The 144179-nt window shown below is 34.7% G+C and overlaps 1 protein-coding gene across 1 annotated transcript; it reads left to right on the forward strand.

The window, feature by feature from the left end:
• Positions 1 to 508: 508 nt before the first annotated feature.
• On the forward strand, positions 509 to 89419 carry Etf-QO (electron transfer flavoprotein-ubiquinone oxidoreductase). The gene is made up of 10 exons (XM_090402729.1): positions 509 to 585; positions 13428 to 13546; positions 15867 to 15944; positions 22495 to 22707; positions 30283 to 30501; positions 33161 to 33329; positions 51891 to 52073; positions 67579 to 67800; positions 75371 to 75592; positions 89392 to 89419. The coding sequence occupies exons 2-9, from the start codon at positions 13436 to 13438 to the stop codon at positions 75532 to 75534; spliced, it is 1359 nt and encodes a 452-aa protein (XP_090258855.1). The 5' UTR covers positions 509 to 585; positions 13428 to 13435; the 3' UTR covers positions 75535 to 75592; positions 89392 to 89419.
• Positions 89420 to 144179: the final 54760 nt, after the last annotated feature.

Below are 144179 nucleotides of genomic sequence, written 5' to 3' on the forward strand. Positions count from 1 at the left end.
GTTTATCAAGTAATTTTTTAGAAAAACTTTTTAATTTGTTTGATACCCCCACCCTCCATCACCAGCAATAATCCTTTTTTGCTTTTTTTTTTTTTTTGTTACTCATTTTGACCAAAGAATTTTAATAACAAAACAAATATATAAATTACTTTTTATACATTTACTTGATCAATTTGAAATTATTCAAAACTAATAAAATATGAATATAGGCATACCTCATACATACATATATACATACATACATACCTCACTTCCATTAGTATAAATTGTATGTTGTGATGAGAAACACTAATCTTATTCTGTAACCTTTGGAATAATACCTTACGTATAATTTTTTGAAGAAATAAAAGAAACATGGTTTTTAATTTTCATTACTCTGGTTAATTTTTGCTGAATAAATAATAATGATATATTCAACATTATTAGTACTAAAATTATCATTTCTACTCTATTAAGTATATATTTTTAATGTTCTAAATATTTTTTCCTCTCCTGTTGTTAAGTCACCACTAAATACTCCAGTCACCCAAGACAAGTTTGCATATCTCACAAAGAAGCACAGGATTCCAATTCCAATTTTTAAGGGTAAGGAATAATGTTTGAAATATTTGTTAAAAATAGATGCAACATGGCATCAACAACTTTTGTCAAAAAAAAAAAAAATTCTAGTTTTTTTAATTAGGCTATGAAGTATTTCATATGGAGCACTGGTTCTGATATCACAACAGTAATTTTGTATGAGAGATTTTTTTAAGAATATTTTAATGCCAATTTGCAGATATTTGCTGAAATTTTCCATAACTTGGCTTTTGTTTATGTAGTGATGTTTACAGCAATATGCAGAATTTGTGATTTGTGCCTTCAACTTATTCTACTCGTATGTAGATACTCTTGTACACCATATGAAATGATTACATGGATTCATATCTGGTAGGTAGATCAGACACGACATGAGCATTTTTTTATCAGCATTTTTTGATGATTATTGTTACACTGGAAGGGAGAGGTGATATTATTGACTCATAGAAAAAACATCCATTCTTTTGAAAACTGCCATCTTTTCTTCTGATGTTATAGATTTGCAAGGTTTTTGAATATTTCCACTCTTATGACTAGACATGGTTCCATTTATATTATTTATTTTAAAGAATAAATTTATTAAAAAAAAAAAAACTACCTTGTTTAAGTACCATGATAATGTAGCACTGAGATGTATAAACAAAGTACAGTATTAAACACAAACTGAGTTGTAAAATAAATTTGCCATTAAGTAAAGAGTTATTACCAAATGCAGCATAGTAATCTGAGACACAGACATAGTGCTTGATTCTAGCACTGTGCAGCAACTTCTTTGGATGGCAGCAGTGTGGAATAGAATTTTTCAGAATTTTTAAGGAAAAATAAGGAAATTACTAGAAAACTCTCAAACTAGTGGATATTCAGATCAGTAAATCAAGAGCCTGCTGTTTTTGGTCTTCTATGGTACATATAGTACACATATAGCATAGGCTAATCTAATCCTGTGGCCTCCTTTTTAAGAGGGTTACAGCTGATGAACTGTCCGCTTCCATGCCTCTTATCTCTTGCTTCTGTAAGCCTCTTGCTTGTCCAATCTTTGATGTTGTCTTTCCATTGCAGTCGGGGTCTTCCTCTTCCTCTCTTTCCCTCCACTATCCCCCTGCAATACTATTCTGGGAAGCTCTCCAGAAGAAACCCCCCCCCCCCTCATCAAATGTCATGCAAATGCTATTTTTCTTCTTTGGATACTAGCCATATAGTCTCTTTTCATTTTGAATCTTTTAAGAACCTCTTCATTGCTCACTCTTTCAGTTCAGCTAATACGATCCATTTTTTTTCAAGCACCACATTTCAAATGCATTCAGTTGGTCGTTCATCTCCTTATTGATCGTCCAGGACTCTCATCCATAATGTCCCCATGCTCCAGATCGTTGTCTTGAAGATTCTTACTTTCAACTGTTGGTTCAGATTTCTATTTTCTAATATGTGGTATATTTGGAAAAATGCTGCTTTTCCTTTTTTAATTCTGTTCTTAATTTCATAATTAGATCTATTGTCTTCTGTTATCCAACTTCCAAGGTATTCAAAACTTTTTACATTTTCTATTCTTTGTCCATTCAAAGTGATTTCCATCCCATCATTTCCTTTCCTTGAAATCTTCATCACTTTTGTCTTCTAAATGTTTATTTTCATTTTATATCTCTCATTTCCAACTCTGTTCAGTCTGTTCAGCATAGACTAATAACAGTAGAAATTACCTTTTTTTTTTTTAAATCCACAACTGATTACTTAACTAACTGATAGTCGTATGTTTAACTTTCCCTATAAGAAACCAAAAAGTCCAAGCCAGAGTGCCATGCTAAAGGAAATTCATTGTAACATACTATTTCTTTGGTCTCATTGAGTTTGCTGTAATGAGAGTTGACTGCTATTTATTCTAGATCCACATCTTAGAACAGATAGTCAAGACTTTCAAGAGATATAACATTCATACCACTTTTGGACCAGTTAAAATAGCATATTTCCTTCTATGAGAGATCATTTGTCACCATTATACTTCCATGTCTTTTGTTCTTCCAAGTTCTTTTATCTGATTTTGGACAAACTGGTAAATATCGGGAGGTTCATATTGAGGAATAAAGACTTCGTAACTGTGATCAGCCTGTTCTCAAGAATCTGTGTTATTTAGCACCATAAACAGAATTAAGCAGAAGAGTATACTCTCATAGTATATACCAGATATTATGACAGCCTAACACATATTTCATTTCAGTGAGACACTTTAATCTGGTGATGTCTTAATGAACAGGCCCAGTCTTAAATAAAAAGAAGTTTGCCAATTTCTAACTTTTATGAAAGTGGTCTAATATTACATATAATAACCTAAGAATTTTAATGACATCGAATAGTTTCTGTAATTAATTGCACTTGTACCTGTATTTATATTTTTACTGCAGCCATCATATTATCATCTGTTTTGTAGAGGTGCTTTACTAAGGCATTTTACTGGAACTGTGAGGTGCTAATGGAATTTCTCATTAAATAATGTATTTTTCAGTGTGTGTGGGGGGGAGGGGGATTAGTTATTCTTTAAATTAAGTAATGATATTAATTATACACTTTTTAAATATCTTCTAAGTTGGATTGATTTGTTCATCACTGTTACTAAAATAATATAGTCACTCTTACTATATCAAATACTGTTAAGTAAATAACTAAGCTTGTGTCATTGTTTATATTCAGCCAACAGGCTTCAATGGTTAGAACTGAGATATCACTGTTATTAAGTAATGTAGTTCCTCCACTTGTAAAACGATAACCTGGGAATATTATTCCGATCTTTTAACTAGATTGGATGAAAATATTCCTGAGAAAAGATTCGGTTTGCAGAAGAAAAAAATGTAAAGGTTAAAAAATCAAAACACATATTTTTATGTAAAAATTGTGTACTTTACAAATACATATATGAACCTCCCAACTGCCCAGGATGCCTATATATATACATCCAGCAAAGTCTGGATATGATACACGCTCTCTGTTGAAAGAACATGGATAAGAAGTTACAATTTGGCAGTCATGTCCATTTGAATGAGTGATAATCCTTCACGTTAAAGAGAACTTAACCAGAGTATCTCATGATCATTAACTGCATCTCAGTTTCCTATAACAAGACACGCAGTTCCTTGTTCTATGCTGGGTGACTGGACTTTTAGTTATATTGGATAGACTAAAATTATAGAAATTATTTTTATTTTCTTCTTTTATTGTACAATTTTTAATGGCAGGACAAAGTAAGAGATCCTTGCATACTTTCTTCACTTAAATATTGCATTACTTTGGAGAACCAATGTCATTTTTAATTTTTTTGGTGCTAATTTTGTCTAATCGCTTAGTCGACAATACATTTTATTTGTTCACAAACTTAATTGAAGATAATTATTTCAATTTTTTTTTTGGGGGGGGGGGGGACAGGCTGTGAACATTCCAAATTATGTTATATTTATTTTTGCTCAAAATCAAATTTCGTAGAATACTTCACAGATTGCCTGAAGGACTAACTTTGATGACTTTGCTTTATAGATAATAATATGAAAATCTTTAATCATATCAAATGTGAAGTGTACATACTGTGAAAAGTAAGAAATACGAAATTAGAAGAAAGTAGACATTTACAATTCAGTTTCTATGAGCAGTCGTGGCAGCAGGATGGGATGTGATGGTGGGTAGAATACTTCAAAACAAACATAAAATTGTAATCAGTTCCGTATAGGACACGTCTCAGATAATTTCATCTTATATATATTTATTTATGTTTCTTCCACCCACAAAAGGTTATTTTACAACGGTAAAGAAACAGCATCATCATTATTATTATTGAAATGAGCACTCTACAAATAACAATAATAATAGCAATTTGTTAATAACAATAATAACAATTTGTTGTGGGTAGAATACTTCAAAACAAACATAAAATTGTAATCATTTCCGTATAGGACATGTCTCAGATAATTTCATCTTATATATATTTATTTATGTTTCTTCCACCCACAAAAGGTTATTTTACAACGGTAAAGAAACATCATCATCATCATTATTATTGAAATGAGCACTCTACAAATAACAATAATAATAACAATTTGTTTCATTTTTCAACTACAAGTTCATTTGAAATACTACTGTAATGCATTTTAACATGTATTGTGCATAAAAGCAGAAAGAGCTTTTCTCAGATATTAGTAGTATATCTAAATCTGTAAGCATAACAACATGACATGCCTGTTTCAATACATTGTTGTGTGGTGCAAAGTAAAATAAAAAGTAATGTTCAAACCTGATTTGTTGCAATAAATTTTGCTTGATAGCATTTTTTTCCCCAGAATATTTTAAAACAATTGTTTAACACAAGTGCGGAAACTAGCACAAAAATGATTTTCACAATATAAGCAGAAAGAGCTTTTCTCAAATATTAGCAGTATATCTAAATCTGTAAGCATAACAACATGACATGCATGTTTCAATACATTGTTGTGTAGTGCAAGGTAAAATAAAAAGTAATGTTCAAACCTGATTTGTTGCAATAAATTTTGCTTGATAGCATTTTTTTCCCCAGAATATTTTAAAACAATTGTTTAACACAAGTGCGGAAACGAGCACAAAAATGATTTCCACAATATTTTCTGTAACACATCTTTCAAAATATATATATACATGTATATATATATAATCTCCTACGAAAACCACAGAAATTCCACGAAATACACGGCTTTCCATCCGTTCTTTACACCCACTCATTCCAAGGTTATATGGTCTCCCTAAAGTACACAAAGAAAACTATCCACTGAGACCTATAGTAGACAGCATTGACTCACCCACATACAGGTTATCCAAATATCTGGCTTCATCGCTTATGCGGGAAAATCTTATATTAAAAACTCAACAGAGTTTGTCTCTAAAATCAAGGACTTAAAACTCAAATCTTCTGACATCTAGGTGAGCTTTGATGTGGTAGCAATCTTTACCAACATTCCGACACAGGAAGTTCTCCATATTTTAAAGAATAAGATTTCAAATAAAATGTTCTCTCTGCTATCTCACTGTGTAAACTCTGGCTATTTTGAATTCGAAGGTAAACTTTATAAACAGGTCAAAGGATTAGCTATGGGAAGCCCCCTCTTTCCTATAGTAGCCAACATTTTTTTCGAGGATTTTGAACAAAAGGCAATCTCCTCTTTTAGTTTAAATCCAAGAATTTGGCTTAGATATGTGAACGATATATTCCTCATATGGGAGCATAGTATTGAGAATCTTCACAGGTTTCTCAACTACTTAAACAACCTTCATCAGGATATCAAATTGACCATGGAGATTGAAGAAAATAGTTCCCTCTGTTTCCTAGATGTTAAACTCACCAAGATGCCTGAATCAATAAAAGTCTCGGTATTTAGAAAGTTAACACACACGGACAGATATTTGCATGCGTCCTCACATCACCATCCAGCGCAAAAGTTGGGTATTATATCAACTCTTGCGAATCGTGCAAGATCTGTACTGTCAGATGAAGAAGAACTACAACATCTGAAATGGACCTTTAAAAGCAATGGCTACTCTTTAAAAAGTATCAACAAACAATTATCCCACCGTCAACGTAGCAATGTAGAGACACAGGACGACTCCAAAGGTTATATCTCCTTGCCATATATCAGCACACTATCCAAAAAACTGAGTAGAATCTTAAAGAAATTTAACATACAAACGTGCTTCTCGACTCTTCCAAAAATAAGATCAAGGTTCAGCAACTACAAACAATCTCACAACCTTCTACAATTCCCAGGTGTATACAAAGTCACATGTGGTGCGGAAAACCTTACTATGGTCAAACGAAGAAATCTATCCTCCTACATCTCGAGAAACACCAGAGAGACATTGCTTACAAGAGAACCAGAGCTACTGCCCTATCAGGCCATGTCCTGTTTTCAATAAACACGAGCAACGAAAGCCACCAACATGAAGTAAATTGGACAACAACTTCAAACCTACACATTTGCCACGATGAGGTAGAATGGCGCATTGTCGAGTCAAAAGAAATCACCTTGGACCCTCTTTATATGAACAATAATCTCAGCTATAATTTGCCTGACTCTTTCAGCTCTACTATCAGATACTGGAGATCGTGTGGTTCCACACACACGCACAGGTGTACAACAATAGAACTTTAACACGGACTACAGCTCAAGTTCATAATAACTGTAATTTACACTCGAATATTATAGCTTTATAATTGTATAGCTTTAGAGTGTCTTAATGTTTTTTCAGTGTCTTTTAATAGCTTTCTATGTTCTTAATGCCTGATGAAGTCAATCCCGACGAAACATGTTGCATTTTCAAATAAATCTCAATTTGTTATAATTCTCAGATTTTTAGTCAGTTTATATTAAAATGAATATATATATATATATATATATATATATATATATATATATATATATATATATATATGTGTGTGTGTGTGTGTGTGTGTGTGTATATATTATATGTGTGTATATATATATTATATGTGTGTGTATATATATTATATGTGTGTGTATATATATTATATGTGTGTATATATATATTATATGTGTATATATATATATATTATATGTGTATATATATATATATTATATGTATACATACACACTCACATGTATATATCTTGGAAATAACCAAAATGTTGACTTGGAATTTCCTAATGGAGAAAACTCCAGGTAACACAGGTTCACTCTTCTAAGTCAAGATTCATAACCATTACAAATCCACTATAGTTAGTTATGCTCATTATTTCTTATGTTCAATTGACAAAAAATAGCAAGAAAATAATCATCTGTACTCTCTTTTCAAAAAAAAACACACAAAGAAAGTACTTTATCAATCACACTTCATTCTGAAATCTCCACTCATTGAAAAAGAAAATACGCAGTATTTTCTTTTTGATTATTATAAATTATTATAATAATAAAATGATTATTATAAATTTTAATAAAGTGATATTTTCTTTTGATTATTATAAATTTTATTATTATAAATTATTATAATAATAAAATGATTATTATAAATTTTAATAAAGTGATTATTATAAATTTTAGTGTAAAATCTCCATTGTATGAAATGGAGATTTTACACTAAAATGTATAAGTATGATCCCCAAGTGATTTATATTTGTAGCAATTGTCTTGTGAACAGTTTTGAAAATAAATTATGAAAATAAATGAAAATAAGCACATGAAATAATTTATAAGTTTTTGATAATAAAAGTGAAATTGTGATTATTATAAATTAAGAAATTATTTTGACAAATATTGTATCAAGGCTTTAGCAGAGTTTATTGTAGTTTTGTTATTTTCTTTATTAATTATAATTTATTTATTTATTTATTTTTAACATTATTTTATTTTATTTTAATTAATTATCGCTAGAGGTCAGGCTAAGAAAAAGATTAATTGGCAGCATAGTTTTAATTTACCAGTACAGAGTCAAGAGCATGTAGCTTGGTTCCCTATACACATGTATCTTTCTGATGATTACCTCAATACAGGGATCGAAACGTCAAATTGTTATTTTATTAATAATAAGTAAAATAATCATTTCAACACGTGTATTTTGTGTCCCTAAATTCAGAAATATGAATGCTGATCACCATGTAACCTTAAAAGAAAGAGTCATCATAATCCATGGAGATCATCATCAAATTCCTGCCATGTAACCTCATGGGGTGTACAGGATTTGATAGTACTACATGAAAAAAATTACATCATCACTAACTTCCTATCTACAATTTTCCTCCAAATAAGTCTGTTACTTGTCAAGACTCCAACATTATCAGATCTTATATTTCTATCGTCTAAGGCACTTTGTACCGTATCAATCCACCTATATCTTGGTCTTCCTCTGGGTCATTTTGCTGCCAACCTGGCAGAGAACACTTGTTTTGCTAATCTTTCTTCGCCCATTCTGTTTAAGTGACCATACCACGTGAGATTAGCTCTGCTAATGCATGCTTGGATGCTGACAATGTCAAGTTCTTTCCTAATATCCTTGTTTTTTAATATGATATTGCCATTGATTCCATCTGTTCATGCCTATAATCTTTCTCAGGACTCTCATATCTTCAGTCTCTAGTCTTTGGTCAAGTGTTTTACTTCTGACCCAGCTCTCAGTTCTATAAGTTAAAACTGGTTTGAACACTGTCTTGTATGCAGCTAATTTAGTGTTCTGACTAATTTCTCTCTTATTCCATATGAGTTTATTCAATTGACTTCCCACCATACCAGCTTTGCTGATTCTGTTGTGTTTCTATATTTAATTTACCATCTTCACTAAAAATCTTGCCTAAGTAGCTGAAATGTTTTACTTGTTCCACAGGTTCTCCATTCACAACACAGTTGACATTTTCAATGATTCTGCCTATTTTCATTGTCTTTGTCTTTTTATTGCTGACCTTCATACCATATCTATTACAACAGCTATTCAATTTAGTCAGAGAATATTGCAGACTTGTAGCGGATTTATTTAGAAGTATAACATCATCTGCATAAAGCAAAGAGCTGACATTAACATCTCCAATTTTAATATCATGTTTAATACCACTTTCCTTCATAATGTGATCCATATAGATAATGAATAACAGAGGGGATAATGTACATCCTTGTCTCACACCAGACTTAACATTAAACCATCTTCCTGTACTTCCTTCAATTCTAACTGCTGACTTACAACTCAAATAAAGACTAAGTATTGCTTGATATAATGCCCCATTGACACCATATAACTGTAGCATATTGAATAGCTTCTGTCTTGGCAGCTTGTCATATGCCTTTTCCAAATTGACAAAACTTAAATACAGATCTTTGTTATATTCCCATGATTTCTCCACTGTTTGTCGTAAAGTCAAGATCTGATCCTGACAGCCTCTATTTGGCCTGAATCCAGCTTTTCTTCTAGAATTCTTCTCAACTGTTTCTCAAGTATACTTGCATAGATCTTGTCAGGAACACTCAGCAGAGAAATACCTCTGTAATTCTCACACTCAGTTTTATTTCCCTTTTTATATATGGGTACTATGAGAGCTCTACTTCAATCATCGGGAATTCGTCCCTCTGTCCAGGCTTTCTGCAGTATGCAGTGCAGCCACTGTAAGACTTATACCACCATATGTCAGCATTTCTGGTCAAATATCATCTACTCCTGCTGCCTTTCCACATTTCAAGCCTCTGATGGCTTTTTCTATTTCAAGTATGGATATGTATTCCTGACTGCGTGCCTGGTCAGTGTTTTTTTAACACTGTGCTGTCATCACTGCTTGTTTCATTTAGCAGTTTTTCAAAGTAATTACTCCATACTTCAAGGATATCTTTTTCTCCTGTTTTCATTTCACCTTTATCATCTCTAACTCCTTTTACAGCACTCTTTCCTCCATTCCTAAGCTTCTTCAACAACCTCCAGAATATTTTGCCACCTTCTTGATATTTATTTTCTATATTCTTGCCAAAGTCCTCCCATGACTTTTGTTTAGCTAGTTTTAGACAGTGTTTAGCTTTCTTGCATTTGTCTCTGTATTCTCTAAGAGCACAAGCTGACTTATTTGCTAGGAACTTTTGATATGCTTTCTTCTTTTCCTTCACTGCCTCTTTAACTTCCTATGTCCATCATGGAGTTCTAATTTTTCTATCCTTGCAGACAACTTCACCACATGCCTCGCTAGCTGAATCAATCAGGGCTTTCTTCAAGGCTTGCCACTGAATCTGCAAGGTTTGATTCCTGTTCTCAAACTCTTTCATTTTTTCTTCAATAATCTTTGTGTATTTTAGTCTACAGTTCACATCTGACTTTAAAACTTTCTTACATGTTATTCTTTTCAATATGAAATTCAATTTTATTCTGCTCAAGACTAAATAGTGATCACTTCCAATTTTGAATCCTCTGTACACTCTGGTGTCCTGCACCAGGGAGAAAACATCACTATCAACAATAACATAGTCAATGAGAATTCCTTGCCTCTTCTCTCCATGTGAATTTGTGCACATTTTTATGTTGGAACATGGTGCTAGTAATAACCAGTCCATGTCCTGAGCAGAAATCCAACAGATATTTGCCATTATTATTAGCTTTGCTCTTTTCTCCAAATTTTCCCAAAATATTTCTGTGTCTCTCACAATCATTTCCTACTCTGCTATTTAGATTGGCCACGAAGCATACATTCCTTAGCCACCTGAACAAAACAACACAAATGTATCCAATTTACCATTGAAATAGAAAAAAAACAACTCTCTTCCATTCCTAGACACACTCGTCACACGTTTTCCCTCAGGCTGTGTCTCCTTCTCAGTCTACTGCAAACCTACACACACAGGCCAGTACATACACAAAAATTCTTATCACCACCCAACACAAAAACTAGGTATCATAAGTATTAAACACAAAGCCCAAACTATCTGTTCAAATGAACAAGCTCTAAACCAGGAATACAAGATCATCAACCATACATTTATAAAAAATGGATACAGTAAAAAAACTATTCACAAGATCCTCCACAGAGATACTAGTAAATACAAAAAAAAAGATTTCAAGAATGCTATTGCCATATCTTATGTTAGAGGCATTTCAAAAAAAGTAGACAGAACACTACACAAATACAACTTCAAAACCACCTTTAAACCCTCAACAAAATTAAGACACCTACTCAGTTCTTCCAAAGATCCTCTTCCACACCTCGCTCACCCAAGGGTAAACAAAATACAATGCACATAACCTACCATGCATAGGGGAAAGGACGAGCCATTCCAATTAGGAAGGATGAACAGAAATGACACATTAAATATCTCTATTTTGGAAAATCCAGCCTTTCTGACCACACATTCCAAACATACCACAGAATTGATTGGAAAAATACCAAGTCCCCTACACCGCACCAAAACCTGGCTCGAGAGGAAATTCAAAGAAGCATGCGAAATGCTCAAACATAACCCAAATCTAAACAAAAATGATGGCCTAGCCATTCCAAGAATATGGAGGACTCATCTGCAACCTTTATAGCAACCCGAACAAGCCAAAGAAAAATCCCAATACAAAAAGACTTGGTGTAGTGTTTTTTTTTTTTTCCCTTAACATTCCATAGCAACTTGAACTGTATAAGTCCTGAAGAAAATCATAGTATAACAATCTGAACTCTACAAATCCAGAAGAATCTTGGTACATGAGGACTTTAGCAGAGTTTATTGTAGTTTTGTTATTTATTTTATTTATTAATTATCATTTTTTTAAAAATATATTTCTTTATTTTTTTTAACATTATTTTATTTTAATTAATTATCGCTAGAGGTCAGGCTAAGAAAAAGATTAATTAACGGTGTAGATTTAATTTACCAGTATAGAGTACAAGAGCATGTAGCATGGTTCCCCCCTATACACATGTATCCTTCTGATGATGATCTCAATACAGGGGTTGAAACATCAAATTGTTATTTTATTAATAATAAGTAAAATAATCATTTCAACTTGTGTGTTTTGTGTCTCTAAATTCAGAAATATGAATGCTGATCACAGTGTAACCTTAAAAGAAAGGGAAATAAATATTGTATCAGACTGTAAAATAAATATCAGTGTTTCTATTTAGGATATAATTGAAAAACAGGATAGTGCTGATATATTATACACTACTGCTTGAGGCTCTTTAGTGTGACTTCTCAAGAAGTGGTCTTTCTTTCTCGGTAGCAGTGAGAGTAATCTAAGCTTTTAGCCTTTACCTCCAGCTGAGAAGATTATTGTCTAGTATTTCTAAGACATAAGTTATTTCCATAGCAGTAAAAGTCATCATATTTGAAATTTAAAAAAAAAAAAAAAACTAATACTACTGAACTTTCTGTTTTGTTGCATACATGTATACAGTTTTTATATGTTGAAAATATAGAATAGACAACTGAACAAATGGTTGTAGATTGCAAACAAATAGTCCGGAATTAGAAATATCTGCTTCGGCGGATACAACAATATTATTGGCTTACTTCTTTTATCAAATGGTAAAATGAAGTAATAGATATTGAATACTATCTGTGAAAACTTTCAAACCAGTAGAAAATTAGAATAGTTATTGATAATTCAGTTCCAGAAGTTCCATTCTGAAATAAAAAAAAATCTATTAAACAAAAAATTTGGTAAGACATAAAAAATAAATGTAAATAAACATCAAAAATAAATACTTAAAGAAATGCATACATTTTTCTTTGATTTGTATATCCTTAGGTTAAATTTCGAATCTGCTTACCTCAGTGTGAATTAACTATACATTCATTGTGTGTGTTTAGCATTCAACAATTCCATGATTTACAAACATAGAGTACACTTGTGTGCCTCATGTCCTAACTGGTAAATGCGCCCTGCATGTAAAAAAAAAGAAAGAAAGTCAGTTGTGTAATGGCACCCTCCTGTAACGTGACATCCAAGGCGAATGCCCAACTTGTCTAGTGGTTTTGCCAGCTCTATACTACACATAACAAAAAACAATTTGCAGTTTTTGCTAAATGTTATTAAAAAGTCGCAGTATTTATTACAATATATTTAATCTATATCCACATTTAATAAATGCTAATATTAGTATGTGTTTTTATTTTTATTTTTATTTTTTTCTGCTCACTTCAGCACCCCTTGAAGAAAGCACCCTGATGCGATGTATCTTCTGCTTACAGTGTTAAGCCATCCCTGAACATATTTATATATTAAGGATGATTTAATCTTCTTTTTTTTCTAACCTTTAGTCAATGTTATGTTATTTGTTTTCATTATAGATTTCACAACCTTTTCATTAGTTAAAATGTATAAAAGTTAAATAAATTGGTGATATAAATTTATTAAGTAAAGGAAACAAAAACTTCTTTTAGGTTTGCCCATGTACAATCATGGAAACCACATTGTAAAGTTAGGGAATTTTGTCAAGTGGCTTAGTCAGCAAGCAGAAGAATTAGGTGTTGAAATTTATCCTGGATATGCAGCTAGTGAAGTAAGTTCTGTGTGTTTACATGGCTAGGTCATGAACATGCATATTGTTGATATGAAATATTTTAAATTATCTGTACAAAAAAAAATTAATTAATTTAATTCACATTCGTGGGACTTCACTGAAAAAATATGGTAAAATTTGTGATCAATAAAAGTCATACAGATATATATACAGGAGAACTTAAATGTAATTATCTTTAATTGTTGTCAGATATTATGAAGAACATAACATGTAAATATGTCCCTGACAATCCTGGCCAGCAAACATAATTAATAATTTATTAAGCAAACAACTCAGTTACAGTAAATAAAAATTTATTACTTTTTAACCTTTTTATTAGTAATTTGTTTAGTTGTATTTAGACAAAAGCAGCAGGATAAACAGACATACTGATGTGAGAACACATGCATTTTACAGTTACATTTTTATTATGTTAACCTACAATGAGAAATCTTAAAACCTATAACATGACAGGCAATATGCACGCAAGCAGTTAAGGAGAAAAAGCTGACCTACTGATGCTTATGAGACACAGCTGAAAGGTTGTAGGCCTTGGGAAAAAATAGTGCACACTTCAAATATTGTATATAATTTAGCTTCAAACTGTATAAAACATAGTTCAAATAGTAATCTTCAAATTTGAACAATTTTGATTCGGTAAGTTTGAAACTGAACTGTACGTGGATGTTGATCGTGTAGCTGCTCATGTTGAAAACCGTGGAGGAAAGCTGGTGGTCAGTATTGCGGAACAGCAGCCATAGAAATACCTATAGAAAAGGTGTAAATTAGAACATCAATAAGAAAGTGATTGGAGCAAGTCTGTTAGAGAAAAGTTCATATGTTAAGCACCCTGCTTAACTGGATAGCATTAAGCATTTTAATGACTCTTTTGATTTACCACTTTAAATGTGATAATAATATGCTAAGGCTACGTAAATTTGGGATTGATGTAGTGTTATGAGTTGTACAGCTTAGAAGTTATGTCTTGAATGAAAAAGGACACAGTGGTTTTGGAAGCTATAGATGTGATGTATTTTTTTGCATCTGTGGATATAAAGACTAGAAGTCCAAGTCATCCCTAGAAGAGAAATCTAGTCTTCTTGGATATCTGCTTCTTAATAGATACATAAGCTGTCATGTTAGTAGAAATTAAAGATGGAAATTCAAACTTATGTGGAAGTAAATTTAATAGATGTAAAGTTTTCACCTAAGTATCAAAGGCATCAAAATAAAATGCAATAAAATAATTAATTTTAAAATCTCCTCTACAGCATAAATAATTACTTACATTACTAACACCATAGTAGCACTTTTAAAATTAATTCTTTAGTTTTATTAATTACAGTAATTAATTCTTACATCCATTAAATTTACTTCCACATAAGTTTGAGTTTCCATCTTTAATTTCTACAAACTTGGAGATCTGAGTATTATCAAAGGTAAGAGAAAGTGAATGAGATCCTTCTTATGAGAAATAAGAAGCAGCATAGCTTGCTTTGTCTTCCTATTGAAAAATAGCAAGGAGAACAGTGTTTTTTTTTAAGACATTGATTATGAAAGATCTTTAAACTTAGATCGTTTGAGCACTACAAAGTTTGTCAATTGAAGTAGAATGGAATGTTAATCATAAAACTGCATAGTATTTGAAATTAGTGAGAATCATTAAAAAAAAAATGTAAGTGAAAGGAAATGAATTCTTACAGCATCAACAGAGTCCCAGAATACTTCAGCATCGATGGAGAAATCTGTAGAGAAGAACCCATTCAACATGCCATGCAAGAAATGATCAGAGAGGAAGTTAATAACCCAGACTGAAAGAATGGTAAGCAAACTATGAGATGGTTACAGATCAGTGAGTCTGAGAACTGATTCCAATGATATAGTTTGCAAGCTTTATTTCCTTTCTTTTTCTTTTCTTGGTAGTTTTCAAACAGTATACTCAAGATAACAGCAATAATGGCAATGCAAAAATTAGTTTCTATTTCAAAATACACATTACAGTATTTTTCAAAGCTCATTTCATTAACTATAGCAAATTTACATTACTTCCACTGATGTGCGTGTGTGTTTCTTTGTTTTTCAGTTCATTGTTGCAATATCTTGCAGATATTTTAGTATCAGACCTTCTGATTTAAATTTATTTTAAAATACAGTAAGCTTTTTCATTTAAATACAAAATACCATCTCTTTCATAATTTAAGTTTGATTGATTTGAATGTTTACAAATTAAACTCTTTAGTTTGAGTTGATAATCATATGGAACTAGGAAATAAAATTACTGTGTGTTATGTTTAACTTGATGCATAATATTTATGTGCAGATTCTTTATCATGAAGATGGAAGTGTGAAAGGTATTTCTACAAATGATGTTGGAATTGCAAAAGATGGCTCTCCAAAGGTAGGTAATGAAAATATTTTGTTAATTATTTCTCAGACAAAAAAAAATAATAATAATAACATACAACATATGAGGTAGGTTTCAAAAGTTTCTGGCCTGCATACAAAATTCACGGCAATTTTAAAACGTCATGCATGACAAATAGCACCATCTGTGGGGAGGTTAGTGTACCAGTTTCAACTCTCTACCTGCATCGTTCAGTTGGAGGCACTCGTTTGACTAACACGTGGCATGCTAAGTGACTGCAATGTTAAAAATTGAGTACTGCACTGTGATAAAGTTTTTCACCAGGAAGAGCTTTCTTCAAGCCAACAGACAGTGATTGGATGATGTTTATGGAGAGGCATCTTCATATTCCACCGTGAAGGAATGGTCTAAACCTAGGAAGAGAGAGAATCAAAATTGAACCTCGTGATGGTTGACCTCAAGAAAATGTCTCTTGTTTAGGAGGAATTGCTCAATGACAGATGGCTGAAGCTCAAAGAAACCTCAGCAAGGTTGAGGCTTTCTATAAAAACCTTCTTTCACATAACGAAGGTCAGTACAACATGGGCTAGCTGACTTCTCGTTTCAATTCAGAAGGAGCATCGTGTGACCTGTTCCTGCAAGTTTTCAGTTTGCCAAGGGAATCAGAGATGAGTGCTGGAATCCATTGTCACCAGGGATGAAACAATGGTCCTTTATTATGATTCTCTTTCCAAAAGGGAATCCATGGAGTGACTGAAGCTCAAAGAAATCTCAGCAAGGTTGAGGCTTTCTACAAAAATGTTCTTTCACAAGACGAAGGTCAGTGCAATGTGGATGACCTGACTTCTCTCTTCATTTCAGAAGGAGCATCGTGTGACTTGTTCCTGCAAGTTTTTAGAGCTTTGCCAAGGGAATTAGAGATAAGTGTTGGAATCCATTGTCACCAGGGATGAAACAGTGGTCCTTTATTATGATTTTCTTTCCAAAAAGGAATCCATGGAGTGATGCAAACCAGGTGAAGAGCTGCCAAGAAAAGCCACAGTCCACCAAGAAGATCATGGCAACAATCTTTTGGGATTTCTGGGGAATTCTCTTGATTGACCTCAAGGAAAGGAATACCACCATGAATGCAGAATATTATGCTTCACTCCTGTACAAACTGTGTGATGCCATAAAGGAGAAGAGACAAGGAATGCCGAGTCAATAGCCTGCTTCATGGGTATTGTTGTGAAAACTGCAGTGAAAGACTGTGGCTTCCAGGAGATTGAACACCCACCCTACAACCCAGATCTAGCACCCATTGACTACCACTATTACCTCTTCTCAAAACTGAAGACACACCTTCAAGGAAGAAAATTTGCAGATGACAATGAAGTGAAAAATGCAGTTTAAGGCTGTGATGCAGATAAAAGTACAGACTGTTTTTTCAAGGGCGTAGAAATGTTAATTCAAAGATGTGAAAAGTCTGTTGAAGTAAAGGAAGATTACCGTATTTACTCAAATATAACTCGCACTTTTTTTCCTAAAATTAAAGTTAAAATATTGTGGTATGAAATATATGCAGAGATTTTCGAAAACTAAAGTTTTTCAGGAAAAAACTGAAAATGGGTGACTTACCAAGAATCTCCTACTTGCTATCACTACTTTCGGCCTTGAGAGTGGTTTCCTTGTGTGCATTGTCAAAGTCATTTACCCAAATAGTGTCATCTTCGTTCCCATTATTTCAAAAATTACCAGTAATTTGCAAGGAGATGTGTAATAAATAATCCTTCATGAATGACTAATGAGAAGTGAAAGCAGAGCATGAAACAGACAGCAATGATAGGTCAGTAGAGATAGAGAAGCTATGAAGATGTGCATATGGTTTGGTGCAATATTACCAAAGATTGTGCTACCCAATGACAAAAGCAAGCCGACAGTTGAGTTGAAATGCTAATTCTCTTCAACCGAATTCCATAATATCTGAAACTGTCATAACAACAACATTCACTATATATTTCTTAGTTTTAACACGTTCATGATGGGGTGGTGTTTTGCGTTTCATTCTGATGGAACTTCTCATTACTGTTTCTGTACCCCTTCTGCATCATGCAGGTGGGCTCAACTCACACAAAGTTTCACCCTTTGGGTGAATTTTATTGCTGCTTGTTTGCATGCCACTTCTGCATCGAGCTGGTGGGTGGACTCGCATATACATTACATGGCATGTCATATTAGTTTCAAATGCAATCAAAACAATACTTATTTCATGTAATTGTAAAATTGGACAATAGTTTTTAGTTAGGTACTGTTTGCCAGCGCAACATATGGTTTTTGCTTGAGTCTATGCATCATAGTTTCTGTGGGAGGGACATGTAATTCATTAGTTAGTGCCGGTTTTATCCCAGTTGTTTCTAATTGCTATTTGTTGAGAAATATATTACACAGACTGCAAATGTCTCGTAAGAAAAACAAGTAATTTTATCACTGAATAAAGTGATAAAATTACTTGTTTTTCTTACGTCTACAGTATAGTGGCTGTTCAGGAGGGTGTGTTGTTTACCGCAGGGAGCAAGTTCCTATTGCCCCAACATGAGCGCGATTAAACTTTTTTCTTCATGTGCAAGGTATATGCGAAACTTTTTAATTTTTTTTTTTTTTTTTTTTTTTTGTAAAGTAAAATCAGGGTTGTGAGTTTTATTCCAGTAAATATGGTATGTTGTAAATTGACACAGTTGTTTTCTTTCTATCACCTCTAAAAGTTAGTCAGGCCAGAAACTTATGGAACCATCCTCATACCATAACCTTTCGGTTATTCAATCATTTTATCTAGTATATTCATATGGGCTAGCTTGCAAGCACAATTATAAAATCAATGTTTCTATCTATGAGGAGTATTCTGAAAGTAATATCTGCACTACAACACTTGGAGTGTAAGTGGAAGGTCTAGTCTTATTTTTTCCCTTCATCCCTCTGCTACAATTTAACATACAGTGGTGTACAAGCGGGGTGCTTAAGGGTCAAAGCTGTATAACTGAGAGGAGACCTCCACATAGCCTTTAAAGGAATGCGGAGAACTGACCAGGGCTTCTGACCTAATCTCCAGTCCTCACCTTCTTGCAGTGCACCCTGTTGGGTATCTGCTTGGATACTGAACAAATGAGGATGGGCTGGCAATTTGGAATTTAGCTGACCAAATTGTATTCTTATTGGTTAAACCAAAATAAAAATGATGGTACAACATGACAAAATTTCATGCAGGCTGGGGCGTCGCCCGGTTAAACAAGGCACTCGTTGTTTTCGCCAGGGAACCAGGGCAAACAACGAAAAGTCAGCTACAGGAACAAATCTGAAAACACACCCAAACTCAACATCACCAGAGTTAAAGATCGGTACTATCAACATAAGAAGCCAGAATGGCAAAGAAATGGAACTAGCTGAGGGATTAGATAAGTACCAGATCGACATAATAGGGGTGACTGAAACAAAAAAAGACAAAAACTGGTGAGATCTTTCTGAGCAATAAATACAAAATGTTATATTCAGGCAATGACAATCAAGGAAAAGAAGGAGTAGCCACAGTATTCAACACAAAATACGAGGCTAATCTTCTTGAATGGCAGTCAGTCTCAAGTAGAGTGATGTGGGAAAATATGAGAATGGGGAACTGGACAGTGAGACTTATTTTTGCCTATGGTTCCCACAGAAGGTTCTACTAAGGTAGAAGTGGAGGAATTTTTTGAGGCTTTAGAAAAAGCAACTGACACAATGAAAATGGAAAAGTTGGTCCTTGTTGAGGATCTAAATAGCAAAGTAGGAAATGATTGTGAGACATACAAAAATATTTTTGGAAAATTTGGAGATAAGAGCAAAGCTAATAATAATGAACATAAAAATGTGCACAAATTCACATGGAGAGAGAAGAGGAAAGGAATAAGAAAAGTCGCATTGACTATGTTATTGTTGATACTGATGTTTTCTTCCTGGTGCAGGACACCAGAGTGTACAGAGGATTCGAAATTGTAAGTGATCACTATTTAGTCTTGAGCAGGCTAAAATTGAATTTCATATTGAAAAGAATAACATGTAAAAAAGTTTTAAAGGCGAATAAAAGTTGAGCAGCTCTCAGATGCGAACTGTAGACTAAAATACACAAAGATTATTGAAGAAAAAACCTTGGAGATTCAGTGACAAGCCTTGAAGAAAGCTCCGATTGATTCAGCTAGAGAGGCATGTGGTGAAGTTGTCTGCAAGGATAGAAAAATCAGAACTCCGTGGTGGACACAGGACGTTAAAGAGGCAGTGAAGGAAAAGAAGAAAGCATATCAAAAGTTCCTAGCAAATAAGTCAGCTTGTGCTCTTAGAGAATACAGAGACAAATGCAAGAAAGCTAAACACTGTGTAAAACTAGCTAAACAAAAGTCATGGGAAGACTTTGGCAAGAATATAGAAAATAAATATCAAGAAGTTGGCAAAATATTCTGGAAGTTGTTAAAGAAGCGTAGGAATGGAGGAAAGAGTGCTGTAAAAGGAGTTAGAGATGATAAAGGTGATATGAAAACGGGAGAAAAAGATATTCTTGAAGTATGGAGTAATTACTTTGAAAAACTGCTAATGAAACAAGCAGTGGTGACAGCAGAGTGGTAAAAAACACTGACCAGGCATGCAGTCAGGAATACATATCCATACTTGAAGTAGAAAAAGCCATCAAAGGCATGAAATGTGGAAAGGCAGCAGGAGTAGATGATATTCGACCAGAAATGCTGAAGTATGGTGGTATAAGAGTCTTACAATGGCTGCACTGCATAGTTCAGAAAACCTGGACAGAGGGACGAATTCACGATGATTGGAGTACAGCTCTCATAGTACCCATATATAAAAAGGGAAATAAAACTGAAAGTGAAAATTACAGAGGTATTTCTCTACTGAGTGTTCCTGACAAGATTTATGCAAGTATACTTGAGAAACGGTTGAGAAGAATTCTAGAAGAAAAGCTGGGTGTAGAACAAGCTGGATTCCGGCCAAATAGAGGCTGTCAGGATCAGATCTTCACTTTACAACAAACAGTGGAGAAATCATGGGAATATAATAAAGATCTGTATTTAAGTTTTGTTGATTTGGAAAAGGGATATGACAAGGTGCCAAGAGAGAAGCTATTCAATACGCTACAGTTATGTTGTGTCAATGTGGCATTATATCAAGCAATACTTAAGCTTTATTTGAGTTGTAAGTCGGCAGTTAGAATTGAAGGAAGTACAGGAAGATGGTTTAATGTTAAATCTGGTGTGAGACAAGGATGTACATTATCCTCTCTGTTATTCATTATCTATATGGATCACATTATGAAGGAAAGTGGTTTTAAACATGATATCAAAATTGTAGATGTTAATGTCAGCTCTTTGCTTTATGCGAATGATGTTATTCTTCTAAATAAATCCGCTACAAGTCTGCAAGATTCTCTGACTAAATTGAATAACTGTTGTTATAGATATGGTATGAAGGTCAGCAATAAAAAGACAATGAAAATAGGCAGAATCATTGAAAATGTCAACTGTGTTGTGAATGGAGAACCTGTGGAACAAGTAAAACATTTCAGCTACTTAGGCACGATTTTTAGTGAAGATGGTAAATTAAATATAGAAATAGACAACAGAATCACAAAGCTGGTATGGTGGGAAGTCGATTGAATAAATTCATATTTAATTTGCCATCTTCACAAAAAAATAATAAAATTGTGGCTGAAATGTTTAACATGTTCCATAAGTTCTTCATTGAGGAATATGCACCTTCCTTCATAATATGACCCAATATAGATAGTAATGAATAAAAGTATGCACTAGGTTTACACCAAGCTATCTTCTATGTAGTCTTCATTTCTGAATGGTGATTGCAACTAAATATAGTCTGTTTTATTATTGCTTTGCATAATGTCCATTTGCAGGATTTTTTGCCACCTTATGTCTTTTTTAGATTTACTAAACTTAATTACATAATTGATTAAGATTCATGTAACCATAATTGCCGATATATGAATATTAAAGCTGGCAGATATATATTGATTGAGATTCATGTTTCTGTAATTACTTTTCTGTTATGTTATGATTACTTGAATGTGCATAGAGAAAAGCAGATTGAAAATTCAAGAGTAGACTTCTTAAAACATGTTTGGTTGCAAATATGCACATTGTAGTTTGCTTATTATGCTGTTTCAATACACAAACTTTGATATGCCATTGTGACCCATTAACATTCAATAAATTTGTTGAAATATTTACTAGATTTTTACTTATTTTATGGAGCAAAATGAAAGGGTGCCTCAGAAAAAACTAAACTTTGAAAATTAGGAGCAGCCTTATATATATATATATATATATAAACCATTTTTTAAAATTTATATAAGTTGAGCAGATGTTTTTTAACTTAATGAAAAATAAACTAATAATTTTTAATATTAATGGTTAAATTGAATTTTATTATTATATAAGTATAAATATTCATTGTTCTCTAGAATATAATTGTGTAATAGATCTTTTATGTTATTTTTATATAAATATATAAGAAAAAAGTTGCATAAGATAAAAGTTTCTGGATTTAATTGCTTTAGGAAAGTTTTGAAAGGGGTATGGAGCTACATGCCAAGTGCACTATCTTTGCTGAAGGTTGTCATGGTCACCTGGCAAAACAGTTATATAACAGATTTAATCTAAGAGCAAACTGTGAGCCTCAGACTTATGCTATTGGACTTAAAGAATTGTGGGAAATAGAACCTTCTAAACATATTCCAGGTCGTGTAGAACATACTGTAGGCTGGCCACTGGTAAGTAAAAAAATGCTATACACACACACACACACATATGCAGATATATATATATATATATATATTTATTTATTTCATTGAAAGTTCCTAGAAAGTAAGTTAATAGATGCCATGAGCCAATACAGAGAAAAGTGTAAAAGAGCTAAGTTCTGTAAAAGTAAATAAACAGAAGTATGGTAAGAATGTAGAAGATATGATGAAGGTGGCAAAATGTTCTGGAGGCTATTGAAAAAAAAAAATTATCTTCAGTTTTTATATTGCCTTTATCATGATAGTGATATCATATAAATGTAAAGATATTCTGAATGTCTGGAGTAACTGTTTTGAAAGATTGTTAAATGAAACAAGCACCGACCTAGAATAGTGGTAGAAAATATTCAAGAGAAATGCAATTGGGAAAATATATCATATATACTTAAAGTGGAGAAGCCTGAAATATGAAAAGCAGCTATAATAGATGATATGCAATTAGAAATAATGAAATATGGAGGTATGAAAGGTATGCAGTGGCTCTACTGTGTAATTCAGAATGTTGAATTCTGGATTATGAGGCTGAGAGAAATTTGGAAGACAGCAAGCTGTATTCAGGCCAATCAGGGATTGCCAAGATCAGATTTTTCACTTTACAACAAATGGTTGAGAAATCATGGTAATATAATAAAAATGTATATACTTAAGTTTTGTAAATTTGGAAATGTTGCCAAGAGAGAAACTTTCAAAAAATTATAATTATATAGGGTAAATGGAAAATACCGAAACATGTTTATACAGAGCAATACATAGTCTATATTTCAGCAGTTAGAATTGAAAGAAATAAGTACAGGTGGTGGTTTGATGTAAAATTAGGGTTAAGATGAGGGTGCACATGATCTCCACTGTTATTCATCATCTATATGGATCACATTATGAAAGAAAGTGATATTATACATGATATCAAAATCAGCTCATTACCTTTATGCAGATGATAATGTTTTACTCTTAAACACATCCAGTGCAAGGGTCTAAGATGCTTTAACTAAATGAATAACTTTTATAACAAATTTAGATGAAAATTAGCAATGAAGACTAAAACTATGAAAATTAGTAAGGGAACATTGATGATGTCAACTGCATTCTCAATGGAAGAACCTATAGAATGAGTAAAATGTTTCAATTATTTAGGCATAAATTTTTTTGTGAAGATGGTAAATTAAATATGGAAGTAAACAACAGCATAAGCAAAGCTTTTATAGCAAGAAATCAGTGAATGAATTTATATGGAATAAGTGAGAAATTAACGATATACAAGACAGTTGTTCAAATGAATTTTGAACTTAAGAATTTGAGAGTTGGGTTATAAATAAAACAGTTGAACAAAGACCAGAGAGACCACAGATATAAAGAGTTCTGATAAAAAATAGAGGGATGGAACAGTTGCATGGCATCAGAAGCAGAATCACATGAAAAATAAAGATTAGGAAGGAACTTGACATAGTGAGTGTTCAGGAACGTGCAAGTAGAGCCAATTTAAAGTGGTACGGTCACATAAACAGAATGGAAGAAGAAGAAAGGTTAGCAAAATAAGTGTGATGTAGAAAGAAGAAAACCAAGATCTAGGTAGAGTACTGTAGTCAGAATTGCTCCAGAAGACAGAAATATAATATCTGATCATATTAGAGTGTTTACAGAAGATTAGTAATAATATAAACTTACATTGTAGTACTGTCATAGTATCCTGTACATCCCTTGAGGATATACATATCAAGAATTTGATAATGATTATGATGGCATGACACTTATGAATACAGCCTTGTACAAATTAATGTGAACATTCAGTAAATAAAGTTTCATATAATTCATTATAACTTGATGACAGTTATTTATTGATGATGTCAACTGCATTCTCAATGGAAGAACCTATAGAATGAGTAAAATGTTTCAATTATTTAGGCATAAATTTTTTTGTGAAGATGGTAAATTAAATATGGAAGTAAACAACAGCATAAGCAAAGCTTTTATAGCAAGAAATCAGTGAATGAATTTATATGGAATAAGTGAGAAATTAACGATATACAAGACAGTTGTTCAAATGAATTTTGAACTTAAGAATTTGAGAGTTGGGTTATAAATAAAACAGTTGAACAAAGACCAGAGAGACCACAGATATAAAGAGTTCTGAGAAAAAATAGAGGGATGGAACAGTTGCATGGCATCAGAAGCAGAATCGCATGAAAAATAAAGATTAGGAAGGAACTTGACATAGTGAGTGTTCAGGAACGTGCAAGTAGAGCCAATTTAAAGTGGTACGGTCACATAAACAGAATGGAAGAAGAAGAAAGGTTAGCAAAATAAGTGTGATGTAGAAAGAAGAAAACCAAGATCTAGGTAGAGTACTGTAGTCAGAATTGCTCCAGAAGACAGAAATATAATATCTGATCATATTAGAGTGTTTACAGAAGATTAGTAATAATATAAACTTACATTGTAGTACTGTCATAGTATCCTGTACATCCCTTGAGGATATACATATCAAGAATTTGATAATGATTATGATGGCATGACACTTATGAATACAGCCTTGTACAAATTAATGTGAACATTCAGTAAATAAAGTTTCATATAATTCATTATAACTTGATGACAGTTATTTATTGATGATGTCAACTGCATTCTCAATGGAAGAACCTATAGAATGAGTAAAATGTTTCAATTATTTAGGCATAAATTTTTTTGTGAAGATGGTAAATTAAATATGGAAGTAAACAACAGCATAAGCAAAGCTTTTATAGCAAGAAATCAGTGAATGAATTTATATGGAATAAGTGAGAAATTAACGATATACAAGACAGTTGTTCAAATGAATTTTGAACTTAAGAATTTGAGAGTTGGGTTATAAATAAAACAGTTGAACAAAGACCAGAGAGACCACAGATATAAAGAGTTCTGAGAAAAAATAGAGGGATGGAACAGTTGCATGGCATCAGAAGCAGAATCGCATGAAAAATAAAGATTAGGAAGGAACTTGACATAGTGAGTGTTCAGGAACGTGCAAGTAGAGCCAATTTAAAGTGGTACGGTCACATAAACAGAATGGAAGAAGAAGAAAGGTTAGCAAAATAAGTGTGATGTAGAAAGAAGAAAACCAAGATCTAGGTAGAGTACTGTAGTCAGAATTGCTCCAGAAGACAGAAATATAATATCTGATCATATTAGAGTGTTTACAGAAGATTAGTAATAATATAAACTTACATTGTAGTACTGTCATAGTATCCTGTACATCCCTTGAGGATATACATATCAAGAATTTGATAATGATTATGATGGCATGACACTTATGAATACAGCCTTGTACAAATTAATGTGAACATTCAGTAAATAAAGTTTCATATAATTCATTATAACTTGATGACAGTTATTTATTGATGATGTCAACTGCATTCTCAATGGAAGAACCTATAGAATGAGTAAAATGTTTCAATTATTTAGGCATAAATTTTTTTGTGAAGATGGTAAATTAAATATGGAAGTAAACAACAGCATAAGCAAAGCTTTTATAGCAAGAAATCAGTGAATGAATTTATATGGAATAAGTGAGAAATTAACGATATACAAGACAGTTGTTCAAATGAATTTTGAACTTAAGAATTTGAGAGTTGGGTTATAAATAAAACAGTTGAACAAAGACCAGAGAGACCACAGATATAAAGAGTTCTGAGAAAAAATAGAGGGATGGAACAGTTGCATGGCATCAGAAGCAGAATCGCATGAAAAATAAAGATTAGGAAGGAACTTGACATAGTGAGTGTTCAGGAACGTGCAAGTAGAGCCAATTTAAAGTGGTACGGTCACATAAACAGAATGGAAGAAGAAGAAAGGTTAGCAAAATAAGTGTGATGTAGAAAGAAGAAAACCAAGATCTAGGTAGAGTACTGTAGTCAGAATTGCTCCAGAAGACAGAAATATAATATCTGATCATATTAGAGTGTTTACAGAAGATTAGTAATAATATAAACTTACATTGTAGTACTGTCATAGTATCCTGTACATCCCTTGAGGATATACATATCAAGAATTTGATAATGATTATGATGGCATGACACTTATGAATACAGCCTTGTACAAATTAATGTGAACATTCAGTAAATAAAGTTTCATATAATTCATTATAACTTGATGACAGTTATTTATGGCAGGTCCACAACTTATCCCACTGATTTTAAGTCATAATGTTTTCAGAGTCATAGGCAAGTATCTTATGTTCTTATGCTATTGGCTGTTGACCATTTATATAAAACAATGGATAATTAAAGTCTTCAATGGATAACTGATATTTTACACCTGTTAAAAATCAATTATCTATTGCTTTGCGTGAATGCATTCAGAGAGAATAAATGAAACTGTGAATAAAATTTAAATTTGAAAAATGAAAGTTCAGTTTCACTTAACTAAATGAAGTTTCCACTCTTTTGTATGATGAAGAAAACTTAGAAAGATTTTTGTGCAAACAGCTGATGGTAAACCTGATTTTTCTAAATACATTACTGGGAGCAAGTCATGTTTCCATTATATATTTGCATGTATCACTGACATGGAGAGAAAGAAAAAAAAATTAAATCCCATTTATAATGATAAGAACTTTTTTTTTTACCTTTTGTATTGTAAATGAAATCTATATCACATCATTATGACATGATTCTGACATTACTAATAGTTTCTTATGCTACCTATCTTTCAAAATCGTTCACATATACGAAGCATTTGGATGCTTCCAAATTTCACATATATTATGTAAAATTTGGAACAATTCCAGATTTATGTTCATAAAATTCAAATCTTATAAGGTGTAGGGCATGATTGAAGACAGAAAAGTACAAAAACATCATTGAAAAATTGTTATGTTATCATGTAATCACAGTTATTCTAAAACTGATTAACTGTTAACAGAACTTTTTATGATTGTTTGGTGTGTTTTTTAATTTAACAATAACCCATTTCTGATGTCATTATATTATGAGTTATCAGTTTTTTTTGTGTGTGTGTGTCTATATATATATATATATATATATATATTCTTATACCTTAGTGGGAAAAGAAGAAACTTACTGAATAATAAAAGTATAATTATGTATTTTGAGAAACTCCCATATATGCATAGTTTAGTTTGAAAGGCAATTTTAGCATTGAGTAGTATCATTCCACCCAATATGCATGATTGAGTGGAATGATACTACATCCCTCTTTAAGCAAGTAATTAATCAGTTAACATGATTTTTTTATTATGGGAAATTTTTTGGTTTCTGGCAATACTTAGCAGTTGACTCAACGCTATCATTGCAAGTGTACGTGCAAATCACTTTTCCTTCATTTTGCTTTAATTTAGATACCTATAAGGCTTTATTATATTCAACTCCTGATATGGAAAGAGAGAAAGACTGATAAAGAAAGCTGCCGTAATAAAAAGAGAAACGTAATTACATCAGAGGAAAAGCTGGAAGTCATTAAAGAATGATCTCCTTTAACTAGAAGAACAGCGTGCATATGATGAAGAAGAAGATAAGGAGTGTGAACAAGAAGAGAATGTTACAACTAAGAAACTAAGTGCAAAAGAACTTGAGCTAGTTTTCAATCACATTGAGCTTACTAAGGAAATTTTGTTTAATGCTGATCCTGATATGGAATGAAGCTTCAAAGTCTGCCAAACTCTTGATAAAGTGATTGCTAGCTATTGCAAATTGTATGACGAGATGAAAAAGTCGAGCACTATTCAAACATCTTTACTTAATGTTTTTGTAAAAAAGTAGCTCAATCAAATGTTTAGACATTAAATAAAAATTTAAGCAATTGATTTTTATTGACTTTGATGATTTTATCTTATAGTATAGCTTATAATTTTTTTTTGTTCAAATTTACACTAACTGATTATAATTATTCCTATTGTTTATTATATTCGCTTAATGCAATTTTGCTTAGCATGCATTAATTGATGGATTAATGAATCCTGTTAAGCAAGGTTTACCTGTATTCACCTTGTTTTTATATATATAAAAAATATATATATATATATACACCCTCTGTTCAAAAAGAAACCAAACTTTTCAAAAATAGAAGAAACTAGTGGCGTCACCTGTTGTATCTTTTTGGCCAAAAGCGGCAATGTTCATTAGTGTTGTGTCAATTGTTTATGACATTAGTTTCATTAGAAGCCGAGTTATAGTGCCAAGAATGACAGTGTGTTTTGATGATCAGTCGGAAAATGAGTTTCAAACAGAGAGCTGCGATTGACTTTTGTGTTAAACTTGGTAAAAATTTTACCAAAATGCATCAAATGCTTATCCCATACTCAAGTTTACGAGTGGTTTAATGATTTCAAAGTGGTCGTGAGACACTTGAGGATGCCGAAAAGCTCGGCTGTCCAAAAACTGGAGTGAGCAAAGTTAACATCCAAAAAATGTGTGATTTCATCAAAGAAAATCCGAAATCGTCCGTAAGATTGATTGAAGATGAATTGGGGATTCCAAAATCAACTATGCACAACATTTTGACCGAGAGTTTTGGTCTTCGTAAATTGAATTCGCGATTTGTTCTCTACAAGTTGACTGACGACAAAAAAATATCGAATTGAACACTGCAAAGACCTCATTAAAACTGCTCATAAGGACTCAAACCTCCTTGAAATGATTGTTTCTGCTGTCGAAACATGGTGTTTTGAGTATGAACCCAAAACAAAGCACCAGAGTGCTGAGTGGAGACCACCAGAAGAGGGGCGTCCGAAAAAAAGTTGCTTGGAGAAGTCAAAAAAAAAGATAATGCTGATTTGTTTCTATGATTCCAAGGGCATTATCACAAAGAATTCATTCCGCCTGGCCAAACGGTCAATGGTGAGTTTTATCTCGCAGTTTTGAAGCGATTGATAGCGAAAATTTGTAGCGTATGGCATGAATATCATGATGCATGCAGCTGGTCACTTTTGCACGATAATGCACCATCTCATTGTTCGAACATAGTGAGACAGTTTTTGTGCAAAAACCAAGTTTGTGTGTTGGGTCACTCACTGTATTCACTTGATTTAGCACCATGTGACTTCTTTCTCTTTTCCCCAACTTCATTTGCTGATTAAAGGAAAGCGATATGACACCATTGAAAACGTTAAAGCTTCAGTAACCATGACCCTCAACAGTATCCCAAAAAACCGATATAAAAAACTCATTTAACTAATTAATTGACCGTGTCAAATGCTGTATTGAAGCTGAGGGAGAGTATATTGATTGAAATAAATGATTTGAATAATTATAATTGGCCTGTGTTTTATTTTCTGTCAAAAGTTCAGTTTCTTTTTGGACAGAAGGTGTGTATATATATATATGGTTATCAAATTATGATATCAAAATAACATCAGTTTAACCAACATATCAATAAGAAAAAAAGCAAATTTTGACATTCAGATATTTATTTAGACAAATTTGGTGGTTCTATATTGTTATGATAATTAGTAATTTGATAAATGATTTATAATGGTCGGTGTTATTTTATTTCTTCATCTTGTTTTGTACACCATAAATGATTTTACTAATCTGTGATGGATGCATTTTTTTTTAGGATTTTAAAACTTATGGCGGATCATTTTTATATCACCTAAATGAGGAAACACCACAAGTGGCAGTTGGTTTTGTAGTTGGTTTGGACTACTGGAATCCATATCTAAGTCCATTCAAAGAATTTCAACGATTTAAGTTACACCCATCAGTTAGGCCAACCTTTGAAGGTGGAAAACGCATTGCATATGGAGCACGTGCTCTTAATGAAGGTGGTATCCAGGTAATGATATAATTAATTTCTATTAAGTTCTTTATTTTTGCAGTTTGCCATTATACTGTTTCAGAACTATATTATATATAACCATATCATTGTCAACCTAATTTAGAATATTTAAACATGTTTTAGTAGCATATTTTTTCATTATTTCAGAAAGTAAGTTATACTTGACAAAAGAAATTTCTTATTTTCTTGTTATGAACTTGGATAATGATCTTGCACTTTAATAAAGAGGTTTCATTATATGCATAACAAGTTTTCTGATTTGTATGTCCATTATAGTATTTTTTGCTTATACTAATAGTGGTTGAGTGTAGCATTTTATGACATTCCCAGTTTCTGATATTGTTCAGAATATATGCTCTCACAGTCTGAAAGCAGTATTCAATAGCTGGGCAGATTTGTAGAAGATTAGCAACTGTTCAGAGGTGAAATAACATCTTGAGTGAAAGAGAAATACTAGTTTTTTTGGAAGCTGAGAAGGCAATAGTTGGGATGTGTTTATGCCAGGTGAGGCTTAATGTTAGGGTGATTCCAAGAAGAGAAATCTCATCTTGTCTAGAAAAATGAGTATTGCCAAGGATAATACTGGAAGAAAAATAATTTTTTCCTTTTTTGTGGGAAATAAGCCAGAACTGGGTTTTGCTATCATTGAAATTGATGATGTTATCTGAACTCCATTGGAGGATGGCTTGGAGATCAAAATTGAGGGCAGTGGTAGTTGATGTTCTGTAGGTTACAATGATTTGTATAGAGTAATGTTTGTCAAATGAAAGGGGGGAGTGCAATGTGCTGTCATCCAAAATTGTGTATTGAGTTGAAAGTTGACTGAAGTAGGTCACTGATATGTAGAAGGAAGAGGGTTGGTTAGAGAAAAGGACCTTGTTGAACTGTGTGTTGATAGTGAATGGATATTTATCCTCTCACCATCATACATAGTGTGCGTTTAGTCAGAAAGCTGGTGATCCAATTGCAAAAATCATCGGACAGACCAAATGATGGGAGTTTGCTTAGTAGGCCTTTGTGTCAGACATGGTCAAAAGCTTTAGGGATATCAATTGCAACCACTTGAGATTCACCATACTTCTCCATGGCATTTGTCCAGAAATTGGTGACATATGTGAATTGATTGGCAGTGATGGAATCCATACTGGTGGTCATTTATTGGCTGGATGCCTTCAAGGTAGTGTAGCAGTTGGGAATTAATGGTTCTGTCCATTACTTTAAATAGGACTGAAGTGAGTGAGATAGGGAAGTAGTTTGATGGCAGGGATTTGTCACCCTTCTTGGGAATGTGTTGAACATAGGCCAATTTCCAGACTGTGGGGTTAGATATCAGTGGAGCTTATTGGAGGCTTAATAGCGGTATGTTTGGTTTCTAGAGCACAGTCACTAAATTATCTTAGATTATACACTACCAATGTACTACTATAATTTTCCAACTTTTTTTTTTTTTTTTTGAGTTGTATTATTATTAAAAAAAAATATGCAACTTAACTGCATGTTTTGTTGATAAATCAATTACTTATCCTTTGTTAACTCAGTAATTAACTGTCCAACAACTACTCAGTTACTGCTGAGAAGTTGCAATATTCATTCTCACTGTTGAGTGCACTTATCTGACATTGCATAAACTCCTTAACCATATTGTGCATCAACTTCAGGGACACCTCCATATTTGCCTCTTGTTTTCTTCTCAAAAATTTCTTTGCCCATCTCACAAGCTGAGAGCTAACTTATCTCTTCATTCCATTTCCTTTTTTTTTTTTTACCATTCCTGTAACATTCTCCAATTTATTCTTGTGGACTGTGAAAATGTGAGGTTATTTACTTCTAGAAATTTCTCATTGTTTCTTTATTATCAGTCCTTTCTTCCATCCTGTCAAACTTTTGAAAATTGTATTTTCTGCAGTGTAGCATGAGCAACCTGATATGTACTCTACTCTCTCAAGATAGTACTATATAATTTACTTTGAATTATAACTAGCTTCCTGTCAGTAATTTTCTACCAAATTAATCTTATTTATGCACTTGCAGTATTGTTAGATCTTAATTTCAGACTTCTAACACTATTAATAGCATCAGTCTTCCTAAATGTCTTCCTCTGGGTCTTTTTCCTGACATCAAACACCTGTTCTGTTAACCTTTCCTCATTTTCCATTCCATTTAAGTGCCTATAACATTTAGATTAGCTCTTCTCATACATTTTTGAATGCTAATAATGTCAAGATCCTTTCTAATATCTCAGTTGATGCCATCTTTTCACTCTTAGTTTTTCTTGGAGACTGATCATATTTGTGGTCTCTAGTCTTTGATCTACTATTTTCTAACTCACCTCTCTGATCTGTAACTAAATATTAGAATAGTAGGTGAGAGATTAGCAAAACCAGTCTTTTCCTACCCAGGAAAAAGACCCAGTGGAAGACTAAGATGTAAAAGAGTTAATGCAATTCGTTAATGTTAATGCAATTGGAAATGCTTTAGAGAAGGGAGAAAAAAAAAAGCTTAAGAAATCAGAGACCTGGCAAATTATAAACCAATTTGGAAGAAAACTGATAGGAAACTAGTAATGAGATATTATGATACCACTAGAAAATGATGAGATGATGTTAGATAATTTATAATATTAATTGATAATGGGCTTACTCTTGCATTATTTCAGAGCATTCCAAAGTTAACATTCCCTGGGGGATGTTTAATTGGATGCAGTCCAGGTTTTATGAATGTGCCCAAAATTAAAGGAACTCATAATGCAATGAAAAGTGCAATGTTAGCAGCAGAAAGTGTCTTTGAAGTAATATTTAGTGAGGGCGAAATTTCTCCAACTAAAGGTAAAAGTTCTCTCTCTCTCTCTTTCTCTTTTTTTTTTTTCCCCTGAGTTTGAGTATTGTTATAAGTTAATGCAGGCAACTCTCATTATTAAATTTGTAAGTTTGGTATATAGTGAAAGTTTTTTATTGTGAATTTTTATAAGGACATGGTTCTTTTTTTTTTTTTTTTTTTTTTTTTTGTGGTTTGACATGGTGAGGAAGGTTCATTATAGTCTTGTTTAGTTTACTGAGAGTTGACTGTGTTATGAAATGCAGTTTTTCATCTGTTTATGATTATTATGTGCAAATGTTTTCTTTAGTATTGGATGTTTTCCTTTAGTGGGATGCAGTTTTGTCACGAAGTTGATGTATGATTTCATTCATTGTTTGGTCATCATTTGCATTTCAGCATGACTAACCAGTGCTGTGTCTAACTTGCTGCAGATAGTGCATATTCAAAAGACATTGCAATATAAGAAAGTACTTTGCACTGAAACACCTATCCATTATGCTAAATATTTACATACAGTTGACCCTTGAACAACACAAGTTTGAACTGCACAGGTTCGCTTATACGCAGATTTTTTTCAATAAATATATTGGAAAATTTTTGGAGATTTGCAATAATTTGAAAAAACTCGCAGATGAACCGCATAGCCTAGAAATGTCGGAAAAATTAAGGAAAAAAAGTTAGGTATGTCATGAATGCATAAAATATATATAGTTACTAGTCTATTTTATCATTTACTACCATAAAGTATGCACAAATCTATTGTAAAAATTTAAATTTATCAAAACTTACAGACACTTACAGACCATACATGGTGCTGGTGCCATTCACAATTGAGAGAAATGTAAACAATGTAAAGATGCAGTATTAAATCATAATTGCATAAAATTAACTGTTATTAATTAATTAAATTTAATAAATTAATTAGTATAAAATAAAGATTTTATAATGATCATTCATTAATATATATGCTAAGCTGCCATTAAGCAATCATATTGCTGCTGCCTTCATTATCAATGCATGAACCATTATACCTGTAAATAAATATGAATTTCTTTTTCACATTATCTTTTCATTTTTGATGTCTAGTGTTAGTAATATGTATAACACATACAGTGTTTTTTATTATATAAGACAATATTGATGTAGATACTGACAGACAGAATATTCATCTTGTCAACAGATGATGTAAACTTATGATATTCATAAATACAGTATGGTACTGTAAATGTATTTTCTCTTCCTTATGATTTTTCTTGATAAAATTTTCTTTTCTCTAGCTTACTTTATTATAAGAATACAGTATATAATACATAATACAGTATATAATACATATCTGAAATATGTGTTAATCAACTGTTTATGTTATCTGTAAGGCTTCAAGTCAACAGTAGGGCTATTAGTATTCAAATAATGAGACGTCAAGAGTTATATTGGATTTTCGACTGTGTTTGTCTGGCATCCCCTAACTGCCATGTTGTTCAAAGGTCAACTGTACTTTTAAATTCTATAAATCTGAAATACTAGTTTTACGATTATATTATTCAGTTATATACATACATAGTTTATTCACAATATGTTACAATGTGAAAAGGGAAAAGAGATTTATATTAAAAATTAAATATTGCAAATTATGGTCTTCCAAGTCTCTCTATCTTGAGTTAACTGGTAGATGTCAGATGGATATCTACCAGTTAACCATGCAAACAATTGCCAAAATTGTTTGCATGGTCTTCCTCTACTGCATTTGCCATCTTCTGGTTTGTACAGGATGAGGGATTCCAAGAAGGGGGGGGGGAGACTTCAGGATGTCTGAGTTGTAGTTTTTTTACTATACTGACAAGAGGTTCTTGTTTAGCCAGATTTAGTACAGCAGAGTTAGTGACGCAGTCCATCCAAGTGTATCCAAGGATCAGTCTGAGACGTGTAGTTCCAAAGCAGTTAATTAGATTTGTAGTTTTTTTGTTGCTTATTGTCCAAATAAGCAGGTTTGAGAACCATACAAGAAGATGGATCTACTGGTTGCATGGTATAGTCTTAATTTTGTCTTTAATGATACTAATGATGATTTCCAGATGGGGTAAAGTTTGTTATACAAGACCAGAGCCAGCTGTTTACATTTTCTGATATCATTTTCTGTATTGCTAATGTACGATCCAAGTATTGAAAGTTCTTCACTCTTTCTATTATATACATTGTATTCAGTTATATACGAAGCATGAATTTTTAGGCAGTTGTTAATATTAGAGATTTTTATATAAAGAGATGTTTATATAGAAGATTTTTATTTATTTTATTTAATCTCTGTATTTCTAACAATTATTTTTTTTTAATTCCGAGTGTACCTATATATTTATTTATTACACAAGGGTTCACTCCAATTGGTGCAATGACCTCTTTTTTTACAAAATCTTTTCAAAATTTTCTTTCAAAATCCAAATAAATCACTGACTCAAGATCAAAATACAAAATAAACACATTTAATAAAACAAAAACAATATATATATATATATATATATATATATATACACACACACACTTCAAACAATATTACATAACTAACTACAAATTTAATTGGATCCAAGGCCTTTTAAAAAAATAAACTTACACTTAAGACCAGACTAAACACTTTGTTTGCACAATGACAAAATGTTCATAGTCAGTTTCTCTCTCTGTCAATCTTTTCTGAAGATATATGACTTTATTCTTCATTTTCATAGGATCCTTTCTTATCACTTATGTAGTGATGAGAAAGGATCCTTTCTCATCACACATTAATTCTTCCTGACTCAATTCTGTCTCTTTTTAGTAGAAATAATAGTTAGATCCAGCGTCCTTAAGACAGATGAAATTTCCTAAATCAGAGTTTTCTCGAACATTCCTTTAGAACATAAATAGCAACTTCTTCTTTTATTCACTAATGTTTATTGACAGTCTTAACTCTTCCACTTTAAAAGAATTTACAGTTCTACGATTCCCTTTTCGGAACCTACTATAAATCTTTCAATTAGCGTTTCCTCCAATATTCCTTTTAAAATGCCTATAGCAATATTTCCCTTTTATTTATCAATACTTATTCAACTTTAAACTTAATAGTTCCACGATTCCTTTTTTGGGATATACTATTAATTTTCCTCCGACTATCACATAAAAAAACTCAAATTCCTCCGAATCTGCATATCTGCTGGGTCTGTTCTAATTTCCTTCCGAACGCTATCTCTTTTACTCTCTCGTTGCTTCGATACTGAACCCTTTCTGTCAGCTGTCAATCACACATCAAACTTCTCGGCAAGCATGTGCACTCCATGAAAGTGGCAAGTGAGAAACTAGGTGTAATGGCTGACATGTTGTCTTCATTAGCGACAAGAGAATCTTCATAAAACACAACTTTTGATAATTTTAAACTACAATAAAATTCCTGTAAGTAATACAAACATCAAATCCAGTATAGTTCGCCCACTGTTTGTAGGTCTCTGCTTGGCGTCTTGCCAAGAATAGTCGATTCATGCTGAAGGGGAGAAAGAAATGAAGGACGTACGAATTGGTCGCCAACATGCAAAATCATGTACTTTATAGGTAAAATTTTCCAGCTGTTATACAAGCAACATAGTTAACTACAATAATCATAAAAGAGAAGTTAATTTTCCGATGTGTAATAATAAACAACTCATCCCACAATAAGGACTGATTACCCTATTATTGGAATGGATTCTCCTTTTTCTGACATGCGCAGAAGTGTCGAAGGATCTCTAATCGGTGGGCGAACTATAAGTACATAAATTTTTTAAATGCTTTACATATTCACTTTGACAAAACAATTTCAATAACGGGCACATCGCAAGTGCTGACAATGCACGTTATGAAACTAAAACTAATAATCATTCTAACATAAACAATTCGTAAAAATATTCAGGAATTTAAATTATGATTATTTTTACACAGTGATCATAACTTAAAAAAATCTTAGTCATAAAATGTATCAGTTAATGATTATTTGTGAAAATTATTTAATAGAAAGAAAGGAAGCAACATCCCTTCTCATCTTAATAATGATGAAATATGAAAGTCGGAAACCATTGTCTTTGCAAAGCTACCTTAATGTTCAAAGCAAAAAAAAAAACCTACATAAGGATGTTTTATGGCATTTGTTAAAGTGTTCATTAGCATTACTATTGTGTGTGCATGTGTTGATATTATCTTGTAGTGGTATCACTTTATGTCACAGAGAGAGAATCATGAACAACAAAAATGATTATACAGCAATCCTTTGATTAATGCCCCCCCCCCCGATTAGTGTTTTTCTTTTTCGATACCCAAATTTGATTAGTGCACCTATATACATCTTAAAAATAAATGTTACAGATTTTAAAATTTTTCAATCTATACATTTTTTATGGTTAACTATTTTAAAAAATCACTCACCAGGATGAAATAATTTAGTTACCGATTTGAAACATTTTATAAAGTTATTTTTTAATGGCATACTACACTATTTCCATGTACTTATTTAATCCTCTTCACTCCATCTGGAAGCATAGGTCTTCCACCACCATTTTCCACCAGACTCTGTTTTTTGCTTTTGCTTTTATTTGTTTCCAGTTTTTATTAATATTTGTTATTTCTTTCAGTATTGTTCTTTTCCATGTTTCTCTTGGCCTTCCTCGTCTTCTTTTACCCTGTGGGTTCCAATCTAGAGCCTGTTTTACTATTATTTTATCTTCTTTCCTCAACACATGCCCCAACCATCTCCATTTCCTTTCACGTATCTGTTGCAACATGGCTTTCTGGTTTGTTCTCTGTCACAGTTCTTCATTTGATATTTGTTTTGGCCAATATATTCCAGTATCATTCTTAAACACTTGTTTAGCAAAACCTGGGCACTGTTAACTATCTTTTTGTTTAACATCCAAGTTTCTGATCCATACATTAGTATTTCCTTTACATTTGAGTTAAATATTCTTGTTTTAGTTTTTATAGACAGATTCTTGTTTTTTCAAATATTTCTAAGCTGGTTGAAAGTTGAATAAGCCAGCTGATTTCTTCTATTTATAGTAGTTCCTCCTTTTATTGATACTATTGAACCAAGGTATATGAATTGTTCTACTTCTTTAAGCGGTATTTCTTCTATTGTTTTTTGTTATTTTGTTTTACATTTATTTTCATCAACATTGTTTTATTTTTATTTATCCTAAGACCAACTTTTTTTGGCTGTTTCTACAAGTGTTGTTGTTTTTTTTTCTATATGTTGGTGCTTCTGTGAAAGTAAGCAGATATCATCTGCAAAATCTAGATCTTGGAGTTGGTTTTGAAGTAACCATTGTAATCCTGTATTTCCATGAGATACTTTTTCATCACCCAGTCTATGACAATTAAAAACATAGCAGGGGAGAGTATGCAACCTTGCCTTACTCCTGTCTTTGTTTTAAATGGTTCTGAGAGGGTATTTCCATGTATTACTTTAATTTCAAAATCTTCATACATTTTTTTAAATTACTCTTATTATTTTTTCTGGGAGTCCATAATTTCTAAGTAATTTCCATAGGGAAGATCTGTTTATACTGTCGAAAGCTTGTTAAAAATTGATAAAATTTAAATATAAGCTTGCCTGCCATTCCAATGATTGTTCTATGATAATTCGTAAAGTAGCAGTGTGGTCGGTGCATGATCTATTGGCTCTAAAATTTCTATGTACACTATGTTCCAGATTTACTGCCAAAATTTATGTCATCTGCTTTACATAGCATTTTGCTGATCATATCACGTGCAATTGTTTTCCTTACTTTTTTTATTTTAAATTACTTTCCTAACCTTTAATCACGCGTAAAAGAATTAGTGAGCAAAAAATAGAAGTGTGAAAATGATTTGAAAAGTAATCTCATTGGAAGAAAAACTTGAAATAATAAAGAAAAATGAACAAGGCCAGTCCACAGCAAAGATGGGACAAGAACGCAAAAATGGGTGAATCAACTGCTGAATACAAAGAGAAAGGCAAGGCTGCTTTAAGTTCATCATGCATGCACTCGAAATCAAAGTATTATAATGATTGAATTAGAGAGACTTCTTTTTACATGGATCGACAATTGTAACCAAAAACGGATCCTGCTAAACACTGGCCTTATTAAATCAAAAGCATTGTCTCTTTGTAACTTGGAAAGAAAGGGCTATCAGTGATGGAAAAGAAGAAGAATTCCACGTTAGTGCTGGGTGATTTGAGCGTTTCAAAAATAGCCTACATAATGTTCTAATCACAGGAGAAGCTACAAGTACAGATAAAGAGATATCCAGAGATTTTGAAGAAAATTGTGTAAGAAGGACACTATTGTGATCAACAAATATTTAATGTTGATGAAACCGGCCTTTTTTTTTTTTTTTTTGGAAGCGAATGCCTTCCAAGACTTTTCTAGCCAAATCAGAGAAATCTCAGCCTGGTTCTAAAACTCACAAAGTCGAATGAAATGCTAGCAATATGTGAGCTGTTTGGAAACACATTCTTCCACATTTTGCAAATGATTTTAGAGGCTTTTTCAAATGAATCTAAATTAATTAAATCTCATTCTGAGAAGTTGAGTGATTCTGACTTGCTTAATTAGGTACACAGCAGGAAGATCCTGAAGAATATGAAGAAAATTTAATTTAATACTGACAAGCCCATAGAGGTTTCACAGAAACAATTTGAAAATAGTTTTTGTACAATTGAAGTTTTTAAGCAGCAATGCTTAGAAACTGACCCAGGTGAAGAGAGAACCAGTAAAATTTGCAGAGGAGGCAATAGGGCCATACCGTCAGTTGTATGAAAAAAAGAAACAGAATGCCTGCCAAACTACGTTATCTCAATTCTTTGTTAAGAAGCAGAATAATAAATTTATATTCTGAATATCTTTTATTGTCTTTCAGCTTCATGGTTTTCTTTTAACTAGGCCCTGAGACATACCCTAATTCTTTTATAAAAAAAATTAAGGGTCAAAAAAGAAATCTGAGGAACGAATTATATACATTTTCCCATAGGTTATTATATTCGATTAGTGCGTTTTTGATTAATGCGCCTGTTTTAAAGAACGCATTAGGCACACTAATCGAGGGATTGCTCTACATACAGTCAGTTCTCACTACTGCTGTAACAAACTACTGAAAAATTCCAACCGCAGCTTTATAAATACAATGCCATGGTTAAAAAAACACTCAGTATATAATAAACCTCCTGTGGTCCCTACAAGAATGCTATAGTGAGAGTGAATTATATTTAAGACTAGTGGACTATTTTTGAATTCTTCATACAAGAATCATTTATTAAAAAAAGTGTAAAACTTTAAAGAAGTAAAGCTTACTTCTTTAATTCATTTTAAAAATTTTATGGAATTTACAACCATGTTAAAAAAAACTTTTTTTATTATCCCGACATTTCGATCTTCACATCAAGATCATCATCTTGAGCGTACATAAGTATACAGAACAAGCTGAGTTACATCATTAACTGTAAGCTAGAGAAACAATGATTTGATCACATGTTATTCTACTGGCATGACCTCTGGTGAAAAAAAAAAATATACATATATATATATATATATATATATATAAATTAAAATAAAATAAAAAATAAATTTTTACATCAAGCTAAATTCTATTTTTACAATGATAGGAATAAACATTCTTTTAGATGGTTTTCTTTCAGAAACAATTGGTGTCCTATTTTTAGTATTACAATTCTTATTTTTGATTTACAATACTGGATTTTCTACAGTCCTGTTTATAGTTGTTCTTGGTGAGGAAGGTCGAATATATACCTTCCAAATGTTTGGGATTTTTAAACCATCATTGTTGTTCAGATTGGGGTGGTTGCTGATAATCTCACAGGCTTCCTTGAATTTCCGTTCATACCATGTTCTAGTGTAATGTAGACAGCTGGTGGTTTTCCAGTCAATTCTGTGTAAGGTATTCAGGGCATGATCAGAAAGGCCAGCTTCACCATAATTATTATATTTAATGTGTCGTTTATGTTCTTTTTGTCTAATAGGAATAGTGCGTCCTGTTTCTCCTATATATGGTATGTTGCAAGTACAATAAATCCGGTATACTCCAGGGTGAGCTAGTGGAGGGAGTGGATCTTTGGATGAGTTGAGTAAGTTTTTTAATTTTGCAGGAGGTTTAAAGGTGGCTTTGAGGTTGTACTTTTGTAGTACTCTGTTTATTTTGTCTGATATTCCTTTAATGTAGGGAATGGTTATAGTTTTACTGTAGTCTGGTTTGTCTTTGTTTTTTATTGTGGTTTTGTAGAGAATTTTGTTTATAGTATTTTGGCTGTATCCGTTTTTTCGTAGGTTATTACTGATAATTTTAAACTCGTCTTTCAGTGCCTGTTCACTGGAACAAATCGTCTGAGCTCTGTTTTTTAGCATGTTGATGACACCTAGTAAATTCCATAAAAATTTTAAAATGAATGCTGATCACCGTGTAACCCTAAAAGAAAGGCTTACTTCTTTAAGAAGTAAAAAGAACATCTCGTTCTTCTTAATAAAGGTTTAATTCATTTGTGAGAGTTGAAATAACTCCAGACTTGACCACCAGGTGTGCATGTTATGTCAGAACAGTGGTGACTCAGTAGCAGAAAACATGTTTTGGTTCTGATTTTGTGAATCCATACATGTAACTATTGTTAGAGATTATTTGATGAATAGTTTAATGTGGATCACAGCCTAGACCTTTCATTATTTCTGGAATAAGGAATTGATGAAGAAAAATTTTTTTTTATTAACAGTAAAACAATGTGTGAAAGAAATTATTTATTCTTACAGCATTTACAGAGTGGCTAATGTTGTTCACATTGAATCTCTAAATAAAACTGAAATTGTTCTTTTATTATTGGTGTAAGCTTTACTTTTTTTTTTTTTTTACAATAAATCTTCAAAATGAAAGAATCATTTGACTTTGTATTGCATGAATCAAAAAAAAAGAAAAAAAAAAGAAACCAGAAAAGTAGATATTTTCATGTATGTTGAAAAAACTTCTGATCATCTAACATAGATAACAGTAGTATATCTGATTGGCCATTAGTAAAGTCTTTATTGTAGATAAATAATAATTTTAGTCGTACTTGTTTTAAGTTTGACAGAGCACCAAGTCTTGAAGAGTGTTTACTATATCTAGATCAAAAGGAATAAGGCAAGAGAAGCAAATTCAAAGGTGTAGACATGCATGGGTGGTATTGGCAGTTATTCTTTTTAAGTTTGAGGATATTAAGCATAAAGCCAGTAGAACTTGAAGCTGACAAGTAAGAAGTTATGAAGATGTCAATAAATTATTTTCATGGTTTAATCCTTTATCCAAGTGTAAGAAACCGTGTTTGCACATGAAGTATCTTTACATCTGGCCTACTTGTATATAGGCTAATGACTTCGCATCAGTTGCCTTAGCACACACTAATGCAAAGCACACACCCTTTCAGATGTGCATCATGCAATGCAGTATGGGAAGGGCCATCATTCAGATCAGTATGGACCTTTATTAAGGTATGTTAAAGTGCAGGGATACCTCTCCAAAAAACCTCTGAGCAATCTACAAAATCTAAAAATCACTCTGAATTTCACTGAGCAACCCTAAAGGATCAATAGTCTAAACTCATCCTGAATCACTCCAGGAGGAAACTCAGCGGTGATTCCACTCACTGACAAGCAAAAACTCACCACTGAGCAAAGCCTCTTCAGGAAGCAAGCAAACCCAAAGACAAACATTATAAAACATCAATAGGAGCCAGATCCAGAAGAGATACCTTGGTATCTCTTCTTTGAACTTAATTGGTTGATGGACTGAGTCCTTGACTCTTTATCCCTTCATCTGGATTTTAGATTGTGGGTGATGAGAATATTGTGGGTAATTTACCCGCTCATTGTGAGCATTGAGGCTGTATCAGCTTTCTCTTGCGATGGAGGATTTCAGTTTTTTATGTTTGAAACAATCTGAGGGCTTGTAGTCCGCTGCCTGTCGAACTAGCTGATTTGGGTGATTATCTGTGATTGTGAAGAATTTCTCCGCAATGCTTGTCATGTAGGTTTAATATCTGGAAGATTGGCTTCTTGATGTAACTGGATGTTTCTGATGAACCATGGGGCATTAAATGCCATTCTTAGGCATTTATTCTGTATTATCTGAAGTCTGTTGATGTTGCTTTTAGTCGTGTGACCCCAGGTTGGAGAGCCATAAGTTAGTTGTGGTCTAATTACCGATTTGAAAAGGAGGATTTTGTTGCTTATGCTTAGGAAGCTGTTCCTATTCAAAAGTGGATATAGCTGTGCTATAGTCTGACTTGCCTTAGTGGCGACACTATCCATATATGACTTGAAGTTTAGATGTCTATCAAGATGAACTCCCAGATATTTGGTAGAATTGCGCCAAGAGATGATTTTACCAAACATTTGTATGCTTGTATTCGGTTCTGCTTTACGTCTAGTGAAAAGTACTGCAGAGCTTTTGTTTAGATTAATTGCGATACGCCACTTGGTGTACCAATCCTCCAATTCATAATGATTGTGTCATCGGCATACAGAGCGGTGATAGCTGGAGACAGTTTGGGGAGATCTGCCATGTATATGGAGAAGAGTAGGGGAGATAGCAGAGAGCCTTGAGGGACTCCGGCCATGATTCTCCTCTCTGTGGATCTGATACCGTTCAGTTTTATTTTAAATTTTCTGTTATTTAGATATGATTTGATAAGTAGAACTAGTGGTAATGGAATACCAACTTCGTGTAGTTTAAAAATTAGTCCGTGATGCCACACTCTATAAAATGCCTGAGTGATGTCCAGGAAAACTGCGCCAGAGTGTTGGTGCCATTCATATGTTCAATAACTCTGTAAATTTGTAGCGTTGTGGAGTGATATTTCCTAAAGCCGAATTGTTCATCTTGAATGACATGGTTGATATCTGTTGCCTCTTGAACCCGTGTGAGAATAGCACATTTGGCTATCTTACCTATGTATGAAAGAAGGCTGATTGGTCTGTAATTTTCAGGAAACTGTGTATTTTTTCCAGGTTTGGGAATTAGGAAAATGTCGGCAATTTTCCATCGCTCTGGAAAATAATTTAGCTGGAAGATGGCATTAATGATGGCTACTAGATGCATAACCCCTTTGCGGGGAAGTAACTTGAGTACCTTGTTTGTTTAGTTTTCTTAAAATCTTATATACTTCTGTTGGTGACACGGATTTGTTATTGGATTGGATTTGAAGTATTTTGAGTTATTTTACATGCTTGGGTGTGAATATTACTTATGAAATTTATATCTATATTGATATAATTGGGGCTGCATTGTTTTTCTAAACTGTCAGCAAATGCTTCAGCTTTTTCCTCGTCGTTATAGACAACATTAGATTCACCTTGGATTAGAGGAAATGTAAAACGCTTTGAACGGAGTGATTTCATCATTTTCCATATTGATTGATCCTCTGTGTTTAATTGGTAAATTTTGTTATTCCAGAGTTGGTTACGGTGGTCCTTTAGGGCATATTGAACCTGGTTTGTTACTCTATTCACTGCTTGTTTATCCACTGGGTCCATTGTTCTCTGATATTGTCTTCTTAATCTGCTTTTCTCTTGGATAAGACGTTTTATATCCTCTGGGAGTTTATTTGATGGTGTACATTTGGTTATATTTGTTACCTGCGTTATAGCTGTCAGCAGTTGTTTTTCAAGATTCTTCACTGCTTTTTCTACATCTTCGGCAGATGTTATATGCGGTATTGGACCAAGGTTTTCCTGGAAGGCTGAGGGAAGTTGTTTCCAATTTATAAATGTGGTGGTATTTTCTGTTAAATCTTGTATAGTGCCTAGTTGTAATATGATGGGGTTGTGATCAGAACTTAAGTCGTTGATTGCTTGTATCTGATAGCTGTGCGCTATGTTTTTTAATATAGCTATATCTAGTACATCAGGACGTCCGGTAGCTCCGTAATGTGTGGGTTCAGTGGGTCCTATTACTGTTATATTTCTTGAAGTGGTGTAAGAGTTGAGTATTCTTCCGTTAATATTTGAGTTTCTGCTGTTCCAGACTGAATGTTTGGCATTAAAATCTCTGGCTATAATCACTGCTCTGCCTGTATTTAGTATCACATCTAAGTCAGATTCAAGGAGTTTTTTATTTGGGGGGTTGTAGGCTGCATATATCGTAATGCTGCTTGTGTTTTCCATATGTATTTCTATTCCTGTAGTTTCCATGTGTTCTGTTTGGGGTTCGGCTATTGAATTATGTTTTATGTTTCTTTTCACAAAGATAGCAGTGCCTCCACCTCTAGCAAAGCATCTGTCTGTACGGTAAGTGCTATAACCGTTGATTCTGATTTTGTCACTTGGACGAAGATGTGTTTCATTAATGAGGATGATGTCTGCTTGGGTTTCTGCTGCAAACTCCTGCAGCTCCTGTAATTTGATAGATAAACCATTTGCATTCCATGAAACAGTTTGTAACGATTTCGGTTTTCTTTTAGACTTATCCATTAAGAATTTCCATAAAGAGTGATTGTGTATGCCTTAAGATGATATCCTTGGCTTCTTGAGTTGGGTTGGTTTGTTGGAGTTCAGCAAGCATTTCACCTAAGTGGCTTGTTATGTTTAGTAGGATAGGTTTTTGGTTTGCTGTGACTGATTTGGTTTTGGGTCTTTTTGGAAGGTTGATCTTGTAACTTCAGCATACGATCTTCCATCCGTTGTGGAGACTATAGTTTGATGGGAGGATGCGTGTTCTTGAAGAGGTTTACTGGTTTTGAGTTGTATCTTTTGGTTTGGGGGAAATGCTATACAGCCCCTATAGTTTGCAGGGTGTGGTCCTCCGCAGTTTGCACACTTCGCTGGAAGTGTGCGAGGTTTATGGCATTCATTTGATGCGTGTTTGCCACCACATTTCACCAACAAAATTCAGGCCTTGCAGCATCGTTGTGCATGCCCAATCTTCTGTCATCTATGACACTGGGTTGTAGTTGATTTATGTTTCAATGCCTTAACTTTTATGACTTAGATCACAGATGGTTTGGAGATTGTATATATGTTTTTGGTCTTTGCTTATTCCCACCAGAATTAGGGGATAGGGTGTTGGCTGCAGACCTCCAATTTAAGGGCTAAATCCCTTCAATTGGAGGTCTGCAGTGAGGTCTTCTATTTGTAATGTTTCAGTTACTCCCCTTAATACTACTTTTAAATTTTTCTCACTGTTGAGTGCAAAAGTGTGGTATGGCAAATTGTTGTTGTCTAGAAGTTTGGTTATTTTTCTGTAGTCTGATGACGTTTTAGGTTGTATGTGAATCCCTTCTTCTGTGTTTGTGGCTTTAATGAAGGTGATATCTGAAGATTTCAGTGTGGATGTAACGGACGTCCAGTGCTCCTTGGCCCTTAGGACGACTGGGGATACCCTTTCTTTAATTACATTATCTGGGTTTTATCTCCGCTGTTTTGGGTGTATCTGCAGTAGAGGAGATTTTCCTTTTCTTTTTGACTGTTTGGAATTCTGTGTTGGTTTCCAAAAACTGCGGAGTATTATCCAGAGATGTAGCGTCCTCTATATTCGTGGAGTGACTTAATTCTGGTTCAGTCAACATACTTCCATCATTTAAATCATCCATCCTATCTTCTGTGACTGCTGTAGGGGGGAATATATCTAACAGCTTTACTTTCCCTGGCAAGTTGTCACTCAATAGTTTTCCTAATCTTAGGAATTCTCTGTAAACTTCTTCGAATATGCTTTCATTGAGAAGTTTTGACATGTCTGATAGGAGGTAACAACTCTGTTAGAATAAAGTTTGAGAAATGGGTCCTAGAACCCAATGTAAATATCCCATAGATCAAATTGACTACCAGCATAGGTAGCAAATATTTCACAAAATGAAGAACACTTACCTCTATATATAAATATCCCGTAGATCAAATCAATTTACCAGCATCGGTAGCAAATATTTCACCTTAAAATGGCGAGTTCTAAATTATGGATTTTTTAACACTAACACGCGAGCTGCCATTTTCTTTGTATACTAGGTGTATCAAGAGCCGGTATTTCTTCTGGAGTAATGCAGAAGTCATATATTACACATATACAAGTAGTCAAAAGGTGTCATACCTTTTTATTAAAATACTCTGGATTAGAGATATAGAAAGTTTTTTTCACCTTAGTTATATTATAAATTAAAGATGCCAAGAAATTATATCCTTGGTTTAATATTTTATCCAAGTATAAGCAAACAATGTTTGCATGTGAAGTATCTTCATGTCTGGGTTGCTTCTATATATAGAGGCTGATGACTTCACATCAACTGCCTTAGTAGTCCATCATGCAAAGGACACATCCTTTCTGATGTGCAAAATTCAATGCATTATGGGAAGGGCCACTACCCAGACCAGTTTCAACCTTTATTGAAGTATCCAGAGTATTTTAATAATAAGGTATGACACCTTTTGACTACATGTATATGGGGTAACATGCGACTTCTGCATTACTTCAACCTTGGTATCTCTTCAAGATCTGGTTCTCACTAATCAGACTTCAATAAATGTCAAAACTGGTCTGGGTACTGGCCTTTCCCATAATGCATTGCATTATACACATCTGAGGAAGGGGGGTTCATTATGGTGTGGCAATTGATGTGTAGTCATTAGCTTCCATATACAAGTAGCTCAGTCACAAAGATACTTCATGTGCAAACATTGTTTGCTTACACTTGGATAAGCAAGAATATAATTTCTTGGCATCTTTAATTTATAGTATAACCAAGTGAAAAAACTCAAATCAAGTAGGTGGTTTAATGTCCAATAATGCTATAGGGTATCAAGGTACATTACAGCTTTGAATTCTTTCCACGGCTGTTACTTGATTACTAATACCTGTGTACTGCAGAAAGTTCTTTGTGTGTGCTGCAAAGAAGTTAGTTTGAAATTCAAGCTAATTAACAGTGCATGACAAAAATTTTGTCATTTGCCCCACCTCCAAACACAGGTGTTTGGAGGTGGGATGAAAAAAAATGCATAAACAGATTTATAAACTATGTTAAAAAGTAAAGTGTATCGACTTGTGTCATACATGCATCTATGTCAGAATAACATACTTTACATAAGAGTGCCTGTTACTTTATTTTTGAAACATCCTTGTACTTCAATATTCTTATCTTTAACTATTTTGTGAATTTGAATATTGAGGTATTTACAAGTATAACTTGAATTGAGATATATAACTTAAATATATAGCAGTTTACAAGCTATATGTTGAGTTTATGGTATACCATTGAGTGGATATTTCAAAAATTAATGAAATGCCAGTATCTCAAAAGGTTATCACACTTGTGCAATTCTAACTTTCATGCAAAACGTTCTGGTACCATAATGTTGAGTTAGAGGATATATATTCATTCTGTATTTGTAATAAATAGCATTGCTCAAGTGAAATGTTTTTTTAGTAGTAATAATTACTGAATGCTAGATTTTAAGTGCTACTGAAACAAATTTAGTGGAATGATTAATACTGAGTGTCTCAGATGTTCTAATTTAATAGTATATATTTAAATATAGATTTAATGATCCCGCACATAAAAGGTAGAGCTGCTAGTCATTTCATGATAATCCCAGCCATGAAAGGTTGGTGATTTGAAGCATGTGAGCTGTGCTGTAACTAGGCAGGTGCACAGGCCCAGGGCCCAGGATGAAGGAGATCCTGAAATGGGTTATCAAAAAATAATCAGTATTATATTTTCATATTTTAAATTTTGTGCCTGTGGGAGCCAATTCATAAACATATATTATAATATTTATAAACAAAATTTCTATCATACTTGTTTTTTTAAATTTTTTTTCCAAAAAAAGGGGAGCTAAAAATAAAATCTTGCACAGGACTCATGAAAAGCTAGTTATGGCACTGCATGTAACTGCTGGTGGGCTAAGAGTTAGATAAATCTAGAGTCCAAGCATGGTACTTTTTAAGTTACTTCATACATCTAAAAAGAAAGATGGCAGTCTCATACTAGGTAATGAAAATCATTTACCATCTACAATTGTATATACATTAGTCTTCAGAAAAATAGCTCGTGTAGAAAATCGTTCATGAAAATTGTGTTGCAGCAAATTGAAAATAAGCATCATTTTTCTTAAACATACATCCTTCATAATTGAGTTGACTAAGATATTTAAAAAAAAAAAAAAAAAGTCTTTATATGGAGATTAAAGAATCCATATGCTTTTATGAAGAGTGAAAGTGATTCTGTAAAAATACAGTAAAGTATTTTTAAAACTATAAATTGTTCAATGCATGTTTCTTAATATTTCTTTGTTTAGTGTTTTTAATTTAGTGTGTATAAAGAAGTGTTTATAGTGCAGTTACAAATTAGTTTACAAGGTCTGACAAATAGAGTAACAAGACTGTTCTGATAAACATCTCTCAATGAAAATTTAACTTCAGTGGGCATGATAACTTTTGTTTTTCTTCTTTTTTATGGAACTTGCCAATAAAAGGTGGTAAACCTATTGTACATTTTAGTACTGTGGGTAAACTGAGCATTAGATAATTTGCCTTCTCTGCTCTGGAAACCAATCATGATACTTTTTAAGCCACTTCGGGCATTTAATTTCTGTAATGCAGTTATAAGAATTTTGCATCTGGGTTTGAATGACATGAGGAACCTTCATAAAGAGACTTATTAATCTGAAATGAGCTTCCTAATCTTGTATGGAAGTGGCAGATTTTTTTTTTTTTTTCCCTCACAAAACAGTGTCATACAGTACACATGCAATACTTAACAAATGTAATATGCTGGCCTCATAGTTTTAGTTGCTTGTAATTCCAACCCATCCAACCCTGCTCATGCCTCCACTGATCAAGCATTGGTCTCAAACCAGGTGAGAACCACTGTAAAAATCTTAATAGTAGTTCTGTTTCATAATTACATATGGATTCAGTGCCTTTTCTATTAAGTTTTGATTATAAAAGTGTATTTTTTCTGGATATTTGGGATAGATGGACAAATCAACGATTACAAAGATTAAACAAATCAGTGAAACCACTGAGATGAAAACATTAAGAAAAATTGAAGGTGTAACAATAATAAACAAAATCCAGAACTCACAAATCAGAGAAAATTATAAAATACAGGCAATAAATGATTAGATCCAAAAACAGAAAGAAGAATGGAACAATCATATAAAAAGAATGCAGAATAGCAGATGGACAAATAAATTAAAGGGAAGTGAAGCGATACCAAAGGGAAAGTGAAATAGAGAAAGTCCAATGTAAAGATGACTGGATGGTCTTAAAAATGGAAGCACTACAAGCATTTTATGCTTAATAGTGAAAACAGAAGAAGAAGAAGAAGATAATGCATTCAGTTTTCTTTCTTGAGGCATCATCCTAGGTTTGTTCTTCCAGTTAACCAGCTCTTCTTATGATGGTAATTTTTATACCCCACTAACATTCCTTTTTTAAAAAAAGTAATAACGTACGAGGGATGTCCAGAAAGTAAGTTCCGTTTTTAAATATTTTCACTGCAGCGCTGCAATCGCAATGTTGTGCATGCGTGCTGAGTTTGTTGATTGCTTATCAAGACGTTGGTGCCATTTTTAGACATTCTCGCAGTGCATACGCTTCTTGGTGTGTGTTTATAATGTCTAAGAAAATCAAATCATCCGCCGCATGCAAAATTGATGATTGGATATCGCACGCAACCCCTGAATCCAAACAACAGTCAATGGAGTGGAGGCACACCTCATCACCAGTCAAGACAAAATTGAAGACAACAGTTTCCACTTGGAAAATCATGTGCACTGTGTTTTAGAACAGACAAGAAATTTTGCTGGTAGACTTCTTAGATCAAGGCTCCACAATCAACAGGAGTATATACTGCCAAACCCTTAAAAAATGTGTCGTGCGATCCAGAATAAATGACGTTGGCATGCTTAGGGGAATTGATGGAATTGTTCCCACCTTTGGCTGGGAACAATTCCATCATCTCCCCCCCCATAGTCCTGACCTTGCGCCAAGCGACTTTCACCTGTTCAAACATATGAAATCTTTCCTCGGTGGCTGGCAGTTTCAAGACGACGACAAGGTCAAAGAAGCAGTCAATACGTAGTTTGCATCACAGGTGACAACATTCTACGACGAAGGTATATAACTCTTGGTGCCCCATTATGATAAGTGCCTAAACAATGGTGGAAATTATGTAGAAAAGTAGTGAAAGATATCTACTTTAATTTCCAATAGGTTTTTTTTTTTTTTTTTGGTAAGTATATTTTTGTTTCTCTGACAGCCCATCACAACTTACTTTCTAGGCATCTCTTGTATAAAACAACTTTTAGTTTTGTAGTGAGCAAAGGAATAGTTTCTTATAGTGGAAAGTTTGCTGTAGTAATTTTTTTTTCTTTACAAAGCACTCATATATGAGATTTTAGCCAAGACTTTTTTTGATATATCTATCTACAGTTCACCTTTACTGTATCATAAGTCCTGGTAAAGGAAATATTACTGTATTACTGTTATAAAGAAAATATTACTAAACATTTATTAAATTATTTCACAATTCAAATAATGAAATGCACTTTTTTTTTTTTGGTTTATCAAAGGTCTAGAACCAAAAAAATATGAAGAGAAGATCAAAAACAGCTGGGTTTGGAAAGAATTGCAATCAGTTCGTAACATCCGTCCATCATTTCATTCTCCACTAGGAGTGTTTGGAACAATGGCATATACAGGAGTTTTTTACTTTATGTTGAGAGGTAAAGAACCATGGACTCTATCACATGGAGGTAATTAGTAAATTTTATTATTTTAATCGTCATTCTTCTTCTCACCAGTAATTTTATTTTATTTTATTTTTGTAATACATGAAATATAAAAAAACCTGTAGTAAAATGATATATGTAGCATTGTGAATGGGTGTCTTAAATAACTAGGACTCTCTGTTTTTGTCCAAACTTTGTTTTTTGGCATTTCACATCTTCATGAAACAACATAGTGTCATAAGACTATGTGATAAATTTCTCCTTCTGGTAGTGTGTCCTGTTCAATATGCTGAATGAACAAAGGATGGACTGGTAATTTGGAACTTAGCTGGTTGCAATGTCTGTAATAGCTTAAGTCATATCTTTTCTTTCTTTCTTTTCTTAATCCTCCCCTCTTCTACCTATTACGGTGTCAAGGTATGTATTCTTGTAACTGCAACCATACTCGAGGATAAGGTGATTAGCCTTATGCCTCCTTAAGTCATATCTACATCGTGATAATCAGCACAATTAGATATCCTTCTGGTTATGACAATACCCATATATCCAAAACAAGCATCCACTAGTCATGTTGAAAAACCAAAGTAAAGGTTCTACTGGCAATCTCAGACTCAGCAGAATTGAAGCCATCAGTGGAAAAGGTATAATTATCAGAGGAATTATAGATGTACCATGGCAATATAATTAATAATGTGACTGAGACCAGAACAGCCAAGGTCTTTCTAAATATAAGTATATGGTAATTTATTTGGGCACTAGGGATCAAGGGGTCACCATCAATGGAAAAGGTAGTTAGCAGAGGAATTATAGATGCACCATGTCAACATAATTAATAATATTACTGGGACCAGTAATGCCAAAATAGGCGATCCTTTTGATAACAAGTATACAATAATTTATTTGGGCATTAGGGATTAAGAAAAAGAGGAAGCAACTATAGTGTTCAATACTAAATATGAAGATAAACTTAAATGGAAATCAGTTTCAAGAAGAGTGATGTGGACAGATTTCAAAATAGAAATTGGACAGTGAGACTTGCGTATGTCATACAGAAGGTCTGGTAAGAAAGGAATAGGGGAATTTTTCAAGTCACTCGAGAGGCACTCGACATAAAGAAAAAGATGGTTCTTGTTAGAAACCTAAACAATGTGATTAACTCCAGACATATTGAAATCTTTTGGGAAAATTTGAAGAAAAGGATAGAGCTACTAACAGTGGTAAGTGCTTGCTAGATTTCTGCTCAGAACACAAACTAGTCATTGCCAGCATCATGTTTCAGCATAAAAATATGCATAAATTAACATGGACAGAATGCACAGCTGACAAAATTTTATTTTCAAACATCCCTCTTTCTCTCTCCATAACCAGGACATACAATATTCAACCATCATTTTCATACTTTAGCAATCTATCCTTTAGTTGCTTTTCTTTTCAAAGATCATAATATCAGAGTGACTTTCAAGCCAATTCAAAGCATTCAGAGCCTACTCAGTTCTCCTAAGGACAGCACCCCCCCTCTTACAGACATTCAAGAGTATGTAGAATGCCATGTTCATGTGGTCTAGCCTACATAGGATGGACAGACAGGTTGTGGATTTGAAGTGAGAAAGAAAGAACATGTTTAAGATATTGAGCATAAAAGAAAGCTCTGGTTTGGCCAACCATATCTCATCCACTAACCATACAGTAAACTGGAATGTTTTCACTGTGTTGTATTTGGAAGAAAATTTTATTCCACACTTCTGAAAGAATCTGTTACAGTTATCCATTTCTGTAAATATTTGAACAGGAATCAAAGTCTCATATTAAATGACATCTGGAAATCTCTCATTAAATCCTTCAACAACTTGAATTTCAGTTTCACCAGTAGTAGTCACTTCTAGTCTTTGCATGATGACAGCTAACGCATGGCGACTTCACATTTGTATTTTAGGTTGAATTAATTTATCTTCTTTTGTAATAATTTTTCAGCATTTAGACAACTTTGTTTTAATCTGTTTTTATATATATTTTAGTGCTTTATTTAAACCCTAATGTAGCTACCAGTTTTAGTATGAGCCTAGGTTGGATATTAGTTTCTAAATAAACAACTAATAATAAAATAAAATAAAAAAAATCAGTTTTAAAAACTATGTTATTGTTGTTGATAAGAATATCTTCAGACTGGTTCAGGATACAAGAATGCACATATTATTTGAGCAGAATACAATGAGTATCCAATTGTAAAGAAAAACATTAACTGTAGGTTCAAATATACAAATGTTATTGGGGTTGGGGGTGAAAGAGAGTTGGAAATGAAGAACCAAGTTTTAATAACAGAATGACAAAATGAAGAAAATGTTGATTGATTAGTGTTAGAGAAGCATAAAAAGCATGAATCACTTAGCAAGCTTTTGGCTAATAACTCAAGATATGCTGTAGAGAAGAATCTAGAGATGTCATTACATGTAAACTTAGCTAAACAAATATCATGAGAAGATTTTAGGAAGAACACCGGAATAATGATAAAGCCATCACAGTTAGATGGTTTACTATTGAGATCTCATTAGTGAAAACCAGATCCATGGAGCTACTGCAAGTTAAATTCATGATAGAGGTCAGGTTCCTGTATGTGTGTTACTTGACATTCAAACTTTTGTTCAAAAGTGAAGTAATACATTGGTGTTGGGATAGAGAATAAAAGCAAATAATTTCTTGTGAAATATAATTTGCTAACTAGGCCAAAAAAAAAAAAAAAAAAGTCCAGAAATCAGATATATGTTAATTTTATGTGTTTGATTTGTTTTAATTTAATTTATTTGATCAAATTAAAATACTTATCATGAAATATATTAGAAAGCAGTAATAAAGAGACAGAAACAGTGAAAATAAGAAGGAAAACATAATATCAGTTCCATTTTCAGTAGTGAACTCATAGAACAGAGCAACATATTTTAGCTGAATAAGTAGAATTTTTAGTAATACTGAGGTAAATACACACACACAGTAAAAATGTTTGTTTATTTGAAATGAGTTATTTGAAAACATATCTCATCTAATAAGTTTAGATGCAATGTGTTTTCAAATAACTCATTCCATCTTCAGTGATATAAACTAAATAGCTAGTTTGAAAACAAGATAATACTAAAATTATATTTAATGTGTAATTTTAGTCTAAAATGAGTCTAAATAAAATACATAGTAAAAATTAATTAATTTTTTTAATGTTTAATTAATGTTACTTAAGATCAGAATTTCCTACACTTTTGACCTAAATAATCAATTGTTCTGATTCAAGGTAGTGTAACAGTATTTAATGAACTCTTTTTAAACAAGCCTTCATGCCTGAAACTGTTTCTATTGAGGAGCACTTAGTGTCTTAAGGATTCTGTGTGCCATTGTTGACACTATGTTTGAGCCATACCAACTTTTGTAATTTACCATATCGTATGTAGTCTCTTGATGATGTTAATCTTCTCTATGCAATGGCTGATGACCAAAGTAAAAGAGATTACACTTGCTTCTCTAACTCGCCAGCTTTAAGCCCATCATCAGAGAGCATCAAAATAAGATTTAGTTGTTGTTTTTCTTTTATCCATTATAATTTTAAATTTTCCACAACTTGATTTTTTAGTAGGAAAAAAAAAAAACTTTCCTACATGACTTTAGTACTTGTCATCATCAAATTCCTGACATGTACTCTCAATGGGTGTACAGTATACTACATGAAAAATTTACATCATTACTAACTTCCGATCTACAATTTTTCTCCAAATCAGTCTGTTACTTGTCAAGACTCCAACATTATCAGATCTTATATTTCTATCGTCTAAGGCACTTTGTACTGTATCAATCAACCTATATCTTGGTCTTCCTCTAGGTTGTTTTCCTGCCAACCTGGCAGAGAACACTTGTTTTGTTAATCTTTCCTCGTCCATCCTGTTTAACTGACCATACCACTTGAAATTAGCTCTGCTAACACATTCCTGGATGCTGACAATGTCAAATTCTTTCTTAATATCCTCGTTTTTAATATGATATTGCCATTGATGCCATCTGTTCACATCTGTAATCTTTCTCAGGACTCTCATATCTCTGGTATCTAGTCTTTGGTCAAGTGTTTTACTTCTGACCCAGCTCTTAGATCCATAAGTTAAAACTGGTTTGAATTTGTATACAGCTAATTTAGTGTTCTGACCAATTTCTCTCTTATTCCATATGAATTTCTTCAATTGACTTCTTACCCTACCAGCTTTGTTGATTCTGTTGTCTATTTCCATATTAAATGTACCATCTTCACTAAAATCGTGCCTAAGTAGCTGAAATGTTTTACTTGTTCCACAGGTTCTCCGTTCACAATGCAGTTTGACATTTTCAACGATTCTACCTATTTTCATTGTCTTTGTCTTTTTATTGCTGACCTTCATACCATATCTATTACAACAGTTATTCAGTTTAGTCAGGGAATCTTGCAAACTTGTAGCAGATTTATTTAGAAGTATAAAATTGTCTGCATAAAGCAAAGAGCTGACATTAGCATCTCCAATTTTGATACCATTATTAATACCATTTTCCTTCATAATATGATCCATATAGATAATGAATAACAGAGAGGATAATGTACATCCTTGTCTCACACCAGATTTAACATTAAACCATCTTCCTGTACTTCATTCAATTCTAACTGCTGACTTACAACTCAAATAAAGACTAAGTATTGCTTGATATAATTTCCCATTGACATCATATAACTGTAGTGTATTGAATAGCTTCTTTCTTGGCACCTTGTCATATGCCTTTTCCAGATCGACAAAATTTAAATACAGATCTTTGTTATATTCCCATGCTTTCTCAACTATTTGTTGTAAAGTGAAGATCTGATCCTGACATCCTCTATTTGGTCTGAATCCAACTTGTTCTTCACCATGCTTTTCTTCCACAATTCTCCTCAACCATTTCTCAAATATACTTGCATAAATCTTGCCAGGAACACTCAGTAGGGCAATATCTCTGTAATTCTCACATTCAGTTTTATCTCCCTTTTTATATATGGCTACTTTTATATGAGAGCCCTACTTCAATCATCGGGAATTCGTCCCTCTGTGCAGGCTTTCTGCAGTATGCAGTGCAGCCACTGTAAGACTTTTATACCACCATACTTCAGCATTTCTGGTCGAATATCATCTACTCCTGCTGCCTTTCCACGTTTCAAACCTTTGATGTATTCCTGACTGCGTGCCTGGTCAGTGTTTTTTTACCACTGTGCTGTCATCACTGCTTGTTTCATTTAGCAGTTTTTCAAAGTAATTACTCCATACTTCAAGGATATCATTTTCCCCCTTTTTTCATGTCACCTTTATCATCTCTAACTCCTTTTACAGCACTCTTTCCTCCATTCCTAAGCTTCTTCAACAACCTCCAGAATATTTTGCCACCTTCTTGATATCTATTTTCTATATTCTTGCCAAAGTCCTCCCATGACTTTTGTTTAGCTAGTTTTACACAGTGTTTCGCTTTCTAACATTTGTCTCTGTATTCTCTAAGAGAACAAGCTGACTTATTTGCCAGGAACTTTTGATATGCTTTCTTCTTTTCTTTCACTGCCTCTTTAACTTCCTGTGTCCACCATGGAGTTCTGATTTTTCTATCCTTCCAGACAACCTCACCACATGCCTCTCTAGCTGAATCAATCAGGGCATTCTTCGAGGCTTGCCACTGAATCTCCAAGGTTTGATTCCTGTTCTCAAACTCTTTCATTTTTTCTTCAATAATCTTTGTATATTTTAGTCTACAGTTCACATTTGAGAGCTGCTCAACTTTTATTCGCTTTAAAACTTTCTTACATGTTATTCTTTTCAATATGAAATTCAATTTTATCCTGCTCAAGACTAAATAGTGATCGCTTCCAATTTCAAATCCTCTGTACACTCTGGTGTCCTGCACCAGGGAGAAAACATTACTATCAACAATAACATAGTCAATGAGACTTTTCTTATTCCTAGCCGCTTCTCTCCATGTGAATTTGTGCACATTTTTATGTTGGAACATGGTGTTAGTAATAACCAGTCCATATCCTGAGCAGAAATCCAACAGATATTTGCCATTATTATTAGCTTTGTTCTTTTCTCCAAATTTTCCCAAAATATTTTTGTATGTCTCACAATCATTTCCTAATGTGCTGTTTAGATCCCCAAGAAGGACCAACTTTTCCTTTTTCATTATGTCAGTTGCTTTTTCTAAAGCCTCAAAAAATTCCTCCACTTCTACCTTAGTAGACCAGTTTTTGTCTTTTTTGTTTCGGTCACCCCTATTATGTCGATCTGGTACTTATCTAATTCCTCAGCTAGCTCCATTTCTTTGCCACTCAGGCTTCTTATGTTGCTAGTACCGATCTTTAACTCTGGTGATGTTGAGTTGGGGTGTGCTTTCAGATTTGTTCCAGTAGCTGACTTTTCGCTGTTCGCCCTGGTCCCCTGGCGAAAAGAACGGGGGCCTTGTTTAACCGGGCGATGCCCCAACCTGCGTGAAATTTTGTCATGTTTTACCATCATTTTATATGTTGGTTTAAGCCAATACGAATACAATTTGGTCGCCTAAATCCCAAATTGCCAGCCCATCCTCGTTTGTTCAGTATCCAGGTAGATACCCAACAGGGTGCACTACGAGAAGGTGAAGATTGTACATTAGGTCAGAAGCCCTGGTCAGTTCTCTGCATTCCTTTAAAGGCTATGTGGAGGTCTCCTCTCTGTTATACAGCTTTGACCCTTAAGCAACCCTTTAGTGCTTGTCTACTGTGACAATTTTTGTAATCTGAAGATGCTGGTTGAAACTCCAAGGAAATATTAGCAGCTAAATATAAATATCTTATTTTCTTTATTCATGTAGTATTATGTTAATACCATGAAACGTGAGATGAGTGGTAGGAGAAACGACAAGGGGAAGACTAAGATGTAAATAGGTTGATGCTGTACTTTAGAAAATAAAATGCTTCTCAAAGAAGTAAATGCCGATCACATCACAGACTTTACAAATAAGAGAACGGTTTTAAAAAAAAAATCTGTCGATAGGAAACTACTCATAAAAGTTTTTATTTTTTTGTTCTCTTTAACCAAGTGTAAACGAAGCAAATAGTTTTTGTATGGAATGACTTCACAATTATGCTTGAGGTTGTTGACTTCACATCAGCTACCGTTTTATCCCATGATGCACAGCACATTTTCTTTTGGATGTGTTTATTATAGGAAGGTTGACTACAACCAGACTAGTTTTAATATTTATTGAGTTACTGTTAAAGTGCAGGGGTACTTCTCCAAAAACTGAGTAATCTATAACAGTGGTCTCAAACTCAAATTACATGCAGGCTGAATGCATGATGTGAAAATATATATATATATATATTGAACAGTACTTACCCCTAATGTATGTATACCACCCCTTTATAACCTTTATAATTATGAAACCCTTTTATAACCTTTATAACTTGAGAATAAATAAATAATGACAACCTATTCTCTTTCTTTTATTTATTAAATTTTTGTTCGACACATACAGAAAATATACATATGTTTGTATGTAAATAATTATAAACTTTATTTCTTACTGCAACTTGACACTTGATGGTGTTTCGATTCTGATAAAGTTTGTAGCCTTGGAGAAAAATTACTAGAAACTATCTTCATCATGGATTGTAGATGCTCATCGGTCAATCGGGTTCTTTTCTTAGACTTAGTAATTTTCAACTGCGAAAAAAAAACTGTTCACATATAAATCTACTCTCAAACAAAGTAATTATTCTTATTGCAAAAATTTGTAACTGAGGGTATTTATTTATCTTTTGACAAGTACGAATAAAAGTTAATCAAATCTGTATCTTCAAATCTTTGAATAAGATTTATATCACACTGTAAATTAATTAGCTCCATTTGTAGATTTTCTGGTGCATTATTCACGTTCGTTTTTAATGGTAATGAAAATAATGTAAAATTATACTCCAAATCATTAAAATCTTTAAATCTTTCTTCAAATTCTTGTCGTAATAATGCTATTTTTCTTGCATATTCTTGAGCTTTTTCATTTGAAATAATAGGGCAGGATTTAAGATGTAGGAAACGTATGAAATTTTTTGATTCCAGTTGTGTTTCCCATAATTGCAATTTAATTTTAAAAGCTTTAATACAAGCATACAATCAGTGATAAGTTTATTCTTTCCTTGCAGCTCTTTATTGAGAATATTTAAATGGCCGGTTAAGTCAACAAGAAATGCTAAATCTGTTATCCATGTGTCATTACGTAGCTCGTCGATGGTTTTATTTTTTTTGTGTCATGAAAATTTTGATTTCATTTATTAAATCAAAAAACCGTTTTAATACAGCTCCTCGACTTAACCACCTCACCTCGTTATAATAAATCATTTCTCCATACTCACTTTCAGTTTCTTCAAACAATGCAACAAATTCTCAATAATTCGGAGCTCATCCATGGATAAAGTTTACTGTTTAAGTTACTGTTTCCATAACATTATCCATCTGCAAACTTTTGGCACAAAGTGCTTCTTGATGAATAATGCAATGTATAGTGCAAAATTTATTCTGAAATGTTTCTTCTTTCACTATATTTCTTAATTTTACTGCTACTCCATTTATTTTACCAACCATAGCAGCTGCACCATCACTTGCAAATCCAAACCATTTGATCACAACTTAATTTATATTTATCTATTACAGTTTTTATTTCAGAAAAAAATATCCTGTGCATCAGTTTTTCCTTTCATAGGAATTATTTCCAATAATTCCTCAATTACTTCAAATTCATCAGTAACACCTCATACGAAAACGGCAAGTTGTGCTATATCTGTGATGTCAGTACTCTCATCAACTGCTATTGAGAATGCTGCAAAATCTATACATTTTTTCTTTTAACTGACATTGTTAATACGTTCTGCTACCATGTTGGCTGACAAACTAATATTTTTAAATAATTGTTGTTTGTCAGGACAAAGAAATTCAGCAGACTTAATCAAACAGTCTTGAAGGAATTTGCCATCAGTAAATGGTTTTGATCATTTTGCAATGATGTGCGCGAGAGCAAAACTTGCGTGAACTGGATTTATTTGCTTCAGTAAAAAAATTTTGTTGTCGTTGTAAGCCAGATTTCAGAAACTGTAACTTTTCTTCCCTCAATTTGCCTTCCAACATTTCAAATTTTTCTTCATGATTCGTTTCATAATGGTGACATAAATTGTATTCTTTTGGAACTGATATTCCCTTATTACAAACAAAACATACAATTTTATTGCGCACAACACCACAAAAATACATAATTTTCCATTTATCTTGAAAAACACATCCTTCTTTGTCCACTTTTGTTTTACTCTTTGTTAAAGACATGGCTTGCAGTTTAATCTCTTAATTAAACTCATTATTATAATTTTATTTACAACTTTAATTCAACAAGATGAATTTTCGTATGAAAGCAACACTCAAAAGTTATGCACAATTCTAAACGAAAGGTATTGATATAATGTAGATCTAACAACAAGCACAAATAAACAGGTTTTATAAGCCGTACGTTAGTTTGTCTCCATCTATATTGCAATATGAACTGCGCAGCTATGCATCGGAAACACCAGAATACTGAAGCGCTACCAGCTGTCAGCTGGCGAACTAAATTTACCGATTGTAAATTGTAGATATGGACTGAGCTTATGCGCGCATAAGCTGAGTCCATATCTCTATGTCTCTAAAACTATAAGCACCGTATTTACAACAAATACATAATTGAAATGTATTCACGAGCCCTGTAAAATTGCTTCGGGGGCTGGATGCGGGCCGCCAGTTTGAGACCACTGAAATACAAGATCAGTGGTGGCGAAACTTTTTATGTGCACGTGCCAAAAGTTTACAAATTGAGTTGCTGTCGTGCCAGCACATGCCAAAAATTTACAAATCAAGTTGCTGACGTGCCAGGTAAGTTTAATTAATTTACAATATTGTATAATATTTTATAAATAATTATAATTTTATAAATAATATTTTATTTTATTTATAATATTTATATATAAATTTATAATATTATTCAATGTAAAATTGATTATTGTATTATTAAATTGATTTTAATGATGTTGGTCGGGGGGAAAAAAAAGAAAACGGTAGTGAGAAAAATATTTATGCATTGTAACTCACCATAGAAGTCAGCTGAGCAGGGGAAGAAGCAGCAAAAGGATATCAACTTGTTGGCGAAATGCTTACTGTATTTACTCAAATATAACATGCCCTCGTGTATAACTCGTATCCCTGATTTTACTTTATGAAAAAAGACATCAAAAAGTTTTGCATATTATCTCGCTCACGAAATATGTTTAAACATGTTTACGTTGAGGCGATAGTTGTTACTCACTCCACGCGGTAACAACATGACCTCCCCAACAGCCATTATACTGCAGATGCAAGAAAAACAAGTGCAGTTTTATTGTATCTGAATAAGGTACAGAGGCTTTTGTAATATAGTCTGTGTAATATATTTCTCAACAAATAGCGTGATTCGTTATATAGCACCGTTTTTATTCCAGCTGTCTCTAATTGTACTATTATTTGCCCCTCCCACAGAAACTATATATGTGCTGTATAGACTCAAGCAAAACCATATGTTGCACTTAAACACGGTATCTAACCAAAATCTATTGTCAAATTTTTCAATTACATGAAATAAGTATTTGTTTTATTGCATTTGAAATTCTCGATGTCATTATGACAGATCACAAAGGCTAACTTCAAATAAAATTCTATCACGAATTGAAATATGCCATATAATTACGGTGACCATACGTTCTTTATTTCACTGCTCTGTCCTTTAGATTTTTTTTTTTTTCTAAAATGGCCATTTTGTCCTTTATTTTGTGAATTGAAATAGTAAATTGAATATTGATGCCAACATATTTAAAGATGCAATTCATAAATTTTACCATTTTACCAAACCTGCATTGATTATTTAAATAACTGGGACAGCTGTTTCGTGGAAATGGAAGTACAGTATTTGAATGGGTCCTACTACGAGAAATCCCTCTGCGAGCAAAGATCAAGGAAAGTGTTTTGTTCACTTCCAGTCACTGGAACTTAAACTATTTGATGAAGTTTCGTGTATTAAAAGTTATGTCACCAGTGAAAAGATCAAAGAATGGTGACAAAATGACGAGTCCTGCCAACATAGATTGGTTGAAAATTTTAAATATTTTGCAGATAAACATGTATCTTTTAAAAACATTTTAAAAATCGTTGAATTTTGCTTATATCTCCCTGGATCTAATGTTCCCACTGAACGAGTATTTTCATTAGTGAACAATATGTGGACCAGTGGAAAAAAACAATTAAAAATCGAAACATTGAAAGCATGCATTTATACCAAATGCAACTTTGACGAACTGTATACAGTTTTATGAATTTTAAAACACGAACCTGATTTAATAAAAAAAAAAGTTCATTCTTGTGAAAAATATCAAAATTAAAGTTTTTTTAAGTAATATGTTTAAAATGCTATGTATACACTTATATTTTACAATAAACGTTATAAAGCTTTTTAGTTTTAGTGAAACAAATAAATGGAACCTGTTTTTTTTTTTTTATTATTTATTATGAAACAAATTCTGATTTGTCCTTTATTTTCTCCAAAAAAATATGGTCACTGTACATATAATGTGTGCGAATTTGCCTGCCATCTCAAAAGCAAACAAGCAGGAATAAAATTCAACCAAAGGTTGAAATTTTGTGTGAGTTGATCCCCAGTAATGAGAAGTTCCGTCAGAACGATAAACGACACCTTTCATGAATGTGTTAAAACTAAGAAATATATAGTGAATGTTGTTATGAGAGTTTCAGATGTTATGGTTCGGTTGAAGAAAATTAGCATTTCAATTCAATACTTGTCGGTTGCCTTTGTCTTTGGATCGCGTGATCTTTTGTTAATACTGCACCAATCATATGCATCTTCATAGCTGCTCTCTCTTGCTCGTGTAAAACAAAATTTAATTTGTACATATTGTAATAATTAAAAAAAAAAGTTGAATTTATAAGCCTATAAAAGGATATCACCTTTAAATCGTTGATGTGCCAGCAAAATTCTCGGGCATGCCATAGGTTCGTCATCTATGTACAAGATCATTCTAAATGTGACTTTGAAAATGTGCATGTGATGATTTCACAACTAGCTTACTTGTGTTGACTTACATCAATTGCTTTAGTATATAATACACAGCATACTTCCTTTTGAACATGCATATTGCTATGCATTATGGGAAGAGGGCCACTGCCTGGCCCAAGTTTGACCTTTGTCAAGATCTCATCAATGGGAGCTAGACTCAGGAAGATACTGAGATTAACTCAATGTAAAAAAAAAAAAAAATCATTTTCTAGTATATACCAGAAAATATATACCAGATATTTTCTATATATATATATATATATATATATATATATATATATATATATATATACAGGGTGTTCGGGATAAATTTGACATATTTATAATTAATTATATTTTTCCGTAAGTTACATGTATTAACACACACTTCTCTTCATTTAAAAGTTTGGACCCTTCTTCATTCATATACAAGATGTCAGAAAGGATGGATAGCTGGAACCCACCTGAATCATGGAAGAGAATAACTTGTATCATGATGATTCGTGCCCGCCATCAAAATAAGGATATTACGACTGCTGCCCAATGCTCCCTGAATACAGTAAAAACAATCAGGCATGAACTAGAGACTTGCAATGGTGACTACGAGGATGTAGCAAGAAGAAAGATCCCTAGCAGACGATCTGATTGCGTTCGTACAGCAGAATTCCTCGCAAATCTGCAGGAACAGGTGTTGAAGAACCCTGGCATTGGAATTCGGGCTTTGTTCGTGGAGTTGCTAACTGTAGTCAAGCCCTGGATAACAAGGGTAGCCAATGGTAGGCCGTATGTATGGCAGCAGGATTCGGCCCCTTGCCACACCTCTGGGAAAAGTCAAAAATGGTTGTCTGAAAATTTCTACGACTTCACCAGTCCAAATGTTTGGCCTCCAAACTCCCCAGACCTTAACCCCATGGATTATTTTGTATGGGGCGCAGTTGAAAAAGACACCAATCGCACTTCCAGTAATACAAAAGCCCAGTTAATGGATAAAATTAAAACAGTTTTTGCGGCCCTTCCCAGGGAGACTGTAGCATCAGCTTGTTCGAGGTTCCGAAGCAGAATTGAAGCTGTGATCGATGCTAATGGTGGTTATTTTGAGTAAATCTTGTTGATAGTATTGTAATTAACTCTGCCTGTAATGTTTTTTTGTCAATTCATTAAATTTAATAGATACAAAGAAGATTTTCTTTTTCCTTACGAAACTGTCAAATTTATCCCGAACACCCTGTATATATATATATATATGCTTGAGGTGTAAACTTTGCTTATGCTTGGGTAAAGGATTAAAACAAGAATATAATTTGTTTTGTCTAGTATATGAAAGTACACCTGAAATGTTGCGTTGGACCATTATAATATCTGGTATATACCAGAAAATGATATTTGGTATTTTAGTGGTACTTTTATTTGAAATTTCTAAATATCAAGAATCTTCCTTCTTCCTGCTTTTGATGTGTTTATTTACACTTAACATTTGAATTCATTTTGTAAGTAATACAAGTTATTTCACATTTGCAACTTTTTTTGAACATATGGACTTGAGAGTTGAGTCAGAAATAAGACTTTACAGCCAGATATGAGAACTTTACAGATCAGAGATTACAGCCAACAGATATGAGATTTCTGAGAAAAATTGGGAGGTGGGGGGGCTGAACAGATAACATAAATGGCAGAATCATATTAAAAATTAAGGTATTGGGAGGAACTTGACACTGTTAGCATTCAGGAATGTGCATATTACTTAAACAAAATGGGATAAGAAAGGTTAGCAAGACAGGTATTTGATGGTAGATAAAAAGACCAAGATAGATTGGATTGTTGCAGTTAGAAGTGCATCAGAAGATCTGACAAATAACAGAACTAATTTGGAGGAAAATTCTTGATGGGAAGTTATTATGTACTGTTACATGCTATTACATATGCTCTGTGAAGATAAATATTAGGAATTTGATTATGCTTACAATTGAATGTTTGTTTATTATTATTATTATTATTATTCAGGCCTCCATGGAGTCAAAAGACTCATCGTGGGGGGGGTCCTTCTTAGGAATCACAAAGTCTATCCTTGAACTCATTGACCATTCTTGCTCTAACCACTCTCTCTTAGGCAATGCATTCCACGATTCAACCACCCTCCACCCAAAGAAACCACTCCTCACCCTCTTGCTCACAGCTTCCTTTTGCAACTTCCAGGGATGGCCCTTGTCATCGCTCCTTCCTGCTGTTCCACCAAGTGAAAGATCTCCCCAATATCTACCCTGTAACTGCCTCTCAGCAGTTTAAAAGTCTTGATCATATCACCTCTCCTTCTTCTATCCACCAAACTCTGCAATATGCAATATTTGAAAAACTGCAAACTTATGCAATATTTGAAAGGCAGATTCTTTTTAAGTGTACTTTATGAAAATGTTATTGCTTCCTTTAGCATCACTTATCTCTATGTATATATTCTAAATGAGCAACTAAATATAATAGTTTATGAAATTTGCTGTTTAGAATCCTAGTTGAAATAATAGGCTAAATTTAGTTTTGGTCTGCTGCTTCATATAGGCATGTTTTACTTTGTACCTTCTACTGCTGATATAGTTAAATACAAAACAGTTCTTCTCACACTAAATATTTTAATTAGCAGCTATCTGACTAGTTTTTTCCTTTAATTGTATATTAAGTTTGGGATTTTGTGGTTATGTTCAGTTATTATGTACATGAAAATCATTAGTTATGAGATCAGTAAATTAACCTAGTAAAAAAAAGTATTTATTGTAATACTTTATAATAGAGTGATCTTTAATATGATGTGATGTAACATATTTTGATTTTATAATCCTTTAGATAAATAAAACTGTGAGTTTGGCAAGAAATCTGAAGTAATCAGAAATTACTGATTTCTGTCTGTTTGTTTTTCATTTTTATAATACTCGGTGCATTTTTATTCTTATTAATGCCTTTTATGAATTAAAATATTTCAGAAAGAATACTTTCCCAATCATATATCATATCTATAAATAAAGAATACTCCCCCCCCCCAAGTAATAGAGATAAAATATGTAATTGTGATTGGGACAGTATCATTGGATTGGATTTCTTTTCAAAAGTTCCTTGTGCATTTGAAAAAAAACCTGAGCACTGTACCTTGTACAGGTACAGCGTTCATATTTCTTGCCTCTCTCTTATCCTCTGAAAAGAAATTAGCATGTCTTCTAATAATCAAAGAATGTGACTATTTTTATTTTTTTAAAGTTATCATTTCTCAAAGCTATGGTCTCCCTTCTCTTTTTTTAATTTAGTTCAGCTATTAGTTTTTGCTAACATGGAATATTTGTTACACATCATGTTGTTTTGTCAGTTTTTTTTAAATCCTTATCATATTTTGTTATAGGACCAGATTATAAAAAACTGAAACCAGCTTCACAGTGTAATCCAATTGAATATCCAAAACCTGATGGAGTCATTACATTTGATTTGTTATCATCTGTTGCTCTGACAGGAACCAACCACGAAGGAGATCAACCACCACATCTCACTCTAAAGGATGATACTGTTCCAGTAAATCAAAATCTTTCCATCTATGATGGACCAGAACAAAGATTTTGTCCTGCAGGCAAGTTTCATTCACTGAAATGCAAATTTATTGAATTTTGCTTTCTGCTTAATGAGCTTAGCACTAAATTAAAACTTAATATAACACAAGATTTATAGTAAAATTGTATTCTGTTACATATGAAAATGATTTTATTATAAATGAGGTCTGATTTGAGACTATATAATGGAAGGTCAATGCTTTGAATTCTCCTATGAAATTACTGATTTCTATCTGTTTTGTTTTTCTTAGAATAATTAGTTTATAGTAATATTACTGCTGATTTTAATGTATTTATAATATGTGATATAATTCCTGATATTTGGTTGGAATACCATTAATATTAAAGTAGTACTATAAAATTGTGTCAAAACTTCAAAAGAACAATAGAGCAGTAACAAAGAGGAATGCTAGTGAAATTGTTAACAATGTGGCTTGCCCCAGTGAACAAAATCATGACATTTTGGAAACTTATGAGGATGTTTAGCACAAATTAACTTTGGAAATATCTAGCCTAAAGCAAATCATCAGATGGACGATGAAGGAAATGAAAAAAAGTTGAAAAGTGATTGTGAGGCTTAGGAATGACAAGAAGGATAAACAGCGAAAGGAGAAATAACAACAAAAAAAAGCATTGAATTAGGTAATGTTTTACATAAAGATAATCAGATAGGTAAAATCAATTACAAAAAAGGATATTATATGGTTTGGAGAATAAAAAAATTTAATGAATGTAATTGAAAAGAAGAAAACGAAAGTAAAAGAGATTGTAGTTTTATTAGAAACAAATGATTTGTCTGATGATAAATACAGTATGAGAGAGGGTGAAATATGAGATATAGTATTTTGAAAGAAGTAAGAGTGAGGAAATGAAAATAGTGTATTACCTAGATATGATAGAAATGAATTAAGAATGGCTTTGATGGCATACAATTTGATGCATAAGCCACATAGAAAGAATAGTTGCAAATATTTGAATGAAGAACAGATTTGTATAAGAGAGACAGCCTACATTTGAAGTCTGAAAAAAAATTATTAATTGGTATGAGATCTAACACAGAGAGTCAGGGAAACTAGATTATGATAGGAGGAATGATGAGAATCTGTGTGAATACTGACTGACACATCAGTCACCTCTCCAGAGATATTGACTGATGTGTCAGTCAGTACCTCTGGAGAGGTGGTGAAGATTTTCAAAACATTAATAAAAAAAAGAGCATGTATACAGAAATGGATTGACAGAGAAGCTATACTTTGCAATGAACAGCATGGGTTGACTACAATAGGCCATATTTCAGTAACTTGCTCGCATTTTATATTAATGTTACTGCTCAGTTAGACAAAGGGAATGGATAGGATACACCATAATACTTTGCTAAGGATTTTGACAGGATACATCGTGGAAGACTGATGCATAATGTGAGTCTGCAAGATTTCAGCTGACTGGTGGTGCACCTCACCCTCAGAGATCAGTCCTTGGTTCACTGTTATTCTATTTAGAATAACATAGAATGTTATTCTATATAGAATAACAGTGGACCAGTGACTGATTCCTGTGGTACACCACTGAAAGGATTTGATAGGTGACATACAACTCTTTGTTGATGATGCAAAGATAGGCAAGGTAATCAAAAATATGGCTGATATGCAGTATTTGCAGAATGATTTGAATAGGTTTGAATTGTGGGCATGTGAAAATGGCTATCAGTTCATTGTTAATTATTAGTAAATGTCAAGTCATGCACTTTAGTGTAATTAGATAGCCAATGTTATATTAGTGGGATGATGCAAGAAGAAAATGATCAGGCTTGGAGTTTTAGTAGATAGGAAGTCGAAGTTCAAGGGCCATATAATGAAGATTGCAAATACAACTTAGAGGGTAATTGCAATGCTGAAACAAACCTTAACATGTAAGGATAAGGAAGTTATTTTTCCTCTTTATACATCCTTAAAATGACCTCACTTGTATTACTGTGCAGATCTGGTCTCCAGGTTTCTGTGGTGATGCTGATATAGTGGAGAGAATATAAAGGAGTGTTAAAGATGATATCGGGATTGAGAATTGCAGATTATAAAGACATATTGAGAATTTGTGGACTGCAGACCCTAACAAAAAGGGAAAGAGCGGTTATTGAGACTTATAAACTTCGGAAAGGTTCATATAGGATACCAGTAGATGGAATTTCTCATTTTATGGAGGGTTAAGAGAGGACATCTATGAAAGTTGAGAATGAATGCAGTAAAGAAGGAAGATGACAGCTAGATTTTTTTCTCATAGACTGGCGCATGATTAAAATGGATTGCCTTTGGAGGTTGTGAGTGGAGGTGGCGTGAATGAATTCAAGAAAGGTATGGCAGCTTGTGCAGGTGGACCTCCTTTAATGAGTTCCCCACTCTCTGAAGTCTCATAATAATAATAATTACACAGTCCAACACAATTTTTGCTGACTTTATGTTTTTTACTAATTTGGGTGCGCTGATTTCAAATATCAAACCCATTTTTCTCTATCACGTCAGGTTTTTCCTCTATGGCATTTTCTTTTTGCTAATTTGTAAGTTTTTGATATTTTTAAGGAGGCAGTACTATTTAGAGGATCAAAAAAATCGATTTTTTAATATTATTTTCTGAAAGTATGTACTTTAAAAAATCTGTTCCTAACTTTTTATCAAGAAATTCGAAAAATTCCCAAAAGATATAGCCTATTAATCATTATTAATCATTATTAAACATATATTAATCATTCTGCTTTACAAACTTAAAATATCCTTTCACATATTTTATTCTCCCAGAAGAGGAAGGCAGTGCTCATTTAGCCCTAACTTTTTGAGACCATTCTCCAGACTACACTGATAGTAAGCTCAAGCTAAATCGATGATTTTTGAGGGAGGGAAAGAGAATATGGTAGGCAACTGCTGCCAAACTCCAACATTTGTAATTACTGTCCATAATAATTGTGTGGGTTCTACAGTCTTTTTGAGATATGGGGTTAAAAATCTGAATTTCTTGGATCCAAGATCCTACTGAGCTTTGCTGAAAGAAAAAAAAAGGTCGATTAACTTTAGAACCAGCTGCAGAAAGGCCTAGAAAAAGGTTCCTGTACTTGTTGACTAGTATCAGATGTATAGCAGTCTTTTTTCTTTCTTTAGGCAGCATAGTGCTATAGAAGCAAACACCATTAGTAGAAAGCTAAACAAGTTTACAAACTTTTGATTACTGGTGTAAAGGATTTTTATTCCTATTCTATTTATTATATTGGATGTTTCAAAGCTGGTTATCAAATAAACCAGTACTACTACTACTAAGATTACTTCATATATTGCTTTCACGTATGGAGTGGTGTTCCCAAGAGCTCCTTAAAAATGCTGAATTCTATAGAGAAAAGGGCAGTTAGATTGATTGATGACCCCCCCCCCCCTTCTCTCTCTCTCTTGCTAATACATTTATCACTTTCACACAGGCATTCAATTTCTACAGCCTGCATCTTCTGTAAATAATTCTATGGCTGCTGTTCAGCAGAATTGGCATAATTTATCTGTCAACCTCTGTCAAATCCATTGAAACACCTCCACCAGCCAATCAACACCCTCTCACAGTTCAATTCCAAACCTACAGAACAAATTTCTCCTCCTCTTCATTCATTCCTTTCACTGCTTTTCTCACAGTCTCTCATTACATGTGTTTCCTTAGGAATGCAATCCACAGCTTTTCAAGTTAAATGTGAACAAGTTCCTTCTTTCCCATCCATGGTATTAGTGTACTGTAGGTTGACCAACCTATTGTGGATAGGTTCCCCATAAAAATAATTAAAAACATACACGAATCTCTTAGGGAATCTTCTCATTTTTCAGAACCACTGTATTATCATTATTATTATTGTATGGTCACCTCCATGGAGTCCAAAGACTTATTGTATGGAGACCCAAACTATTCACACAATCTATCATGCCTCTCCTTGAACCCATTAACAGACAAAGCACTCACAACTGACTCTGGCAATCTATTCCACTCATTCACAACTCTCCAAGCAAAAAATCTAGTCCTCATACTCCTACTACTAACCACACCTTTATTCAACTTCCATGGATGACCTCTTGTTGTGGCTTCCTCTAACCAAGTGCTGAAACTTTTCCCCTGCATCAACCCTATAAAACCCTTTAACTTAAATGTTTCTCATATTAACCAACATCTGCAATCCACATACCCTCAAATCTATCCTCATACAGAACTTACCTCTGAATCTTCTCCACCACTTCTTTGAAAGAAACCAGACCTGAGCACAGTAATCCACATGTGGATGTATCAAGGCCTTGTAAAGTAGAATAATAACTTCCTTATCTCTACTTCTTAGTGTGTTATTCAATAGCCAAGTAATCTTATGAGCTACTTTAGCAACTCAAAAAACTAAAATAGTTCATTTATTTAAATGAAGGGGATATTAAATCCCAGATTGTTTCAAAGCCGAATAAGAAATTCAAAGATCAATTCCGATCTTTGAGTTTCTTATTCGGCTTTGAAATAATGTGGGATTTAATATCCCCTTCATTTAAATAATGTTACATCACCGAAGTGAAGCCTATTGGCTCTTTTATTTAAGTAATTTATGGGTGCACCTTTTTTGACAACTCGTATAGCAAAGTATATAAGTTATTTTCGCTATACCCTCAGTATTAATCTGGTCTACCTACTCACTGATGAAGGTTGAAACCAGTCTGGGTAGTGACCTTCCACCATAATGTATAACATCATACATCTCCTAGGAGATGTGTTTTACATTATGGGAAATACTAAGAATAGTGATCAGAGCTTTATTCACCTTTGCCACGAGTTGCCCTAGTTTGTACTACGTGCTTTTGCTTATGTTAGTATCCGCCAGTACTTTTATAGTTTACTAAATTCGGCATGAAATTCTTTGATTCCGATCTTTGAGTTTCTTGTTCAGCTTTGAAATAATGTGGGATTTAATATCCCCTTCATTTAAATAATGTTACATCATCAAAGTAAAGTCTATTGGCTCTTTTATTTAAGTAAAATAGCTTCATCTATTTCCTGGAGTGCAGTTCCATCAGATCACAGCTTGTAATCTATTTATCCCAAAAATTCATAACTTTACATTTCTCCACATTAATCTGATATCCATTATCTATTGGCCATACTGACAACTTATTTAAATCATCATACATGCTCTCCACATTGCCTCGATTAACTATTACTCTACCCAATTTGCATCATTAGCAAACTGAATATTCCCTTTCAGGTTATTTCCTATATCATTTATGTACAAATTAAGCAGTTCCAGCACTAAACCTTGCAACACACCACTAGTCACCTGTTTTTGCTTTGATTCTGCCCCTCCATATAAGACTTTCTGATATCTGATTAGCAGCCACCATTGGATTCATATAACCAGTTTCCATCCCCCAATTTGTTCTAAGTTGTGTAACAGAGTTCCATGTTTTATTCTGTCAAATGCCTTTTCAAAATGGCTACAGATGATTCTAGTGGATTTTGCAAAGGCATTTGACAGAACATACCACATGGAACTCTGTTACACAAATTGGGGATGGATGGGATACTGGTTATATGGATAGTAAAAATATCAAAAGATAGTAAATTACTAAGCCATGTTTGCCCCTCATACAGTATCATATTTTTAACAACACATCAGAGATACTGATTGGCCTATAATTTGCTACTGCAGTCTTAGAACCTCCTTTATGCAAAGGAATTGTTTTGCCCTCTTTCTACTCCCTTGGAACTATTCCAGAGCTGAGACTTAAATGAAAGAGCCTAGTCAGATTCATTGCCAGTTCCCTCGTACATTCTCCAAAACCCGAACTGATATCCTGTCCCACACCTGTATTTACATTGAGATTCTGCAGAATCCTAAGAACCTTCAATTCGTCCATCTCTGTTCTCACATGTCTCTGTCAAATATGTTGCAGCAGTAACCTCACTTGGATGATATATCCTTGCAAAGTGGTCACTCAGTAACTGGACTATTTTATCTGCTTCTGTCACCTTTTGACCATCATCACTCATTAACGTTAATCTTCCATAGTTATTCTTCCTCTTATTTGCCACATAACAAAAGAACTCTTTGGGATTTCCTTTGGTCTGCTTGGCTAGATTCTTTTCATAATCTAATTTTGCCTTCGTTACCATGCTGATGACCTGTGTTGCCTGAGCCTTACACTGTTTATGAGTTTGCCTTTCTCTTTATATACCCTCCACAGCATTTCTTCTGCAGCTCATGCTTAAAGCATGAGCTGCAGAAGATTTACTCATCCATCTAACTCCTTTCTTAATAACACTCCTTACCTTAGGTATACAATAGCTTCCCCTTAATTATCCCCATGCACTACTAACATCCTTCCTTACAGTGTTTTTTATGCTATGGAACAGATTTAAGCTTCTTCTCCTAGGTTTGCCATAATCTCCTGTCTTCTAGTTCCATATAGACCCCTTTTTGACAGAACATTCCTCATGTTTTACAATCTCTCAAGTCAAGACCACATGGTCACTTTTGACAATTGTGTCCAGTACTACCACACACCTAGTCCTCCTTCATCACATACTGCCTCAAGTAATTATCTCTCAGTAGGTGTATAAATTTCATTTCCTTCCTGCCATTTGATCTTTCTTCCTTCCAGTCTCTATCTCCATAGTTGAAGTCCTCCATAATAATCACTTGACCCCTGCACTCAACTGTACTAATTTGCTAATGCATGTCTTCCAGATCATCTGTAGAACCACCTGGCCTATAGCAACAACCAGCTGTATATTTTGTGAATATATTCAATGATTTCATTTCCTCATTTGGAGATCCAAGAGAGCAGCCACTCTCCAGACTTCTAAAGAATCTCTATTATATGAGATTGTTGTCCTATCTGGAACAAACAGACAAACAAAAAAAAAAATTCATTGCATAGTTCTCTGCACTACTGATTTTTTAGTACATGATATTTTTATTAATATTCATAGCACATTGACAGTTATTTGAAAAAAAAATGGAATAAGTTAATTGTAAGGGTTAAAATAGTTTAACATTTCTGAATAAGGGCTTGTGTAACCATTTCTTTTAAGCCATAACTCTATTTATTGTAGCAAAAACTTACTTTATAATGAGCTGCTCTTGTTAAAACTACTAAATCTTAAAAATTTACTTAACTTTTATTAATATTATTATTTTTTATTTGAAAGAAATATTAATATAGAGACATACCTGAACATCCTTGAAAGGAAAGAAAAAATTGCTTTGTACAACTTCTAAATTGCTTGAAAAGATTTTTTTGTATTAAAAACTTAAAAAATAACCTGTAATATACATGACAAACCAGAAGTTCAATGATTGTATGTGCTAACCATTTCAAGTCAGTGATGGTATTGGCCATCTTGTTTATTATAAGTTTAAATTTTGTAGGAAATAATGTAATATATATAGTTTTGCATGCTTTTAACTCTATTTATTCCCATTATTAGAATGTTTTACTTTGTGTTTAAATATAATGTAATATATCACATTCTGGCTTTATTCTGATTTATCTGTATCAAACATTTGATTTTTTTTATATGAAATTTAATTTTCTTTAGGTGTTTATGAATATGTTCCAACTGAAGACGGTAAAGGAATGAGATTACAAATAAATGCTCAGAATTGTATTCACTGTAAAACTTGTGATATTAAGGATCCTAGTCAGAACATCAATTGGGTAACTCCTGAAGGTGGTGGTGGACCAGCTTACAATGGAATGTAAGCGAAGCTTCAAATAACGTGCATATTCTGACTGTAATTGTGCCATACTCAGCCTAATGGTAAGAAAGAAGCAAATGTGTTTTCTACAAGATGGTAACAAAGTATACAACTTTCTTTTTTTCTTTTCAATTTTTCTACTGTATAAGTACATTAGCAGTAAAAATGTGAATGCACATTTAGAGTTAAAGGATTTGTTCTACCTATAAAGCTTATTTATGGAACTCTAGCCTTCTTGGGTAAAATTTACAGAAAAGATATGGGCATGCTAAAAATTGTCTCAAAATCAAGTACAGTGTTACACTTCCTTTTCTTTTCATTTTATTAGCATGGAGGGAACAGACTTGTCCCCTCCCCCCTTACTCTTTACTTTAAAAGAGAGAGAGAGAGGGGGAAAAAATCTTTCTTGAGCCCACTGTATATTATCCCAAGCTGAAGAAAGTGGGTAAACTCTGAGCACAGGTCATGATGCTGTGAAGACACGTGAATACCCATAAAAACTACCTGTATTGAAAACACCTACAGATAATGCTATAGAAATTGTGGAGTTCATTGTGTTAAATTATGAAAAACAGATATTGGATCCAATCTATGTTTAAATTGTCTCCACTGATCCACATGTTTGTTTGCCTTAGATTGGTTCAGTGATTTTTCAGAGCTCATCCGTAATGATAACTTTTTTTTGGCAGATTCTGTCAAACTGAGAACCATAGGAATCTCAGATGTGTTGTAAAATATCGACTATTTATCAGCATCAGTTTTTTTTTTTTTTTTTTTTTAGTGATGGCCAATGTTGTTTAATATTGGAAAAAAAGAAGAAAAAATATTTACATTCTGTTTTATATCTAATTAGTATTTTTTAGTAAAATTTGTATTTAAAAACCCTATATACTTGATAAAGTCTCATAAAACTGTTTGATTACAATATTTATTGATATTAAGAGAGTAAAAAGGATTTACCTTAAATTTCTTTTTATTTTTGGATGTTAAAAACTTGGACATCGAGAAGTCAAGAAATCTTGACTTTTTACACATCTGTAGCTTTGTTCACAACAAGCAATGATTTTGCTTTCCTTTTTTTCTGCCATGTCTTTTCACCATGCAGGAAGTAGTGCAAGTATGCAAAGATCATGCCTGCATAACTCACTTACCATCCCTATAATCTGCCATTTGTAATCCAATTGAACTGATCCAGGTTGTGATAAATGGCATCTTTTTTTTTTTTTTTTTTTTTTTTTTTCCCCTCACCAATGCTAGAATTCAGTATTTCACTCATGCTCTTTCTCTTATTCATATTTCTGAATAGGAAGTTTGATATAGAGCAGCTGTTTTTAAGAAGCTCAAGGATGGAGTTTCCAGAAGGGGAAAAAAATTGAACTATAAAATTATTATGCTGTATTCCTAAGAATCAAACAGAACGGAATCAAATATTTTAAGAAGACATTAAAAGAGAAATGTTGTCATATTTCAGATATGCAGAACATTTCTCTTTTAATGTCTGTTTGAAACATATACAATTTGATACATATAGTGTTTTTTTATTTAAATTTATTAACATTAGCACATAGTACATATAATGTATAGAACAATACAAAATATGTCTTATTAATATAGGGTGATGCAAAATAAGATGAAATTTATAAGAATAAACAAAAAATTCCAAAGACAATGCATTGAGGATAGTGTACACAGTGTAACTGTCTATAGCAATATGATTATTAGATTGCATAAATTATTGCATACATAATTAGATTATATAAACAATTTATACATTAGATTCTGTATAATTTTAGGTAAATGGTTATTATTTCATCTGCTAAGGCTTTTTATTTTGTGTATTTAATATATACTTCAAAGTAAATTTATTTCACAATGTAGTTCTTTAAATTTTTTTTTTAATATGTATTATAGTTTGAAGATTATTATTATTATTATTATTCGTGACACCTCCAAGGAGTCCGAAGACTCATCGCAGGAGGACACCTACAACTGTCTCAACCACTACACCGAACCTCTACTATGAATCATCTCCATCAACGCCATTTACCGCCCACCACAACTAGTATTATTTTATATAGATATAGATTTTATATTGCTGGTAATTTATTATAGCTGTTTGTAGCTGTAATGATGAAAAGATTTGGGAATCTCTCTCTCTGTTGTTTTTGGGAACTACTAACAAGTTCCAGCATAGATTATAATCCACATCATATATATGGGGAAAATTTTAATGTTGTTCCTGACATGTAGTAAACAGCAGTCAAGGTAAAGTTTCCATAATGGCAAGTTGTCTGGTGTATAGTTCTTCAGTGGAGTATTACTGGATAGGAAATGAGCATTGATCTTATTGTTTTGGATTCTTATCAAGGACAGCAAGTGATGCTGTACTGATCCTTGCAGTATGCCATATTTTTTATTTTGCTGTTGCCTCTGCCAAAGTTAATGAATGGATTTTTGTTAGTTATATACAATTTAAACCACAACACTTCCAATACCATATTTATATTTTTCTCTAAGAGCAGATTGTGATGGATAACTGTAACTGTGTGTAAGATGCTTTACAGATTTGCAATTATTGGAGCTGATGTTTATGTATTACTTGCAGTTCTGACTGAAGTGATTAACCTTTGTGGTTATGGGAATTCCTACACTGGTACTTGTCATTTGTATTAAGGTGGTCAAATCTTCTGCTTTGTCACTTAGGATTCCCTTTATTGAAAATTCTTGTTCTCCTCATCTGTGTATTATGAATTAAAGATGCCAAGAAATTACATTTTTGATTTAATCCTTTATCCAAGTGTAAGCAAACAAAGTTTGCACATGAAGTATCTTTACAACTAGGCTACTCATATCTAGAGGCTAATGACTTCATGTCAATTGCTTTAGTATCCCATAATTCAAAAGCACACATTTTTTTTTGGCATATATGATGCTATGCCACAATGCATAGCATTATACATGTCAATAAAGGGGATGTGCTTTGCATTATGTGATAAAATTAAGTCATAGTCTAACCAAGTAAACAAAAACTTTCAACATGTTTTTATTATGTTTCTAGAAGGTTTACTTAATTTCTTAATTCTGTGTTTCCTAGTTCAAAAATTTCCTGGTGTGATGTCACAAGCTGTTCTGGTACTTCTACATTATTATTACGGGCGACTCCAAGGGTCCTTAGACTCATCGAGGGAGGCCCTAAACATCATGTCTGTCACAACTATTCGACATTCACACAGTATCTATCATACTTTGCCTTGAACTCATTCACTGTCATAGCACCCACAACAGACTCTGGCAGCTTATTCCACTCATTCACCACTCTAAAAGTAAAAAACCTAGCTCTAACACCCTTGCTAACCACACTCTTGCCCAGCTTCCATGGATGTCCCCTAGTCCTCCCACCACCAGTCCTGTTCTCAAAAATATCCTCTGAATTAATCCTATAGAAACCCTTCAGCAATTTGATGTCTCAATCATATCTCCCCTTTTCCACCTATCAACCAATTTTTGCAACCCACAAATCTTCAACCTGTTCTGATAAGGTTCATTCCATAGACCTGCTATCATCTTGGTCACTCGCCTTGGATCCTTTCAACCTCCTCCCTATCAAGAAGAAATCTGGGCACAGTAGTCCAGGTGGGATCTTATCAAGAAATTGTATTTTATCAATTCCAAAGCAAGTTATTGTATCAATTCCTTGATACAATAACTTGGTCGTCTCTGCTTGTCAAAGTATTCTTCAGCATCCAAGTGATTTGATGAGCTGATTTAGCCACTTTTGCAATGTGCCCCCTAAACTTCAACTTCCTATCCACTAACACTCCCAAGTCCCTGGCCTCATCAATCTCTTGGAGTACAGTTCCACCAATGTGATATACTGCTGTTAATCTTTTCACTCCAAAATGCATAACCTTACATTTTGCCACATTAAATTGACATCCATTCTCCTTAGCCCAGACCTCCAATCTATCCAAATCATCCTGCAAAATTTTGACATCTTCTGCATTCACTATTGCCCTATCCAACTTTGCATCGTCAGCGAACAAATGAACCGTTCCTCTCAGATCCTTTCCTATATCATTAATGAACAAATTAAACAGCAGTGGTCCAAGAACAGAACCCTGCGGCACACCACTAGTCACAGGCCATCTTTTGGACTCTACTCATGAGTAAACTACTCTCTGATATCTCTCCATCAACCACCCTCCTATCCATTCCCATATGTTGCAGTTTACAGATTAGAACTCCAGGTCCAGCAGTATCACTGTAAATGCATTACCTCTTATCCAGTTCAGCTGTCACTGTGTTATAAAACCTGAGCAAGTTACTGAGGCATGATCTACCCTTCCCAAAACTATGCTGTCCTCCATACAGTATCTCATTTTCATCAATCCATTCTTGTATTTTTCTCTTGACTACTTTCTCCAAGACCTTGACAACAACTCCTGATATGCTGATCGGTCAGTAATTTGCAACATAGTCTTGGATCCTCCTTTATGCAGTGGAACTATTTTCCCCTCTTTCCACCTCTTTGGGACTGAATTATCATTATTAAATTTTAAATACTTTTTGTAGTTTTGGAATTTTTTGTTTATATTTTCCATGCTGGAAGTCAGTAATACTTGAAACATGTTTTTGTTCATATTTGTGCTATTGGTATGAAATAAGTCTGTAAGTAACTTCTCTTGTTGGCTTGCACTGCCTATGCTGGATTGCATGTCATTTTTTTCTCTGTGCTGTAGGCAATGCCATTCCACAATCTCTGTGGAAGTGCTTGAACATATTCACAGTCAAAAGGCTATGTACTTGCTTTATTGTTAATTTTGTCCAACCTATTTCTACATAGGTTGTAGAAATAGGTTGGACAAAATTAGAAATAGGTAAAAGAAATGCTGGAAGACAGTGAAATTTACTAAAAAAATTCACTTTGGTGGGCTTGCACACTCAGGCTGGTTTCAATATAGTCAAGTTTATTTTTTCCCCACAATTTCAGTTTAGCATCCATTAATTTCATAAAGCATTTGCTTCCCTCTTAATGATCTTATCCTGCTTTCTGACTTTAAAAAAAAAAAGTCTTTTCCTTATGGTATATTTCACTGCCATATTTTGCCATGGCAAAATAAACTAAATTAAACTAAAGTAAAATAATTGCTTGTTGTAAACATAAATACAGTTTTTCAACTGCATAAAAACTTAGTCATAAAGTTCAATATTTTCTTCTCACATCAAGATTCAACTTCCATATTAATAGAAAGAAATTTGAAGTGAGTCTTTTTTATTTAATTCTAATTAAACTGTTTTGACAACTGCAAACATAAGTTTCTGTAGTTTAGCAGTTCTGTGGGAAGTTTCTGGTATTGAGACCATATTATTATATAATTAAAGAGTTTATTTTCAATTTAGAGTAAGAACTACAAGGGAAGGATGGCTGTAGGATTAGATTTAATGGGTATTGAAGAAAAGTATTCTAAAATTTCATACTCAAGGTCAGGTGGGTGATAAATGGATGAGTAGCATCATTCAGCAGAAGCTGCAAAAAAAAAAAAAAAGAAAAGTTATTGGGAAGGAGGCTCAAACAGTATAAAGCACAAGCATGAAGAGTACCAGCAGGATGAAGAAGGCAAAATCAGATTATGATGGGAAATTAGATGAGCAGGCCAAAGAAAATATCAAAGAATTATTTTATTATGTGGTTATAAAATGAATGAGTATGAAGGATTACCTTAATGAACACTAATGATAAGGAGGGAGTCAACAGAAGCAGATGATATAGATGCAGTACTGAACAGTCGCTTTGAAAGTGGGTATCATCCAGGAAATGCAACAGGGATCAATATGAGAATAAAAAGTACACGAACTGTGAAGGTGTTTAGGATATTAAAAAAATCTTGGTGTAAGTTCAGCCATGGGATTAGATGAGATATCACTCCCCCCCCCCTTACTGTATACAGGAAAGTGCAAAGGAAATGAAAGTAGACAAATTAGGCTGTTTATCTCAGCACTGTCAGACTCCCAAAAGAATGGAAAGAGGGCAAAATAGTCCTGTTATTTAAAGGAGGCTCCAAAATAGAAGCAGCAAATTATAGACTAGTGTCTCAGGTGTGATGGTTAAAGTATTTGAAAAATTGGTTATAGGCAGAATTCAGGAATGGTGGATAGGAATATGGTATGTTATGAAGAAAGGCAATATGGTTTTTTTTGGGTGGGGGGGGGGGGGTCTTGTCTTAGTAATTTACTCACTTTCTACACCCTCTGTCCAAAAAGAGACTGAACTTTTCGAAAATAGAAGAAACAGGTAGTGCCACCTGTTGTATCTTTTTGTTGTCGAAAGCAGCAACCTTCATTGGTGTTTTGTGTCAACTGTTTATGACGTTTGTTTCGTTAGAAGCCGAGTTATAGTGCCAAGAGTGACAGTGCATTTTGACGAACAGTCGGTGGTCACGATATTCATGCCGTATGTGACGAATTCTCATTATCAATCGCTTCAAAACTTCGAGATAAAAAAACTCATATTGACTGTTTGGCCAGGTGGAACGAATTCTTTGTGGATAATGCCCTTGGAATCGTAGAAACAAATCGGCATTGTCATTACTTTTGACTTCTTTTCGAGTGACTTTTTTTTCGGATGCCCCTCTTCCGGTGTCTGCACTCAGCACTCTGGTGCTTTGTTTCGGGCTCATACTCAAAACACCACGTTTCGTCACCAGTAAGGATCATTTCAAGGAAGTTGGATTCCTTATGAGCGGTTTTAATGAGGTCCTTGCAGTGTTCAATTCAATACATTTTTTGGTCATTGGTCAACTTTTGGGGAATATCGCAGATTAAATTTATGAAGGTCCAAACTCTCGGTCAAAATGTTGTGCACAGCTGATTTTGGAATCCCCAATTCATCTTCAGTCAATCTCACGGACGATTTTGGGTTTTCTTTGGATAGGCATCAAAGTGGAGGATTTTTATTAATGAAATTTTATTAATATAAATTTTGAGATTTTTGTTAATCTCATGTTTGTAAGACTGCTAATCTATAGTACATTAGAATTAATACTGCAAGGTAGGCTACAGGTTAGATCAGGGGGTCGCCAAACTTCTTTGACCAGTTGAACCCTTCAAGAGTTTCTTGACTTTTTATCGACCCCCCCCCCTCTATTTTATCATCATCAAATTCCTGCCATGTACCCTCAAGGGGTGTACAGGATATGACAGTACTACATGAAAAAAATTACATCATTACTAACTTCCTATCCACAATTTTCCTCCAAATCAGTCTGTTAGTTGTCAAGACTCCAACATTTTCAGATCTTATATTTCTATCGTCTAAGGCACTTTGTACCGTATCAATCCACCTATATCTTGGTCTTCCTCTGGGTCGTTTTCCTGCCAACCTGGCAGAGAACACTTTTTGCTAATCTTTCCTCTCCCATTCTATTTAAGTGACCATACCACCTGAGATTAGCTCTGCTAACGCATTTCTGGATGCTGACAATGTCAAGTTCTTTCCTAATATCCTCATTTTTAATATGATATTGCCATTGATGCCATCTGTTCACGCCTCTAATCTTTCTCAGGACTCTCATATCTGCGGTCTCTAGTCTTTGGTCAAGTGTTTTACTTTTGACCCAGCTCTCAGATCCATAAGTTAAAACTGGTTTGAACACTGTCTTGTATACAGCTAATTTAGTGTTCCGACTAATTTCTTTCTTATTCCATATGAATTTATTCAATTGACTTCCCACCATACCAGCTTTGCTGATTCTGTTGCCTATTTCTATATTTAATTTACCATCTTCAGTAAAAATCGTGCCTAAGTAGCTGAAATGTTTTACTTGTTCCACAGGTTCTCCATTCACAACACAGTTGACATTTTCAATGATTCTGCCTATTTTCATTGTCTTTGTCTTTTTATTGCTGACCTTCATACCATATCTATTACAACAGTTATTCAATTTAGTCAGAGAATCTTGCAGACTTGTGGTGGATTTATTTAGAAGTATAACATCATCCGCATAAAGCAAAGAGCTGACATTAACATCTCCAATTTTGATATCAGATTTAATACCACATTCCTTCATAATGTGATCCATATAGATAATGAATAACAGAGGGGATAATGTACATCCTTGTCTCACACCAGATTTAACATTAAACCATCTTCCTGTACTTCCTTCAATTCTAACTGCTGACTTACACCTCAAATAAAGACTAAGTATTGCTTCATATAATGCCCCATTGACACCATATAACTGCAGCGTATTGAATAGCTTCTCTCTTGGCACCTTGTCATATGCCTTTTCCAAATCGACAAAACTTAAATACAGATCTTTGTTGTATTCCCATGCTTTCTCGACTATTTGTTGTAAAGTGAAGATTTGATCCTGACAGCCTCTATTTGGCCTGAATCCAGCTTGTTCTTCACCAAGATTTTCTTCCACAATTCTTCTCAACCGTTTCTCAAGTATACTTGCATAGATCTTGCCAGGAACACTCAGTAGGGAAATACCTCTATAATTCTCACATTCAGTTTTATTTCCCTTTTTATATATGGGTACTATGAGAGCTCTACTCCAATCATCGGGAATTCGTCCCTCTGTCCAGGCTTTCTGAACTATGCAGTGCAGCCACTGTAAGACTTTTATACCACCATACTTCAGCATTTCTGGTCGAATATCATCTACTCCTGCTGCCTTTCCACATTTCAAGCCTTTGATGGCTTTTTCTACTTCAAGTATGGATATGTATTCCTGACTGCATGCCTGGTCAGTGTTTTTTATCACTGTGCTGTCATCACTGCTTGTTTCATTTAGCAGTCTTTCAAAGTAATTACTCCATACTTCAAGGATATCTTTTTCTCCTGTTTTTATGTCACCTTTATCATCTTTAACTCCTTTTACAGCACTCTTTCCTCCATTCCTAAGCTTCTTCAACAACCTCCAGAATATTTTGCCACCTTCTTGATATTTATTTTCTATATTCTTGCCAAAGTCCTCCCATGACTTTTGTTTAGCTAGTTTTACACACTGTTTAGCTTTCTTACATTTGTCTCTGTATTCTGTAAGAGTAAAAGCTGACTTATTTGCCAGGAACTTTTGATATGCTTTCTTCTTTTCCTTCACTGCCTCTTTAACTTCCTATGTCCATCATGGAGTTCTAATTTTTTTATCCTTGCACACAACCTCACCACATGCCTCTCTGGCAGAATCAATCAATGTTTTCTTCAGAGTTTGCCACTGAATCTCCAAGGTTTGATTCCTGTTCTCAAACTCTTTCATTTTCTTTTCAATAATCTTTCTGTATTTTAGTCTACAGTTTACATCTGAGAGCTGCTCAACTTTTATTCGCTTTAAAACTTTCTTACATGTTATTCTTTTCAATATGAAATTCAATTTTATCCTGCTCAAGACTAAATAGTGATCACTTCCAATTTCAAATCCTCTGTACACTCTGGTGTCCTGCACCAGGGAAAACACATCACTATCAACAATAACATAGTCAATGAGACTTTTCTTATTCCTAGCCTCTTCTCTCCATGTGAATTTGTGCACATTTTTATGTTGGAACATGGTGTTAGTAATAACCAGGCCATGTCCTGAGCAGAAATCCAACAGATATTTGCCATTATTATTAGCTTTGCTCTTTTCTCCAAATTTTCCCAAAATATTTTTGTATGTCTCACAATCATTTCCTACTCTGTTATTTAGATCCCCAACAAGGACCAACTTTTCCTTTTTCATTGTGTCAGTTGCTTTTTCTAAAGCCTCAAAAAATTCCTCCACTTCTACCTTAGTAGAGCCTTCTGTGGGACCATAGGCACAAATAAGTCTCATTGTCCAGTTCCCCATTCTCATATTTGCCCACATTACTCTACTTGAGACTGACTGCCATTCAAGAAGATTAGCCTCGTATTTTGTGTTGAATACTATGGCTACTCCTTCTTTTCCTTGATTGTCATTGCCTGAATATAACATTTTGTATTTATTGCTCAGAAAGATCTCACCAGTTTTGGTCTTTTTTGTTTCAGTCATCCCTATTATGTCGATCTGGTACTTATCTAATTCCTCAGCTAGCTCCATTTCTTTGCCATTCAGCCTTCTTACGTTGATAGTACCGATCTTTAACTCTGGTGATGTTGAGTTGGGGTTTGTTTTCAGATTTGTTCCAGTAGCTGACTTTTCGCTGTTCGCCCTGGTTCCCTGGCGAAAACAACGGGGGCCTTGTTTAACCGGGCGACGCCCCAGCCGGCATGAAATTTTGTCATGTTGTACCATCATTTTTTTATTTTGGTTTAACCAATAAGAATACAATTTGGTCGGCTAAATCCCAAATTGCCAGCCCATCCTCGTTCGTTCAGTATCAAAGTAGATACCCAACAGGGTGCACCACGAGAAGGTGAGGATTGGACATTAGGTCAGAAGCCCTGGTCGGTTCTCCGCATTCCTTTAAAGGCTATGTGGAGGTCTCCTCTCAGTTATACAGCTTTGACCCTTAAGCACCCCTATTTTACTATTATGTAATTATAATAGGACAAGCAAAAAAGATGTTTATGTGAGTTTTTAGATTGTTTATTTTATAGTTACAGTGTTTATTGTATGTATAATATAGTGTATATTATTATATTACTATTACTATTAATATCACTGGTATTACTAGTGATATTAATAAACTACTGGTATTAATATCGCTGGTATTACTACCACTCCTGCTCAACTCTTCAACATAGAGAAGTTTAGTTCATGAATGAATAACGATTGAATTATAATATGTATGTTGATGAATTTTAGAACATTAATGCTCACATAAACATCTTTTTTGTCAATCTCATTTTTGTCGATGCGCAAAAATGAGACTGGGATTGAATACGTGTAAGTAAATAAGAACCGTGCATGTGTTGCAATCTCGCTCCTGCCACGTTGGCCTGGCAGGAACCACCAACATCCGTTTATTGGTAAATACGTAATTTTGGCCTACTTGATTCATGACCTTGCTCCATCTTACAGGTCCTATTCATGTCACTGTTCCCATGATTCACTCTTAATTGCATTGTCATTCAGGATGGAGGTAATCCAAGTTAACCAAATTAAATGTTAACTGTACAATAATGTCTTATATTTTTCTATCGACCCTTAACAATGTTATATCGACCCCTGGGGGTCGATATCAACCACTTTGGCGACCACTGGGTTAGATAATCTAATTTTTGTTCTAGAGATCAAATCTGGAATGTTTTTCAAACCACTACTGGTCTTCAAATAAGAAGGGTAATAGTTTCACACTAGGTGATGAAACTCACCTACTACCTAAAGACATTTACAACATGGGAATATCCAATTGTTTAATGATGATGCTAAACTGAGAAGAGCAGTAGTTAAAGATGTAGTAATCTGCAGGATAATCTTAGGAGACTGATAGTTAGGGTAGAGGATAATGTATTAGACTACTTTTCTGTTTTTTGGATCATATGGAAAAAGCTGCTTATATTTTTATTTTTCTTAGATTTTGTAAGTGCAACTAGTTCATTTTTTTTCTTAATGATTATCTCCTCAACAGAAATATTACAAATCAACAATACAATTAGTACTCTGGGTAGAGACCAAATATGGTACTACTTTTTTTAAGCCTCTTTGGTCCTCGAATAAGTGAGGTTGGTTCATACCAGAAAAACATATCCATGCCTCAATGGGATTAAAATCCACCACCTGTTAGTTGGAGACTGAATACTATCACTCAGCCAACTGGCAGTAAATTGTGGGCATTTTGTAAGACTAAAAAAAGGTCATAGCAGTATGAAAAAATTAATTAATACAGTTCCTTTTAATTGAGTATTGCTCAGCAAAAGTTGATTTCATACAGTCTAATTAACAACTGTGAGATTATCTTTTGAGGAGACTTTTGTAACAAACTGGCTTCCCTTCTTTAATTTCACAGATCAGACTGGAAGGGAAGCTGCTTTGCCATCAGTCATTATTTGGTATTCTGGTTTGTAGCTTAACTACAAACCAGAATACCAGATCATCATTCATCCAACATCCTGGACACTTTCTTAACAAGCTTGCTGTCTTAAATATCCTGAATGCAGATATCCACTCTCCTCTTGGCCCTTCTGACTGTAACCTTATTGACATCAATTTCCTCCAATCTAACTTCAGCAAGTTTTACTCCTCCCTCCATGGTCCAATTACTTTTCTCACTCTTCTGATCCAAACACCTGAAATAATCTTTACTGAAATGTTGAGGGCCTTTTTTCCTCACTCCACTGCAAATCCATGACATGGTTCTCTAAAATGACCCAAAGAGAGATCCTACTTCACTCCCTCTTACGTTTGATATGTTCAGATTCCCTTCTCTACTGATGTTAACATCCTGCAATCTCAACCTTTGTCTTTTTCATTCAACACACCATGAACTCATCCTTTCTCCTATTGCCCATGCTCAACTCCTAACACTTAAAAATCTCAAATCCAGTTGATTTTAGAATATTGTTCTCACATTTGGGATGGTGCATCCATCCAAAACTTCCCTAAGAATTATTTTGTACAGAAGAGGGCAAGCTGTCAAATAAGTGACTCTTCTCTCAGAGGTTCCATGAGTCATCATTTTCTTGTAGATGTTCTGTTTCTGCAATTTTTTAAGATACTTTCTGTGTACATCCATACATAGTTTATCTCCAAACATATCAAACCGTCTCATCTTCTTTCATTCCATCTATCTCTTTTCTTTGGAACATCTTCCCCATACTGTTTTTCCCCAATGAAAATTCTTATCATTTCAAGAAACTTGTTAATAGACTCCTTTTTCCTTAACCATTTGTCTGTGGTACTGCTGTTGTGCTGTAAGTCTAAGGGGGGGGGGGGGATTAAAAATATATATATAAATTTGACTAATAACTGGAATTTTATTTTGTTGCATATCAACGTTTCATTGCTTGATAAGACTACACACTGTTGATTTATCTATTAATGGCCTTACTTAAGCAGTAATAAATTACTATTAAAAGACACTTTGTTAAGTGATTTTTTATATTAATTCTAATTTCATCACAAAAGTTAGTTCACTGTTTAGATCCTGGTACTGTGGCTGAATCGAAAGCTGTGGGAGGGGAGAAGAAAATAATGTTAACATTGACTTTGAAGAATAATATGTATTTCATGAAGTGTATATAACCTAAGTAGAGAAGCTTTTCCAAAGAATGGGGGGGGGTAAAGAAGAATATGTCCTGTGAAGTTGGAGTTGAAATGCAAAAAAGTACTGAGTAACTGCTGAATGGGTTCTAAGATTTAGAAGAGAATTACCAGTACCAATTCAGTATATTTCATTAATAATCTTGCATATTTTATAATAAATGCACTCAACAACCAAATATCTTTATGAATCAGTTAATCATGATTAACCAACTTAATTACTCTTCTGCTCTAAGTCAAGGGATTTTTAGGGAACTCTTAGGGACTTCATTCTAAATGTGAAAAAAGCATGTTGACTGATTTTTGATGTGGATAGAGTTAAGAATTGTTCACTAGTAAAGTAATTGTTTTATTCTTTAAGGAAAATCTGTTCTCCATGTGGCTGTGTTGTTATCCCTGCTGAACTTTGACATGTTTAACTGCTTACTCTCACTTTAAGTTAAATTCTTTAGTTTAAAAAATGATGAAATTTGCATTACTTTATACTCGAACTAGAAATGTTCTATTAAAAGAAATTTGGCATTCTTTTTTTTCTCTATATTACAGTAAACTAAAGCAAGCATGTTGATTTTTATGAGTTGTAAAAATTTTTATAATGAATAAAACCTGTTTGCAAATAAGGAAGCCTATTATTGATTAAATATCTGTAACATAGTAGTTAATTTGTTTTCTGTTGTTTTTATGGAACTTAGGTAATGAAAACTGAAGTGGACAGCATACTTTTCTGATATTTACTGGTATGGATATTTCCAAAATGTGCTCATTTATTTGACTAGTGATACTGATTTGGCACTCTAATCATTATTACAGTGGATGGTTTGGAATTATTCCGAGATACGGTTGTATGTATATATATCTTCCTAACAACAACAGATGTTAAAGTAGCTAAAACGTATTATTAGTGTAAAGAATTATTTTATATGCTGCTGAATCTTGGAAATTTATATTAGATAAATGCATAAGTTATACTGAAAATATTTTTTCTAATGTATTCATGTATGCAAAACTGACTGATATAACAAAATAGAGTATAATTACAAGAGCCCCCCCCCCTCAATGGGGGAGGGGCCTTTTGCAATGCAAATTCCTGATATGTACTCTCAGAGCGTATATAGGATATTATGATAGTAATGGTGTAACTTTTTCATGTAGTACTAACTTCCAATCAATAATTATCATCCAAATTAATCTGTTATCTATTAAGACTCCAATATTATCATATCTTATATGGCACTTTTTACTGTATCAGTCTATCCTGCATTCTTGGTTTTCCTTTGGGTCTTTTTTCCCTGCCATCTGAGCAAAAAAAAAAAAAACTTGAGTTGCTAACCTTTCCCCTCCCATTCTGTTTAAGTGCTTCCTCCTGAGAGTGGCCCTGCTAACACATTCCTGGATACTAACAATGGCAAGTTTTTTCCTAATATCCTGATTTTTTAATATAGTACTGCCATTGATGCCATCTGTTTACTCCCCTAATCTTTGTCAGACCTCTTATATCTGTGGTCTCCAGTCTTTGATCAAGTGTTTTATTTCTAACCCAACACTCAGGATCTAAGTTAAAATTGACTTGAACACCATCTTGCATACAGGTAGTTTAGTATTTTGACTTAGTAACTGTTTATTTCCATATTTAATTTGCTGTCTTCACTAAAAATTGTGCCTAAATAGCTGAAATATTTTACTTGTTCTATATTGGGGGGGGCTGAAAAGTTCTGATAAACACCTAGAACAACAATGTTTCATCAAATTGCAATAATTTCTTTTTTTCTTTTAGTATATGCTAACCACTTGGCCAACCAGGCTGGGTTGGCCAAATGGTTAGCATATACGCTTTACAGCCAAAAGGCTGTGGGTTCAAATCCTGCAATGGGCATGGATGTTTGTGATTGTCGTTGAAAATATTAGTGGTGGTGGGCAGTAGATGGCATTGAGTGGTGGAGACAGTTGTCGAGTAGATGCCCTCCCACGTGAGTCCTTGGACTCCCTGGAAGTGTCACATAATAATATTAATACATAAGGGGATTTGAAGGCACAGAGGTGCCGGCCATCATCAAGTTTTTTGTGCTGCAAGAAATTCTGCAACTGATTCAAACTTTGTATGAGACTATCTCACACAAAGTTTGCTAGATGGGTGGCCAAGTTTAAAACTGGGCATCCTGACACAACAGATGGTGAAAACACTGATGGAGTGCATGCTGCGATTCTTGATGATAGACAAATACATTGCAAAGACCGTGGGAATATCCCGGGAATGAACTGGGGGTCATTATCCATCAACATCTGGACATGCAGAAGCTCTCAATAAAGTTGATCCTTAAATGTTTGAATGCCAACTCAAAGAGAGCACTGTGTGTGCTATGACCGAGACACCAAACAACAGTCAATGAAGTGAAGATACAAAGGTTCTCCACAGCCAAAGAAGTTTCTAATCCAGAAGTCAGCAAAGCATGTTGCTTTTGCAGGACAACACACCTGCTCACAAAACCCAACAGACAATATACTTGGGCTTTCAATGTCTGCCTCACCCACGCCATTTGCCAGACTTGTCTCCATATGATCAATTTCCTATTCCCAAATTTAAAGAATAAAGGAATTCTTGAAAGGAACAAAATTTGCATCAGATGAAGTCATATTTGCAACTGAGGACTGGTTTGTGCAACAAGGGAAAGACTTTTTCTCAGAGGATTACAAATGATGTTGCAGCATTGTAACAAGTGTATACCACTTCGTGAGGAATGTGTAAATTTCAAAGCTCTACCTTAATTCCTTCATGGTTAATTATCACAAGTTTTCTTTACAGCACACCCTCATAAGTTCACTATTCAGGATCCAGTTAATGTTTTCAATGTTTCTGCCTATATTCATAGTCTGTCTTTTTTATTGCAACAGTTATTCAATCCCTGAGTAAATTGAATAACAACTATACATTATCTTTTGAAATAAATAATGAAAGTTTGTTAATTATCCAATGAAATTAGTAACAAACAGGTTTTCTACCAAAATTTCAACATCAGTTCTCTTACTCCTGCTATTAATAACAATACATATAATATACAACAAAATGCAATTTTAGAGTAATGATAATTTTACCCATGAAGGATTTTCTGGTCTTTTTGGAAGGTTGGGCTAATAATTATATGACTCCAGAATTTCTATAGAAACCAAATGGAACTTTTTCAAGTCACTTCAAGCTTCCTTAAGTAGATGGTACCTCACACTAGACATTGAAAATCATTATCCTAATGACTGTTACAGGCAACCCTACTTGGTAGGATTCCAATGAATTGGTTTATTTGTATGGCATAAATAACAAAACATGCAGTACAATACACTGTCATTTTAAAAGCAAATAAAATTAAAAGTCATTTTAAAAAACCACTTAAATTAAAAGGTTATATCCATATTAGTCAAATAGTTCATAGCTTCGGGAGTAGCACTTAAAAAGTCCGATTTGTCTCCTGAATATGCTCTAAGATAACATTGGGTCACAACATGGTTCACAGTGTGTCTTTCAGCTCCACAGTCACAATGTGGGGATGGTTGTTTACCCCATTTAAAAAACTTATCCGCACACATACCATGACCAGTTTGTATTCTATTAAACTAAGTCCAAGATTTTCATGGAAGGTTAGAGCAAGCATCAAAACTTTCTTGTAATTTGTTGAGAAAAAATTTTGTAATATATCTGTCTGGCTCTCCCAATGTTCTTGCCACTTTTGCTTCAGGTAAAAGTTAGATTGTAATAGTTGTTGGGCTAATTGTAGTGGTGGATGTCTCAATCTCAGTTGTTGTACACTTAAGTCTGGGAGATCTAAGTGTATTGGCAGGGGTGTTTCTCCAGGATTTTCTTATAGTCCTGTAAGAGAGAGAGAACTTTAGCCCTGCATAGACTTGGTGGAACAATGTTGCTAGGAGCCAGTGTATGGGCATTGATTTGATTGTACCAGAAATCAGTCTCATTGTATTATTTAGTTGGTTATCAACAAGTTTAACACGTGCTATTTAGCCAACTTTGAGCAATATTCAGTAACAGAGAAAACTAGTCCGAGGGCTGTAATCCGTAGATTATCGGCTGTTGCTCCCCATGTCGTGCCTATTAGTTTTTGTATTATGTTGTTATGGGTTCTTAACTTAGCAGCAACATTTGTTAGGCATTGCTTATAAGAGAACGTGCAATCCAAGGTCACGTCCAAATACTTCGGAAACTTATTGTGTCGTAGTAAGCATCCTTCACAGCAGATATGCAAAGTGACATCTGCCATGTGATTATTAAGGTGAAAGCTTCATACTTCTGGATTGAGCTGGAGCCTCCATTTTTTTGTAATATTCATCTATTGTTTTCAGATCTTTTGTAAGTACCTCTTCAGCCTGACTCATGTTTTTGTATCGAATGGCAATTATAATGTCATCAGCATAACAGAATTTGCATGAGATGGTGTCAGGCAAGTCGTATGTGTATAGATTATAAAGTAAGGGTGTCAATACTGACCCTTGTGGAAGACCATTATTAAGTTTTCATTATCAGGACATTTTATTTCCTAACATAACTTGAAAGAAACTTTCCGTGAGCATGGAGGAAAGTAAGTGCATAGTCCGTTTACATGGGACATTAAGAAATTTATATATAAGACCTTCATGCCATACCTTGTCATAGACTGCTGTTAGGTTTTTGACAGCTGATGTTTTTTCTTGCTTCTGGAATCCATCTTCTATGTATGATGTTAAAGGAGCACTTGATCACAGCAATCATGTTTTTCTCTAAAACCAATGATTGGTATGGACAATCTATTGTACAAAAGGCATTCTAACATTTTATAGGTGCAACTCAATAAAGCAATAAGTAACTTTTTTTTGTTTCCTGGTGCAGTTTTCCAGGTTTCAGAATAGCGACTATTTTTGCCTTTTTAAACTGGCTAGGTAGTCAGCCAGTCAATAATATATCAGAAAATTGGTTTATTATCATAAGTGACACAATTGTTAGTATAATTAAGAGACATAAATTTAGATTAAATCTGTCAACTTAATAAATTTTGTATTGGCCACTTCCCTTTGAGAGATGCTTAAAAATTCAGTACTTAATTATACACTTTTTTTGTCATAAAATACCTGATATGTACCCTCAAGGGGAATACAAGATACTACGATAATACAACATAAAAAGTTTGCTTTTACATAATTAGTAAAAATTTGTTTGAAGTATAATATTCATACTTCTCGTATCACAAATAGAATTATTTTTTTCCTCCAAAACTCTACACAGTGATTAGAATGTAAAAACATGTTTCAAGAATAGTGTTATTATTTGAATTTCAAACAATTCATGAAGTTATAATATTTAATGATGTGTATAAATCATTTACAATAACCCAAGTCCATAGACAGAAACTTATTGAAGGGTTTGCATTCTAATAAATTGGAGCAGTGATCTTCAACCTTTCACCTACTGGTGTGTGTGTGGGGGGGTTTGCATACACTACTTTGAATGCAGACTATAGACAAAATCTGTTGCTCTCCCCCCCCCTTTTTTTTTTAGAGTGAGTTAGTCAAATTATGCCCTCAGCATCAGAGATGGAGGTACGACAAAATACTTGAAAACTTACTAGTAAACAGTAAAATTTAGGGAAAATGGATATATTGCATCTATTGAAAGATTACAATTGTCAATAGCTATAAACAAAAAATAACAAATGTCTGTTCTAGTCAAAAGATAGAATTAAACTTATGAAATTACTACATTTATATACATACATTAATGCAAAGTTGAATTTTTGAGGCTGCAAATAATCAGAAAGTGTATTAATATTTACTTCAAGGTTTGTGACAAACAGCCTTAAAATATGCAAATATGAAAGTCTTGTTACACACTTTGATTTGACTTCATTTTTGAAAATGTTGATTCACAACTATACATACAAAAGTAGAGAACATGGCCACTGCAAATCACTCACAAACATAATCTGGTAATCCTGAATATATTGACTGAGAATTTCATAGAGCCTGATATACAGTATCATACACATCTATTATTTACCAATATATCTCATTTGCATTCAGAATAATACTTACTTCAGGTCGGACTCTTAAATATTGAACTCTGATTACCACAATCTTATCACCAGATACACTTCAGAATTAATGGAAAAAAGTAACAAACAAAAAATCACCCACACAAGACACTAGGGAAGAAATTAAACACTTCACAAAACTTATCTGGCATATATCTCTATGGAAAGTGGCAGGAATAGGGTACTGCTAACTCAACATATCTCAAAATCTGTTGTTTCTCATCATTCTTTACTTACTCAAATCTTCATTTGGGTGAAAACTAATACCAAAATGCCACCATCTGTTTCCTTTAAATGATGTCAGTGGCCAACAGTCTGTTCATAGCTGGGTGGAATTTGAGAGAAATATAATACATGCTTTTAATGATCATTTATTTACATAGACTACTAAAAAGTCTACTCTGTCAAATGTATATAAAAATTTGAAGGATGTAGACTTTCTGCGAGACCAAGGGCGGCATGCAGCCTGCAGATCCCTGAATTAGAATGCTTAAGTTTGCTGTGATGATTTTTAAAACTTTTTTTTGGGGGGGGGGGGATTTCACAGGAGGATATTTTACACACTGCATTTTTTTTTAATTCTCTAGTGTTTTGCCACCACTCTTTCACTGCTGCAATAAAACAATGTGTTTGACCTTTGAAAGCTCTTGACATAATGCACAACTGAAAAAACACACAAAACAAAGGCTACCTGCTCAAAAATGCTATTGATGCATTCGTGATGTCCTGATTGTTTTTACTTTGTGTTGTATTCTAGCATGAACATGCTAGATAATTCTGTAGCACATGGTTATATCATTAGGATCATTCATGTTTTTTGGATCAAGCATATTTGAATTGCTAAATGACAACCAAACTGCCTTTATGTAATTTAGCTTGATAAACAGCTAGTGTTAATAATGTTTATATCTTTAACACTTTAAATGACAAAATGATGAATAATTTAGATAAGGAATTCATAATGTGCACAATATTCCTTAATGTATCATTTTGTTACCAGGCGAGTTTATGCAAAAAAGTCAATTCTGAATCATTTAGAAAGCATTCCAGAATAGCAAAATATTCTGCGAAATATGTTTGTTTTGAGTTAGAGATCTCTTTAAAAACACATTTCTACTTATGATTTTAGTGTGCAATATTTTTATTTTAATTGTTTCTTTATTTACATTTTATTTAAAAGTTCCTGTACATACAGCATTTATATTTTAAAATAAGCAAAGAATTAAATGTGAAATGATATTTAGTGATATCTTTGAAGTGCTCCAGAAATATCAATGATGTTGGTAAACTCACTAGTCCATGTAGTTTAACACTATCAATTCCCTTCACCCAGCATACAATAACTAAAACCTCCAGTGAACATAATTCATATGAATTGTTCTTTTCATAAGAAATCAAATATCACTTGTTTTAATAAAAAAAAAAATTTTAATTTTCTTCTGAATGATTGATTGATCTTGATTATTGCCTTCTTTTGTAGTACAATATATTAATTGTAATGTGGATTTTGTAAAGAAAGTAAACATTCTTGAGATATAACAAGCTTAATTAAGTTATATAAAACCTGATTATCTTAATATAAGAAATTTGATCTCAGCAATGTTTATTTTCTCCAAATATTCATACTATGCACATAAAACAATGCCTCTCATTTTAACAGAGTGAAAGAATATATTACATGGAATTGGCTGCTAGGATAGCAATAAAAAGAATTTAATGAGAACATGTAAATATTTACATTACAAGATATCCAATGCCACTGTTGACACCATCAGTCAGCATATTCCAAGCCATTAAGAAAATTGCATCATTAAAAATATATAGGGGAGAGTTGCCCAAATCATACCACTTAAGACATTGTTTGACATATTTATTGCCCAATATGCTTTTAAATGATAAATCACATTTGTTTGTACAAATTGATTCCTTATGCATCTCATGTCTGTATTTTTAGCACGTTTTTTTCTTTTTTTTTGCAAGTGTTTTAAACATTTTTTATGACCCTGCAATCGGTATTATTTAGGAAACCCGGTGCCTAAATTGTACTGGTCTGTTTCCAAAATCATACCTAATAATTTGAATAAGGAAATGACAGTAATATGAAATTTACTCTAGAAAGTCAATTTATTTATAAACAAAATTGAAAAATTACAAAATGTTTAGGGATTTTTATAAATCACATTTGGGGCAGTAATATATTTTGTCATCTTTCAGTACACCACCACAACTTTCATGAACCTGTAACTTGAAAGTAATGCATTGAATCATATTTTCTAAACATGCTTGTCGACAAAGGAAGCAGAACCACTCTGCTTCATTTACAGATATATTAATTGCTGGAGTGTTAAAATGAACTTTATCAGAACTCTGATGTTTTGGAGGCATTCTTTAGATGTTGCAACTTCTTGCTCATAGAATCAATCTTTGCTAGTTGCTTTTTCTTCAGAGCTTCAACTAATTTTTTATTTGGGCTACTAGTGAGCACAGTTGCTGGTTGAGCTGCTCATCAGTTCTTACCAGTATTTGTTGGAATCGGTGATATTTCGGCAATAGGAACTTTTAAAGAAGAAATCCATCTCATTAATTTCTACAGTGCCGGATTCAATTGCAATCTGAGGATTTTCAGTCTCATTTGGAAAACACGATATCGTTTTGAGAATTTTTTTTCAACATTTTCCTCATGTGTTAAAAGATTACTAGGAGCAAAATCTGCATCACCAAAAACGAGAGTCCTAAATCGTACCAGTACGATTTTAGAAACTATGCATTCCTTTTAAAAAACTAACATAGCCTTAACAAGAGTTAAATGGTTTTTATAAAACAAATATTGAAAATAATATAACAAGTCTAGTGTCAAAAAAACACATATCATGGTACTAGTAACGTACCATGATGTGTTATTATTCGATCAATATCATCTATATAAATAAAGTCAAAATTTACATTAAACTTACCTGATTTTTTTTGACCTTAATAACTTATGAAAATCACAATGTAACCTCTCAACTTTTTTCCTACAATACAGACTAGTCATTTAGTTTGTGCCAGCTGTTAGATACCGCTTAAATTAATTGGTTTATGAACCATACCTAAGGTACTATTTAGGCACCGGTACGCATTACGCAACTCTCCTCCTATATATATATATATCTATTTAGAAAATTAATATTTGTACTGACTAGAACCCGAGAAGTATAACACAAAAAAAAACTTTGATGAATCACGACTAGTTTCATCGGTGTCCCGACTTCTTCAGGTGAGTAAGAAATAACACAGCTTAATAAAAAGAAGAAGAATAGCAATAGTCATATTTGAAATAGTGACCACGTGAATTGAATGTGAGTGACAGCTGATTTTAGAGCACCAGTACTGGATTACTGCACTATGGGAATCAGGCAAACTGTAGCTCAGATTGTTGTTCATGTGTGAAGGGTCCAGAACTATTTCTTTTGATTCTACAATGTGTCTTTCAAATTCATCATTGCATATATATAAATTGGTCATGCGGTCCCAATCAATTTGGTGTTGATGTTCTTCTAGGTTAGAGTTTGCGGAGAAAAGAACATGACTAGAAAGGTCACTCACTTGGGTTCTTCTGTAGGAGATGTCACATCTATGTTCCTCAAGATGTAGTGAAATAGATTTATCCATCTGACCAAAATAAGGTCGACCACAGTCGCACACAACTTTATAAACACCTGGAAAATGCAGTTGGCCGACTCAGAAAAGAATGAAGTTTTGGCAGAGTGGTATAGTCGGTTTTAATGTTGAATTTCTTCAAAATCCTAGCTAGTTTTGGGGTAAGAGAGCTAATAAATGGTAACTGGATGTGAGTGATAGGGTTGGATTCATCTTCTTGTTGACGTGGTCTCAAATGTTTAGTGATGTTACGAGATGAATATCCATTAATTAAGAAGTACTTTTCAGGAAGTTGAGTTCTGTTTGAAGGTCTTCTTCTGTGGAAGTAAGACATCTTGCACGATTGGCAAGAGTGGAGATGATACGAAGTTTCTGTGGAGGGAAGTGATGAGAAGAGGCATGCAAATATCTATCAGTGTGGGTGGTTTTTCAAAAAATTTAAAATTTAAGACAGTCAGGTAATCTACTGATCTTTAGATCCAAAAAAGGGGAGAATGCCGTTAATCTCTAGTTCTGTGTAAATTTGATGTTTTAATGTTGATTATTTAAATGGTTTAGGAAGTTTTGTAGTTCCTCTAAACCATATTCCCAGATGAAGAAGAAGTCATCAATGTATCGTAACCACAGTTTAGGTTTTAATGAAGTGATAGAAATAGCTCTCTCTTCAAAATCTTGTAAAAAGATGTTAGCTAAGACTGGTGATAGAGGACTGCCCATAGCTAACCCTCTGGCTTGTTTATATATTTTTTCTTCGTAGCAGAAATAGCCAGAATTAATGCAGTACATTAGTAGAGCAAACATTTACTTAGAAACCTTGTCCTTCAGAAGAGTCAGAACTTCATCTGTAGGCACATTCGTAAAAAGAGACACACGATGTCAAAACCCACCATTCTGTCAGAGTCTTTGAGATTTAAGTTTTTTATTTTTGAGATGAAATCCTCAGAGTTTTTGATAAAGGAGGAGGAATTGGCAACTAGATGTTTTAAAGATGCTGCAAGATATTTAGACAGATTGTAAGTAGGTGAGTCAATACCTTCCACAATAGGTCTTAAAGGAATGTCAGGCTTGTGGATCTTAGGCAGGCCGTACAAACGAGGAATGAGGGGATGGAGAGAGTGGAGAGATAGTCTTGTGTGTCTAGGAAGTTCAGATGCAGATTTCAGAAGGTTGTTTGTATGGTTATGAAGTTCTCTTGTGGGACCACTTTCTAGGATAGAATAGGTATCAGAACTTAACAAGTCGTTAATCTTTGCACGATAATCAGATTTGTCTAAGATTACATCACGTTCCCTTTATCAGCAGGTAAGATAATAATATCATTGTTGTTACGAAGTAGGTGGATTGCTTTTCTTTCTGTCGAAGATAGATTATCTGTAGGACGACGACTGTTGTTTATAGTGAAGACAGCATTGATCCTAAGTAGATTCGCAGTTGAAAAGGCACGGTAGCCTTTTCAACTTTTTTAAGAAAGAGTTCTTTAGGAATGGAGGTCGGAGAAGGAACGAAGTTAAGACCTTTTGAGAGCACACTAAGTTCTGCAGAAGAAAGTGTGTGTGTGTGTGAAGATTTGTTAATCATAACATTTTTTAAATTTTGTGAATTGATATGAGGTTGGCTAGTTTGCTCCTGTTTAAGTTGATTGAATTTTCTGATAAGAATTAATTTATTGTAGTGTTGAGATCTAGAAGCACAGAGAGAGCTCATGTTTTTAATATCAATCCAGGAACTGTTGTCTAAAGATGAACTTAGGTTATTTTCTTAAATTTTCGATTTTCGAAAAACCACCCACACTGATAGATATTTGCATGCCTCTTCTCATCACTTCCCTCCACAGAAACTTGGTATCATCTCCACTCTTGCCCATCATGCAAGATGTCTTATTTCCACAGAAGAAGCCCTTCAAACAGAAATCAACTTCCTGAAAAGTACCTTCTTAAATAATGGATATTCATCTTGTAACATCACTAAACATTTGAGACCACGTCAATAACGTCGACAAGAAGATGAATCCAACCCTATCACTCACATCCAGTTACCATTTATTAGCTCTTTTACCCTAAAACTAGCTAGGATTTTGAAGAAATTCAACATTAAAACCGACTATACCACTCTGCCAAAACTTCATTCTTTTCTGAGTCGGCCAAAACACAACCAATGGCATTTTCCAGGTGTTTATAAAGTTGTGGTCGACCTCATTTTGGTCAGACGGATATAGAGGTGACATCTCCTGCAGAAGAACCCAAGCGAGCGTCCTTTCTAGTCATGTTCTTTTCTCTGCAAACTCTACCTTAGAAGAACATCAACACCAAATTAATTGGGACTGCACGACCAATTTATATATATGCAATGATGAATTTGAAAGACGCATTATAGAATCAAAAGAAATAGTTCTGGACCCTTCACACATGAACAACAATCTGAGCTACAGTTTGCCTGATTCCCATAGCACAGTAATCCAGTATTCGCGCTCTAAAATCAGCTGTCACTCACATTCAACTCACGTTAACAATAGCATGCGGTCACTATTTCAAATATGACTGTTGTTATTCTTCTTCTTTTTATTAAGCTGAAAAGTTCATGTTTTTTACCTTGTTAGTTTTATAAGTTTTTGTGTTATTTCTTACTCACCTGAAGAAGTCAGGACACCGATGAAACTAGTAATGATTCATTAAAGTTTTTTTGCGTTATACTTTTCACGTTCTAGTCAGTACAAATATTAATTTTCTAAATGTATACATCCCGAGTCAATTCTAATAACAATATATATATACACACATATATTAAAAAAAAAAACTAATTCAAGGTAACTTGTTTCCATTTTATATTTTTATACTTATTTTTTGGGTTATTTTTTTTTATAAAACCAGGCATTGTGTATAAGAGTAATTAGCTGATATTGTTTTGTACATATGTATTATATACATCATAGTGCCTTATTTGTTAATAAACAAATGTATAATAATGTTCCTATATAAAGAAGTAAAAATAAATATGTTTTTCTTATTTTTGGAACTCATTTTTTCATATACACTGTGATTGTTTACCCTCACTGGAGCATAGAACTGACCCTACAGTCCAATTTAGTTCAACTTCTTTAGCTAGTACCTTTTGGTGCCATAAAGCAGGGTGCCATAAAAAAAAGACACAAAAAGTAATGTGTATGGAGTTATCCCATCATTACAGACTTTTGTACATTGTAACTATACATCCTCTCAAGTAGTAGTATTTATCTATCATCAGCCATATTAGTTTTTTTTTTTCTTTTTTGCTTATAACCTACGATGACAGGTGCACTGAAAATCATTTGGACAACTTTAACAAAAAAAAAAAAATAAACCTAAAATTCTTGGTTGTATCCATAAAGGATCAAACCAAGAACAATCTTGTCTATAAATAACTGGAAGGATTAAATGTATAAAAAGTAAGTTTCTGCAGGAAGTTTTTGGTATTGAGACCACATAATATAAATAAGGAGTTTAATAAAAAGAAGCAATTAAATCCCAACAAGTTTCATAAGTCTTACATCATCAGAGGTACTGGTACATAAGTTTTACACAACAAAAGCCTATTAACAATTAATTATGCATATTAAATGTTTTGATAACTTCACAACTGTAAAATAAAATTGATAAACCAGAATACAAATGGTAAATTTGTTACTGTATGCGTGTTGGCACATTGCTAGTTGTTGCTACCACATTCTCTGATATCACACATGCTATATCCTAGGTCCACAGCAGTTAAATTTTTGATGAGAGCAGACCATACTTGATGTAAATTAAGCCTTGATTTTTATTGCATTGTGTAGGAATCCTAAGCTGTGAGGCTTCTTTAAATTTTCTTATAAAACAGTTGTGGTACAAGCTAGCTTATCCAGAGATTTTTACAAACATTCATGCTTTATGTCAAATTCAAACTCATGGAATCTAGCATAATGCAGATTCAATGAGGCTGAGCAGATACACTAGCCACTTGACCAACATTTGCTACATTTTTATCCGATATGTGAAATAATTGTAAAATAGATGATTTTGCATTTTTGTTTTTATTATGCAATTATCAATTTTAATGAAATAAAAGATAGGATTTCCTCTATCACAGTAGAATCAGTTGATCAAAGCAACTAAGCTATAAGATCAGAGTATTATATCTGTTAATTACTTGTTTCCAATTTCCCTATAACTGAAGTCTTTATCAAGATTCCTCACATTCTAGGTGTGATTTGAACCAACTCTTTCTGTCCAGACAACAAATGTTACAACTGAATTATGGAAGGGATTCATGAAATTCTTCCCGATTGCATTAATCATCCCCATAAGAATGTCAAAAATACATTTTGGGATAGATATGAAAATCGAAATTTTTTTTGGGGAGTCACATTAAGTGTTACTGTTGTGTTTGAGAAAGGGACAAGTGCTTGACCCACTACTTTCTGACTCTGCATGGACTGCAAGTGGTCTACACCAGTTTGGAAATACTGCTCTGAGGGAATCTGATCAAGATTTTAGGATAGTTTACTGATTCTGGAACTTAAAGGTTGGCATTTATCTGATTTATGGCAAATGCAAACAAGGTCATACATTGTCGGTGAAATATGATGAACAGAGATACACAGCATTGTTGAATTGTATGTACCAAAGAGTAGAGTATGCAAAATCAATTCACACAATGACATTGAAGGTTTACAGTGTTGTGGCAAAACTGCCCCATGTCCTAGCATCTTGATGTACCACAGTATGTCTCTACATGTAGACTTGACTGTCAAATATAAGGGATTAAATTATATTCTTTTGATCTTTTACCCAAGCATAAAACAACCAAATTTGCTTGTGAAATATCTTCCCAACTGGGCTACTTATATTATATACAGAGGCTGCCAAACTTCACATTGATTGCCTCAGTATTCCATGATGCACAGCACTTCCTTTCAGACATATATAGTGCTATGTATCTCCAAATTTTGTGACCTACCAGGCAGGGCATTTCTTTCTTTTTCACATCAGTTGCTGTTGACTTAGTAACATTCAGTGTATTTGCTCTAGTATGCAATGAAAAATTACTAATATGCCCTCCAACAATCAAGCTTTTTGAAATGCCTTATCATAATCACATACTGCTTACTGTACCTAGTCATCTCAACCCCTAGATTACATTCATATAAATTTTGAGTACATGTTGTGTATTGTGACTATCTGTGGAAGTGTGAGTGGTTTCAGAATATTGTGTATCAGAGCTTTTAAGTCTTGTAAATGACATCCACTGTGGTGTCTTTAGTTTTGAACTCAGCATTTCAAACAGCAATTTTATGTTTGAAAATTTCAAGTGTTAATTATTATGGTGTACTTAAGGGTCAAAGCTATGACAGAGGAGACCTCCACATAGCCTTTAAAGGAATGCAAAGAACTGACCAGGGTCCAATTCTCACCTCGTGGTACATCCTGTTAGGTATCTACTGAGATACAGAACGAATGAGGATGGGCTGACATTTTGGGATTTAGCCAACCAAATTGTATTCTTATTGGCTTAAACCACTATATAAAATGATGGTACAACATGACAGAATTTCATGCCAGCTGGGGATGGTTAAACAAGGCCCCTGTTGTTTTCACCAGGGAACTAGGGTGAACAGTAAAAAGTCAGCTACTGGAACAAATCCTGAAACACACCCTAATTCAACAAAACTAGAGTTCAAGGTACTATCAACATAAGCCTGAATGGCAAAGAAATGGAGCTAGCTGCGGAATTAGATAAGTACCAGATCGACATAATAGGGATGACTGAAAAAAAAAGAAACCAGTGAGATCTTTCTTAGCAATAAATACAAAAATGTTATATTCAGGCAATGACAAGGAAAAAAAGGAGTAGCTCTAGTATTCAACACTAAATATGAGGCTAATCTTCTTGAATGGCAAACAATATCAAGTAGAGTGATGTTGGCAAATATCTAAATGGGGAACTGGACAATGCGACTTATTTGTGGCACAAATAAATTGCATTACTGAGGTTCTACTAAGGTAGAAGTGGAGGAATTTTTTGAGGCTTTAGGGAAAGCAACTGACACAATGAAAAAGGAAAAGTTGGTCCTTGTTGGGGATCTAAGTAGCAGAGTAGGAAATGATTGTCAGACATACAAAAAAAATTTGAGAAAATTTGGAGAAAAAGGTAAAGCTAATAATAATGGCAAATGCCTGTTGGATTTCTGCTCAGGACACAGACTAGTTATTACTGACACAATGTTCCAGCATAAAAATGTGCACAAATTCAGATGGAGAGAAGAGGCAAGGAATAAGAAAAATCTCATTGACTATGTTATTATAGATAGCGATGTTTTCTCCCTGGTGCAGGACACTAGAGTGTACAGAGGATTTGAAATTGGAAGTGATCACCATTTAGTCTTGAGAAGGATAAATTGAATTTCATATTGAAAAGAATAACATGTAAGAAAGTTTTAAAGAGAGTAAAAGTTGAGCAGCTCTCAGATGTGAACTGTAGACTAAAATATGCAAACATTATTCAAGAAAAAAATGGAGAATTTGAGAACAGGAACCAAACCTTTGAAGATGCAGTGGCAAATCATGAAGAAAACATTGATTCAGCCAGAGAGGCATATGGTTGAGGTTGTCTATAAGGATAGAAAAATCTGAACTCCATGGTGGACACAGGAAGTTAAAGAGGCAGTGAAGGAAAAGAAGAAAGCGTATCAAAAGTTCCTGGCAAATAAGTCAGCTTGTGCTCTTAGAGAATACAGAGGTAAGAAAGCTAAACAAAAGTCATGGGAAGACTTTGGTAAGAGCATAGAAAATAAATAACAAGATGGTGGCAAGATATTCTGGAGGTTATTGAAAAAGCTCAGAAATGGAGGAAAGAGTGCTGTAAAAGGAATTAGAGATAATAAAAGTGACATGAAAACTGAAGAAAAAGATATCCTTGATGTATGGAGAAATTACTTTGAAAAATTGTTAATAAAACAATCAGTGACAGCACAGTGGTAAAAAAACACTCAACTGACATGCATCAGGAATACATATCTATACTTGAAGTAGAAAAAGCGTGAAATGTGGAAAGGCAGCAGGAGTAGATGATATTTGACAAATTCTCAAGTATGAAAATCTTACAGTGGCTGCACTGCATAGTTCAGAAGGCTTGGACAGAGGAATGAATTCCCCATGATTGGAGTAGAGCTCTCATGATACCCATATATATATATAAAAAGGGAAATAAAACAATGTGAGAATTGCAGAGGTATTTCCCTACTGAGCATTCCTGGTAAGATTATTATTATTAAAATAAGTACTCCCTGGTGACACCTCCAGGGAGTCCAAAGACTCATCGAAGTAGGGCACCTACTATACAACTCTCTGTCTCCACCAACGGCAGTAGTATTTTTTTTTTTTATTATTTTTTTTTTATTTTTTATTTTTTTTTTTACAGACAATCACAAATATCCATACCCATGGCGGTATTCGAACCCACAGCCTTTTGGCTGGAGAGCACATACGCTAATCACTCGGCCAACCAGGCCAGCATTTATGCAAGTATACTCGAGGAACGGTTGAGAAGGATTGTGAAAGGGAAGTATGGTGAAGAACAAGCTTGACTCAGGCCAAATAGAGGCTGTCTGGATCAGATTTTTTTTAAATCTTTTTTTTTAATAAATTTTCATTTTACAACAAATAGCTGAGAAATCGTGGTAATATAACAAAGATCTGTATTTAAGTTTTGTAGACCTACAAAAGGCATATGACAAGAGTAAAGCTATTCAAATCGCTACAGTTGTTTGGTTGCAATGGGGTGTTGGTCTTTATTTGAGTTGTATGTCAGCAGTTAGAATTGAAGGAAGTACAGGAAGATGGTTTAATGTTAAATCTGTGTCAGACAAGGATGTATAATATCACCTCTGTTATTTATTATCTATATGGATCACATGAATGAAGGAAAGTGCTATTAAGTCTGATATCAAAAATTGGAGATGTTAATCTCTGCTCTTTACTTTATGCAGATAATGTTATACTTCTAAATAAACCTGCTACGAGCCTGAAGTCAAGGGTATCTTGATTTTATACTTTCATAAAGTCAAGATACCCTGACTAAATTGAATAACTGTTGTAGTCGATTATGGTATGAATGTCAGCATTAAAAAGAAAGACAATGAAAATAGATAGAATCATTGAAAATGTCAACTGTGTTTTGAATGGAGAACCTGTGGAAAAAGTAAAACATTTCAGCTACTTAGGCACGATTTTTATTGAAGATGGTAAATTAAATATAGAAATAGACAACAGAATCAGCAAAGCTGGTATGGTGGGAAGTCAAGTGAATAAATTCATATGGAATAAGAGAGAAATTAGTCAGAACACTAAATTAGCTGTATATAAGACAGTGTTCAAACCAATTTTAACTTATGGATCTGAGAGCTGGGGCAGAAGTAAAACACTTGACCAAAGACTAGATACCAGAGATATTAGAGTCCTGAGAAAGATTACAGATGGCATTAATGGCAATATCGTATTAAAAACGAGGATATTAAGAAAGAACTTGACATTGTCAGCATCCAGGAATGTGTTAGCAGAGCTAATCTCAGAATGTTGGAATTTGACAGGTAACAGACTGATTTGGAGGAAAATTGTAGATAGGAAGTTAGTAACGATGTAAGTTTTTCTTGCAGTACTATCATATCCTGACATGTACCCCTTGAGGGTACATGTCTGGAATTTGATTATTATTATGGAGAAAACTTTTTTTTTTTGTTATAACACAGATAAAAATATTACTTCTTTGAAATTAAATACAGGAAATTGCTGTGTATGACTTCGAATTATTGCAGTTCGTCATTGAATTTTTTCGCCTCAGTCTGAGACTGCCCAATTATCGTAAGTCTGAGGTTGGGTGAAGAAGTTCTGTGTTTCATCTCTAGGGCACAGTTTCCGGGCTACACAAAAAAAAATTTTAAAATATAAATAAAATTATTCCTTGGTTTGCCCACGGTACTGAATGTACTACTGCTATAGGCGTATAGCGTTTCGTGAGCAGAAGACAAAATAAAATAAATAATTCGCTGCTATTAACATGCATTTCTTACATATGCTGTAATTATATTTTCTTTAAATTAAAATGTTCCCAGCATAGAACTTCACGTAGATACATTAAATGTACAGTTGCAAACCTCCTTCCGAAATAGTTTCTTGAATCCTTGCAATTTGAACACAGGCCTAACCGTGGGCCAGTAGCGCACTCAGGATTTAATCTTGAGGGTGTGTGGGGGGGGGGGGGGTCGAGTTGAGTAGACGATCTCAGAATACACACTACGCATCGCATACGACCTATGACAGCATCTGCAATGATCGGTAATTCATAAGTAGTATAGAAGCAGAAGACTCGACACAACATAAATAAAAAATAATAATTTTAATTAGGAAAAGATTTCTGGAAATTTTTCTAGTTTTTTCCCTTTTTCTTTGGGGGGGGCATTCCCATCCCCCCGGGTGCGCCACTGCAGTGGGCTATGTTAATCCAACACACTTTGCATGAAATTATAAGGGTGAAAGACGTATTTTCTTTATCAACGAACGATGAATTGGGGGAGAGGGTCAAGAGTCACATACCGGAAATGCACTCGTTAAAAGATATTTTTAGCAGAATTTAAAGAAAAAAAAACATCGACATATTACGATGGCAGTTATCTGACTGCACGGTGAGGATAAAGCAAACGTCTCAAACCGATTTAAAAACACAGAAAACAGTTGTTTTAATGATAATAAAGATGACATTCATATGTAGCATGCTTGTTGGCGTAGAAAAGTTCTCTTCTTGCAGTATATCGGATCTCTTCTAGCAACATTCATCTTATGAGCCAAACGAAATAATGGACTGCACCCAGCAATGTGGTAGGCAGGAGCACTTTGCTCTCATCTCTTGTTTTTAAACTGATTTCAGAGTATTTTTTTTTTTTACCTTTGTTTTATTTTTAAAGTATGTACTAAATTTAGTTCTGTCATGATATGCTGTCCTATAATTAATAGCGAAACATGTCAATAAAATTTTGTAAATCCTATTAAAGATATTTTTAGAAAGTATATACCGGCATCTTATTCGTTCATTATTTGTTCTCTTTTAGTTTGCAAGGTTCAACCAAAGCATTCGAAACATTCAAAATTAAAGGCCCAAAAGCTGTAAAGAAGAGCACTGCATTTAAAAAACTTCAAGATTAGTAACATCACCATTGTAGAATGACTTTATTCTGGATAGTCGTTCTCAACTAATACCAAATACTGTGTCGAGCCTTTGAAGCCAATTTAGTTACAAGCAGGTGCACATTGCCAACAGCAGGCCAATTCCCATCTGTAATAAAGTAGGTTTACTTACAGCAATCCAATGTGCAAAATTATAAATCAAGTAGATATGAAAGATGTTTCTGGAACAAAAACGTGCATTTGCACTAGCTCAATGTCCATGTTGAGCTAGTTCTAGATCACATCAACAGTAACCTATATTCTCGACTCGAGCGAGTAGAGGTCTGTATAAGTGTTGCATGGCACTAGTCAATCAAAAGCAAATCTTCCTCAAAACCAGACCATATACAACATTGCATCTGAAAAAAAAAAAAAAGGGGTGGGGGGAGATATAACACTAAGAAGTTGGATGTGGTGTTTCTTGCTTTCCATCACACCGTCGACAACTAGTATCTAATTATCATACTCCTGGTCGATGACGCTTCCCAGAGTGGAAGGTTGTTTGGAATTACGCTAAAGCTGAGGCAATTTTATTATGCCTGTAAACTGTATCTTCTGCTGGGTGATTTCCTGTCTCTGCAGGATAAAGAACGGGAGTTCTTTATGGAAAAAAATTCCTTCATCTCTAAAGCCGTTTGCTTTACCCTATTTTTAAAATAAAGTAGACAACTGGATATTGAGAGGTTTTGTCTCCAGTGACTGGATCTAATCAACTGTATATCTGAGTTGCATGCGTTTCACTTCAGCAGTTGAGATGAAGTGAATTACCTATAACCAGATCATGATTGCATCTCGTTACTCGCCAACTATAGTGAGGTTACGATGGAAGCATATAGTGGCCTTGCGATTTCCCTGTGCGACAAGCTTTCGACAGTTACTTGGAGACGTTTGTTTGGTCCTCCCCAGAGAATTTATTCCTTTATCTCGCTCCCGAGCACTGCAGTTTCGTGGTATGGAAATTATACGTCTTCAGGAATGTTATGCGGTACTTCTAGTCCAAATTATCTCAAGCCATCGCCCGGTGAGAACTTCTTGATCAATAAAGTTACCACGAACTTCACAGCGGGGACAACGAAAAAGTTTTCTGTAAGTTACCTTCATTGCTCCTCTCATCTCAAGTGTTTGACACTGACGTTTGCAGACAAACTGAAACGACTGTAATGTTTGAATACAGGTATCGAAAGATATAATACTCGTACATGATTATTTCCTTCCGAAACAGTTTGAATGGAAACATTTCAATTATGCAGTAAAATTTGGCTAAGATCGGTACACACAATAGGTGAAATAATTTTTTTTTTTTTTTTTTTTTTTTTGCGTAATCGATCTGAATTTAAATAAAATTATTCCTTCTATACTGGACTGCAAAGGATTTAGTATACTTAACTTACCTTGCTGTATACTGGATCTCTAGAGTATACCGAATAGCACACAATAATGTGTGCTATTCCGTATACTCTGTGCTCGTGCGTCTCTCTCTCTCTCTCTCTCTCAAAAAATCTCTCCTGGATAATATTTTATTAATACAAAAATAAGATTCAGTATCAGAAATGAAGATGTATTTGGAACAGGTAGTATAGTACACGCCTATACCTCTTCCTTAATAGTGAATTCAAAGGTTCATTACTATCAAGTAGCATGATGACTTACATTGGTAAACGAAAGGGAGGCAAGAGTTAATCCTGGAGTAGTATGAATCAGTGCATGTTCTTTGACCTATTTGTTTGTTTTACAAGTTCGGAAAACGAGTTTCCTGACCTCTGAACAAGACGCTGACTCACTTTCAGTTGAAAAAGCTTTTATAAAATGTTTGTCTTCTACATGATATTTGAATCGTGTTGTTTCCGCTCAAGGTCATTGCTATTGAGTGCTCTACAAAGTGCAGTAGAAATTTATAGAATGTTCTAATACAAAATTATACAGCATTAAAAAAAAAAAAAAAATATATATATATATATATAACAATTTTATTGACTAAATTTATCGGTTATTGATATGAAAACTAGTTAACACATCCACATCCCTCCTCCTCGTTTGTATGTTTTTTTTTTGGGGGGGGGGCATTAAATAACCTTTGTTCTTCGCTAATTTCTAATATTGTCGTGTTTAAACTATTTTAGTGAATTCTTTCTAACCAATACGATACTTTCGGCTAAATAATTATATGTTAACAGAATAAATTTCTTCCAAGTTGAGACCGACTGTTATAGTCAAGGTTTCCCTGTTTCTACAATCCATTAAGTTATGGGTAAACTAATAGACAGTAATAAATCAACTGTCAAAGCAAACGAGGCTGTATTACAAAAAGAAAAAAAAAATCCCATTAATTTTTAGAGACCAGGGGGAAGGAGAGACAAATGACAATGTTAAAAGGAACTGAAAAAAAAAAAAAAAGAGAGAGAGAGAGAGAGAGAAAGCACGCTGAAGGGATGCAGTAAGTGGAGCAGTGTCATCATTTGACACACCAAATGGATTGGCTTGTCTACGTGTGTTGAGTACGCCACCCACCGTCACAAGCAGGCAGGCGACACTGTTGAGAGGCCTGTCAGTTTATACAGTTGGTGTATAATTGTGTCTATTGTCAGTGTGACAGTTATATTGAGACAGACGTAGAGTTGCTTTGTGTACAGCGATACGAGATCAGTGACCTATGTTTTAATTAAATATAAAGTGTAACTATACTTGCGATTATACATTTGCACAGTTTTTTTTTTTTTTTAATTACGACGCACGAATTAATGCTATTGCATTCTTGGCAACGTAAAATATATGTCATTTAAGAAATGTTAGGAACAGGAGGTGCAGTGGTGTCATAATGAAATAACGCTGTCGTAATACAATCATTTAAGACATATATAAGGAAAAGTAATGGAAACCGCTTACAATTTTGTGATTGTAAACAACGCGCATGTGCTGCCATCTAATGGCAATAGCTGTATAATAAATATATTCGCAAAGATTCTGTGAAATAGGTTTTCAATCGTTAGCTTTCACATGAAATAACAAATGTTTCTTAGATTTTTGAGACTTCGCAAGATGCCATAATAATAATTTTATTTTCGATATAATTCAGTATAGTGTGGACGTTGAATAATATAGACGGTGGATTATGTAGTAAGTATGTTAGTATAGAGTGGCACCACGATGAGTATTGGGACACTATGAAAGGCGTGCAATTACTAGGGGAGAAATTACTCAACTTTTCATCAACTCACAGACGGATTCAGTAATTATTCATGTTGAGTAATTCATGAATAATGATAACTGTAGAAACTAAATATATATAAATACAACGTGCTCTTAATTCTCTGTTCACTTGGTAAACATGTTTACAAAAGAAAAAAAAATACAGAAACACTTTTTGACAGATAATAATCTCTTTTGCCGTGTAAAAATTATGAAAATATTTATAAAAGCAGAACATATTTTAAGAAAATAAGGACAGCTGCTAAAGATAGCCAAAGGCTTTGTGAATTCTATAAGATTAATTCACTCACATTCATTAAATAAAGCAGGCGTTCTTCCGAATTAAATACTGTACATAGGCTGACGATACCGTCATTATACACAGCTTGTAGTAACGCAGATGCAGACAGGACATGCAACTTTGGATTGGAAAACACCTGGGTTTAATTCTAGTAGTAAAAAAAGAGATTTTTATAGGAACTTCTTTATTGAAGGTGAGTTAGCCATTCTTATAACTGCGAGAGTAGGGATTTTTTCTCTCGAGCTGGGTTTTTTTTTATAATTATGCTAATGAGAACAGGTAAATCAGCCAAAGATTTACGCCATCTATCCACCAGATACTATTGGTGGATAGATGGCGTTGTGTGTAGATAGAGGATAAGTAATGGAGACCGGGGATTGTATGAGATAGATTCCCTCCTGCGATGACTTCTTGAAGGTGCCAAGTAATAATATTAAAATAATAATAAATGGTGATCATTCAAAAAGTAATCGATCAAATTTTTTACAGTTATGATCAGTGGATTACAGAGTGTGGTGTATAGAATGATCCCCAAGAGAGAGAATGAGGAACTAGCTGTGTTTGCATTCCAAATAAGGACACACAGAATCATAACACACAGATAAACCACGATGTGGCCGTGAGAACGGCTAATATTCGCAATGTCTAAAAGAGAATCTCTGAGCACAGTCATTTTGTACATCTGTACAGGCAGTTTTCCCTTTATAGGGCTTTTCAAATGAAGTTACGTTAGCTAATGTCCTATGGAGGTGGAATAGTTTTTTTTCCCTGTTTAGTATTGGAAATAAGTTTATGATTAACCAAGCGTTACAGACAGTTATTCCCGCAGATTGTCACATTAGTTATTAATCCATTCCTATGAATGCCATAAAATGAGAGCATTTCGAGATCATACTGTGGCTGACGTCATTAAAATGATGGAAACCTGATAGTAAATACAAGCTGAAGAAACAGTTAATAAGCAGATCACATGCATTCATTTCCTGCAGCAGTGAGTTCTTTCCGTCAGAAATACAGTGGCCACAACTACAGAAATTTCAGGGGGAAAAAAGTACTGAACTCCAGAGCTGCGGTTTTTATGAAAGGACTACTACAAACAAGTCAACCATCGCTTAAAATTGTGTGCGCGGATTTCACATAGGGTTCGACTTCCGTGGAACACAACTCGTCCAGAGTAGGCAAAAAAACGTTGGAAAGCCATGGTATAAAGTGAGAAATCAAAATACGCACACAGACATGTTTGAATACGGTCACTGATAGCAGAAAGCTAACTGCAGAGCGCATATCCCCCTATTTTGTTTTATGTGTCTCCCACCTACAAAAATAGAAAAAAGGTTTATTTATAAGCCTATAGTACATTCGTACTGTGGGGAAAATTCTTGTCTGGTTAAGTAAGTGGGAGCAATCTGAAATTAGAAGAATGCTTTTCTCCTTTGCCTCTGTTATATTTTATGCCACAAGCTAAATAAAACTTAATTAGAATTATTAGATTAAGGTGCTTATAAGTATGATAAAGTCCAGTTTGAGCAACACATACTGCAACATAAGAGCATCAGGGTAGGAAGTATTAGTGACCTCACTGGGGAATAGAAAGAAGATCAGAGTTTAAGGCATTGATTATGGAAGTTCTTGAAGCTTCCAATGATTGAACATTATAAGGCTTGTCAAATGAAGAAGAGGAATGAGGGTATACGGTCATCGGCAAGGAAATGTGGACGGTGAAAGGTGATTTATATATGGGGTAAGTGCGTGGCCGAAGGTACGAACTTGGGTTACTCCGACATTGGTGAGAGGATATGAAGAGAACCATTCACCACAACACGTAATGAATGATCAGCAAAGAACGCAGCGATCCATCTAAGCCAAGCAGGTCAAATGTACTGAAATGTTCAGAGAAACTATACGAGTTTCGCCAAACCTTTTCCATGGCTTGTGACCAACGTTGGTTGGCTAGAAGATCTACTGTGGAGTAGAGCGAGTGGCAGAATATTGGTGATCACTAATTGATTGGCGAGCGGCTAGGTATGGAAGAAGTTGCTGTTAATGACCTTTTCCATTTCCTCAATTCAAGAGAATCGAGGTAAGCACTATAAAGTCAATAGTTTGATGGCCGACTTTCATCACCCATTCTTTAAGAAAGAGTGACTTTTGTGCTGTCACAATTTATATTTAAGCCTAAGACTAACCGTGTTATTCTGAAATTATGGTTACGAAAGCCGGACTGGGAAGGTTATTATTCTGGACTGTTCGGTAGCCGCTGGACGATTCTGAAAAACTGTAAAGACAACATGGGATGAGTGTTAATTCAGGAGTACGAGTGGAAGGAAGAGATACCAACAGGAAAAGAAGGCTTTCTGGTAATCGTATCCAAATATATACATATTAGAAGGAGGTAATTTATCTTGGTAATTATGTAAGAGTGGAAGTTTAGATTACCCAAGGAGCTAAGAATAAGCAAGTGAGGCGAGTAAAGTAGAGTATTATTTGGCCAGTTTTCATGTTATAGAAAAAAAAAAAAAAAACTTCACCTGCGTATGAGACCAATTAATTTACCTTTAATCGAGAAAGACCTTATAAAACGTTTTTCTTGTACTGCAACCGGAATTAAAAATACAGGTCTTTCCAGTCAGCCGATATCGTAACTGCTGGCCTCGCAATAATAAAGGTGGTGATGTATACAAAAACCTATAAAGATGTCGAATAAATACTTTAATTTTTTTTTTCCGCGGCCAGAGAATAAGTCTAATGACTGACAGAATTAACACATCATAGTCAAAGCTGTCCTGTGCTAATCGAAAACAACCCAACCCAGTTTTGTGATATGACGTCATCTGTTTATTGTGCACGAGCAGCGGAGAATTAAAGAGCTGACAACTTTCATGCTTCGCTTACTTACCCAAAGAATGTTGTCTGATAACTGTTAATACTCTGCCCCACCCTTTGTGTCATTCTCGAATAATCCACGTTTTATGTCATTCTAATTATGCTTTGAAGGGTCGGTCATTCTTCAAAAAACACAATAGCATTCAGATAGTATTTTTATTTATTTATATTTTTTTTTTTTGTTAGTTGAAGAGACTGCTTAAGAAACTATCATGCATGAATCAAACTATGATTTAGTAATACAGTATTATAAAGGGTCACTATATGGTTATCTTAAAGGTGGAAAGATTGTATTCTTTCCACTTTATAATTTTTTTTACTTTTCTTGAACTTAATCTTCTTCTTTCGCTATGCCTTATCCCGTGTTAAACGGGGTCGGCGTTCACATCTTTAATCTTCTTCTTCCAGATTCTCCGGTCCAGGGCATCTTCCCAACTCCATCCTTTCTCCCTAAGATTCTTTGCTACCTTATCCCTCCATCTGAGTTTGGGTCTGCCTCTTTTCTTCCTTCCCTCCATCTCCATACGCTCCACTCGTTTACCAACACACTCCTCACTCCTTCTCTCTACATGACCGAACCACCTGCTTTCTTGTACCTTATTACCGATCGGTCCCACCTTGATCGTCCCTCTGATGTAGTCATTCCTTATCCTGTCCTTCTTTGTCACACCACTCATCCATCTCAACATCCGCCACCTCCATCTTCCTCTCCTGTGCCTTTGTTATAGGCCACGTCTCAGCGCCATGGAGCATCGTCGGCCTCACCACCATATTATACAGCTTTCCTTTCATCTTACAATTCACTCTCTTATAGCACAAGACCCTGCTCATCTTCCTCCAGTTCATCCAGCCGCATGTTATTCGGTGCTGTATTTCTTCATCCAGGTCACCATTCCTCTCGACGACCGACCCAAGGTACTTGAATTTCTTCCCTGAAGTTAACTTTTCACCCTGGAGTCGTATGATCATATCCTCGTCACTCCCCGTTGACATATATTCGGTCTTTACCAGGTTAGGTTTCATGCCTCTCTCCTCCAATACCTTTCTCCACTCTTCCAGGGTCTTTTCAAGCTTCTCTCGGGATGATTCGCAGAGAACAATATCATCGGCAAACATCATGCTCCCTGGCGCCTCCTTCTTGACGTCCTCCACTAGTACATCCATGACCAGATCAAAGAGGTAGGGGCTCAGAGTTTATCCCTGATGGAGCCCTACGACAATGGGGAACCCCTCTGTCATGCCGACACTAGACCTGACCTGAGTTTTCGTTCCCTCATACATCTCCTTCACCAACCTCACGTACTTTTCCGACCCCCCCCCTTCTTCCCCATACACCGCCATATCTCCTGTCTGGCCACTCTGTCATACGCCTTTTCTAGGTCTATAAACATCATTTGTAGCTCCGCCTGCATCTCCCTATATTTCTCCATCAATCGCCTTAGCGCAAATATTGCATCCGTTGTCCCTCTTCCTGGCATAAATCCAAACTGCTCCTCACCAATTTTTGTTTCCCGCCGTATCCTTCCTTCAATTACTCTTTCCCATATCTTCAACGTGTGTGACATCAGCTTGATCCCTCTATAGTTGCCACAATCTTGAACATCTCCTTTTCCCTTGTAGATTGGGACAAAAATGCTTTTCCTCCATTCCTCTGGTATCTTTTCCTGTTGGGCTATTTTCCTCATTAGATCCCATAACATGTCTACGCCCTCGCTACCTAAGCTTCTCTACATTTCTCCAGGTATCTGGTCCCCCCCCACAGCCTTTCCGTTCTTCTCAGTGCCCAATACACTTTTTCTCTGCTTATATATCCTGCATCGATCCTTCGTTTGCCTCTCCATCCTCACACCTCTCTCTTGGATTCTCCTCATTTAGTAGATTACGAAAATATTCTTCCCATCTTCCTCTGATTTTGTCCTCCTCTTGTAGTACTACTCCTGTCGCGTCCTTTATCTGCTTAACTGATGTTATGTCTTTCGAGGCCTTATCTCTAGCTTTCGCTATTCTCAACAACTTAGCTTCACCAGCGTTTCTCTCCAGTACTTCATAAACCTCTTCAACTGCCTTGCCACAGCTCTCTTTTGCACTTTTCTTCGCTAATCTATATGCTTCCTTGTCGGCTCTGGTTCCAGTCATGTCCCATGTTTTCTTTGCTTCTTTCTTTTCCCTGATCTCCAACTTCACCTCTCTTCCACATCATGCCTCCTTATCCTCGGGCGGCCCCTTTCCTAATGTTATACCGAGCATCTCTTCTCCAATTTTTTTAATATTCCGACTATTTACGTCCTACCATTCTTCCACATCCTCTGGTAACTTCATTCCTTCCAATACCTTTTCTTTAAACTCATTCTTTGGACCTTCCCCTTCCAATTTCCACCACTTTATTTTCCTATCTTTCCGCCACTTCCGTCTATTCTTCTTTTCCCCTCTTATATCACAGTCTACCATAACCAACCTGTGTTGTGCCGCTACACTTTCTCCGTTAATCACTTTACAGTTTTTCACCTCCTTCAGATGTTTCCTTCTGCACATAATATAGTCAATCTAACTCGTCCTATCCCCGCTCTTATAAGTTATCAGGTGTCCAACTCTCTTCTTAACATGTTCATTGCCAATCACGCGATATCGCGCGATGCGAGTTCTCACCAAACGGTCGATCACGCGTTATCGCGTTGAAGTCGCTAACTAAATAAAAAATTAAAAAAAATTTGGCCACCACACGAAATTCCAATTTTCAGCTTGGCAATGAAAGTGTTAAACCACGTGTTAGCTATAGCCAGGTCGAAGGCCACAGCATGCTCTACGATTCTTTTACTTTCTTCATTTCTTTCACCACCACTCCAACTGTGCACCCTTTCTTCACCACTTCACCAGGTCTACTCCGACGATCACTCTCTCATCATCAGGGATTCCCATTACTACCTGGTCTAGTTCTCTCCAGAATGCCTCTTACTCCTCCTCATCAACCTACTTGTGGAGCGTATCCACACCCTATCATCACAGCCACGCTTCCTACAATCTCAAGTTACACTCATAATCCGATCGTTCTTCCGGCACACTCGCAGACTCCACCCTTCAGCTCCTTGTCGATGATGATTCCAACTCAGTTTCTTCCATTCACATTCACCCCGCTGTAAAACAGTTTATATCCTTCCGCCAGCTCCTTTGCTTTATTGCCCTTCCATCTTGTCTCCTGCATGCACAACATCTTCAGCTTCCTTCTTCTCATCATGTCTACTATCTCTCTACTCTTCTCATTCATCGTACCCACATTCAGCGACCCGATTCTTACTTTACCCACTCTCTCTTTCTGTTGGACTCGCTTCTTTAGCCGAACCCGTCCTTGGTTCGGTAGCCCAAGCCCACTTCTCACAGTCCTCGGGCGACAGAACTGCGCGTCGCTTACAGTGGGAGCCCTAGCTGTTGTCCTTTCTCTGTTATTCGACATTTCATCCCTAGTTTTGGCATGTTTTTTACGGCCGGATGCCCTTCCTGACGCCAACCCTCCCCATTTATCCGGGCTTGGGAACGGCATTGAGATGGACTAACTTGCCCTCAACACGTCAAAACTGCATTTATGAACCATAAAATAACTTTGAATCATTGACGAAAACCTCAAGCAGATCAACGCATAACTGTTACTTCATTCATAAGAGTAACAGAATTATATGCAATATATAATTCTATATAAATTCTATTTAAGAAATTGGAACATATAATTCTAATTTCTTAATTGTGAATTAAGATATTACTGTATTAATAAAAACAATAAGGGGGGGATGAGTATTGTTGATGGTAGCAGATGAGTTGTACCTATCTAAGGCGGATTTACAAGATGCAAATAGTAGCCACGGTTTTGAGGGAGTATGGTGTGAGGTGAAGATTAACAGGATGAAATATTTAGTTGGGTGTTGCCATAGACCTGGTAATATGGAGATGAGAAGAAAATGTATCGGCAAATTAGCCTGGCTAGCAAGAAACGAGCGATCATTATGGACGACTTTAATTATGATAATATAGAATGGAATCAAGAGACTGTGTCTGGGGACGAAGAAAATGAATTGCTGGAGTTTTTGAAAGACAATTACTTTAGGCAGCACGTAACGGAGGGTACACGAGGTTCAAGAGTATTGGACATGATCATATCAGATGATGTTATTATAAATGGGGTGTCAAATCTTCCATCAGTTGGTGAGAGAGATCAAGAGATCACTTGCAGGGTGACCAGTCATTCGAGAACATCTGTTAAAGGGATTATATATGTGTGAAATTATAAGGCTGGTATTTATGAAAAGCTCAGGAAACAGCTTTGGCAATAACTTGGAAAGAGGAACTGGATGGAAAGAATATCAATGCTTCTTGGGTCTTACTCAAGAACTATTTGGTGGAGGCAATATCAGAATGTATTCCAAAGGCTAAGAGGGTAAATAGAGTAGGTATAAAAGAGATGAATTAAGAGATAAGGTCTGCAATCTGGAAGAAGCACAAGATGAGTTGTTATAACAACCAGTTGCATGAGAAGTACTAAAAGCAGGCGAGGAAGGTGACTCGCTTGATAAAAGGTAGCAAAAGCGCAGTATGAGTAGCAGTTAGCTAATGCGGCTAAAAAAATCCTAAGGAACTTTTTCGATGTGTGGCCAGTAGAAGAAAGAAAGAATGATTATGGTAGGATGGAATTGATTGGTGAAAACGGAGGAATGATAACTGTTGCGCAGGATATAGTTGAGATATTTAACGAGCAATTTATAAAAAGTATTTCATTCTTATGAATATGACATCATGCAGAACTTGAATGCAGTGGAAAAAGAGGAAGAAGAACTGTTAGCAAGTGAGCAGGAGGTATATGAGGAATTGAATACACTTGATGCTATTTCACTACGTGTTTTGAGGAAATGTTGCAAAGAGTTAACAGCAGCTTTTAGATATCTTTTAACATGAGTCTTGCACTGGGTCAACTTCCAAAGGAGTGGGAAGAGGTTAAAATTGTTCCAATTCATAAGAGAGGTGATAAGAGTGGGACTTTGAATTATAGACCAGTCTGCGTGTCTGGTGGTTAAGATGATAGATAGGTTGGTTAGGACCAAGATTCAGAATTGGGTTGACAACAGAAAAATACTCTTTGGTGGCCAGCATGAATTTGTTAAAGGAAGATCGTGTTTTAGCAATCTGCTTACTTTTTATAATAAAGTGACAAATGCATTGGATAAGGGTGTGCATGCACAGTGACATATTTAGATTTTGCAAAAGCATTTGATAAATTGTCACATGACAAGTTGGTAATTAAGTTTTAAAAGAGGTATACCGTGAGTAGACATATCGATACAAAATAAATAACGGAAAAAATTCACGTAGAAAGATTATTTAATAGTATAATTTTCGCCTGTGTGTCACAGGCATCTTCAGTACATTAAGCTCAAAATTAAACACTAACTGACAATTCCAAAAAGCGCCACCTAAGTAGCTGGTGTAAGATAACTAAAAAGTTATCGATGGCGAAAATTATACTATTAAATAATCTTTCTACGTGAGTTTTTTCCGTTATTTATTTTGTATCAAGTTGGTAATTAAATTGGAACGGATGGCGCTGAACAACAGATTAGCTGTTTGATAGGTATCAGCGATTTCTCTATGGAGGCGTGATATCCCAGAAGAGGAAAGTTACTAGTGGTGTACTCCCCCCAACGGTATGTTTTGGATCCATTGCTGTTTGATTTGTATGTAAATGATATTGAGAATGGTCTGAATGGTGATATGCAGTTTTGCAGATGATGCAAAGTTGGGGAGAACTATCAAGAGTAGAGAGGATGCCGTGGCTTTGCAAGAGGACTTGAATACACTGGCTGAATGGGTAAATGAGTGGGGATGTCAAGTCAATGTTGCAAAGTGTAAGGTTTTGAAATTTGATAAAATTTCGATGGAATTTGAAAGTTGATAAAATTGTGAGGACGGCACAGCTGTTAATGGGAATGATGCGGAGGGCACTGACTTGTAGAAGTAAGGGGGTTATGGTTACCTTCTATAAGGCTTTAATTAGCCAACATATGGATTACTGTGCACAAATTTAGTTACCTGGATTTCAAAAAGATGAAGATGTATCGGAAAAGATCCAGAGACGATTGACTAAGGTGGTTTCTGGAATGTTGAGTATGAAAACAGATTGAGAAAATGCAATTTGCAGAAATTGGTGAATAGAAGGAGGGCAGGGAATATGATCGAGACATAAGCTGTTAAAAGGCTGTTACCAGATTAATGTCGGGGAGGTTTTGTATAGAATTGGTGAATGTGGAGAGGGAACAAGAGTTCATTCCTGGAAGCTGCATAAGGAGAGTGTGAGCAAGAAGGGGGGAGAAGAGGAGCAGGTTTTTTGCATGGAGAGTGGTGAGTGATTGGAATGCATTGCCAGAGAGTGTGATGAGCGCAGAGACAGTGAACATATTTAAGGCGCAGTATGATAAACTGTGTGTGTAACGAGACCTCCCGCGATGAGTCTGACTATATGGAGGGTTTTTTATATAATAATAATAATAATAATAACAACAACAACAACTTTGACATATTTAAACTATGTACAAAATAAGTAAGCACCTATTAGATTCGTTCGTCGGTACGTATATATAGGTGGTTGATGGATGCATACCGTCGACAGGGTGTAGCATAGAGATAGCCTGCCTCAGGACGCCACTCAATTAAGGGCACTCGTTCAGCTATATTGCGGTAGGCGCCGAATTAGGGCAACAAGATATTTTACATCTGATGTAGATGCAATAGATTTATTTGAAGAATTAAAAATTCTCTCAAAAATAATACAAGAGAAAAGTGGTCCTCATCAAATTTTATCACACACATACATATACACACACACACACATATATATATATATATATATATATATATATATATATATATATATATATATATATATATATATATATAACCAAAATCTTGTAGAAACAACGTAACCACCACCCTAAGGATATTGTTAACAATTCCTGTTAGCGTAGCAAGTGCGGAAAGAAGTTTTTCCAAGCTTAAAATGATTAAAAATTATTTGCGAATAGCAATGGCAGAAAGATTGGTTGGTCTAGCAACTATATCGATAGAGGCGGACATAGCTTATAATTTAAATTTATAAGAACTTATAAACAGTTTTACTGTGCGATATCCACGTAGAGCAAACCTTTAATTAATATTATTATGTAATCGTTTTGCATTAATGTTTCTCTTATAATAAAAGCAAAATAGCATTTGGAGATTTTCTTATATTTTTGTCTTATGATCCATCAGGGTCGATATTTAATTGTTTGCCTCATGGTGCTATCTAATCTGGCGACGGCCTTGGATGGATGTAATTTCCAGACTGGATGATGACAGTCTTGCTTATTGGAAGCTTAAAATAGCTTGAAATTTTTGTGAAGTTGGGTTCCTAAAACAGAGTTTTAGGATTATATAATCCATGGTCCACCCAATGCCTAATATATAACAGGTTTACCTTTCACAGGTAGGACACACAAAATAACTCTGCTCTACAAAACGATTAAAAAAAAAAAAAAAACGCTACGTGAACTGAATCTTATTTCATCTCAATTTTGATTTTATCGCACCGTTCGTAGGAAAAAACAATAGATATTTTACAAATGACAATAAATACTGTATACCGTATAAAAATCAAAAATGCTTGCAGGTTCAATGGTTATGATAATGAAGTAGACCATCATACAAGAATGCCATTGCAGAAAATACATTTCTAATGATTGTTTCAGATCTCTTTTCCACAGTTTATTAGAACCTCGCACGTTGTAATATACTGAACTTAAGCTTTAAGGAGAAAAAATGAGTTTTTTTTTTTTTTTTTTTTTTGAAACTCCGGATTTTATTGCAAAAGATCCATTTTTTTTTTTTTTTTTTTTTTTAATGGAGCAGTTTTTCTTGGTTTCGTGCAACTCCATTGAAACTACAGTACTGTTGCGGTAATCAGGGGAAAATGAAGAAAGTTGTTATAAAATCTCAGAGAAATCAAAACAGCTTTACGCAACTATAAATATATATTCACACTATAAATTTATATTGACCGTATTTGCAAAATCGCATCCCAATTTGTGTTTGTTTAGATGCGTGTGTAAAAACCTGAAGGAGGTTAGCCACAAAGAACCGCAGATACCTTCACCACCACACCTCTAAATATTTCTGAAGATATTTTTAATGTGAATCTATCCACTCAAAGTTATAAACCTATAGTATTAGATACCCCAGCAATCCCGTTTCTAGGGAGTGTGACTTTTTCAAGCCTCCAAATACACAGGATGATTTGCATACTGGAGACCGAAATCCGTCGACTAAAGACTTACATTTATGCTCAGTGGGATCCAAATCTACATTCTGTTGGCTGGAGAACAGATATATTTTTCCAACTAGAACAATTAATAGATTCATATAAAATCTACCTATTAGAGAAAAACATTCTATTAAACAAGACGATGCATATATATATCCTTGGCGAGACAGGTCTGAATTCAATACTATTTAATTCGCCAACACGCCCATTCATTTTGGATAAATCCCTTAGTTATCTGTGGGAATTCTACGTGTATATGTATTTTCACCATATCGTGTAGATCAGTGGTTCCCAAAATGGGCAGTACCACCCCGGGGTCGCTGGAACGATCCTGGGGGACGGTAGTGGCCTCATGAGCAAAAGGGCGTTGAAAGCATAAAGGACAAAAATAGGTGCTGAAAAATAATTTATCAAATATTTTGATGATATGACTGTTGTATAACGAAAGTAGAGGTCGTAATGGTAACTTTATTTTCCAAGGGAACATACAAAATGCAAGTTACAGTCGATCGGCGTTGAAGTCCGACGACAGATCCTAACAAGCAAAGTGTTGGCGGGTGTGCACTTTCATGTGATCGAGATTTTAAAAGTCCAATACGCGTCGGCAGGAACATGTGCATGTTAAGACTTGTTCACTGTATAATACTATAAATACATGAGACGTATGAAATCAGTTTTAGATTGTTTCTGAATTGTGTGACAGGCAGTTAGCAATTTGATGTAGTGCATATTCAATATCTAGTTGGTACCTTACACGGATTACACACAAAGCAAATTATTGTTGTTCCAATTTTTTTTTTTTTATTTTATTCGTGTGGAGTTCCTCCCCCCGTTCCTCGACCGCCCCTTAAACAGCAGGTTTCACGTGAGTATTTTTATACCTTTTCTCGTAAAAATAATTTGATTTAGGTACATGAGAAACTGCATTCTACCAATTTTGTAAATTCAACTCTTTTTTTTTTTTACAGATAATATCATGGCTGAACCCAAGAAAACGTTTTTTCAAATGAATCTGTAAAGACTAGAAGAACATTTGACAAAAGTTCATGCTGATAAAAAAGATAAGGATTTATCGTATTTTCAAGCACTAAAAGAAAAATTTTGAAACAACTAACATTGGCAGGTATGTTTTCAGCAGCATCCAAACTAGATGATGATGGATTGCGCGCCTCTTATAACATTTCCTTACTGACTGCTAAATCAGGAAAACCGCATAAAATGAATTCCCCCCCCCAAAAAAAAATCTCTATATATATGTTCTTAGCGAGACCGGATCTGAATTCAATACTATTTAATCCCTCCAAGACGCCCATTCATTTTCGATAAACACTTTATTTATCTGTGGGAATTTCACGTGTATATGTATTTTCACCATATCGTATAGATGAATTTTAGAGATGTAGGCCAATTAGGGCCTTCGCTTTGATTCACGACACTGCCAGATGTTCTATCTGTCGAAGAAAACAGCACAGCAAAGGCTGGTCTGTCACAGCACTAAAAGGCTCCGGTACAAGGGTTATTACTTGTATCAACACACGCAACTGTGGAAGTATCAGAGTAGCTCTTCCCTTGAGACTTCTCAAAAATGAAGTCGCTATCCAAGGCCGGTTTCGATCATTGAAAGAAGATGCGGTAGCTGCAAAAGCGACATTCGGGAGGTCGTAAAACGGACCTCCGAAATTGTTTTGAAATCCTCTATTATGGCCAAAGGATCTCCAAAATGTGCGAGTACTGAATAGTTTGGCAAATGTTGACTAACGTGTATTGACGAAAAAAAGCTGTTTACAAACGTTTTGATAAACCTTTATATAAAGATAAATTAAAAAATAAAAGTAGTTCGTCTGCAAGATTCATGCAGCATATTAACGTTTGCGGCCTTATTCCGGGCAGTACAAACTCAACAAGTCAGTGTTATCGGCAATGCCTTTGGTAGAGTTCGAATCCAGTCTAAAATTCGAAGAACCTTTAAGAGCTTCAGGTAAAGACGAGCTAGCTAGCCTCCTTCGCGGTGACAGTTTTTTTGTCTTCTCCACATAACAGCCAAAACTGGAAGGAGAACATAATACACTAACTTTATAACCTTGGTTGCTTCTGCAGGTCCATCGTTGTAGCCTACTAAGCAACTATGACAAAGCCCAGGAGCGACAAGTTTGAAAAGCGGCAAAAACCGGTAGAGTTGTATCTGAAATAGTTTATTATTATTATTTCACTTTTTCTTTCTTTTTTTTTTTTTTTGGAATTCAGATACGGTGAAATAGTGCGCTTGACCGAGAGAAGCATGTGCCTTAAAAACGGTCCTAGTCTTGGACATTTTTCTAAAACACGAAGTTGAAAGTAACTTTGTCTTGTTGTTTAGAAAACATTCCAGCATGAAAAAGTATAAGTAAAACGAAAGTGTTCGCAGACCATTACAAATTATTGTAATGGTCTACATAATCCACAATTCTTCATTCGTGTGCTTAGTAATTTCTACACCCATCATTGAGGCTTATCAATTATCAAGCGGCTAGTCAGCACTGGCTTTAACCACTATACTTACCTACCTGAAGTCTAAAATTTATGCTTCCCTTCTGAAATGACATCTCTTATCGGAAGAGGTAGGAATTTGCTGACCTTAGTTTCTGTGCTAAGATCAGCAAATTTTGGAATTTGTTTCTTTCAGGAGTGTTAAAGATACCAAGCTATTTTAAACCTGGTTTTACTCCATTTCCCAAGTAAGCAAACAGACAAATAAGTCAAGAATTTACTGCAGGTAGTGCAAGACCAAGGTAACTTGGTCTTGCACTACCTCCAGTAAATTCTACGTTCTAAGTAAAAATTCTACTTTTACCATGAATTACCTTGGTCTTGCACTACCTGCAGGGTCAGCTAGGCTTGCATTACGCGCAGGCGCAAACTTGACTTATTTGTCTGTTTGCTTACTTGGGAAATGGAGTAAAACCAGGTTCTTTAACATTTATTATATCCAAGGTAAAATATTTTCTTTCAGGCGGTTCAGCAAGATTACAATTTTTTCATTTTTTTTTATTTTTTTTTTTAACAACGCTGGTAAATATGATTATTTGTTAAATTTTCCATTCCCCTTAATTAAACAGCGTAACATCCTCAACAGTTCTCTGCTCAAATAATTAAAAACAGATACTGGGAACAACTTCCCATTGGGGATTTTTCAATCAATAAACTTCCCCATTTCTCTTTTCATTACACTGAATGTATTCAACTCCACAATCACGTGAAACATTAATCGCTGCTACTATTATGAAATCTTTTCCTATATCGTTAGCGCTGGAAATTCATCTTCCAGTGAAAGTGGAACTTAAATACCCAATTTACATGGAAATATTTGTCATTTATGACCGCAAAACTCCACAACGTGATGGGTTCCGAAACAAACGAATTCTCAAGGGAACAAACGACAACTTGTATTATGCAATTGTCTTCTGATTGAAATCCTTTTCATTCTCACTTGTATTTAGAGAAATGGACGAAATTAAAACGAATAATCAATTGTAGCATGAGAACGAATTATATCATTATCATATCAATTAGAATTTGCAATTTAGATACTTCTCAAGCTAAGGGTATGGATTCATTGATCTCCAAAGATGAGATGTGACAAAATATTTTCCCGATGCTTTAAAATTACCCATAATTCTCTTGGTTTTTATAAGATTTACTCTACGCTTAGTACAATAACCAAACGACTAGCTATATTTCGTCTTTTGATCATTTGCTTCTGAAATAAAGTTCGGCAAACGAGCTATTCTTAATTTTGTGTGAAGTCCTTATCTGATTGATATCCTTCCTAAGGGTTCGCTGCATTTTTACGAAACTGAAGGGCCACAAATTACATCCTATCAGAGAATACGTCAACTTCTCAAATCCGTCCCTTGCTACGAGGATGATAAGCAAATCTCGACGCCCCAAAATCCTGAGGGGTGTCTCGCATTTCCTCTGCTAGGTTTTGCATTGTCCAACAGACAGACTCCAGGGTTTAGTTACAGCGGAAAGCGTATAATTTATTCACGTGACCCGAACAGCTTCGCATGCCTCGAAGACGGTTTACAAACAGAAAGCAGGACGAACCTCGTTAACATCGTAACAACATTGGGGGGATAGTATGGACGTGCGTGCATTCAACGCCTGCACGCGTCACACGGTCTATTTCGTCTTCCATCTGCCTTTACAGCACTTCTGTATGCGGACGAGAATCATAGGGACGGGATGTGAGGAGTAGGGGAGAGGGGGGGGGGCAGGAGGAGATGCTTTTCTATGCACGTGCGATCGATCTCACTATGGGAACTACGGAAGCTGTTACTAGTCGTGTGTATAGTTGTACGTTTTCGGAATTTTTTATGTTGAGTTTTGAATTTCGTTAGGGACGTCTGTCCTTCTTTTATGTCTGTCACGATAGGGATTGGAATAGGAGAATCCCTTCTCTGTCCTCTCGCTACTTCCGTAAAGAGAAAAGAAATACGAATTAAGAAACGCCAGTTTTATTACGGAGTTGTCAGGAGAATTCAAAACTCGTATTTGATCGTTTGCCTTTCAATCTGCGGGAAGTTTAACTGTTACCAATAGATTTGCAGACACTAATTATATTACTGCGCTCGTGCAAAAAAAAAAAAAAAAAAAAAAAAGGTGTGGAAATCACCAGGGGGGGGTCATTAAAAAAGCTGCGTTTTGAAGAAGCATTATTGTACAGATTACGTCACTCATCACTACAACAGAATCGAGAGCAGTTTAAGGCTTATTATAGATATATTATAAATGACAAATATATAAAACTATGATTTTTGCACCGTTCAGGCCTAAATCTAACACTAAAATTGTTCCACTTCAAATTAAAATTGATTAACTCTAAATACCAACTCTCAGTCGATTAGCCAGAAAGAAGACGTTGTAATTATTATTATTTCCTTTTTTTTTCTTTCGTAGCAATTTTCGAGAAATTGCTACGAATTTCTCGAAACGCACCTCGTGCTTTTGCTATCAAAAAGTATTGATCTGATCCTTAAAAGGACTGATTATCATTACGTGGCACCTCACAGTTTGAATCCTGCTTAGGACGCGAAGAATAGCTTTTTAATTGAAGGTGTGCCAGCCAGTCTCAATATTGAAGTGAAAGGGGTTTGTTCATTGCAAAAATTTGTTTTCTTTTTTCCCCTATTCCGCTTCGAATGACCAAGGCCTCGTTGCGGGAGGGAATCACTTAATCTCCCCATCTACGCACAACGCCACTACACAACGCACTAATAGTATTAGTGTCTGTAAATTGCATGTTCTCTGGCCGATTTGTGTGTATGAGGGACGAAAAGCCCGAGTTTCTCGGAGGGGGAAACCCTGCTATCTTCGTATGATATTGGCTAACTCACTTTCAATTGAAGAAGTCGGTAATATGAGATTCCACTCGTCAAGAGGAGAATCGAACTCAGGAAGTTTCCAATCGAAAGCCACAACAGCCTGTTGTTCTTCTAATTCAGCTAAGGAGCCACTTTTAATCGGTAATTAATGATTAGCTGATTGCGTTGTCGCATTACTTAACATTAACCTTTAATTAAGTGAATCAGTAAGTAACTTAAGAGGTGCAACAAAGTATAAAATATCATTTACACAAAATTGACTCGCTGGAATACGCAGAACTTAATGACATTGTTTACGGACTTAAACACATGCATCTAATTAATTAATTATAGTTTAAACATTACATTTTCGCGACAAATTTTAGTAAATGGCTTACACCAATCATCATTAAAATCGGTCCAGTAGTTTAGGTCTTGATACTGGATAAAGACAGGCACAATAAAGCTGGAGTTCTCTCTAAAGCAGGAGTTTTTGAACTTTATGTAATGGCGCATCCTATTCTTATAGATCATTCCGGGCACATTCTTTGTTTTCACTAAATAATTTTTGTAGTAATTATCGTTATTTAAATGTATTGATACATTGAAACATTTTAGTACTAAGGTTGCGAGGAACCTTAAAGCATAAAATTAGTAATATCACATATTTCAATTAATAAAATATCCGTAAGACCAATCGTATGCGTCTTTCACAGCATCTTTATTTTTAGCCATGTTTAAACTGTGCATAATGCTTCTCCTCCCTCCCTCTTCCCAATAATTTGAGCAAATTTTGTTGTATGAAATATTGGAAAATTTTACCACGCAGGAACTAATGTGCTCACGACTAATTTATAAACTTGAAAATTTTCTTCAGAGAATAATTAGAGAAAATATGAATAAAAATTCCTGTAACACCTTTTTTTTCTTCGAAGAGTAGAGGAGCTCCTTTATTCAGACTTTTGGAAATAGGTGGAGAGCCTGCTCCATCCTAAGCTATCACCAATAGATCAGTTAACGTCAACCAGTAATTCGGAAGGCATCATGGTAGCGAGAGTAGAGACAACGGCTCCCTTTCGTGAGCAGGATTTCAGTCAACAATATGTCAGTGTGAGTTCTGTGATCATTTTTTTCTGAGACGAGGAATGAAAAACCAGAGTTTTCAGTAGAAAATCCTATTTGCCTGGGGCCAGAGACTACCTAAGTGGGGAACCGGGCTGCTTAACAGTAGAATATTAAATACAATATATATAGTACATAAGTACGGTATAAAACATGGCAGTTATGGCTGAAAACTAATGCTATGAAAACCAGTATATGATGTGTATCGACTGTATGCGTTTTTCTGGAAGGTTTGCCTGTTTTGAGAATGAACAATCCTAGATTCCGGGAGTAAAAGCATGCCAATGCCGTACAGTGCGTTCACTCACCTTCAGTTGAAAAGAACCATAAGTTCGTCGCATGTCCAAGGAGATGCGAACTCAGATCTTTCCAACCAAAAAGTATCGTCGATATGAGATACTAAATGTCCAGTTATGGTATGCAGACGATCGGTAATATCGGATATAGAAAATATCCTACAAAAAGCAATATATAATTTAAACACTATAATGCAAATATCAGCAAACAGTTGGAAGACAAACATCATTATAAAACATTTTACATTTGTGAACAAATCCCAGTCATAAGTATAACAATAATCGATAATAAAACAGGTAAATATTTTTTAATTATTTTGGATGTTAAGTATCATATGAGGATGAAAATTATATTAAACTAGGGAGAACACATACCCCTGGCGCCTAGGGACGCCCAATCCCCCGAGTTCCGGACTGGTAAGCCGGTTCTCCTTGAATTCTGATGACTTGAATTTTGAAGACTCGACACTCAGGGTAGCCCCTGAGTTTCAAAACGTGACATACAGATGTGACCGTGACATAAAAAAGGCTTATCATTATATATATATATATATATATATACAGGGTGTTCGGGATAAATTTGACAGTTTCGTAAGGAAAAAGAAAATCTTCTTTGTATCTATTAAATTTAATGAATTGACAAAAAAACATTACAGGCAGAGTTAATTACAATACTATCAACAAGATTTACTCAAAATAACCACCATTAGCATCGATCACAGCTTCAATTCTGCTTCGGAACCTCGAACAAGCTGATGCTACAGTCTCCCTGGGAAGGGCCGCAAAAACTGTTTTAATTTTATGCATTAACTGGGCTTTTGTATTACTGGAAGTGCGATTGGTGTCTTTTTCAACTGCGCCCCATACAAAATAATCCATGGGGTTAAGGTCTGGGGAGTTTGGAGGCCAAACATTTGGACTGGTGAAGTCGTAGAAATTTTCAGACAACCATTTTTGACTTTTCCCAGAGGTGTGGCAGGGGGCCGAATCCTGCTGCCATACATACGGCCTACCATTGGCTACCCTTGTTATCCAGGGCTTGACTACAGTTAGCAACTCCACGAACAAAGCCCGAATTCCAATGCCAGGGTTCTTCAACACCTGTTCCTGCAGATTTGCGAGGAATTCTGCTGTACGAACGCAATCAGATCGTCTGCTAGGGATCTTTCTTCTTGCTACATCCTCGTAGTCACCATTGCAAGTCTCTAGTTCATGCCTGATTGTTTTTACTGTATTCAGGGAGCATTGGGCAGCAGTCGTAATATCCTTATTTTGATGGCGGGCACGAATCATCATGATACAAGTTATTCTCTTCCATGATTCAGGTGGGTTCCAGCTATCCATCCTTTCTGACATCTTGTATATGAATGAAGAAGGGTCCAAACTTTTAAATGAAGAGAAGTGTGTGTTAATACATGTAACTTACGGAAAAATATAATTAATTATAAATATGTCAAATTTATCCCGAACACCCTGTATATATATATAGCGTAGATAAAAAAAAATGGAATTTTTATAGGCTTAATAAACAGGACTCTTAATCGTAAATGAATATAAAAAAAAAAGTAACACGTGTTAAAATATATGATACCTTAGTAATACCCACATTACTGATATGAAAATGAAACCAGGCATTACAATATAAAATGAATAAAGAATAAATGGATGATAAATACCGGTAAACCTAAACAAATACTAATTATTATTATTATTATTATTCGTGACACCGCCAAGGAGTCCGAAGACTCATCGCATTATAAACAAGAGAAGATTGGGAAGGCCATAAAAGCAGTTTTAGATTAATATCCACATTTTGGTTTAATGGATGAAATAACATCGGATCACTTGGATGTTGAAAAACACAGACAAGGATTAACAAGGAAATTATTATCCTTCTTTATAAGATATACGTCCGATGATGAAGAGGAGTCAGAGGTGGGCGACCAAATAAAGTATCAAGTCCATGGACCGCTTCGTATCACGATGAATTGGAAATCTTGGTAGGTAGACGGAGTTGACGAGATATGACGGAAACGTAGAAGTCACTAAAGGAAGTTGCATAAAACTTATATAGGTGAAAATTGTAAGAAAATCATAAAAGTACTTTAAAACGTTTTTCTTATTACGCCCGAATAATCTACTGAAGAGAGATTATCTACCTAAAATTAATTTATAACTACGACAGATGAGAGTACGGCATAGATATCTTCAATTACTAAGACACAAAAAAACACATTAAAATCAGGAGAAATAAAATTTGCTGTAAAAGTAATTCGTAATAGCTACATAATAATTGGCGTTTTAAAATACGTGACCAATGCTTCGATTATTTTTCTACTGGTTATATAAAAACAACGTAATAAATGCGACAGCCCTATAAAAGTACATTCTACACAAAAGACATAATTAGCGGGGTAGAAACTTTACATGACGTCAATATATTGTGGGTATACTATCTCAAACCGTGGATACCCCACCCTAGGCAGTATAATGAACAATACGAGTGCATTCGACTCTATAGGAGGCATACCGTGACCACCTATCAGCTGATTAAACCGACTCCATTGTGCGTGGCCTTGTCCCTGTGACATGCATTGGTCCTAAACACCTCTATTCACAAAACCCAGAGAAACAGAAAAAATTACTTTCCCCGGAAGGGAACTTAAGATTCCGTCTTGTTTTTGTAATCACATTTATCAGTAGTCACGCATGTGCAACCCTCACGGAAATGCCCGACCAGTGTCACGCAAGCTTTACTTAATATTTTAACATTGTATGTGCGGTAAGGTACTCTAGTACTACCCTTTTTTCACTCCTCATAAGGGTGATATTAAGTATAAAGGCAATTTATTAATTTGCTTGCAGCAGTTTTAACAGACAGCAGGAAGCAATCGTGCCGGTAGATCTATGACACGATATTTGTTTTCCATGATAATCAATCTCGACTAGAAGGATAATTAAAACAACCAACCGAAGTTTTGAGAAACAAGCAGTTACGTAAATTATTTAATATCTGACGCACGATCACTGCATAAATGTTTGCTGATGACGTAAACATGAGGCTATTAAAAGAAATTGATCCACTAGAGGTCGTCTGCTTTGCTCATTGCGTCACAGAAAATACTACGCATTTATTTTTGCTGTATGTTTTGTAAACTTGTAATAGCGGCAATCTAACTGTATAGTTTGTTTTGTGCTCTACTAATTGATAAAAAGAAAAATAACTTCCTTTATTGATTGGAGTCTTTTTCGAAGTTTGTGGGATATTAAGGTTATTTATTGTGTACGCACAGCTTCCAAGAGAAAATAAAATTCTTTTGATTACAGTTAGTGACCTGAAACGAGTTACAGGTTAGGTGCTACCATCCATCACGAAGGCTGTGTGTATTGACAACAGCCTGTTATCTTACTCACGTAGCTGTTCGCAAATCGAAATGCTCACAGGGAAAGAATAAAAAGTGTAACTTATCTAAATTTCATAAGACCAGATTTGCCAGACTTTTTTTTTTTTTACAGAAGTTCTTGAAGCTTTGAAAATATACTGATATGATTGTCAGAACTCCCCCCCCCCCACCCGGCAGAGAAGGCCGAATTCGGTTTGTTTCTCCTGATTTTATTATTTTTAAAAATTAACCGATCAGTTTAAAGAATAAATACATCCATCCTACTTTCTTAATCCGGCTTCGAAGATAGTGGGATAATAACAACTGTCCAGGTTTTATATATTATCTTATTACATTCTACAGCATATCTACTCTAAATATACTCTAAATCAACGATTCTATTTCGATTTAACATATGAATATTTTAGCGTTCAACTATACATCGTTAATATGTACTTTATGCAATAAAAAGTACAATAAATTGCGATAAATGCGTCGCATGTTTCATAGTGAGAGTTATTGCTATTATCGGAAATATGTATTAATAATTTACAATACCACTAGGCGAAATATTTAGTATTCATGGTTTATGCATATATAATATAATAAACTGTAAAAAAAAATATGTATATAATTTTATGCACGGGTCAACAAGGATTCTGAAACTAGGGTCAAGATAGGTGGATTCATTTTTTGCTGTTTCAATCAGCTAAAGTTTGTTTAAGACTTCATAAATAATTCACACATGATGATCTCCCATCCATACCGGTAGCAGACAGTTCACAATCTTTCATAGGTCTTATGAAAGCTTCCACCAAATCTTTGTTTTCCACAGAAAATCCAAAAAATGTAACAGAATATAAGTACAATCTATTGTGATTTTTTAGTTTTCTCAAAATCATTTGCACTATGAAAGTCATTGACTAGACTTTTCCCTGAATCCTGAGTAAATTAGTCTCACTGAATATCATCAATGAAGATGTGAAGAGCTTTGTCATAAAGCTATTGCTTTATGAGGATTGTAATTATTTATTTACATTATCTTTTTATTATTTTTGTATTGCTAGGAGAAAACACACGCTCTCATGAAAGAATATCCATTTGGATACACTTTCATTTGGGTTCTTTACGTCTTGTTAAGAACCCAAATGAAAGTGTAGATGATTATTTTTTTTCTATTTATTTATTTATTTATTTTTTTTTTTTTCGGCACCGAGTTTAGTCGTTCTTAGAACAATACTGTCATGTGTATTTGAACTGTTCAAAGTCGGTTTTATGTTTGTCAAGGAGAAACTGCAGCACCCAGAGGAAAACCAACTCCAGAGTCTAAGAACGACTAAACTCGGCGCCGAAAAAAAAAAAAAAAAAAAAAATCATCTACAGTGGTGAATCACTGATAGTTTTCATCTAGCAGTGGGCAAGCAACAGCTGAAATGGGGGGGGGGGGGTTAGTTTATAGCAGAAATTCTCTAAATCAATGATGAGCACAGCTGCCTTTCTCGTCTAATTTCTAGAGTTTCGAACGATACAAGTAACAATAAATTGAAATCAAAACAAATATACTGATGTATTTTTCAAAATTCAAGGTTTATTGCAGCAACAAAATACTTTAAATGTCGACAGTTCAAGAACTTGTGGGAAAGCATTTAAAAAAGTTGTGATTACAAAGCTCATAATATTAAAAATAACTGATTTTTTCCCTCCCATTTGTATGCGAACTCTGACATATAATTGCACGATACGGTGGCTAACTACGATCTTTCCACACCCCGCAACAAATAGTCCATATTGACATCCCGCAAGTATTAGATGAAACCTTTATAATTTTTGTTGGGAATCTCCTTGGCTCATTCAGCGGGCCCACTAAGCTCTCGGATCCCCTTACACCGTGGGAATATACGGTATGATAGCTACACTACTGACATGATAAATGGTGGCAAAAGGAAGGAATCAATGATTTAAATGAACCAATCAAAGAACGGAAATTCCATATGAGGCGACAGCACGCTTTCCATATCATAACTTATTGTCCCCTAGTAACAACTGTTGCCATCGTTAAACTTGGTATCAGACACATCAGATGGCGGGTAATATTGTATAAACATTCGTTGTGCAACCAATGAGCCCATTGGCTGCATATTTCGATAACCACATTGGTCAGTCACGAACGTCGATTGCAATTTATAAGTAATTTCTAAAAGAGACGATTAATGATATCGTCTGCATGTTTATATCGTTCGCATATTGAAGCATAAATATCACAGAGAAGAGAAATTAAAAAAAAAAAAAAAAAACGCTAGATGGGTTGCATTCATGAATATCAAAGAAAACAATATTCAAATTTTAATGAAGTCGCCAGTACTAAATTGCATAATAATTTCTCCATTTGCAATGAAGGTTAACTTCATCTTAATCATATGCGATCTCCCAGGTCACGTGACTTCGCATTCAGGCCTGTCATTATTTTTTCACGCTCTTAAAAATAAGCTGCTGAATACAGAACTGGTAAAAATCGAGTTCAAGTTTGCCTGCTCAGTTACCATGGTTTCCGCTACAAGTCGTGTAACAGATTTCGATTGGTCTGTTTTTATTGCTAGTGGAAGTTAAAGGCCGTCTGGAATTACAGCTAATCACCGCGCTTCCCAATCACACTGTTTGATGTTGCATTTAGATAGTGGAACGCTGTTGTGCGCGTACACACACGTTCACTCTTTCCTACCCCCTCCTTTTCCCCTCTCACATGCTAAGATTTAGAAAGATGTTTGTCAACGCAAAGTCTGCCCACCCATCGGAATCCCCCTTCTTTCGAGGACTCCATTAGGCGGCGCTGTATGTACGTCAAGTCTTCACGGAGAGATAAATCCGCAGACAATAGAGTCGACTAGGTCAGACACGTGCTGGCTATTACTGCCACTCGGGGAACATGGGCTAATGGAGTGAACGATGCAGCTGGTCGACCGTTCTTGGTCACACAATGGCAGGGGTTACTTTAGGGGATATGGCTTGGTCTGTATCGCGTCTGGAGGGGTGAGAACATATGGTTCGTTTCGAAGTACACAATTTATGCCTTTTGAGGACTACGATACTATCAAAGGAAAAAAAAAGCCCTCTCTACGTCCAGTGGATAACCTCATTGACTAATGATACAAGATTTTCATCATTAACTACAAACAGAGAAATATTAAACACTGGTTGATCCCTTCTTTGACAACCAAACAAGTCTTGATTTATAGGGCTATCGACCACTTGTTTTGGCAACCAGCAGATCGATATTAATACGGTATTTCCATAATCTGAGTGGAAAGAGGTGATTTGTCTGTCAAAGCTTTTCTATACGCAAAATCATGACAAGCAGGAAAGAACACGTGGAGTGGACAAAAGGGAATTGATATACGAGTGCTGAGTCATGTATTTCATTATCAGGAATGCAAACATTTAGCTCACTGCTAAATTAAGAGATTCTACCTCTCCCTTCCCATAATTACTTCTCCAACCTTTGTGCATGTGAGTTTGCCTGAAACTGACATACGTATTTCATAACATCAACGTGATTTTTTTTTTCCCTATCCTTTACAGATAAAAAGGAAAAGTCTTCTCAATAACAGGGATTAGTAATCTAATGTTTCGAAGTATGCAAACGTTCATAACGTATTCATGAAGTAGGTCGGGTCCTTTTACTCACTAAAACATTGTTGTCACCAGGTACATGGACATTTATGAAAATAAACAGTGAAAATATGATAGAAGAACAATGACGAAGCCTACTAGTGTATATAACTTATGGTATCTCATACTATAAAAGCTATATTATGGGTCTCTATAGTTTCTGTATTAACAATGCCTTTGGGATTGAAAGACTTAGGTTTGAATCCTGTGTAGGGCAGTAAGAACCATTATCAGGGTATTTCAACTGAAGGCAAGGTAGTTATTCGCACATTATGCGACTAACTAACTTGAAACAATTACTTAAAACATGGTTTTCACATATGGACATTTATTTGGCTTTACTCCCCCCCCCACACACGTGTGCGTAGCTTTAAATAATTATAATAATAAAAAAATAATAATCAAAAAGCTGCTATAACCGTTAGCTTAAGGTTCCTGTGATTAGAAGCCATACTTCGGTTATGAAAATTTGATAAATGACACATTTCTACGAGATGGGTACATCAAAGGAAGAAAACTATTGTAAGTTTCTGAATCACATTTCGTCTGATGTGTATAGAGTGGTGCTCACATCACAATTGCATACATTTAATTATGGTTTCGTTTAATAAAAAGTAATATACAATCTTTCCCATAGGGCAGCGTGTGAGAATGACTGAGGCATGAAGTAACGAGAGATTAACGATTTGTTTTATTTAAACCCAATCTGCATTTTTTTTAAAAATTGCTGTTTTTATTTGCATTGTTTATATTATTTTACTGTTTTTTTTTTTTTTTTAATTTGTACTGTTTTAAATTTTTACAGCTCGTCTGTCCTTTGGACAAAAACACATGCATTATTTCAAAACAACAAAATGTGGGGAAGGTCTATTCCTGATTATCTCGCTGGGAATACAGGCCCACATAACAGCAGTTTTTTTTTTCTTTTTACAATACCAAACATAGCACTTTTCAAGCCACTTCAGACCTCCAATAAATAGGACGGTAGCCTCGTATCAGTTCATGATAATCATCTGCCTAAAGTGCGAACAGATTGTCCTCTTTTCGTCCGTACAAAACCAATGTTCTATCACTTACAGCACGAATTTGTAGTAGTTCAGTGTCATTACTAACATTTGCTCCTAAGACAGTACTACAAAAGGTGAGCAAAGAATTACCCATCTTATTCGAAGGAACATTTCGGTTTGTTTTGGAGTCGTGTTCTGAATATCATATTGTCAGTGGTCATCTTTTCAAGATATTCCGAATGTCCCGTTTTATCCCAAATGGTTTGCTTATTTAATCTTTTACACGCTTTTCAACTGAAGGTGATTGAGCTTTCTCATATGGAAGTGAAAGCTTTTCACTCCACAAAAACAGACGAACCAGTCAGAAAAACACATGCAAATTACAACATATATCTTTAGCGGCTTCATCTAAAACTTGAATTAAGTCACTCTATCTTCTTCGCCATTTAAGTTACTGTTCTCGAAATTTTGTCCCTTCTTCCGATCTTGGAAGAACAGCGTGATATTGCATTAAAAAATAAAATAAAATAAAATAAAAAACTAATGCATATACGACTCTGATCATTTCATAATATTCTTTTATAGAACAGAGAGAGGAAAAATTAATGAATCACCATTAACGTCATGCAAGAATTTTTGTAGTAACTAAAACAGTGCCAAGGGTGGGAGTAGGTAAGTCATAAAGGATGCTTCTTCTTCTTTGGCACTACAACCATGCGTAATTGTCCGTGAAGAGCTGTGTTCTTAAGACCGATTTGCATGCTTTGCAGGAGGAAAAATCCAGATAAACTGGGGAGAAAAACTCTGCAGTCCACGGCCAAGACTGGCTAACTTGGCTATGTCTGAGAAAGATCCTTAGCTCCTCACGTCAGCACGAGAATCGAACGCAGGACACTCCTTCCCCAGGCATATGGTTGCGGAGTGCGTAACCACTCGGACTATAAAGGATGCTTACCCTATTAATAATATCAGTGGCGGCTCGTTCATACGGGCTGCAGCCCCTCCAGTATAAAATGAAAGTTCCTGTTTTATTATCGCCGTTCTTAAATGTTTATATATTTATCTAAAAGCCGTTATTGTCTTGTTTGTAATTACAATACCGCTCGATAGCAGGGCCGCCGAGAGAAATTTTCGGGCCCGTAACAAGTCTGTGGTCCGGGCCCCACTTAAAAAGTGCATCACTTTTGTTTAATAAAAAAAGTTAGCCGGTCTTGGGCGTGGACAGCAGGGTTTTTCCCCCAATTTATCTGGGGTTTTTCATCCCGCAAGCAAGCAAACGGGCCCCGTGAACACACACGGATCTACAGTCATAAATACTTAACACCCCCCCCCTGGTGAGGGGCTCAACTCGTCCCAATATGGACGGGGGGGATGAAACTCCATATGAATAAATAAATAAAGTCATATAAAACATTAAACATTTATTTAAAAAAGTGTAAAATAAATTCAAAATCCGATACATTACATACCACACAAAATAGAAACATTAAATAAAAAGAGAATTTTTAAATTTTTATTGTTTATTATTAAATTTTTATTATTTAAATTATTCTTTATCTTCAAAGTTTAAATTGTCCCTAGCGTCTATTTCAGTGTTCACTTCAGAGTTAGCTGCTGCAGGTCCAGGTGAAGAAGATTCTTTATTACTTTTGTCAGCGGTTAAACTATTAGCACATCGTTTACTTGAAATTTCAATATCTTGGTGTTTTTCCATCTTCAAATATTTCAGTAGTAAATGCATAAATCTGGAAATTTGATTTCCAGATTTATGTCTTTTTGTTGGTCAAATTTTTATTATTAAAAATATAATTTTAATAATTAAAAAATCAAATTAATAAGAATATTTACTTTTATTTTTAGCGCACGGCCTACACTATACAGTTGCACCTTTACAAACAATCACAAAACCTTCGTCTATCAAAATACTAGTAAGAACGAAGCGTTCTGGCAGGGAACATAACTGTGAATGCAATTACTAGCTAGCGCAGCCGACTGCAGCAACCTTGCACGAACGTGAAGCCTATTGACGTCATCACCCGCTATAACTACAGTGATCCGTTCCGATAGAATCAGTGTCTTCGGAACACTCACGGTGAGCTAACGAGCGTAGCCGTCTGTCTAAAACAAAACACAGTATCATTCTCGATATGCCATTATCCTTTATCATTGTTGTATTATTACGAGAATTAAAACCATGCATTATAAACACAGTTATGTGATATGTCGGGGCCCAACGTTCGGGCCCTTTTCTATGCCGGACCCGTGACAAAAGTCTCAGATGTCACCCCCCTCTCGGCGGCCCTGCTCGATAGTATTTTATATAATTCATTTTGTAACAATAGTTGCATTTTTTGCAATAGTCAATGTGCTGTGCTGGTTAGGGCTGGCCGGCCTAGCCCTAGTATCCCTAATAACGCTGGAGCTGCATTCAATGCAGACCCGCACCAAATTGTTACCTAGTGGGGATAACGATAACGTAGTAGGAGTTGCGCGTGCTTTACGAGCAGTTTGAGCTGGGTAGCATAGCAGCCCAATATACGTTGCTACTACACGCGCACAAACAACACAAATTGACTTCGTTATCTTAGGTAAAGATTGTGCATTTACCAGTATTTAATTTATATCTCTGTAGAAATGAACAAAGAAAAGAATTCTGTTAATTATTTGCAAAATATAAAATAGAGTTTTCCAGAAATAATACCTATAAAATAAATAATTATCTACTGGCGTTGTATTTTTTTTTTTTTTTACATTCAAATTGTATTTATGTGTATAACTTGACTTAGAAAGTAAACGATATAATATTTTTCAATCCATATTAATTTTTTTTTACTTTTATTGCTACAGTCCCCCCCCCCCCAACTACAAATTCTTAAGAGCCGCCACTGAATAATATACAATGCAAAATCAACAATAAAAAAAAGGTATGAGATTTATGCTCATGTTTTGTGTTTGGTTTTTCCATCAAATAATAGTACGTTATGGCAACATTTCAGATAAGCTATACAACTTAGAATACATGCAAAATTCCTGTTATACCTGATTTTTTTTAAAAATTCCTTTCTCTTGTAAAGTTAATATTTATATGAATCATTTGACGGGTGTGTCTGTGTAGCGTCATGATAATTTCTGTGACGCTAGATCAGCAGAAAAAAGACCGTTATAGTTTCAATTCTAGTCGCCGACTAGGGGAACTTTTTTCTATGGTTCGACCCCCCCCACTTACAAAAGTATTTATAATCTCACAACTTAAAAAAAACCGATAGTAGAACAACGCTATTTTACACAATAACGATATCAGGATTGCGAACGCCAGATAATAGTTACCTGCCGTACTGTCATCACTCAAGTCGACAAATCATCGGCAGCCATGTCCGCGCGGTTAGCTTAGTGGCTTAGCGCTTGGCATCCATATGCCTGGGGAAGGATTGTCCTAGGTTCGATTCCCGTCAATTACATGAGGAGCTCAAGGATATTACTCAGCCATAGCCAAGTTAGCCGGTCTTGGGCGTGGATAGCAGGGTTTTTTCCGCCAGTTTATCTGGTGTTTTTCATCCCGCAAGCAGGCAAACCGGTCCAATGAACACACACGGATTACAGTCAGGAATACTGACCCAGCCATAGGTCTGATTCGTCAGTCTATGCCGGTTCCGGAGCCCGGATAAATTTTTTTTGGGGGGGGGAACTAGATGGTACCGTGAACTCCCGTATAAAGGGGGAACGCTGTATCATCACACGGAATTTATTTATTTATCGGCAGCCATGAACTCGACTACTGGTGACGATTATGGGTAGGAACCAGGTGTACACTATCTACCAATAATTGTCTGGACATCCCTGTAATTTGAAGTTACGGAACATTCCAGGTTTGTTAATAACATAAAAACTGGTGTACAGATAGTAAGAAGCAGTTGAATACAGGTGGTATTGCATCACGGTGAACTCAGTGACTTCGAGAGAGGTGTCATGGTGGGCTGTCACATTGGTGGCATGTCCATACGTGCCATTGCCGCTCAACTGGAGCATCCAAAGTCAACAGTTGGCGATGAGTTTGGATGCCACTACATCTCCATCAACAAATGGAGACGTACTAGCATCACTAGTGCAGAAAAACACCCAGGGCGGCCGTCGAAAATGACTGACAAGGACAGGAGGGTGTTAAAACGGATGGCACGCAAAAACCGGCACAGATCATCCGTGATGAGTTCCAGAGCGCCAGTAACACTATGGTGAGCACTAATACTGTACGAAAAGAACTCCATTTACTGGATTTCCACGGAAGCGCAGCGGCGCACAAGCTGAACATCACAACAACGAACAAGGCGCTCGTCTGGCTTGATGGAAAGAGCATGTGAACTAAACAATTGTTCAGTGGAAAATGGTACTCTGGAGCGATGAATCAAGGTTCACCTGTTTCCAGTCTGATGGCAGGGTGTGGAGGCAGACTGGAAACAGGTGAACCTTGATTCATCGCTCCAGAGTACCATTTTCCACTGAACAATTGTTTAGTTCACATGCTCTTTCCATCAAGCCAGACGAGCGCCTTGTTCGTTGTTGTGATGTTCAGCTTGTGCGCTTCCGTGGAAATCCAGTAAATGGAGTTCTTTTCGTACCACAATGTGTTATACCCACAGTAAAGCTTGGTGGGGGGTAGAGTAATGGTGTAGGGGCACATTCAGATGGTCTGGAGTGGGACCACGGGTCGTTTTCCGTGGTTCCATGAAGGCGCTTCAGTACCTTGATATTCTGAATAATCAGGTACTGCCTACACTGTGGAGTTTTTATGGAACGGACCCGTGTTCAAGACGACAATGTTCCATGCCACAAAGCTGCAACCATGATGGAATTATATCAAGAGATGGGTGTTAAACGACTGCCCTGGCCTGCGCAGAGTCCTGATCTCAACCCCCATCGAACACCTTGGGACGAATTGGAACTGCGATTGAAGTCCAGAGCAGCACGTCCTCGATCTGTCGCTGAACTCAGTGCTGCTTTGATGGGGGATTGGAGACAAATTCCACCTGATGTCTGCCGCACATTGGTGGAAAGCCTCCCCAAAAAGATGCAGAAGGTGATCAAAGCCAAAAGGTGGACATACCCGATATTAGGGTTCGCCTGCTGGTATCAGTTGTAAATTGCTAAAGTGTCCGGACAATTATTGGTAACAGTGTACACCGAACCTACTTCCTTCTGGGAATGGAGATCTCATCCAAGAAAATTATCATAAAAAACGTTATAAACATTTTTGCAACATCAATATAAAAAATGTAATATGATTAACTAGTTAACTTCTTTTGTAACTATGATTGTACTGTGTTATTTATGCACTGCTGCTTGTCGAATCATCTGATTATTTTAAAATGTCTCTAAAGAGATGCGAGTGAGGATTTAACTAGTGAGCATAACTAAATGTTATTTGGGTTTCATGTTCACCATTGCTCCCACTGTCATTATCTTGTAGTTTGGATTCATCATATTAATTAAAAACTACTACGCGTGTTTTGGTTGGAAAGAAATGGACTTTGGTCTGGCATTGTTGAAAAATGAAAAGGACGATCAGGAAAAGTGTTAGACAAGTATTTCTAATATGCAGCTAAGGGATTCTCACAGGAAAAAAAAAAAACTTCCTCAAAGATCAAAATTAGTTATAAAGAGAAAAGATAGGTTTATATTGCTTTACTTGAAATGGGAATTTGTATTTTGTACGACTTTCTCATCCAACATCATACTTAAACCTGATAAGGGAGATGGTGTAAACGTGACATGACTCGTACGGCAAATACATCACCTATCAACGTTAAGAACTCTCATACTAAAGTGTTTATTTTCTGTTATGACCAAACACTGTATTTCTTTGAGCCTAAATTGTCATCCTTTTTATCGAATGCATCACGATTTTCTCCATTAAGTGGAAATAAGATATCGTGTGAACTAGTCAAGTGTGAACTATTCAAAGCATGCACATTTTTCCGTTGTGCCAATATGAAACATAAAAAAGGATTGCTTAAGATGTTTCTTAAGTAACTAAA

Source organism: Typopeltis vanoorti, chromosome 13 (assembly GCF_054136105.1).
Source record: "Typopeltis vanoorti isolate ZY-2024b chromosome 13, IOZ_Tvanoo_1.0, whole genome shotgun sequence".
NCBI classification, from domain to species: Eukaryota; Metazoa; Arthropoda; class Arachnida; order Uropygi; family Thelyphonidae; genus Typopeltis; species Typopeltis vanoorti.

Coding starts and splice junctions, on each gene's coding strand:
- Etf-QO (XM_090402729.1), top strand. CDS start 13,436: ATGTACAATCATGGAAACCACATTGTAAAGTTAGGGAATTTTGTCAAG. Junction 33,330..51,890: donor CGAAATTTCTCCAACTAAAG/GTAAAAGTTCTC, acceptor GGTTTATCAAAG/GTCTAGAACCAAAAAAATAT. Junction 67,801..75,370: donor ACAAAGATTTTGTCCTGCAG/GCAAGTTTCATT, acceptor AATTTTCTTTAG/GTGTTTATGAATATGTTCCA.